Below are 110,616 nucleotides of genomic sequence, written 5' to 3' on the forward strand. Positions count from 1 at the left end.
AGGCAAAGGCGAATATCCAGGAGAGTGGTGTTTTCAGTCGCCATATATAGAAGATTACAAAATAAACGGTTTGTCTCGGGGTTTGTCTCGTAAGGAAACCTGCATTCTGCCACTGTAGGTAGTGCCGTTGTCCAGATATATGTATACGCTTTCAATCATACCTACAGGCGAATGTAAACCTCAACTGCCTGTGTCGGTAAATTAAGAAATGAAGTTCTTTGCGCTGCTGCGGCAGTTAGCGCGGACCCTGAGAGAAGGTGCTCCGGGGAAGGCACGTTGGAGCGGGCAACACCCCCAAAAAAAATTCGTGCCTGCAAAAGCTCCTCCATAATCTCACCTTGCCATTTCATCAAACCACAAACCTGACCAAACGCACAACGCCAAACGAACTGCAGACATGCGGCGCACCAAGGTAAGATGCACCGTATTGAATAAAGACTGCCCGCTTGCTGATACCATCAGAAGACTCGCAAGCGGCGGCAGGAACACCTCAGATTCATGGACTTTCCCGCAGAGCTCCGAAACGAAGTGTACGCTTATCTGCTTTGGGGAAATGCAAAGAGAAGCAATTCAAAAGATGGAAAGCCATGCCATGTGGTTGTCACGACTAGAAAGGACTTCGAGGACCTTTAAGGCTGGAGCTTCAAAAACATGGCCGCTTTTTCCGGGCAGAGAGAATACGAGGCATTCTTGACTAAGGGTTCGGCTCCATGTTATAAAGTCGCCATCGACTTATTCTTGGTCAACAAGCAGATCAGCTGCGAAGCGCTCTCAGTAATGTACGCGCGAAATATGTTCGTCTTCGCGCTGCTCGACACCTTTGTCCGCTTCCGTAACATGATCGGCCCTACCAACGCCGCTTCACTCCGCCACGTTGCAATCCTTGACCTTGGACGCATTAGCAAGACGGCTCACCAATCGTTGACCGAGGACAAGTGGTTTCAAATGCCCGACAACCCTGATGCGCGGACGAACGCCTTCGCTGGGCTTTCAAACCTAACGGATTTGGAGCTGTGGTGGAAACCCTCGGCTCACACTGTCGACCCAAACCTCGCCGCTCACTGCATTTGCTTCTGCGTGCGTGGCTTTCTGGATGCGGTCACTGAGAAGGAAGGTGACCCTTTCGCGGCTATAGAACAGATCACTGTCCCGTGGATGAGCTGCCCACCGTACAGCAACAAGCAGTATCTCGAAGAGATGAGAAGCAAGATGCGATGGTTGATGACAAATGCACCGAAGACTAAATACTTGCAATCAAACCCTGAGTTGAGGGATCTGGAGTATGAATTGCAGGCGTGGAAAGCTATGAAACTGGAAATGGCCTCCAGAGTCCTGTAGAAGCTGATGCGGGAGCATGCAGCAGGGTTCAAACAGTCACGCGGGCTCTACACACGTAGGAGAACCGAGATTTGAAGTAGTCATTCCTCATTTCGGGACATGTATAACTGCGTACGTCTCGATGTTCCCTCATCAGCAAATGGTGTTGAAAATCGAACCGCGCAGAAGCAAGCAAACTTGCCAAAGGTTTGTACAATGCAAACACTAGCTTGGCCTTTGAAAGACCTCGGGTAGACCAAATAAAGACACTATAGCAATTGTTTCAGCAGCTAAGCAGAAGCGTAAGGAGTTCTCTTCACCTATCAAATGAGGCTGAAACAGTGCAGGTGTTTGTAAGGTGTAAGGTACCGACATCAACTCTGAAGTAGAGTTGATTATCATGTACAGTTTATATACTTCATCTTCGTGACAGAAAAGCCATTCTGGTATGGTTTACAATCACGAATACACCAACACTTGTCATACTTTGACCACAATCAGACACTTTCAGGTGTTATCAGTTTCTCATTCTCAAACGCAGACCCGTTTTATCTTGTCTCAACTCTGGTGGACTCTTCCTCTATCAACTTTTCAATCCTCCAGACTTTCAAACTGAAACTCGACCGCTAATACAGAAAATACCATCAGTGCACATCTTACCTATCAGCCACTCTGCAGTAAAGATGTCAGATCGCCGCGTACTACATGCACATAAACGGAGACTCTCAGGTGTGAGTGCTTCCGTTATTTTCCCACGCTAACTCAATTATTCGTACTGGATGAGAGGTCAAAAGCTGATACATACTAGATTTCTTCCAGAAAATCAGAGCAGAAGTGCCAGACAACGTCAGACCAGGCCTCCAAGCTCCCAAAACCTTCTGAATCTCCCATCTGCAATGATTACGTTATTCTCCCACACTCTGAGCAAGCCAAGTCATACGTGCGCACCGATCCTACCAAGCTCTGTCTCCTAGACCTTCCCGGCGAGATCAGGAACATGATTCATGTATGGGCCCTTGAGCAGCACATTAATTCGCCCGAGCAAGCAATTGGACCGCTTCCGCTGGGCCTCGTCCTCACCAACCGACAGATACACAGAGAAATTTCCTCCTGGATGTGGAGCTTATGCGAGGTCATCGTGGACGATATGATTCAGCTAGCCTGGATCACTGCCAAGATGGGGCCAGCCAACGCCTCGTACGTCCGCCACGTACACTTACATGGTCTGCTCGAGGGGTTCAAGAAGGAGGAGTGGTTGATACGACCTTGGGCTGTTGCGTACGCCGACACACTTGCGCCGTTTGTGAGCTTGGAGCGTGTTACGTTCAGCTGTGCCGGTACCCAGCGAGACGCTGACCGTGTGATGCGCATTGCGCGGTGCTTGTACTTTTGCGCCAGGGGGTGGATAGAGGCAGTGGGAGAGAGGGAGGGTGATCGCTTTGCGGCGCTGACGGAGGAGCGGATCACAGTCTCGAGCGGGTCGACAGAGCTGATGCACGGGCTCTATCTTACGAAGGAGGTCTTGGTGTGGTTGAGGATGTTCATTGACAATCCGCCTATCCCGGCACGCTTGAGGTCGGCAACGAGGAAGCTGCCCGGAAGAGAGGTACTTCTTGATTACAGGGTTAATTAGGTGAGACATTTACTATAATAGCGTGTGCTGGAAGGAGAAAGGGAGGGCTGGGTAGAAGAGCGCTGGTGTTGCTGCGGAAGATGCTGCCGTTGGACATTCTAAAGCGCGTTACCATACCGCGCATGGATGCGGAGAAACAGCATTACTATATGGAGACATGTCTAAAGCAATTCTAAATACCTGTCATTGAATTAATTTAATGATAGCGACAACATATTAGCAACAAAGGATTGGACTGGCAGAGCCTTGGCGGTGCAAAGGGGGCATAACACTTCCCGAGTGTAGCTTTGGCGGTAAATTCAGTGAATTGAGAGCACCTTAATTGAGCTTCTACGATATCCTAGTATTATCACAGAAGCTTAGATACCAACAAACCGGTTTGTTGTAGACTTGTGTAGATCTGCTGTGGTTTTTCTTATACTTTCTATTAGCCACTTTTTTCTCAATACTACAATTTCGTTAGACTGTTCCGCAAATCCTATAGTTAAAGCAATCACTCTTCAAACACTACCAGTATATGAACAACAGTTCCTTTTTGTTGATACGTCTAGCCGGTATAATATACGTTCAAGTGAACGTTCATCATCAGTGGTAGGCTTGTAGTCTCTACTCCGTACGCTACAGGGTGAGTATACACATCTATCTCCTTAATTTGTGAATTATATGATTTCATGAAGTGAATGAGAACTATATAATGCTGAAGGCCCTCGAAACATCATAATACCAAAGGCCACCAAGAAAAATTCTTAACCGCAAACGTCACCAAACCAACTTGGCAACGCACTAAAGCTACACATGGAGGGACCTACTCTAGAACGGACCCGACTAAAATATGTTCTCTAAATCTTCCGGCCGAACTTCGAAACATGATATACGCCCTGGCCATCATCACGATGCCGGAGCAACACCAAGCCATAATTTTATACGAGCTACCGGCCGAGATGTGGAAGCTAGACGGCGCGTGGAGGAACGGCTCCCAAGTTCTCATCCAGCTTGAGAGTCTAACACATCTGCATTTCCACTGGGTCGGGTAGCGGGGGAGTACTCGGGGATTGAATGGTCCGCTGGGGTGATTCACAGCGCCGTTTCCACAATCTGGTATACATCTCCGGATCAGCGCACGCCGTGGCGATTTCAGAGGGTGATTTACCTGACGTATTTTCCTCATAGAGGTATTCAACCGGGGGGATGGGTTGCGCGACGTGAATATGAAGGTCATGTAGAAGCTGGAGAGCATCGCGATAAACTGCCGGTCGACGCTGCCAGCGCAGCGTGATATTAAAGGCTTCGTCTGCGCTGTTCTGGAGGATGAAACGGTGCAAGGAGGTGAAGGTATCGGCTCAGCGGATCATGTTATCACAAGGTTCGTAATATCCCGTTTGGCCTTCGCCTCTGATTTGGGTGAGGGAACAGGTTCGGAGAGGGAAGGGCTGTGATAGCGAGCGCACCATCAATATGTGAGCACTTTTCGCCCGAGCGCGCGCGAGTGTTTTCGTGGCGACTTCCTCCTCCGGCAGCGGGGTTTACGGGCTATCACTTGCGGGCAAGCAGGCTCCTTCCTTACCAGGCCATTTCTTTCGCTACGCTTGAATCACTCGTCCGCCCACCACATCTTACTGCGTTTGACGTCAACTTCTTCCGTGCGAGCACCTGCGCTTGCTCCGGTCCGCCTCTGCACCATTCTACTCCCCTCAAGCAACCGGCGTGCTCAGTCTCGTGCGTCGATCGCCCAGCCGCGCCTCGCACGCGCGATACTCGCACTGCGCTCAGAATGGCTTCTTCGAGTGACGGCACCGCTTCACCCGCCAATCACGACAGCAGTGGCGCAGAGCAGACTCAGAGCCAGCTTGTCGTCAAGGTAGAGCTTCACGCATTGCAACTGGTCACAAAAGTCGAGTCTTACTAACGCGCGTATCACCTCATAGCCCAGTCAAGAAGAGTTCGATTATGAGATTTGGCGCGAGGGAAACCGCACAACGCATGTGAAATGCTACAGTAACACTGGCAAACCATTCAACGAGGTGAGCGTTATTCGAAGACACTGGATTCGCTGCTCTGATGCTGACTTGAATACCTAGCGCGAGTTGAGTGGAATGTACACGCAGTATATCAAGCTCGTGTCTCCATTTCCGTTCCAGGTGCTCCACACAGTATGTGTTTTTCAGCCCCCACCCTTTGATGCGTGCCTGCACTCTTATTTATGTTGAGCTTACTTATTTCCGTGTTATTAGAATACTTTGACAGAGGGTACTCTTGCGGGTTGCCAAGCTATTATTATTAAACCCGAGCTCCCATTCCCCTTCTTGAAGCTGCCGCGCGAGCTCAGAGATGAGATATACACCTATGCCATGGTCCAAGGAATCCTTCCATCGGAATTCACGAGAAAAAAACGCTTAAACGACGGCATGATCCACTTCTCTTATATTTCATCATCGCCAATCAATACGCCGCATTACATGCATCTCAAGCCACTTAAAAGCAACAGCACGAGCAACAAAAAGCTCAAAGAGTACATCAAGCAGAAGCAAAGCCTTACGCCAGGTTTGCTTGTCACCAGCCACCAGATTTACCGAGAAGCATTGCCAATCCTCTACGGGTCCAACAAATTCGTGATGAACGCAGACGAAGTATTGCCCGCTATGATCACGCAATTTGGAAATTATGGCAACCACCTGCGAAGTCTCCATCTGACCCGATTTTGGGAGGCTTCCGGCGTTGGAAAGTACATGGAGCCTCTTGTTCACTTGCAATCCTTAACTGTGGATTGCTCTTCTGATCTTTTCGATCAAGCACAAGACATCGCACTTATCGCCGGCATATTCTTCGACAAGACATATCGTTGGATTCGAGGAGTAGCTTCGGCACACGAGGACGAGACGTATGCTGCAAACTTAGTCGTCATCAACTGTAATAGGGATTGCACTTTCGAATGCAAAATAGGGTTTTGGCAAAACTGGAGAAGATGCGTTATGGCGGACGCATTTCAATGCGAGCTCAAGAAGATAATACTTGCCCGCTCCAGTGTCTCTTTGCCGCTACTCAAGCTTCCACGCAAGGTTCGAGATCTGGTGTACCAGTATGCCATGGTATACACTCCCCCGGCGACTGTACAGCTTAACGATGGTGTCATCAACATTGAAATTGATAAGGAGCGTGGTCCTTTAAGAAAAATATTGGATTGGGATGACGATGAATTCAGAGAGGTAAACGTATATGATGGATTCTTATGGAGTGAGAGCCTCACGCCTGGCCTTCTTCGCGTCAATCGTCAGATATACCAAGAGTCCGTTCAGATACTATACGGGAAGAACAGATTCGAGCTCGAAGGTTCCGAATCAGCTAAGGAGTGGCTCGACCGTATCGGATACTCTCACGTTTACCTGCGAGATGTCAACATTTGCTACCTTCCAGACGACCGCACTATCTTTTACAAGCTCCTTCATGTTGATCGTCTAAGCTTCTACGATTTTTCCTCGCCTGATTTTGATGGAAGCATGTCCGGCTCGCCAGAGGAGAAGGCGGAAATGTTCTTTGCGCTTGCTGGCCACTGGATTGAGGGTGTTGGAAGCTTCCGAGGAGGAAGAGCTGCGGCCATTGATCGGATTCACCCTTCTGCTCCCGTGTCCGAGGACGAGGAAGAACAGTGGGTGAGCAGATTTAGGGTGGAGCTCAAGAAAATCTGCGGTTGAAAGGTACTGGTGTGTGGGGCTGTTTTTCTCACGATAGTAGGAAGTACTTGCAAGACATTTCAAGTCAGAATGATGAGGGGGGAAAGAGCAAGAAGGTAGCTTGAGGCTTCTCTGAGAAATAATTGCTCCAAGAATTCGAAAGTATATAAGGATATAAAATCCATGAATGAAAAAATTACACGGAATCTGGAACGAGAAAAATTTAGGTCTGGGTTCACAAAAGACGAATGTGGGCTGAGATAGCCCGTTGTCCTCATTACTTGAGGTTCCATCTGCAGTAGAGCGCCAACTTCGCAGTTCCTTTTGCAAGTGAGCCACGTATAGAAAGGTCTCAATCCTACCTCGAATCATGGGTAAGGGCAGCGAGGGACGTGTGCGGGATCTAGCAACACACCCCAATATTTCAAGGTGATATGACCATTGATCACAGTAGGCGAGCACGTTATTTGTGCACAGGCGCTGCTACTATGCCGCACGTCTGGACTGGAGGGCGCGCCATGACGCTCTTACCCGTGTGCCTTCCTCATACGGAAGCGTCGGTGCGCCGCGTCGGTGTTTATTTCCTCCAGCAGACGCGCTCTGCTCGCCTTCTCTTCGCAACCTCAACACTTGGCCTGGACCACGCTCTTCCGATCGCACCAACGCAAGCGCAGTCTTGCTGACACGCAATCATGAGCGCGTCCAGCTCCCGGGCAGACTCGCCCGACGCGGCGCTGAGCTCCGACGGAAGTTACGATGACCATGAAAGCGTCTCGGGTGTGTCCATCAACAGCTCGATGTTGCCACAGGTAGTCTCCCCCCAACAGTCTCCAAAGAATTGCTCAGCTGGATTCAGGTGCCGCTACTCTCAGACTATCAGCTGCTGGACGACGAGCTGGATGGTGATTCGTGCGACCACGAGGAGCTCGAGGGAGATGAACCCGACAACAGCGAATCCGACAACAAATACGATGACGATGAGCTCGACACCGATGAACTCGACACCGATGAGCTCGACACCGATGAACTCGACACCGATGAACTCGACACCGATGAACTCGACACCGATGAACTCGACACTGATGAACTCGACACCGATGGACTCGATAGCGATAACTCAGACAACCAGATTGCGGGCGATGAGTCAAACGTTATTTCTGTGTCGTATTCGCCCGGTCAAGGCAAAATGGTCGAGGTACCGCGTGTCCCGCCGAAAGGACCTCGAAAAATATTCAGCTGACAAGTTAATAGAAGAATGACGAGGGAGTCTTCAGCCTGAGTCTGCAGCTTGAGTCTCGCGTCCCGTTCTCTGTGCTTCAGACGGTATGTAGAATAGTTCAAAGAGGCCGCAAGAAGATATAAACTGACGTCTCCCAGGTGACCCTTATGGAAGGGCCGCTCAAAGACCTCCAAGTCATCCTCATCAAACCTCGCCAGCCGTTGCACTTTCTCGATCTTCCGCGTGAGATCAGAGATGAGATCTACACGTACGCTATGGTTCCCCATACTCAGTGTCGCGCCAGCCCTTCTCGCAAGCCTTACATCGAGAGCCGCATCTTCCTTAACGTGACCGAAGCTCGGCCAGATCAAGCCAAACGCTATATACCTCGCGAAGTTAAGACTGCTAGAGAGTATGGCTTATCGGTGTTGTCCAGCATGTTCCAGGGCCAGGAATTCACCTTGCAAGAAAGCGTTACCCCTGGACTTCTTACTGTAAACCGTCAGGTTTACCTTGAGGCCCGACAGATCCTCTACGAGAAGAACACTTTTCAGATGCAGCTGTGGACAGTCGAGCGTTTCCTCGCCCGTATTGGTCCAGCGGATCAGCAGATTCGCTACCTCAACGTTGTACACTTAGGCTGTTATGGAGTTCAGCGAGCCAAGGAGACGCTCGCAAATCTCACACACCTGAAGCACCTTACACTCGTCGGAATGCCCCTCTCGGACGAGGGCGAACGTTACTCACCCTTCATAGCGGCAACAGAGCTCTACAGGAAGATGTACATCTGGATTGATTGCGTTGGCAAACTCCATGGAGACCGTTTCGCCGCTCTAGAACGGCTCACGGTGCAAGCGGGTCCTTTGCATGCTCATAAGGCCTCTAACGCTTACCATGGCGTGCTTACTTTGCGGACGAACTTTGTGGCAAAGTACTACTCTAAGATGCGTCTATCGGCGGGACAGCTTGAATGGGACCAGCATTTCCGTGAGCAGCTAAAGGCTCTGATCACGCTCGACAACTCGAACAAGACTTTCCAGTTCCTTGCTCTTCCCCGCAAGCTCCGCGACAAGATCTACCAGTTTGCGATGCAGCAAGAGCACCATTGGAACGGATCTCACGAGAATCATGGCAGGCAGATTTCGATCTGGCAGTTCCTCAAAACCGGACGAGTCCGTCGGCGGATTCAACTTTACGGTAAGAACTGCAGCGACAACTTCCAATTCTGTGACAGCCTCACTCCTGGACTTCTGTTAGCGAATCGTCAGATTCACGATGAGTCCAAAATGATACTGTACGGCAAAAACCACTTCAAGTTCGACCGGGAGGACACTCTCGACATGTTCCTCAGCATCATTGGAAGCTCTTCTACTCTTCTGCGATCCGTGGATATCGGCACTTATCCCACAAACGTGGAGTTATGGTCGAAGCTCTGGCACTTGGACAATTTGGTGCTTTACCACATGCCGATGTACAACAGCCTCTCTACTTCTTGCACCTTTGGTCATCAGCTCACTCTCTCGCATCTGGATTGGAACACCGACGCTGCTCTGGATCTCGACGTCGCCCTGGACATTGATAGGCCTATTATAAGGCCTGATCGTGCTCAGCTTGCGGCGATCCACTTCTTCAACAAAGCCCGCTCATGGATCGATGGCGTCGGAATTGTTCACCAGGACAAACTTTCCGCTGTGAGCCGTGTCTGCATCACCATCTCGATGCGAGACCGTACCCCGTCTGTTCTCAACGACCGGTTCCGTACTGAGTTGACCAGGTTGATTGCGTCCGAAGACGGAGAATAGCCTTCTTCATTCCGCTCCGCCTTGTTCCTTAGCACTAAGGACACAGCGCAGCTCTGAATTCCTATACCTTGGCAAGCAGGACCAAGATGATTGAATTGAGGCTTGTGGCTATTGGAGTCACACTTCGATTTACGGTATGTGGATTGGTAGAAGACGAGATTTCTGTAGATGTGCACTGTTTCTACGGAGATACTGGGCAGTACTATAACGTGTAGCTCAGCAATATACTCGTCCGTATAACTTTCTTTGTCTTTGAAGTAGTTGTGAGTGAACGAACGCTTGATTACTAAGCTCTCTAGATTTTGAGCGGTGGGTACCAAGAGGACCAGAGCAAGGTGCTGCAAAAGGTCTGGAAATACCATGTTCGAACGGAATTGCAGCTGAAGGTTTTAATTTCTTATGTCAGGTCTTCGAGGGAAGGTCGCAAGACGTGAGGTTGACCATGGTCCGAAAATGGGCCGGTTGAGCAGCGGAGCTCTGACAGGGATCTCGAAAGCTCGCCCAGTGCGCGCGCAAACTAACGCGCGACTCAACCTCGACTCCACATCAACACGCGCACGCCCATTGACAGTCTCTCACGCGATATCTTTCTCCGCCGCCGCACGATCTTCAAACATCTCGAGTGTTTGATATTTTCCCATCATGGCCGATCCCAACGCGACGCCTCTCCCAGACGGTGTCGACGCACAAATGCCGCAGCACGATGCTACTGCTGCTGCCGCGACGACGAACGGCACCGACACAAATGGCAGTGTGGATGTGGAGATGAAGGAGGATACACCAGCTGACGTATATGAGACCCTCATTTCCGCCCTGTGCACCTGATCATTCTTCCTGCGCATCGCTTTTCTTTTCCTGCCAGCTCCAGTTGTCGCTTCTTCCTTCGCGCCTATTCTGCGACCTGGACCTCAAGCGCAACGACAACCCCAAACACAGAGCTGATAGCGGACGGTTTTCAGACGGCCACCCTCCCACCCGCCGGCACCGCCACCGCCGTTGCGCCCGCCACCGCCTCAGCAGACACGCCGGGCAACGCAACGCCGCCCGTCGCCAGCACCTCGACGCCGCCCCCGCCAGCCATAGCCGCGCCCGCGCCCGCCGCTGCGGCAGCATCCACGACCTCTTCCACCATGGCCCGCACCGGCTCCCCCCGCCCCGGAAGCTCGACGCCGAGCCGGCAACAGCAACAGGCGCACGCGGCGCAGCTACAGCAGCAACAAGGACAGCAAGGGCAACCAGGGCAGCCGCAGCAACAACAGCAGCAGGATCTGCCGACGCAGCCAAACCCGCACGGAAGCCCTACGCGCGTGTATCTGAACCAGAACGTGACGCCGCATTTGTTGGAGGGCATGAAGAGGGTTGCGCTCTTGGAGTGAGTTTCGCTCTTCCCCACCCCGTTCCGTTTACCTTACTTCCTTTCTTCTCCATGTCCCGCTACTACTTTTGGGGGCCGAAGGTCGCAAGGAGGTGTATGAGGAGAACGGACTGGGCTTTGGAAGTGTTCGTGCTAAATGAATTGATCAGGCCCGAGAAACCCTTGAAGTGGCTGTCGGACTTCCTCGCCGAGAGGAGCAAGGAGTACGAGCGCGATTAAGAAAATTACGTGCTCAAATTTGGTTCCAGAGACGTACAATTGGGTGGAGGGACAAGGGGACGAAGGGCATTTTGCTCATGAATTATCAGGCGTTTCTTTGGTGGGCCTGATGAGAAAAACATTGCGTGGGGAAACCAGCGGAAGAAAAGGATTGCTGGAGCGAAGTCGTCATGTGGCTGGAGAAAAGACAAACTAAAATACCCCGGGATGAAGGTGGGTCTGCATAGCGGACGGCGTTCAATTTTCGAATATGGATTGAGATTCGAGAACGGTTACGGTGTTATGGAGTTGTGACAAGCTAAGCCGGTGCAATGCGGGGACGGCTTGAATGATAAGCTGGAGCTTGGGGCACATTTTTTGTCAATCATGATCACTGTTCAAAGATAGCTTCGACGGTTCACGGCACAATGCAGAAGGCAAAGGAAGTCGTTTCCATTGATCGCCGTTTTTCAGGCGACTCTTGACCTTAACCGCTTATCCTAAGCCACTTTTGACAGCCGTTTTTCCTCCATAGTGGGGCAGCCTGATCTACGCCGCCGGGTAATTTCGCCGTTCATGCATGAACCCACACAACTCCCCAATCAACCATGCCAGACCAAGCCACAAGCACTGTTGAGCGCTTAAGCGACGAGGGTGGAGGCGGTGGCGCTCTCGTACTTCCAGGTCGGGGGCAGGACACCGACGGTCTTGTAGTAGCGAGAAAGACGGTGGATACGGGACTCGATCAGAATGAGGCGGAACTTGGAGTCCCTGTCCTTGCGGTTCCTCTCAAGGTGCTTGCGGACGGAGACAGCCTTGCGGATGAGGCTAGATAATACGTTAGCCCGCCAGCTACAGGTACAGATCTAGTATTCAAGACTCACAAGTAGAGGTCCTCAGGAATCTCAGGGGCGAGACCTGTAAGTATCACTCTGTCAGTCATTGAGACCAATCAGAGGCATATTTTGTCTGTTCCTAGCAACCATTGCACCTTCGTACGTCCATAGAGCACTACCTCCTTTGGAACAATACTCCAGTGCGAATGTGCCTTTCAAACAGGATTCAACTGACCGTTGGACTTCAGGATACGGAGGATCTTGTTGCCTGTAAAAAGTCAGCAACATAGAATTTCGAATTCTCAAGAGCAGAGCACATACCGGTGACGACCTTAACCTGGGCAACACCGTGGCTGTCACGGAGGACAACACCAATCTGCGAGGGGGTGGCACCCTTCCTGTATGGACGTTAGTGGCCTATTCCAAGCCCATTCCCAACGCCAGCAGGTCAGAAAATCGACAGCCCTCCGCAAATTTTGGACGCGCATTGCCCGGATCATCTCAACAACAACCGCCCGACTCTCTCGACTCCATCGGAGCATCCTGCGGATCCTTGTGGGCCCTGCTTCCCGATTGTACTTGTGCGCTGATGCGACTAGTGACATGGAGGATGCCGAGCGACTCGACGGTGTCCGCCTTGGAATGACTCCAGCGAATCCAAGCTGGCTCGAGCGGCCGTTCACTCCCACTCGACCCGTCAAAAATAACCAAACACCCCCAGCAATGCGCGTTCAAGTTTTGCGGAGCCCAATCCGACTTCATATCCTGCTTCAAACTCCCGGCGAGACGAACCTGGCGAGCTTGCAGATCTGGTCAACGACCTGCTCGGGGGTGGTCTTGAGCCACGCGGGGGCGGTGCGAGAGTAGGGGATGGCCGAGCTGGCGATACCCTAAGGTCGCTGTTAGCATAATACGTCCTGAAGGATGCTTCTACAGCGGCACGAGGATGTCTGCGGACGATCGCTGGCGGTTCTCGGCGGCGCTGCATGCGATGCTATGTCGTACCTTGCCCTTGGAGTGAAGACGACCCATTTTGACGGATTTGGAAGACGGCTGTCTGTCGTTGAGATTGGCTCGGTGGAGGCTGTCGTCGCTGGTGTTGGAGGGTTTGCGAGAGGTCGGCAAAATCTTGGGTGTTGTGTGCCGGCGCTCGCTTGTTTTTCCTCCGACTGCGGCCCGTGCGCCCACCTCGATCCTTCATAGGCGCCTTTTCGCTGCTAACTCGCAGTCTCTTTCCAACATCGCAATTTTTTTTTCTTCGCCCCGCGACCGACAAAGGCTCTGCAGGCCACATTCGCGCCATGTTTCCGCATGCCTTCGCAGAGCCCGATGTCTCGAGAGTAGCTTCATGGCCCCATACGTCGAGTTAACGAGTGCAGAATTGCGCCGTTGTCACTAACAACCTCAGAGGTAAGCTCTCCACCAACTATACCCCTCCGTCCCCCCAACACCCGCTTCAATGATGAACGAACACATTTGTTTTCTTTTGGCACCTCTTGATAGATGGACTATACGCTTGCGTGTAGCGCCAGATGATCGCAACGGACTTCTGATCAAGCACCAAGAAATACGCTTTGTGATTGCACCTTTCACGCTTCATGTGCTAATGCCTCGCGTCACAGATTTCCACAAACGCCCAAGCGTTCGAATTGTGCTTCACGAATAGCCTCACGGACAGGTCTGTTAGTCTTGGAGCTGCAGTCAATGCGCTTCATCCGAGTGGCATGAGGCAGCACAACCTGGTGGCTGATGCATACTTGTTTGCGTTGGGTAATGCGGGTATGCCTGTGCCAGCCTTGGCTCTGGTGCTCTAGGCGGCAGGGCGTTGTGCTTCTACAAGACACTTGCTGTTCAGCAATGTGCCCGTTACTACGAGAGATGTATCACTTTTGAGCAGAGTCCTTGGCTCTGTCGTGGAAGTGCGTCCTTGTTCTACAAACTTCAGCTGCGTAGACAAGTGTAAATGATGAATAGGCATAGTCCCGTTCGAGAGAGTGCTCAATGGCGTCATCAAATGCAGTTGCACGTATTAGGCAGCAATAGGTCTCAATAATCCTTGCGGTTGACTTGCCACATGTCGCGCGATGTGTTGTCTTGATATCCCTTGTTGTTGTACCCGCCGAGTTTTGCCTATATTGAAAGGGAGGTGTTACTCGTGACAGCCAATGAGCTTCAACCATCTACCTGAAAGTTGTGCGGCGCAGCTGTTTTCACTCTTACCTTTTGTGAGACAAGAAAGAAAGTTTTCGAGGAGCTTGAGTCTTAGCCTTGCAAGACGCGGTCGTTCGCAAATTATATCATCTCTCACACTCAGATATCTCACGAGAGAGAGCCGTGGTGTTGGTCTGCGCGCGATGGCCGCAAGATGACCCGGTGGCGGTCGTATCTGACGGCTGATATCGGCTGATATAGTCGCGACGTTGGATCGACTCGGCCCATGCCTCAGGCACACCACTAGTGATCGGATGGTAGCGGTGCCACAATCGATATGCCTGCCGTACATCTTTCTGTTGCAACTCTGCTACATGGCCACTACCACTTTCGCGCGGCTGCATCAGGTACAGGGCCGATCGCAACCAGACAGCGAAAGACGGCCCGCCGCCTGTCATTGCTCGACGTGTCGCGTCAAAGTGTGTTTGCGCCGCACGGCATAAAGAACACATGCGCCGGCGGTTCGGCAAGAGTGGCGGCTGACGCAGGAACAAGAAGTTGGCCCTCCCATTCGGGCGCATGCATCCGCGGCGCCCGTGGGCTAGCCTCTCCGTGGGGCACAGCCGCCGCGATAATTGTTGGTCACGGACATGGGGCCGGACAGAGAGCAACACGGGCCATTTTTCGAAATGCGGTGCGTGGAACGAGCGAGACGCAGTCAGAATCAAAGCCGTGGAACGACCAGCCTTACTGAAATGACTGGCTGACCTTCCCGACCAAGCGTAGTCCACGTTGCCCTGCGGCGCGGCTACGTCCGCTGGCCAGGTGATTCTGATCGGCGCGAGCGCTTGCGAGTCGTTGGACACATCACCTTTTCCTCGAGCGCAATTATCACACCGGAGATTGCTCACAGCGTGAAATTGGCCGGCTCCATAGCGTACGCGGCGGATTTGACTGTTGGCAGTGTTGGCGGACAGTTGCGTACTGGAGTCGTCAGCATCGGCGGCCAAGAGCAATTATATCGACCGCGGGCTGCGGCTGGACGTCTTGGTATCCCTGAATGGCGCGGCACCGCAGAGATTGAGGCGAGAAAGTCAATCTTATGGCCGCGTTTCAGCGCGACGACCATAGTTTTTGGGGGCGATGCGAGAACGAAACGGCCAGTCCAAGACTCCAAGGAATGCCTGAGCAGCGCAGTGCTCTCTGGGCACTTGGCGGGGGGTTCAGCTCGCACAACAGCGCGCTGTGCTGCAGCGGGCGGTAGACACGCAGGCGGGCTACGTGGTTGCGAGCTGCGAGTGGCCGGTCGCGCACGCGCGCAACAGCGAGGCAACCTTGGGATGGTCAGCAGGGTGGTGGAGGCGATGGCACACGATTGGCTCGCGGGCGGTTCCTGACAGCCCGCGGGTGCCAAGCAGATCGCTAATTTAAGGAAGCAGGGTTCTGCAATGCCGAGCGGTGTGGTCTAGTCTGCTTCGGGCCGCGCGAAACACAGCAACCGATCCACGGAGACAAGGGAATATATCGTTCGGCCTGCGCCCTCTCTCTTCGCTGCCTCACCTGCCCTCCAACTGTTGTCGCACGCTGCAGCGCCGCTCATTTTCTTTACACTCTCACCAAGTCACTCATTCTTCTACACACTTTCTTCGCACAACCCGCTCCCACGCCTGCGGCGATCTGCGACCATCTTCTTTCCATTTTCGGAAAATTATCCGCATTCCAGCTCGTGCACCACCAACGTCACCATGAAGCGGCTCCTTGCTATCAGCGCCCTCACCAGCGGCGTCCTGAGCATGACCAACGGTTGCTCGTCTGACCAGACCAATGTCTTCGACGAGTCCGGCAACGCCTACTGCGAGCCCGCCGTCACTACCATCAAGTACACTGGCGTCGGCGGCACCGGCCAGTACGACACTGTCAGCAGCATCGACACGGCCGGAGCCTGCTCCTGGGCCTCGAAGTCCTATGGCGGCTCGCTTGCGCCCTATGACGAGGAGGTGCGCTTTCGATGCATTCCGATTGCGCGTCACTCTCGCTAACCTTGGTAGATCGGTATCATCTTCCGTGGCCCTCTGAAGTTGCGTCAGTTCGCGGCCTACAGCGCCGACAGCTCCGCCAGCAAGCTGAAGAAGCGCACCGAAGAGCGCAAGGCCGAGAAGGCGAAGCGCTCTGCTCGCCCCAGCCCCCACGAGCGTCGTCATGGACACGGCCACCAGCACTTCCACGAGCGCCAGAAGGAGAAGCGCGGCGTGGGCGACATGGTTACGGCCGTCATTGACGGTCAGCTCGTCTCGTGGATCAACACTTACGCTGGTCCCACTGCTGCCGCCGACGCGAACGCCGGCGCTGAGGACTCTGGCGCGGTTCTCAGCGTGGACCTCAGCGTTGGTGTCGCTGAGGCTACCTCGACTTCCTCATCCGTCGCCGCCGCGACTGCTACTTCTTCTGCCTCCAGCGGTGACAAGGAGAGCGTTGACAGCGACGACACCAGCGGCGAATGGACTCGCATCTCTTACTACAATTCGGAGGAGAAGACCAAGGAGGGCCTTACTTTCCTCACCCACCCTGCTTGGCAGAATGTGCTTGCGTTCGCCGGTACTTCGGGCTCCGATCAGGCCTCTGAGTCCACTTGCTTTGGCGGCGAGCTCGAAAACGCCGACGAGATGATCATCATGACTGACTCTCCTTGCTCTGAGGATATTGGCACTGAGTGTGCCTACTTCAAGACTGGTGATGAGGCTTACCGTGAGTAGTCTAAGCGTGATTTGTACCTTTGACCATTAGCTGATGTTTGTAGACGGTTTCGGTGGCACCAAGAAGGCCTTCTTCTTCGAGTTCCAGATGCCTGACTCTGGCACCAACTGCTCTGTCAATGAGATGGCCAGCAAGTACGTCGCGGATAACATGCCCGCCATCTGGACGCTCAACGCCAAGATCTTGACCGATCAGTATGGCTGCAACTGCCAGGCTACGGGCTGTGGTGAGCTTGACCTCTTCGAGGTCCTCAACCCTGGCAACAAGCGCATGAAGTCGACCTTCCACGGCAACACTGGCTTCAACGGCGGTGACTCCCACTACATCGAGCGCCCCTTCGATACGTACATGAGCGCCATTGCCGTCCTGGATGATGATACCCTCGTCATCAAGGTGCTCGAGGATGGCACCGAGGCCCCGAAGAGTCTTACCCAGGCCAAGATCGACGAGTGGACCGGCAAGGACAACGATAGCGAGCTGGCCAACATTCTTGGAGAGCTGGCCGTCTTCGTCATGTCCCTTTAAGTGCGCCATTGGAGTTGGACTGGCGGATTTTAGCGCCAAAAGATACCTTTGCTTCTATGGATAGCTGGTAAGCTCTCCAAGCGTAAATAAAGGAGGCTGGACATGGTCGCATTCTAGTGGGACGAGCTGATCTACACCCTTCTGTATAGTTAATATCTTCTCAAATGGAGCGGGAGCTCTACTCAGCCTCGGGTTCGTGACCCGAGCAGCTTTTACGAAGTCGATGACTGGCGTGGGCGGGGTACCCATCATCGGGTTGCAGCGGTTTACTTTGCTTGCTAGTGTGTACAGTAGTTCAATCAAATTACGGCGGCGAGAATGCCGACCTACTCCCAGACGCGCGATTCAAAGATGAAGTGAAGTGAAGATACGCTGTTTTTGGGGCGCCAGCGAAGAGATGTCAAAATAAGTGGTGGCCGTGCTTCACGTGGGGAAGCGTGCAGGCGGACTGGTTGGTCAGAGCCGTTCGGATCCGGCATCACAGGCGGGCTGTGCGCCGTCAAGCCGAGGCAACCCGCCGTACGCGCGAGAGGCATCCGCCACCCAAGACCGCCGCTGGTGTTTGTCATTGAAGGCTTTTCGCCTTGGCTGCGAGCCATCTGCCCGCCTCCATAACAAACTCCGTCAAATCTCATCCTGTCCCCGCGCGATTTCCTCTGTTCACGCTGGTGGGCCGCGCTGTGCAACCGAAGACCCATCCCCGCATTTTGCAAGGTGCCGGTGAGATTCTCGGCTTTTCGCTTCTAGATTCAACCTCGTACCGCCGGGCCTTCTTTGACATCACCGCGAGCGACCGCATCCCTCTCACCGACACCGCGCGCCAGCTGTCCAGCAAGCACATGAGAGACGTGCCAGCTCGACCCTGAGGAGACGATGGCTTCGCCGCCGAAGCCGTGGGAGAGAGCTGGCGCTGGAGGCACTTCGACCGGTGAGTCTCCGCCCCAAGTCGCCGCCCGTTTCCACAGACGTGAACCGCGGGACTAACTTTGTTCCAGGCGTGACCGCTGCTGCTACTGCCCCTACCACCACGGCCGCATCCGCATCGGCTTCTGAGCCTCCCGCCCTCCCTTCGCGCCCTAGTTCCCTCAGTAGCACCGTCAATCAAAACGCCTCCAACTACTCAACCATGAATCGGCCCTACGGATATGGGGGCGGCTACGGGAGTAGCTACTCATCGCCCTATTCGAGCATGGGAAGCATGGGAGGCATGGGGGGATACGGCTACGGGAGCTCGATGTACGGACGGTCCATGTATGGTGGTGGCATGTATGGTGGTGGATATGGCGGGTACGGAATGGGCGGCGGCATGTATGGCGGGATGGGAGGCATGCCCGGCGATCCGAACAACCCGCAGGGCTTGACGCAATCATTCAGCCAAAGCACTGCTGCCACTTTCCAGATGCTGGAAAGCATCGTCGGTGCGTTCGGCGGCTTCGCGCAGATGCTGGAGAGCACGTACATGGCGACGCACTCGTCATTCTTCGGTAAGCACCGCTCTCAAGATCAAAAAAAAAAAACATCAGCTAACATCAGCTGCCAGCCATGGTCTCCGTCGCCGAGCAGTTTGGAACCCTGCGTCAAACCCTTGGGTCCGTGCTCGGTATCTTCACCCTGATGCGGTGGATTAGGACCGCTATCGCCAAACTCACGGGACGGCCTCCTCCTGCATCCTCGAAAGAATTGACACCTGCGAACTTTCATTCCTTCAACGGCCGCATGCCTGATGGCTCCCCTGCTCCTTCTCGCCCGTCAAAGAAGCCCTTTATCATGTTCATGCTCACCGTTATCGGCCTTCCGTACCTGATGGGCAAACTCATCCGCGCAATGGCGCGATCTCAAGAGGAGGAGGAGCGGCGCCGTCTGGAGGCCATGCCTGCGGATCAGCAGCAGCAGATGGACCCATCGAAGCTCGAATTCTGCCGCGTCCTGTACGACTTCACACCCGAGGCCAACACCAACGCCGTGCAGGGAGTCGACTTGGCTGTCAAGAAAGGCGACCTTGTCGCCGTTCTCGGCAAGACGGACCCCATGGGCAACGCCTCGGAGTGGTGGCGCTGCCGCTCCCGTGACGGACGCACGGGTTACCTGCCCAGTCCTTATCTCGAAGTCATTCAGCGGCGCCCGCAGGCGCAGATTCAGAGTGCAAGCCAGGCGGGCAGCCCGGCTGGTAGCAGAGCGCAGACGATGACAAGCAGCACCGGCATCAGCAGAACCGGCACGATGAAGGCCGAAGCGGAGAAGGTGCCGGTGAAGGCGCCGCCGCCAATTCAGGGCAAGGCCGGCGACATGGGTGTCGAGAGCTTCCAGAAGAATATGTTCCAATCTTAGGAGGTGTGTGAATTGAGCGGGTGTTGATATCCAGATATTTGGGAGCGACGTTTTGCTGGGACGATGTTTATCGACCAACGACTGGGCTTCAGTATTCTTTTTGCTAGGCGTCGGAGGTGTTCCGGCGGGGATAAGCGACGAGCCCTCTTGCTGTTCTCTTTTCTTGTGTACAAAAGCGCTTTCCGGTTGAGGGCTTGCGGAAAAGCTTGGTATTTTCTTGTCTCTGCTTTTATTTCTGTGGGTTGGGTTGTTTTTCTTTGGAAGCTCCCGTGGTACTTGATCTAGCGAACCTTAGGAATCTAGAGGTTTCTGTGTAGGCAACACGACTCAAATCAGACCCGTGCAGATGTTTCTCTGGTGATTCAATCATTGGAATGCGTTGCCTGAAGCGTTTAGCCTTCGCTAGCAAGTTTTGTATTGGAGCTTGGAATCAACGGGTGCGCATTGTTGTCCATTGTTCCCCGGGAAATCTGCTTCCTAGTCGGCTGCACGTGAAGCGGGATCGCGGGCGGTGACGAGACGCACCTATTTAGCTGGAGACGTAGGGCTGAGAGTCACCAGGCCAAGTGCCGCCGCAAGTCCGCCCGCCGACACTTTTCTACGACCTTGCACGACAACTGCAGCCTGTGTTCCTTCCATTTTCAGCCCCTCAGTGTCCTTCCGCAGCAATCAACTTAAGTTGTTCACCTCCGACGCCTCCATCTCCCAGCAAGTTCCACTACGCAAGCTCCGGCCTTGCCCCACCAGCCACCTCCGCCCCGCTTTGAACACAACGCGAAACCACCATGCTCGCATCCAAGAGGTTGGCGAAGGCGTGTACCATTTTCCTCATTTCGAGGCATCCTTGACTACGCAGATGCTAACTTGTGCCCTTAGGAATTATCCAAAGTACGTCTACTTTCCCCGCATCCTCCCGTTCTCGATGCACGCTCTAGACACATACCCACGCCTGCTGCTCGATATCTTCCATACGAATCTCGAGTTGTCCACCTGAGCCGCACTTATCGCTTGCCATGTTCCCAGCGCACATCCCTACATTTGACATCTTCGCACCGCATGGAATACGCACATTTGGACTGGGGATTAACATCTTGGTTCTAGCTCCAGCTCGGGGAAGGCCTGCCACCGGGAATCACGCTCGTTGAGGCTGACAACTTCGAGACGTGGCTCATGGACATCCGGGTCATGGACGACAACAACCCCATCTACCGCGGCCAGACTTACCGACTAAAGTTTAAATTCCCCAACAGCTACCCAATCGGTACGCTCTCCTCATCTCCCCTCCATTTCTCCCTTTTGATTCGCTAACGCGAGTGGAACTTCGTACAGAATCGCCCGAAGTCACGTTCGTTACGGTGCCGGCGCAGAACATCGGCATCCCACTGCACCCGCACATCTACAGCAACGGCATCATTTGTTTGGACCTGCTGGACCGGCAGGGTTGGAGTCCTGTGCATAACGTACAGAGCGTGTGCATGAGCCTGCAGAGCATGCTCACCGGCAACACGCTGGCCGAGCGGCCGCCGGGAGACGAAGAATTCGTGCGGCGCAACACACAGAGACCAAGGGATATCAATTTCTACTTCCACGACGATAAAGTGTGAGGGGCACGCATGTCTGGATGGAGGGGTTTTGGTGGCTGCGTGGCGAGGATGTCGCGGAAAACAGGCCTCATTGCCAGCGTTTATTGACTTGACTACTAAACTTCCATGGCGGGTGGGACGCTGCATGGAGGAGTTATGGCGTTCTATCTCTTCTAAAGTCATTGCTACGGCATGGCCTTTATGACGTGTGGCTTTGGGCATTGCGGTGGTGTCTTCTTAGTCTGCCACAGTGCGTATCATTAGCATTCGGCGCTTTCATTTCCTAGTAATTACTCGGAGTCGGGTCTGAGAGACTTCATGATCCCTCTGAGCTAATCGGTTCTTGAATTTGAAGAGACAGTCTTTGGTTCTTGAAAGTATGGCGCATTTGGACACGTGAATAAATCCATGAGTCCGAGGACAAGCTTTAAAACTACTTGCATGGAAGCTAGCTGGTTTCTATGTCAGAGTGTCTATGAGCGGGATGCCATATTTCTAAGAGGAAATTTTGACGTCATCGGTGGTGGCTTTGCATAAGCCAAAAATTTCCATCACTGCCTCGCTTCTGTATCTTAAGCTCCTCCATGCACCAATTCCTCCGCTGACTTTCCAACTTTTGTTCGCCACTGCAAATTCCATCTACCAAACGGCCGTCCGCTCCTGCATAACCCACCGCTCAACCATATTCAGAAGATATGGGCGTAGGTCACTCGGCGCCAGGCGTTCATTTATTTCATGATCGCTAACGGTCCACTCAGGAACCACCCATACCGGATCGTCGCACGATAGGCCGACCTACCACTACGTCAATACCACCCGTACCGACCATGATATTCTGCGGCCCAAGGCTTGAAGCTCTTCCGCCAGAGTTGTTGATGATGATCGCCGCCCACATCTCACCAACAGATATGCTCAGCCTCCGTGCAACCTGTAAATCAGCTTCTTCCTCTCTACGCAATGCTTTTGTCGATTTGCTACTTGAAAACCGCATCGGAAGGCTCCAAAAGGGTACAGTTGTTTACACCTTACCGGATAGCATGCGGACCGTTCTTGGTATCACCGAGGATGATCGAGTGGCCCGCGAACTCCATACTCTGGTCATCGGCACCGGAAACCCAACCCGCCGTGAAATCCAGGTGTACGCAGCGAACATCCGTCGGCTACTCGTACAAGCCGGAAACCCTCCCCCAGAGAAAGTGCCGCCGGAAGTCGGGGTTTGGGCAGACATGTATTTCAGCGAGAAGCCCATGGTTGAAGACTACGAACATCAGGTTACAAACAACCTCGACACGACCAACCTGATCATGCTTTTTAGACGGTTGAAGCAACTTCAAGGCGTCACGATAGGCAAATTTCCTCTGAGAGTTGGTTTCCAGAAGCCTGATCTTGCCGACTTCCGAGACCGTCATCTGAACAATTGCGACAGCATTTCAATGCTAGAAGAGTTCCAAAACTTCTACAGGCCTGATTCTTCAGGAACGGTATGCGAAGAGAAATCCAATGCCGACCGTATGGTGCTGGTCACTCTTATTGCTTTAGCTTCCTGTCAGACCACCCTGGACAAGTTCTGCATCTACCGCGACAGACTTACCGACATGGTCAGTATCAATACCTTTGAGGAGCTTCCTGAAGGTTTATGGAAGAAGCTGCCAGTGTGCTTCACTCGGCTCAAGACACTCAGCCTGGTCATCTGCAATGCGAAGAGCTATGATGCCGTTCACTGCTTGGAGACCTCTTTGCCCGAGGACTGGATGGATGATAAGCCGTCGCAGGCATTGCAACGACTACTCTCCATGACGCCAAGCCTTGAATCATTTGAGCTGGCCGCTAATTCTAAGACCTCCTTCGGACCTGAGTTTACCCAGAGCCTTTTGCATGCGCTCCCCGACGGGTTGAAAGATATACATCTTCACAACTTCGTTATTCACCGCAGCGCCCTGCTTCACTTTCTGCAACAGCGCGAATCTACTTTGTCTGGAGTTGGACTTACAGATGCGCACATTATGGGTGGGGGCTGGGAAATGGTCTTCCAGCACATGCTCAATTGCCATCTGAACACCTGCAAGCTCGGGCCGCTGTATACTCTGTGTAAGGACTTCTACTACCTTGTAACGTTTTCAGGGCACAATCCAGCATTTCCGGTTTCCAAAGTCGACCTGACAAACTTCAACGTCGAAGTTTCCGATGCAATGTGTCTCAACGGCTACAACAATTTCAGCAGCCCATTCAACAGGTTCTCCGTGCGATCGGTGAGAGGCATTCTATTCGGGAACGTTTACGACAACTGGAGCACGAATGAACTGTTGGAATATGCAGCCATGTGCCTCGAAGCGCCGTCTTGGAAAGACTACGATACGGCTTTGCTAAGATGTATTACAAGGTGGCGAGGGGATGGAAACCAAGGCTACGTATGTGCCGATACATCCAGAAAATGATTTGAATACTAACGGGGCTTGCAGTATGGCATATCCAAACAGATGGCCATCTTCGCTAAGAAGCATTGCACTGAGCAGTGTCCTGACAACGACAAGAGCGCAATGGCCTAAGAAATGACGGCAGTAAGCTTAGGGTATAGCAGGACAATATGGGAAGAGGCATGGAGATGCATGCTAAAAGGTATCGAGTGGGCTTGGTTATATCATGAAAAATCAATGGATACGAGACTCTTGTTGTTTCCCAATCACTGCTGCCATGAAGACAACTCTCTGATCAGGACATCATAATGGAGCCTCGCTCTTCTATTCTCTGCAAAGAATTGACGCTTCAGCCTGGATTGATCCCATCGTCCAGGCTTCTACATCACATCACTCCATAGTTGCTGGCCCGGGCGTCATCATGACTCGCACATGGCCAAACAATCTGCCTAAAAGCGGCAACCAGGGCAGCTACAATGACTCGTTTCTGTGGGTCGTTGAACGCCCTTCATCTGTAGCAATGCTCGAGAGACGGCGCTGTACCGGCGGAAAAATGGTGTGCCGGTCTCAAAAGTTGGCGGCTCCTGCAATTCCTTATACACACTGACCTCACGATCTTCGTACCCCGAACCCGTGTAAAACACGGTCCAAAGCCAAGACCCCTGCCTGGTCCAGAATTAAGCCCAAGCTCTTTCCGGTCGGACCGCGAGAGATCGCCGCTCTCTCCCAGTCTCCCTGCGCGTGGCGCATCCATTCTTTCTCCGCACGCTTTCTTCTTCCGCAATCGACACGCTCTCCGGCACTTCGAGGAAAAAGGCATTGACCCGAACTCTGATCCGCCCGTTTCAATTTGCCATGCGAGCCTAAAGCAACGCACTAGATCGCCGCCCCACGACACTTCTCGGCGCAGACCGCAACGGTAGCTAGAGAAACATGGCCGTATCAACAATAAAACCAGGCGGTGCCGGTCCGCTCACGACCGTCTTTACGACGCCAGACTTCTGCGCCGCGAATGCCTGGACTGATGTCGGTACGCCGGCGCTGTCGAGCTCGATATGCATGCCAAACGGGTTCACCGAGTACTGGAACTACAAGGCAGGCTTCTTCTCACCGGGAATATGCCCCTTAGGATTCACGCGCGGATGCTCAATTCCTGCGGATTTGGCGACGGGCATTTCTCTCGGCGGCCCGTTGTCCAGTGGCGAGACGGGGCAAATATGCTGTCCAACGTAGGTAACGAACAACTCCAACAGACAAAGCTAATTTTTTAGGGGATATACGTGCTTTCCCGGCGATCCATGGACAGAGCCTTGGCCATACAGCAAATGCAGGTCAACCGCGCTGACTACCTACACAACATCCAACGAGATCACGCCGGCATTTCTGACGACCACGCTGGAGCTGGTGTACGCCATCCAAGTGCGCTGGCGAGAGTCGGACCTGACGAACCTGGAGACGAATCCCACCGTATACGGCCAGACCATGACCGCGTCCGCAACAGCTTCTGCAGCCGCCCGCACCACCGCCACGGCGACCAGCACCAGTGTCGCCGATGAAAACGGCAATGATAGCAACGACACGGGCCTCTCCACTGGCGCCCAGATTGGCATCATTGTCGGCGTCGTGGCCGCAGTCATCGGCCTGGCAATTGGGGCCTACCTACTTTGGCGGCGGCGGTCCGACAAAAAGCGGCAACCCCTCGCCCAGGATGATATGAAGCCAGGCGACCACTACCAGCACCTGTCCGAGGAGAGCTTGACGGCGGCGAACAACAATGGGATAGCGCTGGCAAACAGCCCGGCGTCGCCTCTTTCTCCAGAGAACATGGCCAGCGCGCCTTCCACGGCCATGACTCTGGCGTCGGAAATGCCGGCGAGTACGGCCTTCGCGTCAGAGATGCAAGGTAGCCACATGCACCCGGTCGAGGCGCCGGCGTCGAATTCTGTGATTGCCGAGTTGCCAGGCGATCACGCCTACTTCGAGAAGGACACGGAGCCGGATGGTAAACGGTGAAAGTCTGGAGGTAGCGACATCCGTTCAAAAAGCAGGCCAAGGATTATCGGTAATACCTCGATGGAGAGGCTTCGAATCAACGCGGACGCGGTGGTTAGAAGCCCCTATATCTAGGTTCGGCCTTCGATCTGTCTGGCCTTGAGGTGCGCTCACTGGCCTGATTGACCTCCGTCCACAGACTTGGCTACGTCGAGCAGCTCAAATGCCCACTAGTCACGCCCGGTCCACGCGGTGCCACGCCTCAGCAAGGGGTAAAAGGGCGGCAGAAGTCAGGAGACAGGTGATGGAGAGTAGGTACGCATGTAGTGCGCCCTGCGAAACCCGTGCCCGGAGAAGCTACGTTTGCTCGACCCAGCGGTGATGACCATGGGGGGTGAAAAGAATGGTAATCAGAGAGGGGCGTGTGGAAAGTGGTGGGATTTTTTCTCCTTGCTTTGAGCTTGAGATGAACGGAATGAGTCACCGTACTCCTTTCATTGACTAGTTCCGAGACCTATTCGAGAGAGGTTCCGTGGAAGTCGGATTGGAGGCGGATGAAGACGGTTAACGACCAAAGGATTATAGAGATGGTGGCGACGATTGAATGGGGCGAGTTACGGCAAGAACAGTGCACGCATGGGAAGGCAATGTTATGAGTAAGCTGGCAATGGATTCTGGGCCTCCAAGCTACTATGCCGCTTTCTATCTTGGACTTTCATCCCGTTGCAGAGACCTCGACGGTTGCTACCCCTTTCTTGATTGCCCCTGTTGTATCATTATTCGTCGACCAGACAGAGATGGCTGGCACATTCTACCATATCAATGCTGGATGCCGCGCAGTTAGGCACGGCGCCTGTAATAGTGCAGTGTAAGCAAACAGGTTGACGGCCTGCAAGTGATTTCTAAGAAGATGCAAGCTCAGAAGCTCTCAGGACGTATCCATCGGTTCTGCTGCCGTAGTTTTCTTTTCGTTGTCAGGCTGGGCGGGCTTGGTGCCTTCGAGACGTGCTCTCTTAGCCTGCTTCTTGAGTTGGCTCTTTGATGGAGGCTTGCTCTGATCGGCGGCGGTTTCGGAGCTCTTCGCCATGCCCTCAGCTTTACGTTTCTGACTTTCCTGCTTATTCTTGGGCTGGTTCTCTTTCTTCTCCGGCTTCTCGCCTCCATACACAACGTCAATGACGCCTCTGAAGCTAGTCCGCTTCATCTGAGCGCTGACGACAGCAGCGCGCGCCTCTTTCGATACAGCCTCGTGGCCGCGCTCCTGGCCTAGGCCCCAGACTGCAGCAAGGTTGACCACGTCCCAAGGCGCTCGACAGCCAACGGCAGACTTAGCCTCGCTGCTTATTATCAAACCCCTACCTCTTGAGGCGCGAATCAGCTGTGTCGTGTTCATGATGAGGTTCCTCCGCGCAGAGCTGTCCTTCGCCATTATGCCTGGGGCGTAGCAGATCTCGAACTTCACGCCGCGCTCGATGGCTTGCGACAGCATCTTAAATTTGAAGAAGAAGCCAAGGCGCTGGGTCATGTCGATGGAGATGATGTCGCAGTCTAACGACTGGCATGCTTGCTGCAGCGTCTTCTCGTCGACGGGTCTTACGGCGAGCACGTCGTAGGCTTGAGCGAGGGTGTTGACGCGGTGGTTCTGCGCAGAGTCGGCCAGGACGAGGTTACAGCGGCGCAGGATCCGGACGTCATTGGGGACCGCGAAAGGCAGCGGATCGGGGATTGGGCATGTCTGCTCTGGTCAGTGCTTGGCGCCAGGTTTCAGGGCGATGCCAGCGGTACCAGGTCGGCAGGGAGCTTGCCCGACAGCGTATGGGACAGGGCGACTACGTTGTAGCCCACTGCGAGACGTTAGACGCCTCATCTGCACCGGTCGGGGGGTGGGGCTCACGATCGGCGAGGAAGGCGACGGTGCGCGGCAACTCGGGGTCCTTAGCGGACCAAGGGAGGTTCAGGTCGTAGAACATTGCGAGTGAGGCAGCCGGCGATCGTGGGCAGAGCTGTCGCAAAAATTGTCGAGCGTTATGCGGTCCGTTGAGACCCTAATTGCGCCTCAGCGGAAGAATGCGGTCCGCCGCACGCGTGGAATCCCCCCTATTTGCTGCCTATAAGGCGCGCCCGGGCTCACTTGGGACACTAGAGCTTTGCTTGGAGTAATAACGGCAGAGTCACAGAGCGATGCCTCGACTGCTCAGGTGGGCACGCCAGTTGTGGCCTGAGGCCCCAAGCTACAGGGATGCCGGCGATCGCGGACCCGGCCCCGCGATTGTCAAAACCGCCGCAACCACCACTTCCAACCACAGCCCGCCTGCAGTAGCCCAACCACCACGAGCCCGCGTCTCCAGCACCACCGCCGCTTTTGCTTTCGCCGTTGCTGTTGCCGTTTTCGCCGCGTCCGTCTCCCTCACTCTCTACCCCAAGAGCCCCCAAAATACCGCCAGGGTGTCGGAGCTACGAGTGGAAAACATAGACCCTGCGCCCAGCATGGCGCGTGTTTACGCAGGTCGGTATCTGCCCACGCCGTCTCGACCCCCTTCTGACTCTGAGCAGATGTGAACGCGAACATGCCGCGGTCCTACTGGGACTATGACTCGGTCAACATCTCGTGGGGCGTCCTCGAGAACTACGAGGTCGTCCGCAAGATCGGTGCGCTTCCCCGCTCGCTCCCGCGCACTCAATAACGCCTGCTGACGCTCACCTGCCAGGCCGAGGCAAATACTCCGAGGTCTTTGAGGGCATCAACATCGTCAACTACCAGAAATGTGTCATCAAGGTCCTCAAGCCCGTCAAGAAGAAGAAGATAAAGCGCGAGATCAAGATCTTGCAGAACCTCAGTGGCGGACCCAACATCGTCGCTCTGCTGGATGTCGTTCGCGACAACCAGGTTCGTGTCCCTCACCTCGCTGCACCGTCTGGTCTGCGAAGTAACGGTGGCTAACCGCACGCTTAGAGCAAGACTCCCTCTCTGATCTTCGAATACGTCAATAATACCGACTTCAGAAGCCTATACCCCAAGTTCCAGGATTACGATGTGCGCTTCTATATTTTCGAGCTGCTGAAGGTGGGTGCACCAACTCCGACTCCCGGGGCAAGGCTGACTCGTACAGGCCCTGGACTTCTGCCACAGCAAGGGTATTATGCACCGAGACGTCAAACCTCACAACGTCATGATCGACCATGAAAAGCGCAAGGTCAGTACCGCCGCAGCCCACGTGCTTGACATTCATGCTGACTCACACTAGCTGAGACTCATTGACTGGGGTCTTGCTGAGTTCTACCACGCCGGCACTGAATACAACGTCCGTGTCGCGTCCCGCTACTTCAAGGGCCCTGAGCTCCTTGTCGACTTCCAGGAGTACGACTACTCGCTTGACATGTGGTCGCTGGGCGCCATGTTTGCATCCATGATCTTCCGCAAGGAGCCCTTCTTCCATGGAAACAGCAACTCGGACCAGCTGGTCAAGATTGCCAAGGTCTTGGGTACTGAAGACCTCTTCGACTACCTTGACAAATATGACATTGAGCTCGACGCTCAGTATGACGATATTCTCGGCCGCTTCCCCAAGAAGAGCTGGCACAGCTTCATCAACGCTGAGAATCAGCGGTTCGTCAGCAATGACGCCATTGATTTCCTTGATAAGCTCCTCCGCTACGACCATCAGGTAAGATCCAGCAGGCTTATCTTCTAACGCGAAGACTAATGTCATATAGGAGCGTCTTACTGCCAAGGAGGCCATGGCCCACCCCTACTTCAACCCGGTCCGTCAGGCGTGCATGCAGAACAACACGAGCTCTTCATGATCGACAGAATATGGCCTTTTTTCTTCTCACTAAATTCTACCTCTTCGGGTGCTCGGAGTTCCCGAAGATGCGGCACCTCGGTATCGCTCAATAGCTGCGTGAACTAAGGACAGAAGACCCACAGCCAGAGCATTCCGCCTCCTTCTGATCCTCACAACATCGGTTCGGTATTTCTCGAGGCAGACGAAGACACATTGGCAGGAGCAATGGGGGAGGGGCGAAGCGCGGAGACTCAAGCGACGGTGGGAGCATTGCGACGGAGGAAATGTTTTTTTTTGGGCTCCAGTTGTAGATACCAATATTCCAACGATAAAGTTATGACACGTTGGATAAGACTCAAACGGTGGTGACCACGTGATGGTGAAAAAGAGCAGCAATTTGCTCATTAGTGCCAGCCATGGATGACACAAAAGCCGCTGACTAAGGATGCAAACGAAGCAAAGTCGGCGCCAAGATGGAGATTGTCCCGCGGCGGCGCCCGCAGAAAGTTGGAGTCACTACCCAGTCATTGCTCGCCCTTTGCCCCTCCCCCACTTGCAGCCCGCGGGCAAAATATTCAAAACGCTGTCGCGCGCGCTCCTCGGGCGCCCTCTCCTCCGCATTTCGCGTCCTCTGCGTCCTACACGCACATTTGCCTACGGAATGGCTCTCAACCACGCCTCTCACAACCCGAGTATGTCCTCTGCCTCGGATTTCTCCCTGCGCAACATTGACTGACGATGACACCACCATATAGCGGGTGAGAAGACTGGCCCCGCTACCGGTCCTCCTCCTCCCGTCTCGAGCGAAACTGCCGCTGCCGTCGCCGAATCGGCAAAGCAGGATCCTGTGGGACAGCAAGCGCCAGGCAAGGATGGCGAGGTGAAGGAGGGCGAGAAGCCCAAGACCGCAAAGCAACGTATGGACCTTCAATCCTCTTCAAGCGCCTGTTGGATTTACAGGGTGCTTGGTTCATGAATCGAGGGCTGATTTGCGGATATAGTCGAGAAGGAACGCCAGAAGGCCGAGAAGGCGAAGAAGTTCGCTGAGAAGGAAGCTAAGAAGCAGGCACTGGCTGCCGCCACTACGAAGAACGCCACTAAGAAGAAGACCGCTGCCAAGGAGGAGATTAAGCCCTACGTTGAGGAAACTCCCAAGGGCGAGAAGAAGAGTACGTTGAGGCCCATTTAGCACGACAGCGAGTTTGGTATAGCTGACGCTACGCAGTCCTCAAGTCCCTCGACGATGAGTACCACAAGGCCTACATCCCGTCCGTCGTCGAGTCCGCATGGTACGACTGGTGGGAGAAGCAGGGCTACTTCGAGCCCGAGTTTGGACCCGATGGCAACGTGAAGCCCGCCGGTTACTTCGTCATCTCCGAGCCTCCGCCCAACGTCACCGGCGCCCTCCACTGTGGTCACGCCCTGGCCAACGCTCTCCAAGATACCATGATCAGATGGAACCGTATGAAGGGTCTGACCACTCTCTACCTGCCCGGCTGCGATCACGCCGGTATTTCCACCCAGAGTGTTGTCGAGAAGATGCTGTGGAGGAGAGAAAAGAAGACTAGGCACGACCTCGGCCGCCAGGCAATGGTCGAGAGGATTTGGGAATGGAAGGGCGAGTACCACCAGCGCATCAACAATGTTCTGAGGAGAATGGGAGGTTCTTTCGACTGGTCGAGGGAGGCTTTCACCATGGACGAGAACCTGTCCAAGGCCGTTACCGAGACCTTCGTCAGGCTTCACGAGGAGGGCCTCATCTACAGATCTGACCGCCTCGTCAACTGGTGCACTACCCTTAGGACTGCGCTGTCGAACTTGGAGGTGGACAACAAGGACATCGAGGGCCGTACCCTCCTCGATGTTCCCGGTTACGAGCGCAAGGTCGAGTTTGGTGTGATCACCCACTTCAAGTACCCTATTGAGGGTTCCGAGGAGACCATCGAGGTCGCTACCACTCGTCCGGAGACCATGCTTGGTGATAGCGGTATCGCCGTCCATCCTGATGACAAGCGCTACAAGCACCTGGTTGGCAAGAAGGCCAAGCACCCCTTCGTTGACCGCCTCATGCCTATCGTTGCTGATACCTACGTCGACCCCGAGTTCGGTACGGGTGCCGTCAAGATCACCCCGGCGCACGACCCCAACGATTTTGCCCTTGGCCAGCGTCACAAGCTTGAATTCATCAACATCCTTACCGACGACGGACTGCTGAACCAGAACGGTGGCCAATTCGCTGGCCAGAAGCGTTTTGATGTCCGTTACAGTGTTGTTGATGAGTTGACCAAGCTCGGCCTCTTCGTCAAGAAGGAGAACAACCCCATGAGGATTCCCCTTTGTCAGAGGACCAAGGACGTCATTGAGCCTATCGTCAAGCCCCAGTGGTGGATGCGCATGAAGAGCCTTGCTGAGCCGGCCATTGAGGCCGTCCGCAATGGCGACATCAAGATCAGGCCTGCTACTGCTGAGGCCGACTACTTCAGATGGCTTGAGAACATCCAGGATTGGTGCTTGTCGAGGCAGCTGTGGTGGGGTCACCAAGCCCCCGCCTACTTCGTTGAGATTGAGGGCGAGAACAACAGCGATTCCGATGACCAGTACTGGATCGTCGGTCGCACCGATGAGGAGGCTCAGGAGAAGGCGGCGAAGAAATTCCCTGGCAAGAAGTTCACCTTGAGGCGTGATGAGGATGTCCTGGACACCTGGTTTTCGTCTGGTCTTTGGCCTTTCTCCACCCTTGGCTGGCCCAACGAGACTCCCGACATGGCCAAGCTGTACCCGACCAGCGTCCTCGAGACTGGCTGGGATATCCTGTTCTTCTGGGTTGCCCGTATGATCATATTCGGTCTTAAGCTTACTGGCAACGTTCCGTTCAGGGAAGTTTACTGCCATTCTCTCATCCGTGACTCAGAAGGCCGCAAGATGTCCAAGTCTCTTGGTAACGTCATCGACCCTGTGGACATCATGGAGGGCATCCAACTCAACCAGCTTCACGAGAAGTTGCTGGAGGGTAACCTCGACCCCAAGGAGCTCAAGACTGCTACCAAGTACCAGCAGACAGCTTTCCCTCAGGGTATTCCCGAGTGCGGTGCCGACGCGCTGCGCTTCTCCCTCGTCTCGTACACCACTGGTGGCGGTGACATCAACTTCGACGTTAAGGTCATGCATGCCTTCAGACGTTTCTGCAACAAGGTCTACCAGGCCACAAAGTATGTCCTTGGCAAGATCGATGCCGACTACGTGCCTCCGGCTACAGCCGATAAGACTGGCAAGGAGACGCTTGCGGAGCGTTGGATCCTTCACAAGCTCAGCATTGCCTCCAGGGACGTCAACAAAGCTTTGGAGGACCGTGAGTTTGCCAAGTCGACTCAGATCGCTTACCACTACTTCCACGATGACCTTTGTGATGTCTTCATTGTAAGTGCCGCTCAGATCTGCCATCACGACAACTGGCTCTAACTATCATATAGGAATATACCAAGCCCATCATCCAGGACGGAACCCCCGAGGCCCGTCGCTCCGCCATCGACACGCTGTACACGGCTCTCGAGGGCGGTCTGACGATGCTTCACCCCTACATGCCTTTCTTGACCGAGGAGCTCTGGCAGCGTCTGGCGCGCCGGCCCGGCGACAAGACCGAGACCATCATGCGTGCGGCTTACCCGCAGTACCGTCCGGACTGGGACGACGCGGCGTCGGAGGCCAGCTACGAGATGATCCTCGACGCGGCGGCGGCGGCGCGCAGTCTTGCCGCCCAGCACGGCGTCAAGAACGCCAAGGCGGCGGTCAAGCTCCACAAGGGCGACGACAAGGAGGCTGCTGGTAGCATCATCAGCGTGCAGTGGCTGTCCGGCAAGGCTATCAGCGAGGTCAAGCTGCTCGCCGAGGGCGACGCGGAGCCCGCTGAGGGCTGGGCGAGCAACACGAGCGAGAAGGGTAGCAAGGTGTTCGTTGAGGTGCCCGCTAGGCCGCTGAGTGAGGAGAAGAAGGTGCAGGAGCTGGAGAAGAAGTTGGAACAGACTAAGGTGTAGAGTAGACAAAGACCAGATTTGACCAAGATGGATAGATAGGCTGGCTAAACCCTATCAGAGAAGAGGAAAAAAAATTTCACGGGTTTTCTATTTCAAATTTGAGGATATTGGTGCATAGTTGGTGCATAGTTGGTGCATAGCTGTATTTCCGCCACATTTTTCGTACAGTGTATTCACATGGTTTCCCCTTCCTTCTTTAGGTCCTCCGTCTGTGAACACGTGAAAAGATCCAATCGCTCGTCGCATTTACAAATTTTCCTATCATCTCTCAATCCACGCTTTATTTTCTACCTTTTACCGAGTTCTCACATTCACCCTACCTTTTTCACGACGCAGCCTCGAGCGGTAGCGAATAATTGGTCGCCGTGATCCTCGTCCGCCACTCACCGGCATTGACGGGCTGGTACTTTGCCTTTTCGCCCTCGGCCTCCTTGACGATGGGAGCGACGGTCGTGTCGGCGCTCGGGTGCACGAAGAAGGCGGTCGAGTAGCGGGCGGGCAGCATGCCGTCGGTGGCGACGCGGGGCGGGGAGACGACGCGGTGGCGCGTGCTCCGCAGGCGGTCGTTGGACCAGCGCTGCAGCAGGTCGGCGACGTTGATGACGCAGGTGCCCGGGATGGGCGTGGCGGGCACGAAGGCGCCCGTGTGGAAGGGGTCGACTTCGAGGCCGCCGGTTGCGTCTTGGAAGAGGATGGTGCAGAGGCCTGGTTGTGTGGTGTTAGAGAGAGTAGAAGGAAAAATAATAATAAATGTAATGATGGGGAGGAGTTCAAGATGTTGGATTAGATGGAGAAAAGAAGGGACTTACCGAAATCGGTGTGGGCGTGGATGCGCGAGTGCTCGTCAGGGTTGGCGATGGTGGCGGCGGGGATGGGCATGTAGTGCAGCAGGCGCAGCTGGGGGTCGGCGCGCTCAAGGTGGCGGGCGAAGAAGTCCCGGCTCAGGCCGATGGAGAGGGCCAGGGCAGACAGGACGGAAAGGGAGAGTTGGTGGCATTTGTCGTAGAAGGAGCGCAGGCGCGGTTCGAATTGGGGAAGAACTGCTGGGTCGGGAACATGGGGGTTGTTGAAGCGGCGGTATTCTGAGTTTGGTTGTTAGTGGTGTTCATTGCGTTAGAGGTATTTTAGGAGTCTTACCGTAGCATTCCTTGTGGTCCGGCTTCCTGCTGGCACCGACTTCTGCGCCGTCTGCTGTATAGCCTTGGTTTACGGCAGGGTCGGACAAGGTGTTGGCAAGCTTAGCTTCAATGGGCTGGTCAAAGTAGGTTTTGCTCTGCGAAGTGTCATTAGCGCGGTGTTCTGCAGGCTCGGATGCGCGAGGCGGCTGAGTCATTACCCAAGGCGGAAGGCACTTACAAGGGCAAACATGTTGGCGACTTCCTCGTCGCTGATACCAAAGTCCCTCAGGTAGACCCAGCCATAGGTGTGGAAGGCATCATACAGCTTCTGGGCGACAGCCCGCTGCTCCGACTCGGGAGCATTGGGGTCGAGAAAAGGCGCAAAGGAGATGATGGGAAAATTTGCAGACTCGGCCATTTTGGAAAATCAGAAGCAAAGTTGAGGTTCGAACAGAGCGAACGGGCCGGAGGTTATTTGACTCAGGCATTTTCCCGCTCGACCCGCAGGATCAATTCCATAGGAGGGCGTCATGCGAGGGTGGTGCCGTCGAAGGTGGGGTCCTTGGTCGAATTTGACGCGGGGTACAGGACCTCAACACCAGCATATCATCGCCCATTCGCCCACCTCTGCCTTGCTATCAGACCGCACTCGACTTATCTGATAGCCCGCGGGTATAATCGAAGCCTCTCGCAGCATCATGCACCCCACCTTCAGAGCCTTCTCCCGTACCTTATGATCCTCCGGGGCCGCCCATTCCGAAAGCGCGTATCCGGGCCAAGAGCAGTGGAGCAGGTGCCAGGGATGGCAACGCTTATATGAGGCGTCGATCTAGGCTTTTTTGTGCGACTCCGCTAGAGTCTCTGCTAAAACAATGACTCTTCCGCTACAACGTCGGCTGATCATCATTCCACGCCTTGATTTTTTTTTTCTGCCTCTCTTCTTCTTCTGCTGCTACTGCGCGCCTAATCCCAGCCATCTCATCTGCACCGCATAGGGTGTGCAGCCATGGCAGACCTGCAGCCACACGCCATGGACGAAGAGGCGGTGATTGAAAGAGCTCGGGACAGCGAAAGCGGCAGCGACGGCGCGGCGGAAAAGCTGGATGGCGTTCTCGCGGTCGAGGATGAGCTGGCCGCCAATGATGTTGAAGCAGAGAATTCGCCGGTGGAAGAGGTCCGAGCTGCTGTCCCGAACACGGACGATCCAGACATGCCCTGCAGCACCTTCAGGGCCTGGTTTCTGGGCGTGTTGTTCGTCCTGCTGGGCTCCGGCGTCAACATTTTCTTCTCTCTGCGCTACCCGAGGTATGCTCTTCCTTGAATGACGTCTCGCTGGGGCTGACGGCAGCGCAGCGTGCAGATCACCTCGTTGGTCGCACAGCTCGTAAGCTATCCATGCGGCTGCTTTCTAGCGAAAACGCTTCCTATTGGCCGCTTCAACCCGGACCGCCATTTCAACGTGAAGGTAATCCATAAATTGCTGGCACAACCACGCTTGCTTATTGCTTGTAGGAACACACGCTGATAACCATCATGGCGAATCTCGCCTTCCCATACGCCACAATGGCCAACGTCATTGAAATGCAAAAAGGCTTTATGGGCGTTGACGCACCTGCCGGATACATCTTCATGTCCATCCTGTCCACGCAGTTCCTTGGCCTGGCCATGGCCGGGCTCTGCTCCGAAATCTTCGTCGATCCTTCTGAAATGTACTGGCCCAGCACCCTCGCTAACATGGCTCTCTTCCGCACACTGCATTCCAGAGAGAACGCTGTTGCCGACGGCTGGAGGATTTCCCGCTACCGTTACTTCATCTATGTTTTTGTTGCGTCGTTCATATGGTATTGGGGCCCAGGCTTCCTGTTTACCGCCCTCAGCAATTTTACCTGGATCTGCTGGATTGCCCCCAACAATGTAGTCGTGAACCAGCTCTTTGGCCAAATCTCCGGACTGGGCTGGTCTCCAATTACCTTCGACTGGGCCCAAGTCGCCTACAACAACTCCCCACTTGTCAGCCCGTTCATTGCGCAAATCAACGTCATCATCGGCTGGGCTTTCTTCTACGCCCTTCTCCCGTGCATCATTTACTACAAGAACATCTGGTACACTGGCTACTTCCAGATCAATGCGAATGCGGCCTACGATAACACGTGAGTACGCTTGGTCGAGATTCGGTAGTGTGTTGCCGCTAATCTTTCCATCACAGAGGTGCCAGCTACAACATGTCTCGCGTCATCGATTCCAATGGCGTCTTTGATTATGAAGCATACCGGGCCTACTCGCCAATCTTTCTGCCTACCTCGTTCGCCATATGCTTTGGAGTTGCCTTCGCACTGCTGACGTGCCTGCCCGTCTACACGATCCTTTTCCATGGACATCAGATCCGGGCTGCAATCACTGGCCAAAATACTTACGATATCCACCAGCGCTTGATGCGGCGCTATCGCGACGTGCCCAAATGGTGGTACGCACTCATTCTTCTCGTCTGCTTTGGGATCGCTGTTGGTTCTGCTGAGCGATACGAGACGGGATTTCCGGCGTGGGCCATCTTCCTGGCTTTCGTTTTGGCAGGCGGATTTGTCATTCCCGTGTCGATTGTCATGGCGACATCGAATCAGAATGTCAACATGCTGTGGGCACTTGGAGAGATCATAGCGTATGTTCCCTCGTGTCCCAACCCCGAGCAACAAGTCACTGATGTACAATCTGCAGCGGATTCCTCATACGCGGCCGGCCCATTGTCAACTCGAGCTTCAAATACCTCATCTACACGGGCGTCTCGCAGGCGATGTCCTTTGGCGCCGACATGAAGCTGAGCGTCTACTCCAAGGTACCCAAGCGTGTCACCTTCACGTGCCAGATGCTTGCGGCGCTGCTGTCTACGGTGGTCCAGACGGGCGTCCTGACGTGGGCGCTCAACCACATCCCAGACATCTGCACGACGGACCAAGCGGATAAGTTTACCTGCCCGCAGGGCCGCACAAACTTTGTGGCCAGCGTCGTGTGGGGTGGCGTCGGGCCGGCGCGGCTGTATGCCGTGGGCCAGCGGTACAGCGGTCTGCTGCACATGTTCTGGATCGGAGCGTTGCTGCCGCTGCTAACGTGGGCGCTGCTGTGGTTCCGGCCACGGTTGAGGGAGAGCTGGGTGCGCCATGTTTCGTGGCCACTGCTGCTGGGTGGCACGGCGAACATTCCGCCTGCCACGGGCATCAACTTCACCTCGTGGTTCCTCGTGGGAAGCGTTTTCAACTGGGCGATCAAGCGCAGGCGCGGCCAATGGTGGGCCAAGTACAATTACGTCACCAGTGCAGCGCTTGATAGCAGTGTCGCGCTCGCTGGCCTGGTGATTTTCTTCGCTGTTAGCTACCCGGGGGCGAGCGTGAAGTGGTGGGGAACAGTGGGTTATGCGAATACGGCGGATGGGAGAGGGGAGAGCTACTACAAGATTCCTGAGAATGGAACTATCGGCCCGGAGACGTGGTAGACGGTTTCGGTGGGCTGGGTTGAGGTTATAGGTCGTGAGTAGAGAGACTTGATTGCATGCCTTCTCTTGCCGCAAACTTTTTCGTAAGTTGTTAATTTCAGACAAGCTTTAGCAGGTGAAGATCACGACGGGCAAAAGGAATGCGTTTCAGAAGAAATGCCGCATTCTCAAAATAACCCAGCTTGCCGCAAACGTGCACGTACCAAAGGACTGCAATAGTAGCCACGCCAGTCACGCGGTCAGCACGCTCGTACCAGATCCAGAACGAAGACGTCCGGGTTAAAGCCCAGCCTCTTACCTCACTGCTGCGTGGCAGCCATGAGCGTTCACTTGGCTGGAGTGAGGGGTATGAACAATGTCGTTGTTGTATCTCATTCCTTTTCGACACAAACTACTGAAGGGAGCACGTTATTGCGTGTTGTCTCATGCGAAAGGGTCATTTTCTCCACGATCCGTTGCGGAACCAGTACCTTTTCACCCCCCTTATAGAGAAGCCACGCGGTCCTCCCAATCAACTCGGCAGTACACAGGGCAATTCTCCGGAGCTTGAGCCCATCAGGATGAAGTAGGTGGCTCAACTCAATAGGGTGCTGCCCGTACGATTGTCGGTGATGACCGCTTGCGATTGCTATGAGCGGCGACACCCTTGCCAAGCGGCTGGCATGTGTTGCGGAGCACTTTAGTGCGTAGACGTTCCCCGGAATCCGCGGCACCCCAACCGCGGACTCCACCTCTTGGCCGGGCTCAATGCAGGCTCTTGGCTCTCAGCGAAACGATCTCGGCAATATTTTGTCCCAGTGTCATCGCCTGGGCCGGCTTGATTGGCAGCTTGGCCCACTTTCAGCTGCTAGGGGACTGCGCCTCCTTGATACAGCACAGGGCGAGGAGGGAGCGTTCAAATTGCTCATTGAAAAACGATCTGCCGCGCTACCGCATGCAATGGCAAAAAATAGCTCCACAGGCGGGAGCAGCAGAAAGACAGCCGAACTCATCTGTTGGAGGAAGGAACGGAGAATGCGCAAGGAGGCGGCTTAGCGCGTAGCTAAGCCTCCGCTAAAATCGCCAGCTGAAGCTTAACCACGGGTCGCAGCTGCCGCCCCACAAGGGTTCAGCATAGCCCTGCAGCCCGTCCGCCAACCTCTCCCCACGATGCATCTTCAACACACGATCGCCGCAGGGTTCCATGGTGAACGGGCCGCGGCACCTCGGAAAACGGCCAATTGAGTCTTCACGGAAGGCACAACCACTGAGCCATTTTCCTGCGTGGCAGTGCCAGCGGCTTAATTGGCGCGTATTCGCTTCGTCGCAGCTATCAGCCCTAGAACAAGCCATGAAGAGTTGACACGAGTGGCATGTCTTGACGGGGCGCCAGGCGTGGTGCCCAAGAGGCTCTTCTGGCTCGACTAACTGATTCTGGAGACATCGTTGCGGCCTACCCAAGGGTAATCTGCTCGCCCGCCTACCGCTTTCGGCCACTGCGAGCCGGAGCGTTCTGGCCACCTTCCAGCAGCTTTCGGTCGTGCCTGTCAATCGACGTACTTAAATCACTCGCCCTGCAAATTGCCTTCACTTCAGCGCTCCGCCATTCTTTCGTCCGCCATATCATCATCTTCCCTGCATCATGTGGCATCACTTGACCTCGAGAAAGGCTCCCCACGTGGTGCACTTGGAGAGCAGCTATGTGTCCAACCTCGCGTCTTACGCCGGAATCATCCTCGTCGTGTGCCTCGTCATCATCTTCCTGTTCCGCATGTACGTCTTCGAAGGCTTCCTCCTCAAGCGCCTCTATCGCACCATCTACACGCAGATGAACGACACGGTGCGCCGGGGCTTCGTCAACCACCACGTCGCCGGCTCCATCAAGATTGTTCTTTTGGCAACGGCCATCTACCCCTTCATCGCCGTCGCCTTCGGCCACTCAGGCATGCAAGCTCCCATCGTTCCACACAGCCGCGTCACCATGGGCGACGTGCTCGTCGTGTGCTCGCAGATCTTCATCGGCATGTATGTCTTTGAGCTCTTCTATCGCACCAAGATCTCGCCCGTCAGCGTTCTGCACCACATTGGAGCCATCCTCATCGCCCAGAGCGCCGTCATGATGAGCCTGGACCCTAAACACCAAAAAGACGCCGCCCTCGAGTTCGTTCTCTGCTTCGTGTGGGGTAAGTTTCGCGCTTTTAAAAAAAATAAAATAAAGCCCGACTGACATGGCTCGCAGGTGCTTTCGACGTCATTGCCGAGTTTCTTCCACACATCGCCATCATCCTCTATCGCGTGTATAACGATGATCACGAATTCCTCGCCAAAGTCTTCAAGGTCGCGTGCTTCACCGAACTGGCAGGCACCACGATCGAGACGGCCGTTGTCATGTATCTCTTCGGCTCCCTGTGGCACAAGTGGACGCTCGCCCTCAAAATCGCCACGCCCATCCTCCACGTTCTCTTCAGCGCCGCTCAGATCTGGGGTGCCATCATTTTCCGGCGGATGTGGAAGCACCAGGAGAGCTTGATAAATGAAAAGAATAGCGAGACTGAGCCTTCGCCTTAATTGTATCATGTAACACCATTTGTTTCTTAATTTCTGCACAGATATCCGCCCTAAAGCGAATGTTATTTCTATTTCGTTGTCTCGCAAGCACCCTCAGCTGAATCCTTCGCGCACGGGCCAAATTCCCAGCTTACTTGCTTCTGCCTACATTCCCCTGGCCGAAGAAACCTGTACCATGAGAGGAAACAAAAATTACACGTGTATTCTGTCTTGTATTCGCCACCGGACTTGACGTTTCGGTATCTCTAACACGCAGTGATGAAGTGTTGTTGTTGGCCGCCAGCCCCACGCTGATCGGCTAACCGAACCATGCTTGAAATAGCTACCGCGCTGCGATTTCCAGCCCCCGGATTCGGGAGGCTGCAGACAACTATTGCAGCCGCTGCTTACCTGCGTCATCCCCGTTCGCATATATTACCTTCACACATCCGCCAGCCTTTCCAATGTTTTCGACTCTTCTTCCTCCGTCATTGACCGCAACGCTAGTATCTCTTGACGACCTTCAAGCGCCGCCATGTCCCCAGATCCGTGGTTCGGAGAAATATTCGAAAATAAGGACAGGTTCGCACCCGAAACTTGCAAGTTTGTTGAACTCTGGCAGCATGAGAATGGCCATGTTTCCACCCGCTATGATGCGCTACGACCAAGCGACATCGAGGATTGGGCGAAAGAAAAAGTAAGCTACTTGCGAATCATTTCTCTTGCTTGTTTCCTTTCGAACCACAGACACTTGCTTACTTAATCGTGCAAGGATGCCTGGAAACGCCCAGCCGACAGCGTTGGGGGACTTCGCCTCCTGTAAGAAGCTCCATGATCGAGCACAACCAAGTTGCCAACGTTCAAGAAACAGTCTCATGCACTCTATTCTCAAGTCCTGGGAACACCTGCAGTGGCCTCTCTCCCAGGCTACCTGCAGCATGCTGGTCTCAGAATTCGACCTCTTGACTACCGTCTTCTACGCATGTTCGACAGGAAACAGGCTTATGGTCTGCTGCAAATCACAGCTGGCTTCGAAGGGTGTTTTGAGTAAGTGTACTGCCTCGATTCAGAGGTAGTGTGCTGACTGTTGCCGCAACAGAATGGGTGCTGCGCCAGCTTTCGTATGCAGCATCTTTATCATACTGTAGTAGGACCAATACGGTGAAAGGAATCGTGCTCGCCGACCCGACCAGTCTCGACGAGCTCGCCAATAGTTGCCTCGAGTTTAAACCGTATGCTTGCCAGCCAATGCTAGTCCCACTGATCATACTAGCGCACGAGACGGACAGACTGGTCCGCTTGAGGAAGCAATACAATGCGAAAACCTTGGAACTGGAACAACGAATTGGACTGCGCCGCGACTGGACAGCAGACGAGAATTTCTTGAACCAAACGGAAATGGCCATGCGCGAAACCCTAGAGCGCCTCACGATGATCACGAATTACAAAGCAGATACAGAGATGATGGACAAAAATTTCATGGGCACGATAGCTAGTAGCATTGAGCTCGTCAGCCAACAAATACCCTCGATTACGGGCAGCGCAAGTCGGGAACGTATGGAACGACAGTCGTTGGACTTCGAATACCTTGCCGAGTATCTGCGCCAATCCAATTCCAGCATTGCAGCTAGCCTTGGTGCGCTTCAGAAAAGGGTTGAGATACAAATGAGCGCTGTAAGTGCATATTCTCCGCTCGGGGACAAAGCTTATGATTGCGAAACAGCTTTATACTCTAATAGGACAGCGTGACAGCAAACTGAACCTCGAGATGGCTCATGATTCTCGCCGACTGGCTAGTGCATCTAAGCGCGACAGCTCGTCAATGAAGACAATTGCCGTGTTGACTACCGTCTTCCTACCCGGCACTTTCATCGCGGTAAGCAAACATCGTGGCTTCGATTTGCACACAAAGTCTTCTCACATAGATCAGACTGTCTTCGGAATGCCAATGGTAGAGTACAAGCCTGCTCAGTTCTGGATCTATCTGGCCATCGCGATTCCCCTCACCGTGGTTGTAATGATAATCTGGGCAACGTGGATGTTGTGGATCGAGCGCCGAAACGAAAGAGAAGACAAGAAAGCGCAAGAACGTCTCCCAATCTACAACAATTCAGAGGAAGATGGCTTGGACAATCACCCGGCTCTTAGGAGGATGAAAAGGGTACTTTGTCAAGAATGAATTGGAGGTCACCGGCTTGCGCAACGGAGGGACGGGTCAAACATCATTCCCTCCGACACGGGCGAAGACCCCCCGACACGGACGAAGATTTGTCCGCAGATGAACACAGCTACCTCTGAATACTGCTTTGGGATCTCTTTGGGAGAAACGGTCCGCTCAATGGACGCTCTAATTGGCAGCTCTTCTAACCGAAGTTTCCCCTCGGCCGACAGCTATGCAATGTAGGCAGTTCATTCCTGCCATTATTGCTCCGTTCCGACTTTCAGTCTATCCACATTGGGAAATTTGGATCATACTACTATCCTGAGCGGCGTCCGCGGACGGCGATGGGCCATGTTGTATATAGGCCTCTAAAGCAGTGCAGCATCCAAAGAAAACCATCTCTCAGCACCACCAATCAAGATAGAACAGAACCCTCCAACAGCCTTCACCATGGTCAAAGTAGCAATTGCTGGCGGCACCGGCGACCTTGGTCGGACCATTGTCGAGGTCATGGAAAACCATCCCCACCACCAAGCCATCATCCTTTCTCGCAAGGTGAACATCACATAACCCCATATTCATTACAACTCTGGCTCACAAAAGCCAACCTGAACCAGCCAAAAGAGCCCGTGGCCGGCGCCCCCGTCCTCGTCGTCGACTACACGGACGTGGCCGCCCTGACGCGCACCCTCGAGGAGAACGGCATCCACACCGTCATCTCGGCCCTCGGCTACCACGGCGACTCGCTGGCGACGGCGCAGCTCAACCTCATCCGCGCGGCGGCGGCGTCGGCGCCCACCAAGCGCTTCGCGCCCAGCGCCTACGCGGTGCGCTACCCGCGGTCGGCGTGCGCCATGCTGCCCACGCTCAACGACTACTTCGGCGCCATCGACGCGCTGCGCGCCAGCGGGCTCGAGTGGACCGTCTTCCTCAACGGCCTCTTCCTCGACTACTTTTCCCACCCGCACGCGCGCTCGTACCTCAAGCCGCTCTGCTTCGCCATCGACTTGGCCAGCTGCAAGGCCGCCATCCCCGGCGACGGCGAGCAGAAGGTGACGTTTACCTACACCTTTGACGTGGCGAGGTTTGTGGTCGCGGCGCTGGATTTGGAGGTGTGGGAGGAGGAGAGTTGCATTGCGGGCGATACGGTGACCTGGAATGAATTTGTGAGGATGGCGGAGGAGGTTAGGGGTGAGTCTTCCTTTTTCTATATTTTCTCTTTGAGTCCATTCTTTCCCTCGACTGAAAGGCTGATGTGTGTGAGTTACAACAGGCACCAAGTTCAACGTCGTGTACGATGACGTGGAGAAGCTTAAGCGCGGCGAGCTCACGGAGCTTCCGGGCCACGTTGCCACCTACGGCTCCTTTCCGAAGGAGTTATTTCAGGGGTTCATGTCCATGTTTGAGCAGTTTACTACGGACGAGAAGATCAGCGTCGTTCCGCCAGAGTTGAACAAGAAGTTTCCCGAGATCAAGCCGTTGACGGTCAGGGAGATGCTGAAACAGTATTGGGCTGACAAATGAGCTCTTCCGAGATGTCACTCTGATAGAGTATTCTAGTAGAAATGAAATTTCTTGCAAAGGGAAACAGTTTTGCCGCCAGAACAAATTCGAAAGCGCTGTAGATAGAGTTGTCCGTTCTCAGAGCTTCTCGAGCCGGTCTTTTGCTTTTTGGAGCCGGGTACTTTCAAAAGCCTCTTTCCGCTCATCTCTAATTTCCGAGGATTTGTTACCAAGGTGGAAAATCCGGCAGGCGTATTCTTGTATGGCATAGCTCGGAGCCTAGATAATTGATTAGCACACCGAGTAATAATAGCTATGAAAGAGCAGCACGGCGAGGAAACTTACTTCAAAATGTGACAAATTATTTGATGGAATAGTGTTGTATTTCATATGCGGATTCGCACTGCTTCCTATCATTTTGTTGAAGGACGAGGCGCATCTTGAGATTTCTGCCGTATCCCACTTCGCGCAATCCTTGCACGGGCGCTGCACGTACAAGAGCGAGACTGCACGAGGGAAACCTATGCACCGATAGCCCACCACCAGTAGGTTATGTAGGTTTGCCATTCGGGCATAGTGCAAATGTAGGTTTTGATAGAAGCCATGCAGAAAGGTCTCCCAGCGGCCTTCAGCTAGGGCTCCATTGCTGAGCCATAGACCCCTGAGGGAAGAGCTGTGCGCAGAGAAGAGCTGCTGTAGTACGCTCAAAGTCGTGACAAAGTGGGTGAGATGTAGTGTCTTCAGTGTCTGGGGGCGCAGCTCGGCCATCAAGGCCGATATCGTTGCTGGATCCATGCAAGCGTACTGAGTTCCGGAAAGCCTGAGTTCGCTGAGGTTTGGTGCGAGCCGTATCAGTTGGGAAATAATGACGGAACCTTGGAGGTTGTGAGACTGTCCAAAGGAAGCGGTCCTCAAGCCCCAGGCAGGCAGAACAAGCGTTAGCGAAGTGAGATCAGCCATGACTCTAAACATATGGCTTGTCCACATCTTTGTGCACCCAGTGCCGTATAGTCCAGGGAAGACTTCAGCATCATTGCTGATTTCGAGGGCGTGGAGACGCCCAGAGACGTGTGAGACAGCAGCGAGGATGTCAGAGAAGACCCTCTTGGTGTTTTTTGACACTGCTACTGCATTTTCCCAGAAGCCGGGCAACAAGGCCCGATCGGAAGCATATGTGCGGAAGAAGCCTTGATGTGGTAAGTCGCACAACTCCAACCGAATGTTGCGAAGATTGACCAGACGGCAAAGGACAGTTTTCAATGTTCCGGTAAGGTGCAAAAGAGAGCCTTTGTCATCGGCGAATTTATTATCGTAGTAATCGAAAAAATTCCACCGGGTCGTCGCAACTGGATCCTCGGCATCGAAGGCTTCGCAAGCTCGAGCTACGAAGAGTACTGCTTCGAGTGGCAGGGGGAGGGTGACGCAAATATGCACGGCTGATATCGCCCCAACAACCTCGGGTATCTCTGATATCGCTGCTACTCGGGCCAACGACTTCGGGAAGGTTGGCACGATCAGTACTCCAGGCTTGGAACGTATATCTGCAACGCAGAGCCGTACAAACCGGCTGTGCATGGCATGGTGGAAGGCTCGAGACACGGCCCGGAAGTTGCGGGTGCTGGCATCGTCCAGGTACTCTCCCACCATCAGTACCAGTTCGATAGAGAGATCGTGGAGCAACATGGGCGGTGTTCTGGTTCGTGCATTATTTTTGCGGCGGGTCAGTGCATCATCTTTTCGGCGGGTTCGCGCCTCGTCTCTGCGATGAGTCGGTGCCTCGTGCTTGCGATGGGTTGGATAGCAATACATGACGGGCGGCAGGAGATGCGGCACGCGGGACGTTTGAGTCGTGCATTTGGACATGGCGAGGAAACATGTTATATTATGGACGCAGAACGTGGAAAAAGAAGCGACGTCTAGTGAAAAATGGAAGTGAATCCAAGCCCTGGGACGGTATCTTCGACTGAACCACGTTTGAGGTGGGAAACAGGGTCCAACGGTTCCACTCGAGAAGACTTCACTGGGGAAATCCAACAGATTTTGACCAATGAGAATAAGCCTGGAGAGTTCGACATTCTCTACGCTCACCTTGCTAGCTACAATTCCTGGATGGACGACGCAACGTAAACGGAAAGCATAACATCAGCTGTGATGGCGGGAGGCCGCCGACCCCCCGAAAAGCAAGACGGATCCATCCCGAGCTCTTTCGCTGATGTCGTGGTAAATTAACGCATTCCTCTTGGCGTTGTGTTCAGGCAGCAGAATAAATGGTGGCCAGGAGTGGTTTCGGCGGGTTGGCGTGCGCGCGGGAATACGCCAGCGGCTGACGAGGACTCGACGGGGGCTCAGGCAGCAAGAAAAGGACCAAAGGGCGGGCGGGCGAGGACACGCGTTGTCTTATAGTGCGGGGGATCAGGATGGCGAGCGTGGTGTTCAGTGCTTAGGGCTGGCGCGCGCGAGAGGAGTTGCCCAAGTCGGCATTTGCTGGGCGCATTGGCCAATGGGCAAGGGATTGGCGAGATTGAGCAGCAAGCGACCCGCAGCACTGCCGCGACGGCGGGGACGGCGGGACCCGGGGCAGCCAAGATGGACTGGAGCGCGGTGCGACGTGGCCGAACAATGATTTCACCGCGCGTGGGCGGTGCACACAGCCTGTGTTTGATCCTTCGCGGGCAAGGCTGACTCACGGGGCAGACTTGTCGCGAATCAGGCCATCCGCAGGAACCAACAGCAGCGCCGCGGATTCTCGCAGCGCACTGGCTGGCGAGTGCCGCATGGCGTACGGAAAGCTTGATGGTGCGGAGAGTGGAGATAGCCCGGCGACTGCGGTGATTAGAAACGGACAGCGAAAGCGAGATCGAAGACGACGTTTCCGCCCCCACAGACCCCCGGTTTGGTCTGGTTTGACGACAGCGCACGAGACAGCCCTGGTCGGCGCGCGCCCTCACCGACGCCCGTCGCAGCGAGCGCGTCGCCGGCTCCCGGCCATGCGGCTCAAAAGGCGGGCAGTGGCCAGCCCTCGCAGCAGCTCGTGATGCCGCCGCTAGCCAATCCGCGCCCTCCATGCCGCTCAGACCCGCCCTGCCCAGCAATCTCGCGCTTCGGCCGCTCGCCCTCGTCCGTGGGCCGCAGCACAGCCTTGCCGCACATCAGCGCTCGCCCCTCTTCCGGCCTAGCGCGCGTGCGTAGCTCGCGCTGTTGCCTAAACCCTCCGCCGAACGTCAGTCACCACCTCCGCCGCCGGACAGCACCAAAACCACTGCCCTCCCTCTCGCCCCTCGCAAGACTGCTCGACCGCGTGCCGCACCCGTCGTTTCCGCTTGTCGCACGGCCTCGTCATCGCCGCTTTTTGCTTGGCTAGACCCATCGTTCGCCCGGGGTCCCTCTCATACGCCAATTTCGAGCGCCCTTCGCCCTCTTCATATACCCTCAGCCCGCCGCCAGCCCGCCCGCTCCCGCTTCCCTCGCCCGACCGCTCCTCGCTTTTGGCCACCCCCACCTCGCTGCTCGCCCGCTTGGATGAAGCCGCATTGGACAGTCCTGCCATCCTTCCAGACTGCTTCGCCCTTCTGCACTGCCATCCCTAAGGCCGTTAGGCCCGATCTGGAGGTTCCCATATCAACTGATCGGTCCTAAGTGATTCACCTTCCAGAGCCTCCCTCCAGTGAGTCATACCGAAACGGACGCCGCCCGCAGCGACTAATGACATCGCAGCGCAGCAAACCATCCTCCAACATGGCCTCCCCCAACCAGATCCACCCCCGCCGTCGGCCTCAAAACTCCGCCATGGCCCCTCCCTCTCTCACCACCTCCAACCTGCGCAAGTCCGGTACCTTCCACTCGCCCACGCACGTCTCCAGTGACCTGGTCGACCCGCTTGCGCACTGCTTCTCCATGCCCAAGCGTTCCGAGACCAATCCGCAGGCCCTCGAGCAAATCCTCCTCGACGCCGGCGAGAAGAGGATCTCCGACCTGCTGACCTCCTTCGACAACGTCCTTGCTGGCAAGACGTCGTCGGATGCCAGCATCTTGACCGACAGCAGGGTCCTTCCTGTCCCCAGCTTCATGCTGGACAACCACGCTCCCGTCGCCGACCCGGATATGATGGAGCTGGACGTCAAGCCCAAGGTCGAAGTGGTCGACCACCACCACGCATCCGACAGCGGCCTGGGTTCCTCAGTCAGCGGCTCCGTCTACGGTACTTCACTCCCTGCCTCCTCGTCCGCCCCGACTAACAGCTATAAAGACGCCCACTCTGCCCGCCGCTCAGTACGCTCCTCGGCCACCACCACCCGCTCGGCCGTGACCAAGTCCTACTCTGGCCTTTCCGTCAGTGAGGACAAGATCCGTGGCCTGAGCGAGTCGGCCTTCAAGCACATCCAGAGGCGCATTGTGCGCCCCATCCTCCAGGAGGCCGCCCTGAAGGATTTCCACCCACTCATCAAGGACGTTCCTCGTCGCATCGGCGCAAAGGAAATCACCAACCTGCGCGACCTTGAAAAGACCCTCATCTTCCTCGCTCCCGTAAGTTCAGCTGAATTCACCTTTCGCAGTGCTTTTGCTCATGTGCTTCGACGCATAAAGGAATACGCCGCCTCGCCAGCCTACTATCAACGATTCTGCGAAACGAGCGTCACCTTTATCGCCAACACCGTCGGCTACCTCTGCGAAGCCGACCAGCGCCTGCCGACTGACCGCCCTTACACTAACAACTACTTCCTCGATCTTGTTGAGCAGATTCGCCGCTACGCCGCCATCATGGCTGCCACCAGGGAGAGGGAGGCCGCCGGAGAGGCCCGGGATGAGATGGACTACCACCCGTACGTTGAACCAGTTGACTCAAGCCTCCCCCATGAGCCACGGGACTCGCGCCTTGATGAATTGGAGCTAACAAGCATGTTCAGAGACGAGAAGATCACCCTCCGCGGTGGTCTGAGCCACAACGGCAAGCCCGCCGAGCTTGTTCGTGAGAGGAACGGCAAGATGATCCCTATTGCCACAGAGGCGGAGCGATCGGAACTCAACGCAACGTTCAAGCGCCCGCTGGAGGAGGACGACGATGATGAGGACAGTGTTCACCGTTCGATGGCCCGCAGGCGCAAGTCTGACCGCCCTGGCGACGTCATGCACATCTGCGCCGACTGCAAGAAGGAGTTCAAGCGTCCGTGCGACTTGACCAAGCACGAGAAGACGCACTCGCGGCCGTGGAAGTGCCCTGAGGCGAAGTGCAAGTACCACGACCTGGGCTGGCCGACCGAGAAGGAGCGCGACCGTCACGTGAACGACAAGCACACTGCGGCTCCACCCCAGTACAAGTGCTTGTTTGCTCCGTGCGCGTACGCCTCCAAGCGCGAGTCCAACTGCAAACAACACATGGAGAAAGCTCACGGCTGGACGTACGTCAGGTCCAAGGCGAACGGCAAGGGGGTGAAGAAGCCCTCGGGCACCTCCACTTCTCTTACTCCTACTACTCCTCTCACTCCATTCATCAACACTCCCGCTTCTGCTCCAATTCACCAAGTGAACACGCCCGTGACTCCATTCGATAACTCGCCCGCAATGCCGCCGTCGTCGTACGGTGGGGACTTTGAGTTTGACAACAACTTTGGGTACAGCAACAACAACCTTCCGCTGCTGAACACCGACTTCCAGCCGGACTGGCGCCGTGAGTCCGTGACCACCGCCGGCACTTCAATCACCGGCTCCTCTACGCATTCTCCTGCGCAACCCACGTCCTTTGAGGAGGCCATCACGACTCCTGACACCGACTTCAACCACTCTGCGGACAATCTGCTGTTCGATCAGACCTTCAACTTCAACTCCAACCTCCAGCAGCCAACGCCTGCCCTCAGCAACGATGACAACATCTTTGCTGACCACTTCCCTCCGCTGCTGAACAGCCAGAACCTCAACCTTGCAGGCTTTGGTTCGGGCAACAGTACGCACCTGTCTCCGGGTGGGCAGCCCGACTTGACGCTGTTCAGCCCGGGGACGAACTCCAACAGCTCCAACAGCAACCACATGCACATTGACGAGGGCTTTGGTGATGACTTCCTTCCTTCCGGAGACTTCACGCTCTTTGACTCGATGGGCAATGCCTCGGCCAGCAATGGCGAGGGAAGCAGCAAGTGGTTCCAGGACCTGTCGAACTTCGGTGGCCAGTTCGACAATGTCTTCTGCCAGCCCGACGTTCTCAATGATATGGCGGCATACGACTTCGGTCAGTAAACCATGGGCCTGAGTGCAATGGTTTGCCGTGTTTTGCATAAGATTTTCCGTTTTGTTTGTTCTCCTGCCACGCCGCCTTCGACGGTCGTGTTGAGGTTTCTTAACTTTTGATGAACGTTTTTCAGCGATTCCATTATTTCTTATACGATGTGGTGAGAAGAATCACCATAGATTGATGATGACAGGAGTGGCTTCAGGAGAGAAGCTCCGCATCCTACGGGATGTGTTGGATGGGATACCACTTTGATCCGGTCTTGAGAGAAAACAGGAGAAGCAGGGGGGCAAAGTAAACGAAAACGCCAGGGAAAAAAAAAAATAAGGCATGAGTTTTGTTTGCCAGCTTTTGCACGCTTTACCCTTTTCACATTTCTCCCCACCAGATTGGATCAGAATGTGCTTTTCCGGTTGAGGAGGTAATATTGGGTTTTTACGAGAACGGGTATACTCCCAACTTCTTTACGGCTTATATAGGCCCACGGGTATTTGGGCTCTAGAGCCAATACCACTTGTAGCATAGATAGTACCACGGGCTATGGGATACGAGGGATGGATACGTCACTCCACAAAAATCACATTTCTAAAAACTTTCCGGTGCCACCCACGTCTGGTGACGAATGTGCTGCAGTTGTTGGGCCTCTATGGGCGTCGTTCACTTCTGCGGCGTTGAGCAAGGTGCACCTAACACGGTCATAACTCGGCTATCCTATGATGAACAGAGTTGATCTACGTGGAGCGATTGTACAATAAGATCGTGTTGAAGGTCAGATGGAAATAGCATGAATACAATCTCACCAGTAGTTTTTTTTTTTTTTTTCTCCGAGTAATGATAAGACAAGCCCCCCACAAAAACGTTGAGTCAAAGACAGCGCACTCATCTTAGGAAGTCAAAGACTAAATTAAAGGAGAAATATTCGAAATGCATTAGCGCATAGGCGAAGATGTAACCTTATAACCTTTTCTTTTCTTCAAGTTTCGACGGCATGCCATACCATCCGGCCACGTAACGCTCACTACGTGAAATAAGTACGTTTGGGACCCTGATACAGACAATCGCTGAAAGTCACCGAGGCGAGTGACCATGCTTGCCCCGTTCGTCTAGAACAAAGCAGCTATTATTGGTAAACAACATCTCGATAAAAATAAAGTTTGGGTAGGGGGTGTAAGGCTCTACTAGCTGAAGGTGATAGAGTGAGTTTACGGCTCAAAACGCTTTGGTGGTGATGTAGATTCACCGAGGTCTGGGAGAAAGAAAAAAGAAATCAGGGTACAGTAATAGAAGTTCTCGTCTTACCATGGTTGAAAGGGTCAAATTGCCCCACATTAGATTAAGTCATGAGTTCCATTCAATGTCCCATGTCCTTTGATCGATGAAGTAATCCACGTACACAGGCCATCAACATAAATAAACAGCTTGCACTTCCACACATCAACACGGACATAATGCCCGCCGCACAACACCCCAGCAAAAGCGACGATATGGCTCCACTCCAAAACCCCCGCGATGAAGTCATCCAGCTTCCCCAATCGAGCGTCCAACATCTTGGTGTACACAGCACTGCCAGCATTCGCAGGAGCAGTAGCATTTACTCTATCACTCTCGACACCGACATATCCCCACGAACGTCCGTCATCATGGGGCAGGACGCTCCGAATGACGACCGGAGAACCTTCACCAGCAGACATCCATCAGAATCGGCGCGAAGTATAGATGGGCCGAGCTTTCGAGACGTCGACTGGACAAAAGGAAGGCGGGCGGAGACTCGCCATCCAGAGAAGTCCACAAACTTGGAGACAACACATGAACGTCAGGAACCGAGGGAGCTCGTTGAGGGATTCTGCCTACTGAGGGCGAAAGCGTCGATGGGAAGAAGGAGGAAGGGGGTGAAAGGAAGAACAGACACAGGAGCGAGCTCAAGTGATGCGCAGCCACAACGGGGGCCACAGCCAGTAACATCAGAGGCATACAGCACTCTGACCGGGAACGGACCATACGGGATGCAGATGCAGACGGGCGTCACTACCACTGAACGCGAGCACTCCTCACTAGACCACCGCGGGTACGACCTAGAAAGAGGATTCGATCCCGGCAGCGGCTACAACGACAGCACCAGCAGCGATGATGAAGAACCCGACTGCATCGGCAGTGATCAAGACGATACCGACCAAGCCTCGGCGGTCTACCTCAACAGAGAATATGCCGAGACCGATGAGATCAACAACGCCTTCGGCGACGGCCGCTACGTGGTGAGTCCGGACGGGTCGCTGGTGGCGCACAGGGACTTGGGCCCGCTAGACTCGCTGCACGCCCGGGCTGCGCCGAAGATCCGGGCCTGGCGGCAGGCTGAAGCTGCTGTCATTGGGCGCGTGAGCGATGGAGCAAACGGTATGGCTCGGGCGATTAAGCGGATGCTCGAGAAGGCTGGCGCGAAGTTAGCATCGGTGCTCACGAGCAATGAGAGCGAGGAGGATGAGCCGGCCGTTGAAGTGAGGATCCATGAGATGGCAGAAGGTGCACGAGAGTACGAACGGCGGGTTTTGGCGACATGCTGCATGAATCATCAGGTAAGTGAGCGCAGGAACACGATATGAAAAGCCGGGCCGTCTTGCCTCTAAGGAGAGCTCTTTGAAGGAGGACGACCACTATATTGGAAAGCAAATTGAGTTCGGGGATTCCCGCTGGCTGAAGTGGTTAGTGACTGGTTCAAGTTAAGGGTGAAGTCGTTTTGATTGATGTATGGATTATGGAAATGTAGCCAATGCATGCCGGAGACGCCCATTCATCTTCAAGCTCATTAGAGAGAGTGCCGGCACTGGTTCCAACCGCATAGGAGCCCCAATTCCCAACCTACATTGATGTCCTGCTTATACTCAACCTCTTTAATCCATCTTACCATGCTCTCACTTCTGCTGCTCCGCGTTCATCCCTCCTCCCTTTCCTGCCGCTTCCCCTTTCATTACCCCTCACTGGACCTCATCCTCCCCAAATCTCTCCAGCAGCCCGACATTCCATTCCTGAAACGTCCTCGCGCTAGCCGGCAGCCACCTTCCGCTCTCCTCCAACCCCTCCTTCAACGCGTCAAAGGCAGGCAGCGGCAGGCTCAAGTCCTCTGTCGACAAGCTCTGTCTGTCCAATGCTTGTCCAGCGGCGGACTGCGTAGATTCACCGTTCTGGGCCGGAGCGGGTTTCCACAGCACCTTCATAGCGCGGGTGGGGTCGTTGCGGTGGCTGTTACTGTCATCGTCGGACGAGGCGATGGACGAGGAGAAGGAGAGATCAGGAGTGAAGACCCAGATCATGATGGGGTCGCGTGCTGCCACCGCCTCACTACCACCTTCAACCTCTTCCCCAGGAAGGACGCCAGACTCGGCCATGACCGTGAACTTGCGCACTGCTTGGTTCTCGATGAGGTAAAGTAGTTGAGCGGCCACCCACTTGCGTAGGCTGTACGTCTTCGTGTTCGTCGTTGAATCTTTGGGGGTAGCAGCGATGCTCCATTTCCATATGCGCCAGCCCTCGGCGCGCGGGTCTGTCACGCCGACAATGGTTTTGCAAGACGAGCAGGTCAATTGCTGGCGTTCGGCAGCGCTGTCTGATGGCGATGTAGACTTTGAAGGCTGGAATGAAAAATGTCAGAATATCTGCCTCGGGTTGGTTTAAAAGTCACATGTTGAGGATACGGGAGAATCAAGTGGTTGTCGGTCTAGTGATTTGATTGTGTCGTCTCCGCTAAGATAACTCCGATTGACAAAGTATGTATCATGTCTTAATCATCCTGCGTCTTGGAGTTCAGAGCGCAGGATTGAAACCCATGACGGAGTAAAGGAAATTGCACATGGCAGGAAGACGGAAGAGTAACCACAGCAGTTGATCTTGAAGATCAAAAGGGGTATGCAGTTCCAACTTGCCGTATGCTTGGAATTAATCTTGGGCGATTGTATCGAAGACCACGCCACTGAGTCGAGCACAAAGCTCTGGCAAGGCCTCCTTCTTGTCACCCGCCATCCAGCGCAGCAATCTCAACGTAAGGCGAAATAGGGTAAACACGGGGAGGGACGGCGGAACAAACTTGCTTGTAATCGTGATCTTACCTGTACGCCCAAACAGTCTTCTTCTGTGAGGAGCAAATATGCCAAATCAACGTACCCCACGCCCTTCTTTGCCATGATGCGATTACTCGCCGCATACCCCTTCTCTTTGCCTACACCGTCGCGCGTGTGCGTATGGCCCGGAAGATGATGCTCATGCGGCTTATGGCAGTGCCAAAAGTCCATCATTTCCGCCCAATTTTCATTCGGCAAATCCATCCACTTCTTGACGCCGCGGCCGCGCTCCTCGCTTGGTGCTGCCTCGTCTGCCTTCACCTCCACCTCCTCAGCTCCGTCATCCCCGCTCTTACCTACCTTGACAACCTCCCTCCCACACCCGCGACACTCCACCCTCCCACACTCCGCAAGCCTCCCCGCATCCCACGGCACCACATTCTCCCCGCCACCAGCACCGCCCTTCAGCAACCCGCCCGGACTCCGCTCCTTCAGCTGCAGGCGCAGCGACAGCTCCTTGGCCGGGGATGCGGGCAGGGTGAGGGCGGCGCTGCCGCCGCCAACGACGCGGGTGGGCAGGCGGATGGACGCGCGCTCGCCCTCGTGGGTGAGGGTGATGGACTCGCCGTCGGCGGAGAGCTCTGCACGCGTCTGCTCGGTGTGGTCGGTGCGGAGCGAGGCGAAGAAGGTGACGGTGCGGATGTGCAGCAGGAGTTCGGCGTAGAGGTGGAGGATGGACGATGATGGCGATGACGAAGAAGAAGAAGGCCGCGGCGCGGACGCGGGAGGTGAGGAGAGCGACATTGGGGCTGAGCGAGGACCGAGCCAAGAGAGCCAAGCGCGCTGCGTTCGGCGACCGTTGCGGCGGAAGGGTCGGGTAGGGAAGAAAAACGGTGGTCGATGTGTGGTTGAAGCCACGCGGTTGAGAAGACAAGGCCGGCGGCGAACGGACCACCGCTTACTTTCCGTGAGCCACAGCGGGGCCCTTATCACGTGCTGGACGACTGCTGCAACGCGATTCACGTCGAGTCTGAGCTCTGCAAATCACACCAGACCCTCTTGACGTCAGCGGCGTCACGGATTAGATCTGTGGTTCTGTGGAGTATTGCCATCAGCGCCACAGTGGGTGCCGAAAGATCTGAGCCGTCGTAACTAGTTGCTATCATCAGCATCTAGCCTCCACTTACGTGGGTAGTTGAAGCTACCATCTGGGCGTAGATGTGTATTATTACGTATGTCGAATCATTCCGCTAGAGAAAATTGCGAGCGATCATTTCTTTTAGCACCCACGTGGCGCGCGACTCATGGCGTTCCCGAAGCTAAGCTTTCAAATAAAGTGGTGCGATTAAATTAAGCTAGGAATAGTAGTCTGTACAACGTGTCTCATGGATTGGGGGAATCTACATATCTGGGGAATAGCGTGAAAGAACAGAATGAAACCGCAATCAACCGATACCAGGGGAATCTGCCAATGCTTAAAACAGGAAACCAGACCCAAACACCCTTCCGCTGGCTCTCATGAATTGATCTAGTCATCATCCTCGAAGAAGCTCAGGATCGCCTTCACAGCCATGGGACCCAGCCCATGGGGCGGGTAGCACACGTAGATCGGATCCTCGTGCGCGCCCAGCTTTTCGCGGAACTCGCTCTTGTTTGTGAGCTTGAGCTCCGTGGCAATCGCATGATAAGCCTTGCTCAGCACCTTGACACGCGGCTTCTTCATGTTGTGCCCAGGCGTGAACTTGGAGCTGGCACCACCACCGAACGTGACGTTGGTCTCGCCCTTCTCCGCAAGCTTCTTGAGAGAGTGCGTGACAATATATTCAATCGTGCCCGACGCGGCTCCCGGGAAGTCGAGCGAGTACTTGACCTGCCACCCGTGGTCGGGCGAGAGCTGGGCGAGCGCGACGAACGCGGAAATGTTACCCTCCTTGTCCTGTGCGTAGAAGTACCACCGGTGCTCCATGTCCTGCCATGGGTGGATGTCCGTCAGGTGGACCTGCTTGCCCTTGCGGTTGTTCAACCAATCCTGGACACGCTGGTCGACCTTATCGCGGATTTCTTGCGGTGGCGGCGAACCGAGCGGGTAGTCGACAATCTTGATGCCCTCCTTCTCCGCATGTCTGATCTTGCGCTGCAGGTCGTGGTCACGTTGTGCAGGGTTGTTGGTAGGATCAAGACGCTGCTCAGCGGCAACCGAGAACGTGCGCCAGTTGAAGCGAGTGGCCAGCACTTCCTCAACTTCCGGGCCGACCAGCAGCCACAGCGGCTTGAGGTTACGCTCCTTCTTGATCCACCTGAGATATCCGGAAATAGTCTTGACGTACTGAGACTGGTGACACAGCGGATCGCCCACGGTAATTGCGTAATCACCCTGCGGTACAAAGCCGACGGCAGCACCCGTGAAGTCATCACGCCAAATCTGAGTGCGCGGCTCGAGCCAGGATGTGTTGGAAGCATCGCCGTAGTTGGCGATAAGCTTCTCGATGGTCTGGAAGTCGATGTGGGCGGTGACACGGTCTTGGCCCTCCCACGGCGGGTGAAGTGTGCTTGCTTCAGGGTGACGCAACTGCTTGACCGGCGGCTTCGCAGGCAAGCTCTTGGGGTCCCTGGGGTACATGGAGGCATGTCTGATGTCGCCGAGGTTGAGGAAAAGCATGAGCATGCGCTCCAAACCAATACCACCACCTCCGTGGGGAGGAGCACCCCATTCGAAGCCCTGGACATACTCTTCCAGAACCTTCGGGTCCATCTTAAGCCTTTCCATGTTCCTGATCAGCATGTCCGCGTCATGGATACGCTGTCCACCAGACAGGATCTCCTGGCCACGCAGGAAGATATCGAACGAGTTGGTGATGTCCGAGTTCTCGGGGTCTGGCATGGCATAGAAAGGACGGGCAGAAGCCGGGAACTTGTCAATGATGTAGTAGTCAGTGTTGTATTTCTCCTTGATGACCTTGCCAAGCTGGATCTCATCTCTCGTGCCAAGATCCTCGTTTTCGGGCAGGGGGTTTCCTTCTTCATCTCTCCACCCGGACTCGTTCAGGAGACGGACGGCCTCGGAAAATGAAAGAGTGAGAGTCTGGTCCAGCCAAACAAGGTCTTCGTGAGGGAACTGGCGTTTGACGACATCGAGCTCGTGCCTGTACTTCTCGTAGACGCCCTTGAAGATGAACTTAAACGTGTTGTCGAGCATGCGAAGAACTTCGTGGTAGTGCTCGTCGATAGCCATCTCGAGATCGAGACCAGTGTACTCAGTCAAGTGCCTGTGAGTGTTGCTGTTCTCAGCACGGAAGACGGCACCGATCTCGTACACTCTGCCAAAGTCGGCAGAGATACACATCTGCTTGGCCAATTGCGGGCTCTGGGCTAAGAATGCGGGGCGACCGAAGTAGTCAATTTTGAACACGCTAGCACCGGATTCGGTCGCACCACCCTGGAGCTTAGGGGTATGAATTTCAACGAAACCTTGGGTATCAAGATAAGTACGGAAAAAGTTGCAAAGACCGGATTGAATGCGGAAGATAGCTTGCGAAGTGGTGGACCGAAGGTCGATGACGCGGTTCGATAGGCGTGTCCGGTCAGCAACGCGGACTCTGGTGTCGCCCTCCTGCTCGGTCTCGGCCTTGGTGACCTCGGCCTCGGCGACGCTGAAGGGAAGTGGAGTAGTAACTTTTGATTCGACGTGGAGCTCGTGCACTGAAATCTCGACGTCGTGGATGGTGGTGCCCTTGATCTCGCCTTCCTTGGCCTTGGGCGGTTGTACGATACCCTTGACGAGAACGACGGATTCGACGTCCAGGTGCTCGGCCCAGTAGACGAAGTGGGGGGAAACGGAGCCGTGCTCGTGAAGCACACCCTGAATGGTGAGAGTCTGCTGGCGGAGGACAAAAAAGACAAGATGGGCGCTCATTTTGCGAATGTGGTGGAGGCGGGCGCGGAAAACGACCTCCTTGCCCGCATCGTTGGCGGACAAGGAACCGATGTTGCAGCGCTCCTGGTGCTTCCACTCGCCGGCGTAGTTGTTCACGGGCAGCTCGCCGTACTTGGCCCGCTGTTCGGGGGTCTCCTCCTTCTTAGCGCGCTCCTCCATCTCCCGGCGTTTGCGCAGCTGGGCCTCCTGCTTCTCCTCGACTTGGCGCCTGTGCTCTTCCCACTCGGCTTGCTTTTCCTGCTTCTTGAGCTGGGCTTTGCTCATGGGTTCGCCGTCGCGGTTGAGCGGAACGTCAGTGGAGTCAGAGTCGGAGTCGTGGCCCAGGTGCAGCTTTTCACGGAGAGCGCGGACAGGGCTGTGGGAAGCCTTCTCGGTGAAGTTGGTACTGGTGCGGTGGTTGCTGCGGTCGAAGGTGCCGCTGCCGCGGTGCTCCTTGCGGTCGAAGGTGCCGCTGGAGCGGCCGACGACCTCTTTCCTGTCAAAGGTGCCGCTGCTGCGGCTGAAGATGCCCGAGGTGCGTGGCGAGGACTTGGGCGAGTTCTTCACGACAGGCGAGGAAATGCCCGACGAGGGAGCGACGGGCGAGTTGACGCCATTGGGCTTGGGGCTCCTGGTCGAGCCGTCCTCGTCGGAGGACTGGCTGCCGGTCTTGAGCTTGCTGAGCGCCTTTTTCAGGGCGGCAGGCATGGCGGCGGTGCGGGAATAATCAAATGTGGAGCGGGTAGCGGCGGAGGCGCGGGCAAAGGCGCAGCGAGGCTCGCAGACGTCTTAGACGAGACAATGTCCACGGCGAGGTGTTGAGGGTGAGGAGGAAATGACGGCTCAGGCAGCGGCGGCGCGGGTGGATTTGAATAGTGAGCGAGGTGCTGGCGGCGGGCCATGGAACCCACGTCATAAGCATCGGCCGGGTTCCCTACCCTACGCGGCGCGGGAAGCTTGGAGCATGCAGCCTCCGCGTGGCGCGTCATCGCCGCTTGGCGAGGCTTCTCGGGGCCCTACTCCCGCTTGCAGCGAATAACAAAGCCGCAGCGGAAACAATCGCCTTTGCCGGGCTCAGCCCAGCCCGTTCCTGGCGCGACGTGCTCATCCGTCAGCCGTGCGGCTTGCTGACCGCCCACAAAGAAGCCATCTTGAAGCGGCGCGCCGCGTCCGGCTCATCCGGCTTGCCTATCAGTCAGCACGCTGCTGGCCGTTCGAGACTCGCATCTCGTCATCGGCCGACCCGGACGGAAGCGCCAGCGCCCCGAACTCCGTCAACAAATTTGCACCCTGCGCCAGACCACATGCCCCCTGCTGCTGTCACGAGGGAAATTTAGACCTTCCTCAATCTTCCGGCGTACCGCGGTCCCTTGCGGCCGGGCGGTCGGCTACGGAAGCGCCCGCGGGTGCGAGAGAGCTCTCCGGCTTCCGATGGCGATCGATGATGGCAGCCATCACCACTCGCGCCCAGCCCCACCCGCCACTTTTCCATGCCACAGAAAGAGATCTCTGATGCATCGACAACCTGTTCTCGCCCGCATTCCCGCATCATGCATATCTTCCCCCTCGCAGTTAGCCACCGCCACACCTCTGCTCCAACGTGAAACCTCAGCCTGACGAATTGGCCCTCCCCCTCCGCTCGAGAAACCAGCTAGCTTCCTTGCAAATGTCCTGCATGACGACCCTGCTGCCGTCACGGAGGATCTGCGTTCATCTCGCTGAGAACCTGTAATCCCGTTGGAGATCAGGAAGCCTTCTCTGTGGCTGGTGCCTCAGCAAACGCGTGCGCAAGAGTGACATCACTCCTTATCAAGTCTGGGCCCTAGGTGCACTGTGTGCCCCATCTCACCTTACTCTCACATTATTGGCTCGCCCGGCCAATCGCTGGCTTTTCCGTGCCATAGTTGCGGCCCCGGGATGCTTAATTCGACCTTTGTGTGGAGAACACAAAACAAGAACTCTAGCCAATGCTATATTTGCTACTTTCGGCGCTTGATTCGCGACTATGCCCCGGACTCGTAACCAGGCTCGCCTGGACCGCTCTATGTGTGCGTCACATGCATGTAATGCAATAGGGGAGAATGATCACTCGCAATTTGTCCGTGAAAGGGGCGATTCCTGGGTTTACCACCATCACCGCTCAACCCTTCTCCCGGGACGCGTGACACTTGGTGAGCCCAGTCGTAAACCGCAAATGTATGTCATTCCTGGAGATCCTAAAGTGAAAGAGTGAACGAGTAGGGTATATCGAACTTTTGAACGTGCGCAGCCTCCCAAAAACAATCCAGTCCCTCCTAGTGACCCAATAAACGCCTCATGCCGTACGCTATATGTGTACTACCCTTCCTTCGCGCGCGCGATCCCAACGCATCACCGTTGACTCCTTTCCCCCTTTTCTAGTTGGCGCCCCTAGGAGCTTCTTCGGCTACTCCCCTCACTTCCACTGAGCGTTGGCGCCCAGCTGGTCCGTCTGCCGGGGCCAGCTATGCCTCCAACACCACTGTCGCCAATGATGCTGGTCCTCCTGCCACCGCCGGCGCGGTAAGCGTCCTCGCCTAGGTCTCCGACGATGCTGGGTTGGCGGGTGCGCGTGTGGAGGCGCACGTCCTCGTCGCCGAATTGCCCGAACCCTCCCCATCCGTCGAATTCAGTCGCAAAGCGCACTGCTGCCTTCAAGAAGAACCGCTTGTCGTCAGGCCAAGTTTTCGCTGCGTCTTGCATGGCGCGGATGGCTGTTTTGAATTTTGTTAGCTTCAACACATCTCCGGAAGCTACGCTATGTGAACCATACCTTTGACGTAGTTTCCGTCCAAGCAGAAACGTCCCTTGAGCGCGCAGCTCTGCACGTCGCTCCACCCCCTGCCCTCTTCCAGGTCTTCGTTCTCGAACGCCACCACGTCAACCTTGGGGCGCTTTTGTGCAATGTATATGGCAAGCACGAAGAGCCACCATTGCCTCACCAACGGAATGTGGAATTTGGTCGGAATCAAAGGAAGCAGCACTCGTACGGCGTGGCTTGTCGTGACCAGCTGCGTGGCATAGAAGTCGTACCGTCTCTTTCTGTCACCACTGCTTTTTGCCATGAGCAATGCCACCACCACCTTCTGCGCTTCAAGGAACTGCTCCGTGAAACTGATCTTCTCCCGTGGGCTGGTCGGGCTTGTGGATCCGGTGGGGCTGGAACTACCGCTGCTGCCGCTGTTGTAACCATAGATCTGCCAGTTGTTCCAGTGTTCCAGCACGGCTTCTTCCTTCAGGTCGAACAAAGTCTCGATATTTGCGCCTCCTGGACTGTCGAATAAGCCATCGAAGCGCTTGTCCGCCGCAACGCGCTTCAGAATCTCGGCAAGGGACGTCGTCGGGTTGGTGGGAGCGCGCGTGTACTTGGCATCGTCGAGGTAGCGGTGCATGAAGTTGTAATAGCAGGTGCTGAATGCGAGCGCCTCAATCGCCAGCGTGCGCGATTTCAATTCGAAAGCGTACCCAAGGTGAATGAGCGGGTGGCCGACTGCGCAGCAAAGATATTAACGCAAATCCGGTCCAGTGACGATTTCGATAAACTTACACCCAGCAATGAAGTTGTTGATCAGCGGTTGTTCGCCGCCGAAAAGATAGTCTTCCAGCATCTTCTTCCAGTCATAGCTATACTGCACCAACTGATCTTCAAAGAAGTCGACGAAGGCGCGTTGGTACCTGCTCCAAGTCAGCGGCCGGTCTTGAGCTTTCCTAATGCGCCGGATGTACGAACTCTCTCTTGCCCAGAAAGTCGCGCCAATCATGCTTCGCGATCTCGCACGGCGCATCTTGCCAGGGCTCGAGCTGCTCGGCTTCTCTATCGTAGATCTCGTTCAGGTGCTCGGCAGTTGCGCCGAGGACGTAGGCAGCACCTAGTATCTGGGCTAAGTTAGTCCAGTCCGTGACCTCGAACTTCGACGTCCAGCTCCATCACAGCTGACAATACACGGACTCGGAGCTCGCAGAAGCTTTGACTTTGGCATAGCTAGCTCCTGCGCTATGGAACTAGCTTGCCGGTCTGGCCAGCTCGCAGCTCACCGCTTCTTGTGCAGGGAAGCCGAGCACACGACTCGCAGGTGACAACAGACCACAACAACAACATGGGAGGCGGGGTGACATATCCAGGCAGGCAAGCAGGGCAGCGCGAGCAGGACCGGAGTGGAATGACATCTGTCGAGCAGTAAAAGAATATGCACGTACGTGAGCAGTATTGTTCCGACACCTTCCGTCCTTGTACACAATGCTGTGGTTGGCATGGTTTGCGCGGAGCAAGTGCTTCAGCGTCCGCGGACGCTTTTCCGCCGCGGTTTCGACATCATGGATTTCGACGGATGCAAGCTCGACGCGCGGACCCTTGGAGCCTAGGCCGAAGCTGGGGAGGCGAATTGAGGGGAGCGTGAACATGGACGACATGGTGAGAAAGCTGCGCTGCGGCGACTGCGGCGCCTGCGATTTGTTGTTGGGCCGGTGTGGCGGAGAAAACCGAAGGAAGGAACGGTAACCAGTGGAGGATGGGTCGTGAAAGTCGTGACGCGGGTCCTGCTTTTTGAGTGTTGGAAGAAAAGGGGTGAGGACTGCTAGCTGAAGAAGCTCTGAGACATTGATATAGTAAATGTAGAAGGTGAGGGCAAGCGCGAAGGTTCCGTAGGGCTGCAATGCGCACGTCAGTGTGGGAAACACTCGGTGAGCTGAACATGCGTGGCCCAACACGCGCGCCCCGCGGCAAATCGGTTCATCAGTATCGGCCTTGCTTCTGCAGGGGGCCTTGTTTCGTCGGCAGCTGGTAAACCTACTTAGTGCATCTTTCGGCGCCCGGCGTAACTTTTCTTTACAGCTAAGCTTCCCGACTAGTCGACCACCGTTCATGGCCCCAACGTCTCTCTGCCTCACAATGGAACTCACCTGCGAGGGGTCTGGAAGCTTGCTTGGATATAAGGAGCTACTACAGACGCCGAGTCGCTAGTGAGATTTAATTGTAAAGCTGCTCGTTCTTAGGATGTGAGGACTTCTTCTCGGTGCCGTTGCTGGGGCGCGCCAAACAACGGTCAGCAGCAAAATACCGAGCTACATGGTTCCATTTGCAAAACAAAGAGTAAACAATGAAATTTCCAATTTAAAGCAGATAGACTGGCTTATCTGGCGCTATGAAATGTTCTATGCATCGACCCCTCTGGCTGTAAAGTAAGCGTAGCCTCTCCGCCGAACAGTCAATTGGGGTTTGGTTTTGATTCTCCGTTTCGCTGCGAAACCAAACCCCCCCGGAACAGCCGCCAACCGCACCCTCGTCCGGTTCTCAACGGCGTACCGGTGCACGCGCCCCACGCTGCCACCGACCGTTAGGCGGGACTTAACAACAGCCAAGACTTCAGGCCGCGACCAGGGGTTCGTGGAACTTCGCCCAAGCTCCTGTCAATTTCTCGGTGATCATGATATCACACACGCACCACAATTATTATGCCTCAGCACACTCTCTCCCATTTCCCAGTAAAAAAAACCTTCCGCCTTCCCGGGCCGCCGGGCCAAAATAAACTACAAAAACGTCAAGAGCACCTAGCTCTGTGACTACTACTAACCTCGAAATCTCCCGCGACACCACTACGTTGGTTGGGATGGAGGAAAACGAATAAAAAGAGAAAAAGAAGGGAATCCGCGCTCCTGCTGCTCCAACAAAATCGCTCGCTGCTCAATGCCCAAGCTTTCCTAAAACAAAGGCCCCACCGGGCCTGTGCAGATTAAATCGCAAATCTGCCGTCCTCCTATGCGGCCGCCTCGACATGTGATCCAAACCCCCTCTCCATTATCAACTTTTCTCCCGGTGTGATTTGCGCACTGTTCCCCGCAAGAAAACGCCTCCTCGCACCTTCCCAAGATGCTGACCTGCAGTGGAATCTGAAAAACGAAACATGAAGCGAATACATGAGAAAGGTGCCCAAGACTCCAAGCCGCATGCGTGAAGAAAGCCTTAACATCTCGAGCGCCTACCCGGCTCCCGTAACTCCCACCCCGGGCCGCTGGTATTGTGATGACCGGTTCTCCCTATATCTGCTCGGCGATCCGCGGTCGCTGTGTGAATCCGACGATGCGTTTCCGTACGGCGGCTGCGGCGGTCCCAGCTCTCCATTGTCTCTTTGTCCTCCAACATGCCGCACCGAGCTCTCTGCCTGGTATGATGCCGGGTCAGATTCGATGCGTGCGACCACCGGCGCAGACGACCGGCTGCCCGAGTTGCGGTTTGCCTGCTGCGGCCCCGGCACCGTTGCTTGCGGGATCTTGCCGAGCTCGCCAACCCGCTTGAGGATCTCTTTCGTTGTGAGTTCGGCGTTGAGGTCGAACATGGATGAATCTGCCAGGATCGATTGAAGGTCCTCCGGAACCTGTTGATGTCAGCTTCAGTCAAAAAGTGGGGCCCGATTCAAATCACTTACCTCGCACATGGACTCGTTGCACTGGATGAGAGAGTGCACTGCTTCGATTGCGAGGAAACTGGAGTCCATATCCGGGCTTTTGGTGCTGGAGTACAGGATGTTGGGGGCGATGACCGTGGCCAGGTTGTGGATGTCCATTTTGCTGCCCGTCTCCTCGTCCACAGTGTGGAAGGACGACACCCAGTTAAGGAATGTGAACAGCACTTCCATGGTGTCGCGGTGGACCTTTGGCATAAGACAACAGGTGAGATGTAACACACGCCTCCGCTTGTCTTCATCTTGAATCTTCGCTCCGGTGATGAACAGGCGGTGCAGCTTGAACGTCATGACGGGGTCGGGCAGCTCACGAAGGAATTTCTTGAGAAGAGCCGCAACTTGCACCGGACTCTCACGTGTCAGGTCGACGGCATCCCCTCCCTTCGCGTCGATCTCTTCTGTGAGTTCGCGCAGGCGCTTGATGTTTCCATTCTTACGGAAAACACCCTCAACCGACATGTCCATGGTACGCATGGCAGACACTGCATCCTGTACCAGGGCGGGAACCTTGAGAGTTCCGGGACCTACGCAATCGGTGGATTCGGCGCCGTCCTTTTCCACGACGTACTCCAAGCTCTTGCCGAAGACGCCCTTCCTCTTCCCGCCCTTCGGCTTTTCGTTGCCCTTGAACGCCTTGCCAAACTTGCCCCAGAACGTGGGTCGCTTCTGGTTCTCGATGAGCTCCAGAAGCTCTTCTTGGTTGAAGTGGCCCTCCAGCAACGGTTCCATGGACAGAACTGCCACGTGGCGGACAATGAAGTATTCCAGAGCGGTGAGCTCCGAGAAATACTTCTTGCCGTAATGGCCCTCTCCAGCTGCAGCCTTCTCCAGCTCTTGCGCCCCTGATACATCTCTCCTATGACCGTTAACGAGCTTTGGCCTTGGTTCTTGCCCAACAAGGTGGTCGCGTGCATACTTTGCTGCATTTGGTCTTTGGTCCTTCGCCTGCTCCGCGGCGACAATACGGGGAATATCGTCCAGGGCAATGCCTCCATTGGTGCCGAAAGTCAACGGCCCGGTCTCGTTGTAGTCGCGTCCCTGTTCGATAGTCATGTTGTTAGGACCGCTGCCTCTCTGTGCGTCACCAGCAGATCCAGGACGGATGCCCTCCGGGCCATCCATGACCCGAGAAGTCCTCGCACGTTTCATGGTTTGAGATAAATGCTTGTCGAGTCTTGTAGACCGCAGTCTTCGGATATCGCCAAGGGTCTGTTCGTAGGACGAGGGGGTGGCCTTCTCATTGTTGTGACCAGTGTAGGACTTTGATCTGGTGTCCGACCTGAGCAGCGGCGGTTCTGCTGCTGGTTCAGAGCCTGCAGGGGAGACACGGTGGCCGGAGTTGGAATCATAGTCCATCAAGTTCGGGTCGTCTGGGGTTCGTATCATCAGTCCAAGGTTATCTCTTCCTTCTTCGCCGCGACCGGGGCTTACCTGAGGTGTGAGGAAGCGCGCCGCTTGTGCGAAGAGTTGCAAGGAGACGTGCGTGCGCAACTCTAAGAAGGTGGACGTATTGCCGTAGCCTTGTCACTTGCACAAAGCCGGATTCGGCGTCCGAGACACTTGCCGCGCAGCTGGCGCACATCAACTTCTCGCTCGACGGGCTCCACCGAGCCTCATGGTGGTCTCGAAGTTCTTTGTCGCATGTCCGGCACTTCATGCAAGCAACATGGAAGACTCTGTTGTTGGCCATGAAGCATTTGTCTTCGACCGGCTTGTCGCAGACTGGGCAAGTATCCGCAGTCCGCTGCACCAGGGCCACAGATTCGCTGCTGGTATCGATGATGGTGTCTTGCTCAAGCTTCGATTCGAGGGAGTTGATCTGGTCCATAAACCCACTGAGCCCTGATGCACTGCCGGTTTCCCGCTCGAGTTTAAGAGCACCCTGCAGGCAAATGCGGATCAGGAGCTTGAGGTAATGCGCGAGGCCAGTGACTAGCGAAAGTAGTTCCTGCGTAACGCCCAGTCGTCGCACTCCTGTGTCTTGTGATTGGGCGAGGAGCTGGAAGAACGCTACAACTTTCTTGCATAGCAGCTTCGCCTCACGGGAGTAAGACAGGCCTAGATCGCCGGTGTTAGACGGTCCGCTTTGTCTGGACTTTGGAGGGGATTTACCTTTTGGGGTCTGTTCGACCAAGACTTTGTCGAGCTCATCAGCCCCCTCAAATAGAAGATCGATATGCACGATGAATCTTCTGGCAGCCAGAACTCCGTCAAAATATGCGCCGTTGCTGACATGAAGCAGCATGTCAGAAATACAAGTGGCGGAGCGCTCCTCAAAGGCCGACAGCGTCTTCCAGATCCAGTTGACACGTTCTTCGATTTTCTCCTCTTCCATCCTGACGTCTTTTCTCAGCTCATCGGTGTCTTCCTCTCCTGCCAGCGCTTTCTCGACAACGGGCTGGCCGGTTGTGTGGAGGCGCACATTCCAGAACTTGTGAATCATGTAGCACTCCGGATGCCAATGCTGGTTCTGGCCATTTCTGAAAATCTCGACAAACTGCTTGAGGATGGCGGTCTGGCAGCCGTTGCAGCGCTGAGCAAATTTTGTGGAATAATGAAAGTGGCAGTAGACGCTGCCGTCGTGCTCGTAGTAGCTGTCCTGAGCACCGAAAACGGTGGGACAGACGGAGCAGGTGAAATGTTCGATGTGGTATTTACGGTCGAGGGCTGTTATGTACGAACCGCGGAGGGCACCGCCGCAGGAGAAGCAAAGGAGGTCGAGACGGCGGAAGTAGTCAGTCTCGCACAGCGGGTATTGATTGGGCCCCTGCTCGGGCACGGGGAAGAACTTGGACGCTACAATCTTGTCACAATCCTACAGCGTGATATGTCAGCTCCTCGGCGCAACAGACAAGTGCAGGGCTGCAACTGACATGACAAGTGAAGCACTCAAGGTGGAACGTGTCGCCCAATGCGCGGACGAACTGGCCCGTCAGGTGTCCGCCGCATTTCCCGCAGACCCTTGAGCCGCTGGGCCTCCGGGAGCCGTTGCGCGAGCGCTCGCGCGACGGGCGCGACGAATCACCACCATTCTCCAGGCGTCGGGACCGCTCGCGCTCGTCCTGCGTGTTGTTGTTGGCCATGTCGCCGGGGCCGAGCGCCGCATCGTCGGGCGGGGCGAGCCCGTCCCTAGACGGCGGGCCCTCTGAGGGTGTAGCCATGGTCGGATGCCCGAGCCCTCAAGCTGTGCGGCGGCCGGAGGTCGCGTGGGCGAGCGGGCGGGACGGGGAAGGCACGGGGGATGCGGACGGTCGCAAGGGCGCTCTCAGGGCGTGGGTTCCTGGGCGGACTCGCACGCGGGGGTTGGGTCGAGCAGGCGTGGCGGCGCTCTGGGGCGCTCTCAACGGGCGCTTTTGCGGTTGCTGGGCGGAACTGGGGTGTGCTTGAGTCGGGGGCAGCGCGGGGGGGGCGGTGGGTGGTGGAGTTGGCTGCTCAGCTCGCCGTCCACAGCATGCGGCGAAAGGCCTGGGGTTTAGGCGCGGTGGTGTCGGCAGCAGGTGCTCGATCCCTGCAGGGGAAAGGGAAGCGGACGAGAGGCTGAAACGCAACTTGGGTGTGGCAGCGCGACGAGACGCTCGCCGCCATGCAACAGCGGCGCGGTAGGCCTCTCGCTCTCTCGGTCGACGAGAGCAGGGCTGGTCGCGGGCGAGAGAGGGCGGGCGGCGTGCGAAGGGTGGGAGCGGGTGGTGTGGATGGAGGTGGGTGTTAGTTACGGGGGGGCTTGCGGGAGGTGAGCGCTGCGAGAGGAGGCCCTGGGGGCCGCTTGGTCGTAGATTGGATGGCCCCGTGCTTGAGCGGCAGGCGTGTTGATCGCAGCGCGACAGCGCCAGAGACGACTGACTGCGCGCGAGAGAGCGCGCCCGCGCCGTGTGCTACTCAGCGGCCATGTGCTGCGCGACGCCCTATCGCCCTCCGCCTGCGCGCCTGCGCCGTGGCCTCAGGTTCCCCGCGACTGCCGCCTTTCTCCGCCCTCACCATCCATCCCCTCCGCCGCTGACTCGACGCCGCGTCTGACGGCATAGCTCCACCGCCCCAGCCAGAGCGACAGCAGACCTTCTCCGCCGCAGCCTCCGCCACGCCCGCTCCTCCACTCCACCCACCGCACCCGCCACAATGTCTGCGCGACGCGGCCGCGGCGATGCCGCCGGCGACGAGGAGGCTGGTGTCGAGCTCAAGCTGGGCGAGTTCCAGAACGTCACCACCCTGACCCTCTCCGAGGCGCGTCTGATTATCGACGCCATCGTCGAGCACCGCAAGAAGCACAAGATTGCCCTCAACGAGACCGAGACCCTCACCAAGATGCGCGCCTACCTCGACGTCTTCTCGCGCTTCAAGGACCGCGAGGACTGCGACTCCATCGACAACCTGCTGCGCACCCGCAACGACCTGGCCGGCTTCGAGCGCTCGCAGCTCGGTGCGTCTTCCCCGTCTCCTGCACCTATTCTAGCGCTGACATGCAATCAGGCACTCTTTGTTGCGAGACGGCCGACGAGGCCAAGACCCTCATCCCTTCGCTTCAGGACAAGATCTCCGACGCGGACCTCCAGCAGCTGCTCACCGAAATTAGCCGCCTGCGCCATTTCTCCGAGTAACCTTCTCGGACCAGCGTTGGTGGAATCGGGAATGTCAAGGCCTGGGGGCTACGTGCATGTTGGAGTACCTTCGGCGGCACTCCGCACGGCGATCTGTGGCGGAGCACTGCTATTCTGAGAAGACTGCAGCGCTACGTTGCAGGCGGCCGCGTTGCTCGCAGAGGACATGACGTTGGTGCCGGATCGCGCGGCAGCCGCCTCACTCAAAAGTTGGCTCGATAATGCCCAAATGTCACCGGTCATTCCCATTGTTGGTCTGGTGTGATTGGGCGGGATCCAACGGCAGGGCTTACGACCAGGAAAGAAAGGGAAAAAATAGAAACACAAAAAGTGTGCGTTCCAACAAGACAGAACCCATGCTCACTACGCAAAATAGTACCTGTATCTCGAAACAGCGCACGGTGTGGCCTACAGATCGTACCGCCAGACGCGTGGTTGATTTTGATTCACTGTCCTCTGCCTCCTATGAGAAGCGTGATATCTACAACCCATAGCCCTTTTCTCTGCTTACCGTATACGCTGATCCCAGATACAGCAACACAAAAAGTAAGCAAATCTGTGTTGATCTTTGATTGATAGAGAACAAGAGCGCTTTTTTACTCCCGTCTGCTGATTCAGCTGAGGGCTTTTTTTTTTCTGCAATCTAATCTCACTGTTGCTTTGGAGAAATTGTACACTTGAATGCACCATCGAAAGCGCGAACATTTTTCCATCTCCCAGCAAGCCATCCCTCTTACTCTTGATGGTTTGCACTGCCACTGTTCCAAAAAAAAAAAAAAAGGAAACTCCGAGGCGAAAAGAAAAGTACATCGGCCTACTACAGTCTCCAATTGAGGTGAGAAAGAATACTAAAGGAAAGATTCGGACTTGTGGCCACCAACTCCTCGCTTGCTGTCAACGAAGAAAAAAAAACTTGGGTACTCATTTTGAAGGAAATTTCTGAAGGCATATAATGAACGAAAGAGGAAGCCTTGACAATCTGAAGAGGCTACCAGCTAAGTAGAACGCTCCACGCGCGCAGAGTTAAGAATAGAATGATAATTTGAGTGAAGCAATCTGTTGAGCCACGACGCTTTGAACGCTCTTCTACTCTCGGTTTCGAGACGGAGATGTCGATGCCTTTGGCGTGGGATCTGGATCAGGCTCTGTGTGGGAAGCCTTCGGCGTGGCGTCTGTATCCATTTCAATCTCCTTTACCGCATTACCGGGCAAGGGGGGAAGTATCTCTGGAGGCGTGATGGATATGTTCGCCATCTCGGGCTTTTCTTTTTCATCCCCCTCTTTCTTCGTAGGCGTCTCGGGGGGCGCCTCGACCTGGGAATCATCGATCGACTGCTCCTCAGAGATGGCCGGTGGAGGCGAAGCATTCAGATTTTCCACCGCAGCTATCTCCTCTACTGAAACGACGCTGCCATGGCTGTTCGTGCGCATCATCTCAAGGCCTAATTTCGAAGAGCCTCGCGTTCTACCTTTTGGACTCTTGGTCCGTGCCTGTGCATTTCCCAACTCTTCGTCTTCGTCATCGCCAGACTCGGCCGACTCATGTTTCTTGTTCTCTAGTGAGCGCCGCTTGGCATCGATTTGCTCGGAAGACCTCTGCTTCCGGATCGGAGCGTGCTCCAAAGCAGCTGGCGCCGAGGCTTCCTGGCGTAGAGGAACGCTTGTCGGAATCGCCAGGAGACCCTTCGGATCTTTCGTGATAGCTGCTGGTTCATCGGAAATACCCAGTCCACCGAAGGCCTGGGTCATATCACGATCTCTCCATTCGTCAGTTCCCTGGCGGTCAATTACTACAGCAACTTCGTCGTTCTTGTTCTCGTTGTCCCCGAAGAAGCTGGAGCTAATGGAGTCTTCGCGACTGGAGCCTCGGTAGCTACCGGAGGGCATCGCGGCAAAACTGGACGAGTTCGACGTTGGACTATCCTCCACGCGCGATGACTCTTGGCGGAGATTGGATGGAACAACAGATGTCAGCATGGATGGTGTCCAGTTCGGCGGCGGGGCTTTCCATTGACATAGTCGTCCGATTACTTCCGTCAATTTGGCAATGGTGGGCGGCTTCTCGATCAGCGCGTCGAAATGGTGAGGTGCTTGAAGCTCTTTGAGATAACCAGTTACGGCAACGATTGGCGTGTGGCTGTTGGCGTTCTTAGTTTCTCGGATCATGCGAGCGACGTCGGCTCCATTGACTTGTGGAAGTCGATACTCCATCATGATGATGTCAAACTTGACTTCACTCATGGCATAGCGCATCGCTTCCGGCCCTGTCTGGACCTTGATCGCGCGACAACGCAACTTCTCCAATAGCTTCTCCATGACCAGACGCGAGACGGGATGGTCCTCGCAGATTAGAATGTCTAATGGCCTGAAATAAGGTCCATCTGCTGCAATGTGTGACATTCTGCGAGAGCTTTGTCTGCGGCGGTGCACCCGAAGAAGAGCCTTCTGACGTGACTCTTCCGTATCGGACGATGATGGAGAAACATCCAAAACTTGGCTTCGTCTCTTGTGCTGACTAAGTGCGGATTCTCCATCCTGGGAGTCCAGAGTCTGTGAGCGAGCTCTTGGAGAAGATACTGCTCCTAGAGAGAGACCATTCTGCCGTGGCAGCGAGCTTGCACTTGATTTCTCCGTAGGTATCGGGACACCCGGCGTTTTCGCAGGTTTACTAGCCATCTTTGCATCGAAAAAGCTTCCGGGCTGCAGGGAACTGCTAGCCATGCTTGCATTGCTAGGCTGATGGGATAATGACGAAGTCCCGCTGGAAGTCTTCCTGCGTTCATGATTTTGCCCGGTGCTGAACGATACAAGTAGGGGCGATGAAGGTTGAGAAGCTCGACTAGGAGAAGAGCTGACCTGACTGACGGATGGCGATGATGGCCTGCCTCCCTTTCCGGCTGTTGATTGTGTTCTCTTCAAGGGCATCGGCACCATCGGGCTTGATTCAAGCGAAGGAGTCGGCGAAGTGACGGATGGGGAGGTTGCTGTCGATGGTGTCTTGCTTTGGGCTTGCATGGCTTCGGCACGAAGCTTTTGAATGACATCTTTGTTCGCCTTCTCGAGCACCGGCAAATTTTTGAATGCGAAAGCACCGAAATCATCCGTAGCCATGGGTTCGCTGAGTCGCCTGCTTCGGCCCTCCCGCACGTGCGGCGGAATGTGCAGCGGCATCAGGCTCCTCTTAACTGAGTTGACTTGGACCTGAGAGCGTACTCGTGATAATGCATCGTGAGGCCTATCAGGGTAGTCCGCACCCGGGGTTCCGCTAGAAGACACTGCTTGGTCTTCGAACTCTGCAGCGAAGTTCTGCATCGTTGCTCCTCTTGAATCAAAGTACTCGGTATCTTCTGGGTTCTCGGAAGCAGGCACGAAAGACGCTTCGTCCTCGCGGAGCGTGTCCCAGTTGATATCAGCGAACCAAGGGTGGTTCTTGATTTCCTCGCCTCCACTGGAGAACTTGTCATCGATGTTGGCGCCCAGCCTCTTAGCTGGATCGGTGCACATTAGGCGATTCATCAAATCTGTGGCCTCCTCAGACACCTCGTATTCATCCTCCGGTGGCCAATCGATCTTGCGCTCCAAGATATTCTGGAACACCTCGTCAGGGGTCTCGGCGTGAAACGGAGGGTAACCGTAGAGACACTCGAATAGAATACACCCGAGTGACCACCAATCGCTGACCTCGTCTTGGCCGCTTCCATTGATCGTCTCAGGGGCAAGGTAATCAGGTGTGCCCACAAATCGACGATTGCTGTCTTCAGGATCGAAAAGGGCCAAAGGAGGAGGGAGCATTCCAGAGTTTTGAGGAGGAGTTGCATTCTGTGCCGCACTGGAATGGCTGACCGTTGGATGGAGGGCATAGGGATCTGGGGAGCCACCATCTTCGCTCATGTAGACCTCTTCATCGATAGGGGACCGGCGTTGGCCACCGACAGTATCGTCAGCTATGGAAAAGCGACGGAACATGGTCTGTAAGGCATCGCTGTCTCCGCTGTCACTACGGTTGTTCGAAGTTCGGCGCGATGGTTCACGCGTTGGCTCTTTCGACAAGCTGAAGTAAGATGGTTGGTTGAGATCACCAGACAAAGCAGGCATTAGTGACGGTGTGTTTTGGGGCGAATGTTGAGATCCCTGCGCATCGAAAGAGGCAGACCTAGAAGAGGTGACAGACAGTGCGCGATGAAAAGGCCCTCCTTTGAGAAGGTCCGGTGCTTGTTCATCGGACTTGCTATTGAGGGCTCTCTTCTGTCTGCCAATCAGACCCATACGAGATAGACCAAAGTCGGTCAATTTGAGGTGGCCCTTTTGGTCGATCAGAAGATTGTCTGGCTTCAGATCACGGTGGACAATGCCACGGCTGTGGAGATGCTCTACGCCGAGTACAACTTCCGCCAAGTATTTCTTTGCCCAATCCTCCGGGAGAGCACCGAGGACTTTGATCAACGACGCGCAATCGCCACCATTGAGATACTCCATCACGAGATAGAGGTAGTCCTTGCTTGAGAATGTCCAGTAAAGCTTTGCGACGAAATCGCTCTCGCCTTGCCACATCATGATAGCTCTCTCAGCCTTGACGTTTGTTACTTGGTTTTTGGCAACCATGTCTGCCTTTTTCAGCACCTTGATGGCAAAGTAATCGCCTGTAGACTTTTTCTTCGACAGGTAAACGCTACCGAAAGCACCTTTGCTGATAGGCTTGATGATCTCAAAATCTTTGATTGAAGGCGGCACGGCCCTTGGTTGAGGATTGCTGCTCGGGATCAACCGCGGAGAAACCGGGGGTTTGGCGATGTCAGAACCGGCAGTCGAGGACTGTCGTCGATGATGGTGGATAGGATATGCTGCAAGAGCAGGAGAAGAGAAGTCGCTTGTTGAGAGGACGGGGGATGTGATGGGAGAGTGGATAGAATCTGGTCCTATGGAGAGACGTCCTTTCGACATTCTAAGGGGTGACGGAGGCGGCTGCATACCAGCTCTGGCAGGAGACTGCTGCCTACTTGACATGACGCTTGGGAGAATGAGACTCCTCCGCTTGCGCTCGCGGGAGCTTGCAACCCTACTGAGACTCACCTCGGAGCCAGGTGAGTCGGCTCTTCGTGGCCCAGACAGGACTGAAGACCTAACGCTACTGTCACTGTCGGCTCCGGCATCACTCTCGAGGTGCATCGACGTTCTCTTGCTGTGGGACACTATGTTCATTGCCCCTGCGTGTGAGCGAGGCGTTTGGCTACCACGAGGGCTGCTCGATCTGGTCGACGTTGCTGCTGATGAAGGACGGCGGTCCAGGTGAGGGGACGAGGCCAGAGATATTTCGGACGAGTTTCGGAAAGCCTGGTTCATGGCGGACGGATTTTCTAGTGAACAGGAGAACATGCCTTCTTCCTGTGGACAATCAGGAAGATCGCCCTCCGTAGGTGTTTCATCCGGTTGGCTGGCTGTATCAGAGGTATCTGTAGAGTCGCTCAGCTCGCCGCGAGCGATACTCGCAGCCTTGCTTATTGCGGCCTCGACGCACTCTTGTACCAGAACTTCGAACTCTACGCGGATGCGTTCCGAATACTCCAGAATTCTGCGGTACCGGAAGATTGCATCTACTTTTGCCCTGCAGAACTTGGCGGTATCTTCACAGAGCGACGACAGGCCTTGCTCTCCATCGTTAGCCCCGATGTTCGGCGACTGCCACTGCAGCACTTGAGATATGCGATTCTCCGACTGAGGCGACTGCGTTCTCAATTCCGTGGAAAACTGGCCGCGAGTGTCCTTGATGGCAGGTGTGTTGATTTCCAGAGCAGTGTCACAAAGATCCAGTACCAGCTCAACAATTCTCGACAGAGGTCTCCTGACTGCAAAAGACCTGGCTCGGCGGTGCCCTAGACCAGTCGAGCGATCTCGGGAGCGCGAAGGGGGTGAAGCGGGCGACGCCCTTCCTGAAGATACGCCAGAGGAGGGAGTCGAAGCAGGGGATATGGGAAGTCCTTTGTATTCTGCAGGAGGTCCGGTAATGGGTTGATTGGCATCTCCGGCAGCGGCCCGAGTCTGGCGTTGCGAGGTTGCTTCCAGAGCGTCTAAAACTTTGACGATTGCGTTGCGGTGGTCAGTAAGAGCTTCCTGTGCCATTTGCACCTCCATCTCCGCCTTGTGCTCTTGCAAACAAAGATCAGTGTGCTTCTCGAACCACCACGGGGTGATATGGCGCTCGCAGATGCGACACAACACGGGGGGCGGTGGAGGATGGGTGGAGGGATCGCCAGTTCCGGCTTCTGCTAGCTCGGTCAGATACCGTGCAAGCACTTCAGCACCGACTCCAAGAGACTCGACTAAAATCTCGGGGAGATCAATGGTCACCTCCCGAACCACGGAAGGTCGCATCATCCACATGGTCTAAGGCATATCAGTATAGCAAGTTTTGGGCCGACCAGGAGGGAAGAACCTACATGGCAGTCGTCGCCCGAGGCGGGATTGTAGGACATGATTCCTTGGGCCTCAAGATTCAAGATCTGCTCCGATTCTTCTTCAGGCTGGCTAGCCTCGACATCCTCTCCAGAGGGGCCTTCAGGTGGGGTTGGCTTGCATCTCAGCTTGGAGAAGGGACCCATCTTCATGGAAAACCTGATGACGCGACTTCGGGCATCGTCCTGGCGCATGGTCTCCACGACGTCGGTAAAAGCACGCTTGTTGCCCAGGAGCAGGTCGTCGATGGGCTTCCCAATGACCGAGTCGGGCTCGGAGCCCACGACCTCGCGCCACGAAGGGCTGACGGAACGGATGGTGCCGTCCAGGTTGAGGTCAACGAGCACATTGAGCGTCTGCTCGGCGGCCTCTTTGAGCTCTTCCATTTCGTCGCGGATGTTCTGGCTGACGGTCCTCTCCATGGGCACCTTGGGGTTCTGGGGGTGCGAGGCGCCCAGCCTCAAGGCTGCGACTTTCGGCGGGGCCAACGTCTGATGCTGAGGGTCGTCCATGGCTCTGGTGTATCGAGCGTCGAAGGAATGGGCGGGCCACCGCTCTACCCGTCGCGGCAGGCCGCGCCGCGGGCAAGGCAGGCAACACTAGCAGTTATGCGACAGTGAAGCGGCCGACCATCATGGCGGGAGGCGCGATGGGCGGAATTGGGGGGTCGACGGGGCGCGCTTCGGGCGCGCCTGGGGCTGTACGGCGGCGGGCGAGGGCAGGGCACGAGCCGGAGGCGTGGGCGGCGATAGTCGTGGTTGGCGGCGCGCTCAGCAGGGTCGGGGCATGGCCCGGGTGTTCGCTGGGGGGAAAAGAGCGTGTCGTGGTTGCGAGCGAGCAGTTTCTTGGGAGGTTCGAGCACACTGGCGGCAGAGCGGCGCCCAGCGGGGTCCGTGGGCGGTCGAGCAGGTTGAACGGTGCACTGGAGTCTTGAACAACGGCTGGTGCGGCACTAGCAGGGTCATGTGCGGTGGGCCCGCGGCGCGCAGCACTAAAACAAAGCGCCGCATCGGATGGCATGGCCTGCGAAACTGCGCCCTCGTCCTCACCGCGGCATCGAGGCGCGCCAGGAACGAGCTGCCAGCCCATGCCGCCCACACCTCACCCAACACCTCGCACACCCACCTCCTCTCGCCCGCCGTCTCGCCATCGCACGCCGCGCACCCGTCGTCGCCGATCTGCGCGCGCCAGCAGGGATTGCTCTCGCGCCGCCTATGCGAGTCGGCCGTGTGCTCGCAGCGACTGATCGCCTTCTTCTGTGAATCTGCAGCCCGCCGCCGGCCACCCCTCGTGCCCGTCGCCCCATCGTCATACGACGGCCGCCTCCGCAAGAACCTCACCGCCGCTGCGCCTACGTCTGCGTCTGCGACTGCGCCTGCGTCCTTTGACGGCGACCGACGGGCACCATCCTTATCTTGACCATGATGCCCGCCTCCGTGTACAGCAACATGCGCTTGCTCGTCATTGCTTACATACCTACCCAATGAACTTGCGCCGTCCGTACCTGCAGTGCTCAACCCCCACTGAGGGACTTCGTCCTGTCTCCGCTACAGGAGAGGCTTTGCTTTGGAAGACAGAACGCGTGCTGTCGTTGCTGCCCCGCGTCGTGGACCTGAGTCGCTTGCCGGGTCCGGCTCTGAGCCGGCATCTTCCTTCGAATACATGGCCCGGTTGCCGTGACAATCCTCGTACACGTCCGCTTTGATCCTTTCCTTCCGTGGACATTTCCATAAATACGCAGCAACGTATGTGGCTCCAATTGTTGTGTTCGTGAGGTGTGCGTCCGCTGCTGATTGGCCCGGGCAGCCCTTCCCGGCTGCAGTGGCAGGGCAGACCATGCGGAGAAGCTGGATGTGCCACTATCATGTGCGGAGCGCGCGGATCTCGACTCGCTGGCTCTATCGGCGCTTCTTACTGCACACCAGAGAAACAGGAGGCCCACCAATCTGCAGATCGACCGGGCATGCCCATTCCAGCTGGTAAGCCGAAGAAAGCCATCCTACCCAGCTATCCATTTTGGCCCTCGAAGATGGTTGCACTATATCACTACAGGCGGCTATATCCACCCGGCTAAACTCTTGAGCCATTGCCGTGCACGTGAGCAGTTGGACCCCCGTCCGGATGACATGACCGTTCGCCTGCCTCAACCGTTCCTCGACCACATTCCGAGCAGACCCTGGGCCGTGGAATCAAACAACGGCCGTTGCGTTTGATTGAGCGATATTTCCGCCCCTGTGGAGGCGTCCTGCTGTACGTCGACGCCGTTTTGCATCAGAAAACTGGGGCAAGCGCGCCGTCTATTGGATTTTGCGGCACCTTGCAGCTGGCCGACCGTCAAAAAAACGTGAAACCCATGCACAGCTTACACATCCATGCTCGGCAGCATTCCTCGGGCATCCGCCGAAGTTCCCCGGGCCCGAGCAGGTTATTCGCAATAAGATTGAGCCAACACCACGCCAGCCCACGCCATCGATACAGTCGCCCCTGAGAGTTCGTGGCCATTATTCTGTCAAAAAAGAGTTGCGGCCATGACTCATTCACGAGGACAACGGACGACTTGGTTGCTGACGCTGGTTGTGACTGGCCAACGTCTCCACGGATGATACGGCCATGTGGGGTATAGCAAGCCACATGCTTATCACGCGTTCCTGTCACTGTCTATCGGATGCGTTGTTCGCAGTTATCAACTCTAGTGCCATTCAAGAGCTGCAGGCGAAGCAATCTGGAAATTCATAAAGCAAAGGGGAAAGGGAAATGAACATGTCGTCGTCGACACAAATCAGGGAACTCATCACACTGAACACCCTGTGGACATAGCACTTGCACATCACATCAAGCACGAGCTTATTTCAATGTTCAGCACGGTCTGTGCGTTTGTTGTCCGAATCACATTCTCACCACCGTGGTCGGCTGTACGGAATTCTCAACCTCAGATTTTTGTTATTTTTACCTTTCATCTCAGTCCCTTGCAAATGTTGTGCTCATGCCTCGGACTGGTGCAGTCATCCTGCACCCTCATCCCGTTGCTGACACTGTTCTGTTGCGCCATCGACCAGGCTTATGTCCGCTGACGCCCCAGGCTGCTTTAAAGGATTGGTACCAAAGCTATGGGATAATTTTAGTGCACGAGGCCCCTCATTCAGAGCTAATCGGGGGTTTTCTGAAGCTGACTGCATACGGATGTCCTTAGCTTCCCGTCTGCAAGACTCTTTCATCGTTCATCCGAGGATGAAAAGGTAGTCTGGGTTTACACTTACCCTCGTTAAGGATAACATGCGGATGCAGTTTCAGCTCTCTACTATCGGGCGAATCAAGCCGGAGAAGAGGTAGGAACGCCCACAAAGTGATTAAAGAAGAATGTCAACGCAGCAAAATTGGTAAAGCAAAACAGCCGAGTTATTGCGGCATTCTACCACTAGACGCAACCGTTCTCACCATGGCCCAGTTGATCACGCAATCCTACTTTAGTTTCCTTCCATCACTGCGCTTACCGCGCCGTGATTGCAGTGAGTCTTCTTTGTACGCAATATTAATAACGCCAGTATCGCAGAACAGTATCAGCAGCTGAAGAGCCAAGAGCCAGGCATCATTCAACTGTTTCGTAAGCACGATACAGAACAGCAAGGTCTTCGTCACATGTTAAGGCGTCTCGAGCTGAATGGTGTCGTCACAACATCACAAACTAAGCTCTGACATTGGACGCTAGCTACTTCAGTCAGTGGAGAAAATAGTCTTTTGAATAATGCCATGAGCCAAAGAGCAGAATAAATTCTCAAGTCATTGAAGCAATGTCTTAGGCGGAAGGGCCAGTGCACACGACCGTTGCCTGTCTTCCATTTACGCTCTGATACATGCTCCCTGTTTTCAGCTTCTGACTTGGTGGGTGGAATGTCTGGTCCCTCATGATGGGTAAAGGGTGTGAAAAACGATTGATTGGGCGGGGGGCTGGTTCGCAGCGGCAAAGGCATCCAACAGAAGAGTGTAACGGTGGCCCAAGGCAGCGGCTGAGTAAATACCAGGGTCCGGTGCGACGGGCAATTGGATAGGCAACTATCCATGGCGAGCTTCGGACTCCGGGCGTTGGTGGAGTCAGCACAAGCCACCTAGAAAATCAATGCCGCCTGTCGGGCTGCGTTGGGAATCGCATGCGGCCAGCAATTGGCGGCTTGGGGCCGACACGCCATTCGGACAACCCCAGCATCAGCCGCTTCGGGACCTACCCACATATACCACCATGTCGCTCAAGACAGCCATCCCGATGCTTCCGTCCCTCCATAGTCTCCCGTCCCTTCACCCGCGCTGAGAGACGCGACCGCAAGCATGGGCACCACAACCACCACAGACCCCACCCTTCACCTGCCCCGCGTCCTCTGCCTGCATGGTGTGTTCCCCGAGGCTGAGAGCAACTGCATGTGCTAACCTGCGACAGGCGGTGGTGTAACAGGCGAAATCTTCCGGCTCCAGGCACGCGCCCTAGTTTTCCATCTCTCGTCGTCCTTCCGCCTCGTCTTCGCCGATGCGCCGTTCTTCTGTGACGCCGGCCCCGGTATCATCCCTGTCTACGCAGGCATGGGCCCATACCGCCGTTGGCTGCGCTGGCTGCCCCACCACCAGGTCGTTGACGCCGATACCGCCGTCGAGGAAATCCGCTACCAAATCGAAAGCGCCATGGAGGAGGACGACAGACAAGGAGCCACGGGCGAATGGGTCGGCTTCATGGGATTCAGCCAGGGCGCAAAGGTCAGCGCCAGTCTGCTGTTCGAATCCCAGCGTCGCCGCGACCTAAAGAGTCGCGGTCAGCTTGTCAGAGGCTACGAAGGCGACAATGTGGAGACAAAGCTGTGGAGCCAGGACTGGAGCTTTGCTGTGCTCATGGCCGGCCGTTCGCCTTTGGTGGCATTCAGTCCGGACAGCGAATCGTTCCCATTTCAGACTGCCCGCGATGCCGATTCGGGCCAGGACAGAGGCCCCGTGCAAGATGAGGCATTGCTCAAGCTTCCGACCCTGCATGTTCACGGGCTGAAAGATGTGGGTATCCATCTGCATCGCCAATTGCTGAACCAATACTGTTCCAAGGATTCGGTGGAACTCATGGAATGGGATGGCGATCACAGGGTTCCGCTGAAAACATCGGATGTGGAAGTGTTCGTGGATAAGATGCTCTCAGTTGCGAGAAAAGCCGGGGTCGAGCCAGGAGTTGGTAGGAAGGCATGAAGCACCGGTTCAATATTCTTTGCATCTAGACTTGGTCTGCTCTTTCCGTTTCTTCCGCAGCGGTTCCCTGCATTGCCGGAGACTTTCAAGCAAGCGTTATAGATAGACTTTCTGCCATTCTCCTATTCTTACCAACCAGGCGAACTCTATTGAATGGACTCGCTTAAGAATGCATGCGTCAAGATATGTGGTACAGTTTCAGGTCTTGGGTTCTTTGTGAGACGCCGGGAGTCCATTAATCCGTATTACCATAACCTCCAACACTCCGGACAACGGAACAATGAGAACTCCACGGTCTGACGGTCGGCCGGCTGTCAGAGGGAAGGATGTCTTTGCTTTTTCTTCCCCTCCGAATGTTGTGGAACATAGACGGCCAAGCGATCGAGAACAGTGAGTCTGTGAAACCATTATTAGTGCTCTGACAGTGGCCTGATAAAGCCTTTGCTTTCAGCGCATTAACGCTACAATCTCAAGTGCTGACCGGCGCCATCCGTCTGCGTGCTTACAGGAATAAGCAAAGTTTATCTTACGTTCCATGGGTTACAGATATTCGTCTCTTCTTTACCCGGCAAAGGATGCTATTCTCCTCCCACGTGGGTGACTAGAGAACACAGGAACTGTACATATATTCCTATCCATCTACTCACGTAAGGAGGGTACTATTTTACCAGCGCATGAGTTCAAAGAAAATGTGACACCCATTATGTTTGCCTTTGAAGAGTAAGTTATTCATGCCAAGACAAGCATTCTTCAGGAACACGTCCGACAAGATCGAACGTGAAAGGAAAAGCTCCTGACATGAATCTTTCGCCAATCCAAGAGCTTGAAGGATCAAGACCAAAAATGGGTGAGAGTGATATATACAGCGCTTAGGTAATGGCGAATCTCGAACCTTCCAGTACTCCGGAAGCTCCTTCCGGAATAGGAAACGAGAAGTGGATCGTCACTCCCCTCACGAAAGCTCAGTGGATTGCTCCTTCCAAGGGCCTACATGATGAGCTGCGTTTTATGAGCAAAAGGCTACGCTAAGCCACTTCTGGGTTTCTCGATTAAGCTAACTACTGTAGTACTGAGATTGAAACAAAGCCAACAAGCGCTTCGTCTCTGTAGGAGAGCGGATTAAGTTTGTTGCTGCCGGTAGCAAGCCAATGTATAGGTAGAGATGGATTGCGGGGTCCAGCCGAGCCGTATCAACGACACCCGACGAGGCGTATGCACCAGGTCTGCAGCACAGCACGAACCTTATCGGATTACGGATCAAGTTAAGTGGGCCGAGCTGAACAGTCACCGCCATGTATAAGTCTCTTCTCGCGCAATCCCAGGCCTCTGCTGCAAGTTCTTCTTACGGCACTTTGGAATCAGCGCCCCCGTCCGCCCCGCCTACCGATATGTCGAGCCCCAAAGTCGCTTCCGACACAGAGCTCGCAGAAGTCAGCCAGAATGCCGACGCTGGCTCCGAGACTCCGAGCGATGAACAGGCGATTCTAGAGAAGCAGATCAGGCTGAAGGTCGACTTTCGCCTTTGCACGATCGCTGGAATCCTGTGCAGTCTCAACCTGCTTGATAGTGGCGTCATCTCCAGCGCCTCGGTTACTTCCATGTTGTCGGATCTCGACCTTGACAAAGGCAACCGATATTCTGTCTCCATTTTCATCTTCACGATCGCAAGCATTTGCTTTCAGCTGCCATCGACGATTGCTGTGAGGACATTTGGTCCCCGCCGCTGGTTTTCGTTGATTACTTGCTGCTTCGGCTCAATTACCCTGTGCACTGGATTCATCCAGACCTGGAAGCAGATGATAGCGTTGCGCATCCTTCTCGGCGCATCCATGGCAGGCATTTACCCTGGACTCAGCTATCTGATCAGCACTTGGTGAGCCCAGCTCCGTGACAGAGACTTGGCCCATTCTCTAACAAACATGCAGGTACACCAGAGAAGAGCAGCAGCTCAGATTTGCTTTTCTTCAGAGTGGTCAAGTCATCATCCTTGCAACGGGGAGCATTGTCAACTTCGGACTGAACCACCTGAATGGCCACGGCGGCCTTGAAGGGTGGCGATGGATGTTCATCGTGCAGGGCGCAATCACTTGCTTCATAGGTGTCGTCACATACTGGTGGATGGTCGACTTTCCGGAAAATGCCCATCGCAGCTTCATGTTCCTCTCCAAGGATGAGAGTGCCATTGCTGCTAGCCGCATCCAAAAAGATCGCTCTGATGTGCACGCGGATCCGTTCGCCATCAACAAAGTCCTCGTCCATGCTCTTGATCCCAAAGTCTACGGGCTCTGCTGCCTGTTTTTTCTGCAGAATGTCGTCAGCACTGCGCTGGCCTACTTTCTTCCGATAATCCTGCAGAGTGGTATGGGCTTTTCGTCCAACGCGTCCATTCTTCTGTCAGCACCGCCCTACTATTACGCCGTTGTTCCTGCGTTACTTTCATCCCTGGTAGGAGACAAGTACCGCATGCGCGCCCCTATTATTACTTTCAACTGCGTCTGCGTGGTTGTTGGGTTCTGCATGTTGGGGTTAGCGGACCAAGTCACAGTGAGATACATCGGGACCTATCTCGCCACAGGGGCGTATGTGGCCAATTGGGCGGCTCTGATGGCATATCAGGCAAATAACATTGTCGGGTACGTGCACTACCATGTGTCTGATGTTCATTTGCTAAGGCGACTGCAGGCAGTGGAAGCGGGTGTTCACCGCGGCGATATGCACTGCATTCAACGGAGCAGGGGGCATAGCAGGCAGTTACATAGTGCGCAGCAACGAAGCGCCGAAATATGCTACCGCCGTCTGGGTCTCGATAGGGTAAGTCAGCGTGTTCTGGTGGCGAAATCATTGCTGATCAGCTGCGACAGCTCGCATCTACTGATGATTGGTATTGTGATGGTCTTCTCAGTCTATTTCATGGTTGCCAACAGGGCTCAACAGCGGGGGATGAAGATCCTGGAGGCGACAGTGAGTTCCCGGCATCAAGTCTGTCCGAGGTCGTCATACTAATCCCTGAGACAGGAGGGCTTTCGGTTTACGATATGACGGTGTGTCGTTTGAGGATAGGCGCTGGAAGGCATTCAGGATTGAGATAGTGCGTTGCTCATAGAATCAAGTCTCGGGCGGTGCTTCTCTAAACGATATGTTTGAGCGGAATGTACGTGCTTGTTATTCCTATCCTGGCGAATCAAGCAGCCACGGATATCCTACAACGCCAATTATATGCAGTCGGAAGCAAAGTGAATCGAAGGGCAAGTTGTTTACGGACGAGCGGGCTCATGCGCTGGCGTTCGGCGGGCGGGCGGGCTGGTCGGGGACCTTGACGTCTTCGAACTCGTCCTGGGCAACGGCGCGGATAGTGAAGGCGTCTTTACAGGTCAGTGGGTGGGAACGAAGGATGGGGCCAGCGACGTACAAACGCCAATTGCGAAGCTGAAGATTGCAGCGCCGGTGACGATGTTTTTAACCAGGTAGGGCTGGCGGGCGCGGATCAGGGCGGGCGCCTGGCGGTAGTTCCGGTCGTAGTAGGAGGAGCGTGGGATGCTGCGGACGATGTCAGTGGCTTTTGGGGTGTGCGCAGCGGAGAGCAAGACTCACGCCATGGTGAAGTAAATGTGCGGTGGTTCGAGCGGGTGGTGGTGATGCGATCGTCACCGAAGCCCTTGGATTGTCGCGCGCGCTTCGCTTGGCCCGCTCCGCTCCGCTGCTACAAGCTCCAGACCGCGGCAAGCTTGCAGCTTTCCTCGTCCACAACACCAACGCTGCTGCTCCGCGCGTCTGCCCGCGCGACCCTGATCCCAAGCCTGCCGCCGTCCCGGCCGACTGTTGCGCCGCCCGTCACTCCCCGGATTTTTGTGCGCAGTGAGCGCAGCCGATGGACTCGCCGCGCGCATAGCCATCATGGAGCCCAGCATAACGGAGCAGCTGCGCCAGGCGCGCGAGGTGGTGCTCAACAATCCAAACAACTATCCGGCCATTGTGCCCAGCATCCTGCCCATCATCGGCACCGGCGCCGATATTGAGCTGCGTAGATGGGGTGCCGAGTTCCTTGCTGAGACGTTCGCCTCGCCGCTGCTGCCCGCCGACCAGAAGCAGCAGCTGAGCCTGCTGGTGCTCGACAGGCTGCGCGAGTTTCTGGAACAGCCCGCTGAAGATGTCGCTGTCGTCAAGGCCATCGTCCAGGCAGCTGCAAGCATCTACCCGCTGCTGTTCCGCTACATGTAAGCCCATGCGTCAAGCCCGCCCCGCGCGACGCCCTCTGACATGCCGCAGTATCAGCAGTCCTCACGACAGCGGGAACTGGCAGAAAATGGCCCAGATCAAGTCCAATATCCTCCGCCGCATGGACACCGCCCCGCCTGGCGTGCGCATTTGTTGCATCAAGTTCGTCCAGCGCGTCGTCCAAACACAGACTCCTGGCCTCATCGCCGACCCACGCGTGCGCCTCCCTCGTCCCCTTCGCTTTGCTCTCTCTGACCCGCAGTAGCGCCCCGAGCATAACGAAATCTCCCTCGCCCTTGTCCCGCGTGATCACCCTCTGATACCGCCTCCGAATCTGGAGGCCGAGGCTTCAGGTTTGCTGGACAGGCTGTTGAGTATTCTTCAGGACGAGATAAGGTCGGTGTGCAGCACTCTATCAAGCTCCTCGCTCTGACCGTGTGTAGTGATGCTCTTCTTATCACTGCTACCCTCAACAGCTTGGGCAGTCTTATTCGCACCCGAGCCTCGGTGGCCAACAAGATCGTCTCGACTGTCCTTAACTTTAACCCGCTCAAGTTGGCCAATTCCCCCATGACGTCCAAGACTAAGGTCATGATAAAATCTATGGAGCGGACCGTTCGTGCTCTTCTTGTAAACGTCGTCAAGAAGTAAGTCATAGCATCCCCTTTTTGGATATACACGCTAAACAGCCAGGAACCCCAATCACCCACTAGCCCCGAGAATCCAACAGCACGTCGACAGACTCCACCATACCCGCCTGGAAATTTTCGATGAGACAAATCGCAAGAGGCCTGCCCCCATTGAACCAACCGATGGTCTAGATCCGGCAAAGAGGCAGCGTCTTGGGGCGGACCTCCAAGCCCCTACCCCGCCTGGTATCCCCCCGTTGGGTCCTGGCCCAGTGAGCTACGCACAACTATACACTTTGACCCAAGACGAAGGTTCAAAGAATTTCGACGTGCAAGCTATTCCAATTGATCTTCTCGTGCGGATCTTGGTACCTATCCTCAGTTCTCTTGACAAATCGCAGTTGGACAACGCAATCAACGTGAGTCCTCCTCTTTCACTCTCCACAGCTGTTACTAACATATCAGCAGGCTGTTCGCGCGCGGTATTTGTCATTAAGTAGAGCCCCACCTAAAAGCGCCTTGGACGCATCTGCAGCAGCAACGCAAAGAGCGCCTGTTATAGATGAAGATGACGACTACGAACCAGTCTTCCAGCCGACCGAAGATACGGAGCAGATTCTTAACAAGCTGGACAGCGTAGCATCGGATACAAACGCCATGGAACGGCAGCCAGACATGGCATTAGGAACGTTCAATTTGCCCCCACCACCGGCTCTTACTCAGCAGGAAACGGTCGAATACAGCAAAGGCACCATCAATCGCGTCTTTGGTATCATGTCGGCTCTCGATGACGCCGGTCGTGGAAAGGCCCAAAAACATGGCTTCAACCGCCTGGCGGCCAGCGGGTACGATAGGGACGCCTGGGTGACGATGATCACGCGTCTGGCGACCCGCGCGTCGGCCGGGTTGGAGGAAGGAGTGGTCAAGAAGGAGGAAGGCGGAGAGCTCGTCGACCGGAAGGGAGGAGCGTTCTCGATAAGCAACGCCATCCGCGACGCGCTCTACCTCTACGTCCTCGAAGACTTCCGGCGCCGCATTGACGTCGCGGTATCTTGGCTCTGCGAGGAGTGGTATAATGACCGGCTGCAGTCTGAGGTTTCGGAGATCGAGCCGGTTTTGCACTACGAGAAGTGGGCGCTCAAGGTACTTGACGGAATCTTGCCGTACCTCGACGCGAAGGACAAGGTGCTCATTCGCTTCCTGTCGGAGGTGCCGGAGCTCATCTCTGGCATGTTGGACCGAGTGAAGGGGCTCGCCAGGGATCCGGAGAGGATTGCTTTGGCGGTTAACGCGATACAGTAAGTTTTACAGTCGCATCTATTGGCAACGATTTTTCTGACGAGTCGTTCAGCTATCTCATCCTCATGAGGCCTCCGGTTCGAGACCTGTGCATAGACGCCATTGAAGACCTGTGGAGGAACTGTGAGTATTACACCTAGAGACTTCTCCGTGTAATGGCTAACTCTGTGTAGACGATGGCGCAAAGGGATTGACTACCAAGCTGCTCACCAAGTGGCGGCCGCATGTGCTGCAGGAGGCGGCCAATGGCGCTGCTCCTCTTGCCGGTGGGGTCGTAAAGACGGAATGATGATGAAGACATATGCGGTGGGGCTCTATGTTTCTTCGGGCAAGATACCAAAACTCGATTTTTTCATTTTCATTTCTCTCTTCCTCTTCCGCAGGTATGGAACAGGTGTTAGCAGAGAATATGCCCAGAGCAATGACGTCAATGGGGTTGGTTTCTATGATTTTTATCTTTGAGGTGCACTGCAGGGTTGTGAAGGTTTTTACGGGCGGGTAAGCTCGATCGGGGCGCATTTTAGATTGGTCAGTGGACATGGGCATGTATCACCACAGCGATTTGCACAAGAATTGAACCTTCCTTCTAAATATTTCGCAAAAAATTTATTGCACCCTGCTTATGGAAGTGATCAAAGTCGGCGTCTATATATCACCATGTGATTTGGAAAGATAGCTTTACCTTGATATTTGCTTGAATTGTTTACACAGGAAGAGTGCAACACATAATTCCACAAACATGCAAAGCTCACATTTTCTGGATGTGAGGAATAGCTGAGATTTTTGGATTGAACTATTTACGTGGCATAATACCACTCAAGTTTGTACTCGCTGAACCACGGACCAGAGCAATGCCATTCTCTTCTCTCAAGGTTTTGTTTGCTCAAAACAAGCTATTATCGTCACCACCTCCCTGAAGAATGGCCCGGTCGAACAACCTGCGAGCATTCGTTGTCTTGCTACCAGTTGGCCACCTTCAGAAATATCGGTCGCTTTGGTGAAATACGTTCTTTGCTTCTCCGCCGACATTAAGCATGCCAAACTGCAGCATTTTGTTCCCTGGTAAAAAGGTGGTGAAGTTTGTCGGAGAGCATGGTCAGTAGTTTTCTTTTTCTTTCTCATTCCTTTTGTTCAATGCGGCACAGAAGCAAGTGTAAGGATTACACTAGCGACGTTGTACATGGGTTTGCTGGTGCTGAAAGTTTCTTTGTGCAGTTTGGCGGCCTGCCTGTGTGAAGGTCAATTCACAGTGATTGCTGTCAGCGGAGCAAACGAAATAGAAGTGATGTGAAGCTGCTGGTCTTGCTCCGGAAGCTTGCCTGCCCTGACGGGTTAAGCCAGCCAATGTGGCGATACCGATGCTTTGTTTCTTTGTTTTTTATTTTCCTGATTAGGTGCGGGCTGTTTACCGTCTTTGTTGCCGCGCGTACACGTTTGGAGTTACGCTTCTTATCCGAAATCACATTTGCGCGGCTAGTGATACTCTTGCGGTATTGAACTTTCTCAACACCAACGTTTAGGATCGTGATATCCCCGCGATAGGTTCCGAGCGTCGATTGCTCCACTGCTTGTAAGTGGGGCTGTGTCCGGATTCCTCGTTGTAAGATTCGGACCTTTTTGTCACGTGGAAAAGTGGTCAATACCATCTAGGCGCAAAGTAGGGATGATAATACCCTGAAGAGTGAGGGGGTGGAATCTGTTCAGGTAAGTGATCCCTTCTTCCCTGCTCGTACCGACTTCGAGGGTCATGATGCGGGACCCCGGAGCCATGCCCGGTGAATGGGCGTCTGTCGCTGGATGGAGATGCATGGTTGAATGGCCGCCCATCATCTCTAGGCTCGTATCCTCCACCACGGCGACCATTCCTTGAGCGGCTGCTCCCATGGTAGCTTGAGCGTTCTTGTAGCCTGTCTTCAAGTTCTCTCACGCGGCGAGCCCACTCGTTGTTAGTTTCCCTCTCGGAAGCCGCCTCACGGCGTGCCGCTGCCGCTTCACCCTCCCAGTAACTTATTTGAGCCAGTTGGTCCTCGATCTGCTCCCACTGGCGTTGAATAGTATCTGAGTCGTCTCTGGTTTGAGCCTCTAGATCTGTGATTTGGTCTTGTTGCTGCTGACTCTCTGCCTGTAGCATCTGAATCTGAAGTTCGGCCGAATAAGTCTCCCCGACGTAGCGGCCACAAATGTCTTTCCACCAGCGGAACGGCTTGTCAATGTTCGGGCAGGGTACGCCTTGGTGGCTGTTGGGTCCCGTAATGCCTCGATTTGTCCTGCAGTGGAAGCATTCCCGGTCGCAGTTTCTCCAGTGGCCATGGAGGTCTTCGGCACATGTGAGGCAGCGGTTGTTCCAAAGCCTTGAGAGATTATCAGTCCATGCGGCCGCGAGGTATCGGTGGTACGTACCTTCTTTCTGTCGCTCTGTTGTAATTCTGATAGCTATCCTCACCTGCTTCGGAGCTGAGCAGAATACCCGGGTCTGCCACTTCGGTTTCCGTGACAGTGTCATCGGCTGTAGGCAACCCCGATGGGTCGTCCTGTTGCGATAATGGTGAGAGCAGCGGCGGGAGCGCCGGATGGAGCATGCCAGAACCGCTTGGTGAAGCCATACCGACGTGGGTGGTGTTTCAAGGAAGAGAAGTGTGTGAGTAGGACGGGTATATTTACCACCCAGACGCGACGGCGCATGACGCGCCGCGCCTCCGAACACCTTACTTTGCCTTACATAAGCACCCATCATATTCACCGTTCACTTTTCACCGCCTGTCTTTACACAGCCTTAGGTGCTCGCCTCTGTCTCACTCCAGCATCCTGAATGGAACTGAAAACCACTCAGATCACTTCACCTAAGAACTTCGCCACAGAAAAGATTCTAACATACCTATACCGCAGTTGCCCAGCTCTCCTCCAGCCGTAGATTCACATTGACAGCGGTAATCACTGATCAGAATGTACCCTGTCTTGTTCTGTCATGAGCTAAGGCAACTATCCGACATGGAAATATGGAATTCCTTCAAACACAAGTCCAAACAGTTTTTCTCGCCCTCCATAAACATGCTTTTTGTCCGAACCAGTCGGATGATTAGCCTCGCTTCCGATAGTATTAGTAAATTTCCCTGCGAGCTATTAGCGCTGATAGAGTTAATAGAGCTAAAGCTGACGGATAGCCATAACGGCAACTCGAGTCGCCGTTAGCGCCTCCAGCTCTTCCCGCTCTTCCCGCTTCTCCAGCTCCTCCAACTCCTTCAGCTCCTCCACCACTATTAGTGCCGTCAGTACTACCAGCAGTAAGGTTAGTATACATTCGTCATAAATGAAGGCATGAAGGCACGAGGGTACGAAGATATGAACAAACGAATAAATAAACAAATAACTTGATAAAATGGTAACCGCCAGTATTTACGCTCATGTCGAGTTGTAATAAATCGCGCGAATTTCGACTTGCTTTTTTAATAGCGTTGCTTTCTAAAGAACGAAAACTTTATCGAAAAAAAAAGACGCTTCAACCAGGTTAAAAAGAACTTTAAAAAGACTATTGTCAATGGTACTAGTAGCTCTGGTGACGTCAAAACAGCTAAAGAATTTGGAGGAGCTGGAGAAGCTGTCTCAAATCACCCGTGCTTCCAGCTTCGCCTACCAAACCTTAATTCATATGGGTGGGAAATTTGCTAATGTGGCGATGTATGCGAATGAAACACGAAGGAATCGAGAGGTGGTTAATGGTTCTTCAGCGCATGTCTCGCAATGCGTCACACTGTTGAGAGCCGTGAGGGTTTCAAGGAAATTCATGAATTTCAACTAAGGTTTAAGTACATCGCGGTCCCATTTCTCTCCCGTAGAGGAATGCTGGTGCCATTCGAGCTACTCGCGCTGGTCAAGAAATGAAACCGGTCCGAAAGAAGCAGAATCAAACAAAGGACTAAGAACGATGCGCATCGAAGAGAAAGGGTAAGGACTGATCCATCAGCTGCTGCTGTTTCATCCGTGTTTTGTCACATCTCCAAAGCCTTTTTGGTGAGCATCACATCTCCTCACTGCTGTGAATTTGGTCTGGCTGCCAAGGAGGGGCCGGTCTCCGAGGCAGAGCAGCAGCGATTCGATCATGCTGGACAGCATTTAGAGGACCTGGGAGCACTCAAGGACGCCGAGGTTGACGTTGATAAAGCCCTGGCGAGGTGTAAGTAAAGCTATCGGAGTGGAAGTGTAGATTATCACTTACAGTCTGCTTGTCGCCGCCGCAGCACTGGACAGAGTTATCGGCACCGCAGACAGAGCTGGCGCTGGAACCGAGGATGCCGCTCACTGAAATATGTAAGTTGAGGGTGAAGGAATAGAGTGGTAGTAATGCCACTCACGGACGGGGACACTGAGGCCGCTGCAGCTGTTGCCGCTGAGAGTGTTGCCGAGGCCGAGGAGAGTGAGGACGGGGCTGAGGATGCCGCCAACGCTGGTCTGCTTGGTGGACGTGTTGCAGCACGAGACAACCTGGTTGGCATTGCAGGTGTTTGAGGCCTCGCCGATAGTCTTGTCGGTGCGGGCCTCAATGGCGACGTCGGCGGTAGGGATGGCAGTGGCAACGACGGCCATGGAGATGATGGTAGAGCAGATGGTGGAGGCCTTCATTTTGGCTGGGTGGTTTTGGTTTTCTTGAAGAAGAAGGGGTGTGAAGGTCTGAATCGTCTGCTCTGCTGGATGAGATGAGGAGATGGATGCTGAGGATGGCTCCTTGAATGAGCGGGTTGAAGGGGTTTATATATTCGTCGAGATGGTGCTCTTCCCCCTTTCGTTGTCCGATTCAGCTGTATGGTCTTGCTTTTTCCTGGCCTTGTTGATCATGTCTGTGGTGCTCTTGGTCTTGGTCCGTATGCATGTCGGCCTGCCCGTGTCGATGCCATGGGGGCGGCACAATGGTTGCAAGGATTCGCGAGGTGGCGGCCAACAGTCTACTTTGGCGGGCTGGCTGAAGCCTAGAATTCCTCTTTCCTGTACGTACATGGGTAAAAGGTGACGGGGATAGGACGATTATCAGCCATCCAGTCCCACATACATCATGCTACATGGGCAAAAACGGCAAGGCCAATTCGCTACGTATGAGTGCGCTGTCCGATCCTCCACATGAGTAGACATCACAGCTCGCTCGCCTCGGTGGGTACGTTTTGGATCGTCAGCTGGGCGCGGTGAGGACTCTGGATCAGGGGACTTGCTTGTTGGGGGGCCAAGCCAATCTTCGAGGTAATCATCTGCCTGGACTGCCGGGGGCGATATCCCCGATGGGCCCACCGCCAGATCACGATGCTTGCCTTCGCCGCAGGAACATGCAGACAATCGAGATGCGATTCCCCCCGGACCTTGTTAAAACATTGGTACCACTCTCCGCAAATAGCCATGCATAGATGAAAAAAACTTCACAGGTGCGCCGTTAAAGCAATGCCTTAGTGGTAAGGGGGTGAAGTGTATGGATCAGGCTAAAGGCGACAAGAGACAAGCTCGAGTAGGCGCCCACGAGTGCTTCAACCGCTTTGCGGATAAGTCGCTGGGTGAATGATTCGGCTCTACATGCGTCATAGATGCACGTGCAGAAGTTTTCCATGGTAGCACAGGCACTCCTTTAGAGCGACAGTAGTCGTGAGGCTGGGCTGAGCGACTATGTTTGGAATTACAAGTGGGTATCTGAACAATACTTTTGACATGCATGCTTTTGATTTGCCAGTGAGTCTACCAAATGGAGCATGCCACGGCCGGCGCTAAGGCACGTATGGGGGCGTAGAGGAAGTAGCCCCGTCCTTGAATCAGGAGCGGTATCCAAGTTTGCAAGTGGCTTGAGGGGAGGGCGCGTGGAATAGGGACGGGCCGCAGTAGAGCCTGGTCGAAGCGGAGGAGGTGGGCCCACCTCGTACTTCATCAGTGATCAGGCACGCTGCGGGAGATACCCGCGGGCCGCAGATTTTATTGACGCCAGCGATTATGAGCTCGGGCAGCGTCATTCCGCACAAGCTTAATTTCTGTCCCTAACTTGTCTTTTGAAAGTGCAGTAGTACTGTGTACTACTAAATTAGCTTCCCTAGTTTCACAGGCAAGCGCGGCCAATCACTTCCGGTGGAGGAGAGAGCTCCGGCTGTACGCGCGCAGTGGAGCTGGAGCTGTGGGGAGGATACGAGGCTGATCAACGTCGATTGCCCCGTTGAGTGTTCTGGACAAGTTCTGGGAGACAGGGGGTGTCCGCATCGGGCAAACATTCACAGAATGGTGAAAACAAGAATTCGAAGGAATAAACAGCCGCGTGGCTGGAGAGATGGAGAGCTGCACGCGCTGTTGGCGCTGGGCCAATGGTTTGCAGCGAAAGATAGCCGAGCCGGCCGTCCGGGTTGGGCGGAGTGCATAGAAGGAGTGTGCATCGATTTCCCCAGGAGCGTCAATCTAGATGGGCGGGAGAGGGGGAAATCCATGGGTGGCCTGATGGGCAAAGATTTTCGAGGGTAAAATAGTCGACGTTTGCTGTAAGCTTTGGACGCCGCCACCCGCTGCCTCCCCGGACGCTCTCCCGCACAGCCGCCCGCGCCCACGTCGCACCCTCTCACGCACCCTCAACGCTGCGGTCCGTGTTCCGTAGTGCGCTTCCGGCCAATCCGCCCGCCCTGTAGACGCCTTCCAGCTGTGCCAACGGCCGCCCTCGCCTCCTCTGCGCCGGTACCGCAGCTCGTGCGCCTGTCAGCTGTTGTCCTTTCCTTGACTCTGGGGTGCATCTGGCCCTCTTGGGTTTCTTGTCTTGCTCCGTCAGTCGATGGCTTGCGTCGTGCAGCCGCAGCTGCCGTTTGCCCGGAGCCGCACTCGCAGCAACAAAAAGCACAGCGCATATGTGTCTGCTGTGCAACGGCGATCAGCCTGGACACCGCCGTTGCCAGCCGCACTGCTCCTCTTTGGTGAAGTCTTGATTTTATCACGCGGCTCAAGCTCCGGGGAAATTGAAGCTCATTGCACCACCACAGCCTCCTACGTATTGACACGAGCCCTGGCGTTCGTGCATTTTCTTCCCCCCTTATCGTCTACTCACTTCCGTGTGTCATTCATCACTATCGTTGACCGGTCGAACGAGCTTCACGCGGAGGCTGAACAGCGTGCCTTCCATTCTGGCCAATCAGCCTTGCCTCCACCAATTGCACCCGTCACACATTCTGGACTTATTGTTTCCGCTAGCTTCACGCTCATTCCTGGAAAGACTGATCCATTGACCCACTGTTCTGGTGGAGAAGCTCGGATGGCCGAGTCTCGGGCTTTGGGAAATCCTTCACACGCCTTGGCTGTGAAAAGCAATTACATGACATTATACGCTACCGACAAGGATTACAAATGGATACACTCAACAGCGAACACTTTTTTTTTATGAAAAAAAAATAAAAATCACCGGCTCCTGGCATGCAATGCATAGCTTAGCGCGAATCGAATAGGAAAGAACAAACACCGAAATGCAGCCATTACCATGCAAAAATGAGTCAACTTCTAAACCGCATCCGCCCACCTAATCTCTATACCGTACCTTCTTATCTCAACTTCAACTCGTAACGTGGTGATGAGGGTATTGGTTCTGGTGCTGATACAGCCCCTTGATGGCTGCGCTCCTGTTGTCCGTCACTGTGCCCGACTTGCTCCCACTGCTACCATTTCGCGAGCTCGCACCGCCGGGGTTGATGCTGTCCATGCTATCTGCGTATCGGCTGCTTCCACGCGCGCTGCGGTCACGCAGCGACGCCTCGCTCGCCGGCGTGATCGGCTCGACGGAGGGACTGACGGCCGCGAAGGATGAGTGCCGGCGGCTGCTGGTCGCCCCCTCGCCCAATGTGCGCGGCTTGCTGGCCCTGTGGCTCGAGCTGCGCTCGATGACGGGCTTGTCCCTCATCCGATAGTGCGGCCGGTCGTCCGCCTCGGACCCGCGCCGCGAATGCGAAGGTCGTGACGCCGTCCGCGTTCGCGACGACGGCCGCTCGCTGCGCATGCTTCGAGGCCTGTCCTCCGAGGGCGTCGGCATCGTGGGGATCGAGGAATCGCTGGAGCTGGCGCCGTCGTCGCCACCGCCTTTCAAGCTTGCTGCGAGGATGCTGGCGGCCGCGAGGCCTTCGACAAGTCCTGGTCTCGGCGTGCCTGGTCGTGAGGATGAACGCCTCCTGCTCGAAGAGCTCTTGTCACTCTTGATACTGCGTACGCTCCTGACGCTTGGGGCCTTGCTTCTTACGCTCTCAGCCTTCCTGCTGGGGGCAGGGGATGGTGCCCTGGCCTCGTCAGGCGGAGGCGTTGGTGGCTTCGCCTCCTCGCCATCCGCTGCCATCGCCGGCGTCGAGCCGATCTTGCGAGGTAGGGCGATGTAGCCGTCGCCCTCAGACTCTGCCTTGGGCTCCTCAGCAGGCAGTTCCTCAGCTTTGGGCTCTTCAGCGGGTGACCCCTCAGCAGGAGCTTCAGCAGGAGTCTCCTCAGCAGGGGCCTCGGCAGGAGCATCCTCAGCAGGAGTTTCAGCGGGAACCTCAGCGGGAGCCTCAGCGGGGGTCTCCTCAGCGGGGGCTTCCTCAGCTTTCGTCTCTTCTTCAGTCGTGACAGGCTCCTCGGCAGGCTTCTCTTCCTCCTTTGCTTCAGCAGAGGGCTCATCAGCTGGCTTGGCTTCATCGCCATTGTCAGCAGCGGCCTCTGTCTCTGCGGCTTTCTCCTCTGTCGACTCAGCAGGCGGGTCTTCTGGAGCCTTCTCTTCAGACTTCTCCTCCTCAGCCGGCTGGTCGTCGCTCTTCTCTTCGCTCTTTTCCTCTCCGCTAGGCTCATCTGGCGACTTTTCCTCGCTGGGCTGTTCGTCTGCCGGCTTGTCTTCACCTGTATTTTCCTCACTGGGCTTGTCCTCTGTAGGTGCCTCCTCGCTTTGCTTCTCTTCGCTGGACCGCTCTTCGCCGGATTTCTCTTCGGAGCTCTGCTCCTCCGCAGGCTTCTCCTCGCCTGCTGGTTCTTCGGCAGGCTTCTCCTCTGACTTCTCCTCGGCAGCAGCGTCTTCTGCCGGCTTCTCCTCAGCTTGCTCCTCCTTGACCTCCTCCGCTACCACCTCAGGCGCAGCTTCGCCCTCGGCCGGCGCTGGGGGGTCATTGTTCTCCTCACCTTTCTCAGCCTCCTCCTCCGATTTTGCGGTCTCATCCGCTGCCGCTTCTTCTTTCGCCTCTTCTTCTGCGCTCGCAGCCGCCGGCTCTTCAGCTGGCTTCTCCTCGCCGTCCTCCTTCTTTTCTTCACCCTCATCATCTTTCTTCTCTTCCTCTCCTTCCCCCTCCGCAGCGGCGGCGACACCAGCCGCAACCGCCGCCGCAACCACCGCCGCCACCGCAGCATCGTCATCCCCACCACCCCCACCCCCTTCCTCAGCTGCCTTCGTCTCCTCCTCAGCAGCTGGAGGGTCCTTTGACTCCGATTCAGCACTCGTGTCTTCCTTTTTGTCATCATCGATAGGAGGAGAAGCGGAAGAAGAGGAGTCGTCCGTACCTGACAGACCACCAGCCAGCTCCGCTTCGCGCAGACGAGCCAACACAGGCGCCGAGTCCTCGTACAGCGCCAGCCCGTAGCAGTACACGCACCCGTCATCCGGCTTGTTGTCGTCGCCGCTACCACCGTCGTTGCTGTCCTTCCTCAGCCTCGGCTCGCGCTCGATGACCGGGAACAAGCGCAGCAGCACCTTCGACTTGGGCGACAGCTTGGACTCGTCCAGGTCGGCGATGGAGCTGACCGGGTAGTGGGGCATGTCGAAGGGCTGCTGCGGCCAGTGCTTCTCGTGCGCGTCGTCGGCGCACACCTCGCCCGGCGCGGGCATCGAGGCCGAGATCATCTCGCGCTCGATGCGCGCGAACCGCCACGTCTCGGCCGCCAGCTTGACGATGCGCCGGATCTCGACCCGCACCCCCTCCTCGTCCATCGGGTCGGCGAGCGGCTGGATCGCCTGGCAGATCTCGTCGACCACGGCCCCCGCCGCCTTGTTGATGCGTTGCTTCGCGTCTGGCCCGCGGAAGAGCGTCGACAGCGTGTGCTGCCGCCAGGTGGCTTCCTTCAGCGCGTTCTTGGTCCGCAGCTGGTCGCTGACTTCCTGAAGGAGCTTGGTGGTTGCGTCTTCCATGCCCTCTGGACTGAAGAGGAAGGGCGTGAATATGCGGAGCGTGATTATCGACGAGATCTTGTGCATCACGTAGGAGATTCGGATGTGAGTGGCTGATGGGCTATCATCTATGAACGAAGGAAGCCCGGCGGGGAGGACGCCGACCTTTTCCGCCTCTGGAGCTGGATCGGGAAGCTTCTTGAAGTGGTTGTTCGAGAGGGAGAAGACCTGTTGCTGCAGACGCGCAAAGGCGTCAAGACTAAGTTCGGATGAAGACGTTAGCAGATCTACGCTCTAACGTCGAACATGCATTGTGACAAAATGACAAGAAGAGCGCAACGCTTGAGACCAAAAGATAGAATTAAATTGGCCGCTAAGTCGAACCACTGAATACAATTTGCCAAGCCAAAGAGGAAAACTCGCCTCGTTGCCTTAGACGAACGAAAGGAAAACTCCGAAAATGCAACTTTTTTTTGTTTTGTTTCAAAGACAGACAGAGACCAGGGAGAGGACTTACTAGTACGCATCTCCCTTGCTCTTGACGACAGCCGCCTCACCGAAGCCTTCGATGATTTTTTGCATCCGCTCCCTCTCATTACCAAAGTTACCGGCTATGCTCCTGAGCTCGCCGATGGACTTTTCGAGACGATCCTTTTCCTCATCCCATTCTTTGCTGATCTTGTCACGCTCCGCAACCAGCTTATCCCTCTCTTCCTGCGCCGCCTTCTCCGCCGCCTCCTTCTCCGCGGCGAAGGCCTTGCGGAGGTCCTCCTTTTCCTTGTTGAGCTGAGAAGTCAAGAGCTCGCGCTGCTCTTCGAAGCCCTTCTTCATCTCCTCGCGCTCCTCTTCCCATCCCTTCTTCAAGCTCTCACGCTCCGCATTCCACAGCTCGCGGCTCTCGCGCTCCTTCTTCAGGGCATCCTCGAAGTTGCTCTGCGCCTCGTTGAGCTTGTTCTCGAGCTCCTTGCGCACCGTCTCGAAGCTCTCCTCAAGCTCGCGCTTCTGGCGCTGCAGATCAGCACGCAAGGCCTCCTTGTCCTTAACGTGCTCATCGATAAGCTTGCCTTTCTCAGCTTCGAAGGCTTCCTCCTTCTCTTTCTGCAGGCGGTCGAACTCGACGGCAAGCGCCATCTTCTCGTCCTCGGCTGCCTTCTTGGTCTTCTCAGTTTCTTCCTCAAACTCCTTGGTCATGCGCTCCTTTTCCTCGGCCGAAGACTTCTCGAGCGCGTCCTTCGCCTCCTTCTCCTCGGCGAGCGACTTCTCGAGACCCTCCTTGTCCGCCTCCAGCCCCGCCTTCGCCTCTTCGAGACCGGTCTTTTCGCCCTCGAGCTCGGCGTTGGCCTCTTCCAGCGCCGTCGCCTTCGCCTGCATCTCGCCGAGCTCCTTCTCGAGGCGATCCTTTTCCTCACCCAGCGTCCGCTCGAGCTCCTCCTTCTCGGCCTCGACGGCCGTCTTCGCCTCCTCGAGCGCCGCCTTCGTCTCCTCCATCTCCTTCTTCGCCTGCTCGGCCTCGGCTATGCTCTCCTCCAGCTCCTTCTTCTTCTCCTCGAGATTGCCAATCTCGAGCCGGAGCTTGTTGCTTTCGGACGAGTGGTGCTTCGCCGCGGCCTCGAGCTGCTTGGTCAGCTGGTCGATGTGGTCCTCCTTGCGCTTGATCGCATCGGCCTGCGCGGCCTCGGCCTTCTTGATCAGCTCCTCGCGCGCGCCGAGCTGGCCTCGGGTCTCGTTGTAGCGCGACAGCAGCATGTGCAGGTCGGGAATGGCCTGCGTGATGCGGCCGAGGAGATCGGCGGCGCCGTCGTCCTCGACGGCGGATCCGTTCATGCCGCCGCCGCCGATGCCGCCACCGCCGCCGCCGCCGTTGCCAAAGATGTTTGGCGGCATGGCGAAGTCACCACCCATCTGGCTGCTCCGCCGCGAGCCGGTCGAATTCTGCCGGCGCGCCGTCGGGCTTCCTGGGTATCCCATGAACGGCGGTCCGCCATTGTAGCCGTATGGGGATTGGGCATACCCAGGGGGTGTGCCTTGAGGTGGTGCCATCGCCATGTGGGGTGGTGGGTAAAAGTAGCCTTGCGGATACCCAGGCATCGAAGAGGAATAAGGGTCTGCGTAAGGACTAAAGTAGGGGCCTCGGGGCGGTGCGTAAGATGCAGCCGTAGGCGACTGAGGTTGCTGGAACTCGTCTTGGGCTTCGGCGTATGACAGTGACGGTGAACTCCTGGGCAGGTCCGTCTTGATCGATGCCGCCTTTGGCGACTTCAGCGCAGATGCTGCAGTAGGCGATCTTGGCACTGGTGTAGCTGCTGAATGGTATGAAGTTGCGTGGCTTGTCCCGTCGTCGTCCCCTTGTTGCGAAATGCTATCCTCCGGGAGAAGCGGCTCGGCGGTACCAAGGTTGTCCTCGCTCTCGTGGGCTTCGTCGCTATGTCCACCACTGACCTTCTCGTCTGATGATGACCCTCCTCCTGAAGCAGTTCCTGAAGCAGCCCCCGAAGCCTTGCTCACAGTGGTTGGGGTCTTGCTGGCAGCAGTTGGGGCCTTGCTGGCAGCAGTTGCGGCCTTGCTGGCGGAGCTCTGGGCCTTGCTTGCCTCAGTTGGAGCTTTACTGACTGCACTCGGGGCCTTGCTCGCCTCGGTTGGGGCTTTACTGACGGAGCTCTGAGCCTTGCTTGCCTCAGTCGGGGCTTTACTGACTGCACTCGGGGCCTTGCTTCCGGTGGTTGGCGTCTTACTAGCAGTGGATGGTGCCTTGCTAGCAGTGGTAGGGGCTTTGCTGGCGACGCTCGGTGCTTTGCTGACGGAACTCGGTGCCTTGCTAGGAGCCTCCGAGGCAGCTTGATCCTCCTCTTTTTGCGACCCGGGGGCCGAGGCCTCGGTACCGGTACTTGTAGGTGCTTCTGAAGGTGCGTTACTGTGCTGTGGCTCTGGGGGTGGTGAAGTTATAGTTGGGGTCTGAGACTTTTCAGACCCTGAGGGTTGAGTGTCCTCGTTGTCACTGTTGTAGTCCTCCACGGTGGGCTGTAGTGCGGACCTTACTGACGTGGCGTCTGATCGGCGAGAGGAGAGGGAAACGGCAGACGGTGCTGGGCTGGTCTGTCGTGACTTTTGGGCGGATAAAGCTGGTGATGGAGGAATGGAAGCGGGCAGGGGTGGCAGATTTTCAGGTTTGATGTCGGGGCTGGTGGGCGGGGTGTACTCAGTTTGTCGAGATGCTTTCCTGAAGACCTTTCCCTTGGATCTGGAGTCGCCTCCTCTTTCTAGAACTCTTCGCGTGCGTGGCGAGTACATGGTGAGACGCAATCAGTGGTCAAGATATAATGCAATGAGATGTATCGACTTCTTATCGGTGGATGATAGTATTCGAAAAGAAGTGATGAGATACGGAAAGTGATTGCGTGGCAGCATAGAGCAGAGGAGAACGTCTTTGTACGGATGCTAGATGGGCCAGTTGCTGGCCTGCGTGGCGGAGCAATTCCTTCCCGGGAAATGGATACATGAGTCGAGGCGCATCTGAGCCCATTCGGGCTCCAACGGCCGCGACAGCAATAGAGATGACGGCATTCGGAGGGGCTTACAAGGACCGCGTTGGCGGAAGCGAGCAATGAGGAGCGCAAGGAAAAGACAGGGCTGGGGGCGGCGAGACAGACAGTCATCGAGTGCACATCTGTCAATCTACAACTTGACAGTCGGGCGGTTGCGAAGGTTGCACAGATACGTGTACACCAACATCCTGGCCGCAGCTGTCTTCGCAGGTCGGCGCAGCTTCCGCGGGCGGCGGCAGGCTAATGGGGCAGCTGGGCGGACGGGTATCAGTGGAGGGCTGCGGGGGAGCATGCGCGGCTGCATGACAATCATGCGCGCCCGCAGCGGCGCATATGCGTGGTGACGGTCGGTTGGTCGGCTCCTGCGCCAGTCTGGGGAGGGAGCTTCCTGGATCGCTGCCGGGGCTCCAAATCACACGCGTGGGTGCCGGACGGGACGAGCCAGCGGGCGGGATGAAGAGGCTGGGACGTAAATATAGCGGAGCCAATTGAGGCCAAAGTCGTGGACTCGGTTGGATGGTGGTGGCGCGGGCCGCGAGTGACTGTGATGTGATGGGTTGCGGCACACGTGATACCGCGCTTACTCAGTTGGCCACGACTTCTGCCAACGACGTGAGCCCCAGCTCCCGCATCTCCAATCGCGTCACCTTCTCCGAGTGCCGACGCCTCACGTCGCTCGCGCCCATGCTGCGCCCTCGATCATGACCCCTGCCGTCCATACATTGCTAATTTCGACCGTGCGGCATGCCGCAGCCGCGCTCCACCAAGAGGAAGGCCGTTGTGCTGTCCTCCGACGAAGATGAAGCCCGACCGTCTGCGAGCCCTCCCGCCCGCGATGCGAAGCCGAAAACCCGCGCAAGGCCCTCCACGCAGGACACCAGCTCGTCGCGCAGCTCCCAGCCTCGCGCTAAGCCCAAGCCCAAGCCTCAGCCCAAAGAAAAACCCATCTACTCTTTCTTCAATGCCGCCACGCAGCGCCAGCGCACCAGGAGCTCACAGGACCAGCCCGTCGCCTCACAGGAAGCGCCGCATGCTGATTTTGTTGAGGACCAGGACGACATAATACAGGATGACTCGCTGGACGACGCGCCCAACAAGTCTGGCTTGCGCTCAACATGGCTCAAGCGCGCGCGCGGCGGCGACGCCGGCGGCCCTGACCAAGATGCCCTTTCAAGCGGAAGCCAGAAGTTTCTCAAGACGTCGTCCGGCCAGAAGCCATCTACTCCAGTGTCAGCCTTGACCTCTAGCAGTGGAGTCGATCAAAGGCCTTGGGTCGAAAAGTACGGCCCAGTCAATCTGGACGAACTGGCTGTCCACAAGAAAAAGGTTGCCGATGTCAGAGCATGGCTGACTAACGTCCTAGACGGGCGGGAGCGGAAGCGTCTCCTTGTCTTGAAGGGGGTTGCAGGCACCGCTAAGACGACCACTGTCAATTTGCTGGCCAAAGATGTAGGCTTCGAAATCAATGAATGGAAGAACCCCATGGGTTCTGACTTTTCCTCTGACGCTTTCGTCTCCTTGTCCGCACAGTTCGAAGACTTCATGGGCCGCAGCAAGTTCGGCAGCTTGGATTTCGCTTCCAGCGAAGAGAAGAGCTCTGAGAGTCCCCGGTCTGATGCCAATCGAAAGCAAATAGTCCTGATTGAAGAGTTCCCCAACACCTTTGCGCGCTCTTCTGCGGCATTGCAATCCTTTCGTTCATCAATCGAACAGTATCTCTCCTCATCTGTGCCGTCCCTAGGTGCCATGTTCACTCGCTCCGCAGATGCGCCCCCGCCAACACCCATTGTTATGATCATATCGGAAACTCTGCTTTCCACCAACACAGCGGCAGCAGACAGCTTCACAGCCCACCGGCTCCTTGGACCCGAGATAACGAACCATCCTGGGACTACTGTGATCGAGTTCAACCCGATTGCACCAACATTCTTAACCAAGGCGCTCGAGCTTGTAGTCGCCAAGGAGGCGCGCAAATCTGGGCGAAAAACTACTCCCGGCCCTCAAGTCATCAAGAAGCTCTCCGAAATTGGCGACGTCCGCAGTGCCATCTCGACCCTGGAATTCCTCTGCTTGAGAGGCGACGACAATGCAGACTGGGGTAACCGAGTGACATTCAAACCAGTGAAAAAGGGGGCGAAGGAGAAGCCCATGACGAAGATGGAAGAAGAATCCATGGCGCTCGTCTCCCAAAGAGAAAGTACGCTTGGTATATTCCACGCTGTGGGTAAGGTGGTGTACAACAAAAGGGATGAATCTGCGGACAACTCCAAGCTTCCTCAGCCTCCTGCTTATTTCCCCGAATATCGCCGCCCGAAGGCATCCGAAATCGACGTCGATGCGTTAATGGACGAGCTCGGCACCGATATCCAGACCTTTACTGCCGCTCTTCATGAGAACTACGTCCTCTCCTGTAATACGGGAAGCGAGGAAGACACATTAGACTCGATCAACGGATGCATTGACGCGCTATCGGATGCCGACTTGCTCTCTCCCGACCGCTTCAGCTTGGCCGGGAGTTCCCGACGAGCATATCAAAGCCTTGGAGCAGACAGCCTACGGCAGGACGAGATGAGCTTCCAAGCATCCGTCCGCGGCCTCCTATTCAACCTTCCCCATCCAGTCAAGCGATCAACTCTCCCACCGGGAGCCGCGAGAGGGAGGGGACCGAGCAACGCCAGAACCAACGCTGCCCTGATGTTCTACCCCACCTCGCTCAGGCTATGGCGTCTCCAGGAGGAGATCCAGGGTCTTCTCGACGTTTCCATCCGCCGGTTGCAATCGGACGTTGTAAATCGCGCAGAGGCGTCCGTACAGCTGCCAGCACGAGGTACCGTCGAGTCGTGGAGCAATCGACCCACCAGCCGCCTCGACGACGGTTCCAGAAACAGCAATCACAACGCAGGCGCCGACATCACGCAACAAGACGGCGCCGCCGTCACAACGCCTCTCGGCAGCAGCGGATCTCTGAAACGCGAGATGCTGCTCGAGCGCCTGCCGTACATGGCCATGATGCTCCGCCGCCAGGGCAACAAGAAGACGTCGAACCTCGGCTCCGCCGCCGCGGACGCGGCGAGGCTGGGCGAGGTGGAGAAGATCACCAGTTTCAGCGGCGTTGGAATAAGCGCTGACGACGGCGTCGCCGATGCCGACGACGGCGTCGAGGACGTGCTTCGCGATGGCGAGGTGGCGGCACAAGGCCAAGAGTGGAGCACGGATCGACCGGCGGAGCAGGAGCCTCCATCATCAGCATCCAGACCCTCAATGCTGGGATCGACGAGGAGTAGTAGCATCAGGCTTGGTGGAGGCGCAATCGCAGGCGCCAGCGGCACGAGCACAGGACGACGACGAGGTGGAGCGGCGACGACGCTGCGTGACGATCACATCGGAGAAATTATGATTGGAGCGGGCGGTGAGCAAGGCCTGGCGAATCTGGTGCTGAGTGACGATGACATCGAAGATGATGAGGATTAGGCAGAAACAGCAAAGGGACTCTGAGGCAGAATTGAAGGGGAAATGGGGGCCGTGGCGGGCAGGCACGCAGGGCGGGCGGTTTCATTCGAAAGAAAGGCGCAGCCAATACGCGCCGGGTTCGGGCGCTCTGCGAGCTGGTTGGCCCGCTGTGTAAAAGTACCATGATAAAATCCTGCCCGTGTGACTGGCTGCTTCCCCCCCGGCTGGAAGATCACCGCCGTCCATGTGGTTGGCGCTCTCATGATTCACGTTCCTTGTCGCGCGCTTGTGTGTGTCTGGTGTTGGTGGACCCTTAGATCTGCATCGACACCAAATCTGGCCCGCAAGCGTGACGGGTGGCTGGGCGTGGGCACGTCTTTCCCCTTCCGCTCTGACTTCATGTTTCTGCTTTCCGTTAACCTCTCGTGTGGAAAGCAGGGAAGCGTCACGCGCCTTGCCTGGATTAAGCAAGGGCTCGTGTCTCTCACAACTGCCACTGTCATCACGGCTGCTTGTGCACGGGGTCGTCGCAGGCACGTCTGTCGCGGCTCGTACGCCACCCGCGCGGGATCCTGAGTAGTTAGCTGATGATAGATGGTACAGCCGCAGCTTTGTTCAGCGTGCTAACTGAATACATCATCACCCACCGGATTATGCCGTCATAGATTACCGCGGTCAATATACGGTCCTTGCACCGCGTGCTTTGACTTTTGATGGCTGACCGCCAGTGCGGCCAATCAAGGCAGAACGAAGCATGTGGGGGTATGAGGTTATTTTTGACAGCAGGCCTGGCGGAAGCCAAAGGGTAGCTGTTCGTGCGTGACTGCTCCCGTTGGATGCAATGTTGGGGGTCCCTTGTTACACAAGGTCATCCGTCCACGAATACCTACACCACGTGCTTGCTGTAGCACACTTAGCCATCGCATTATGGCCATGGGTACACCCGCCACGCCATGGAACAGCTGCTCCCTACGAAATCGGTTGTTTACGGTCCGAAGCACATTCCTCTACAGTCACAGGGATATCAATTCAGTTAGCTATTTCTCTTTCATGGGAGAGCGTTTGCGCTGGAGCTAGAGTGCTCAGCACTGTCTTTTTTATAATACAACGTCCTCCCTACATGATGTACCTCGTCCATATCGTGCCCGTGCAAAGCCTCGTCGCCGAGCTGGGATGAAAGCCAAAGCACCGCTAAGAGTCATCAATGACAACAATCTTGGTGCCAGGAATAAAAAAAAGGGGGAATATAAAAAGGCGGTCCAACCCCATCCGTCGATCCGTAGGAAACCGGCGCAATGCAGAGGAAGTGAAGGTGAAGTAGAAACCACAGCAGTGGTGAAAGGGGGTATAGGGAACGGCGCCAATCGCCCTTCTCTCTGTCCGGTGACGGAGTTTCCATCTATGAAAGTTCCATGTCCGTTGCTCCCCCGTGCCCGACGATATGTGCCAAATTCAAAAAGATTCGTGATGCGCTGCCCCAGAGAGTGGAGGGACAAGTGCGTTCAAAATAGTAGAGAAGGGGTGTAACAGACCTCTGGGTCTGAGCACAATCTGAGGATAATCATCAACAGGCGAACACGATCGCCTCAGAAGGGAGAAAATAACACGCTTGCTTATCGTGACTCGTAACCCGAACCAACCGAAAACCTAAGGGGAGCTAAAAAGTAGTGCTGTGAAGGCTGAAAGACGTCAGATCTCACAATTTGCAGGCCGAACAGCCTCCGCCACACTCAAGAAAACACCTGGACAAGCGAATCCATGGTGAGCTCAAAGGCGCAGCGCGGTGCTACGTCGATCGCATTCAACCGTCGTCGTCGTCAATTTCGTCCTCGATATCTTCCTCGCTATTCTCGTCACCGCTCGTGCTGGGCCGCTGCACGGGAAGATTACCGAGTTTTGTTTTTTTGATTGTTGGCGTCGACTGAGCGTTGGGACCAACTTTTCTCTTAGCCGAGCCAGCTGCGCCAGACTGTAGGGACTTTGCGGGCGTACCGGCGTTTTCCTTGTCAACTCCGTCGTCCGCTTCCCCACCATTCTCGCCGTGCTGCTTGGCCTTCTCCATAGCAGCAACCTCGTCGGCCGTCAGGAAGCGTCCTCCTGGTCCTCGCGGACGGCGCATGGCATGGTTGTGGCGCGATTCGTGCAAGTACGGCTTGCGACCCTTCGAAGTCAGGCGCAGGGCCTCCTCGAGCTTTTGACGGGCCATGCGCCTCTTCAGGATGCGGTGGAATTGCTTGGCGTTGACGTAGAGCGGTGATTCCTCAGCTGTGCCTGTGACGATGTCCGGAGACGACTGGTGTTGCTGGACCGCAGGCGCCTGCGGGGGAATCTGCGGTGGTACCGAGGGCCTGCTCACAGCTGGGTTCATCGCCTGCGGAGGTTGCTGGGGCATGGCAGGGCTGGTGATTTGCTGGCTCATGCGGCGCGGTAGCGTCTGCTGCATCTGGACCTGCGGTGGAATATTGGGCTGGCCGCTCATGTTGTTTGGGACCTGCGGCGGTGAGCGAGGACCTCGCGGGTCCGCTTTGACTTGAGCGCCCCCTCCTATCCTGGGCGAAGCACGCGGGTCCTGGCTCAGCTGGCCTTGCATGCCGCCGTCGCCCATCTGGTAAAATGTCTGGCCGGCCGCCGCTGCAGTTGCCATGGCGGCGGCTGCCTGGGTGGCCGAAATGCTGTACTGCATTCCGTAACCGCCGGCCGACGGATACATCGGTTGCACCTGGTGGCCCGCAGCATTGTTCGTGCCTTGCTGCGAGTAGGGATTCGTCTGCGAGGGTAGGAGGGGCGACGTCTGGTTGTGCTGCTGGTGCATCTGCGTCTGTTGGTTCGGCGAGGTTATGGTGCCCTGGGCTGCCGACTGCGAGGGCGTCGCGTAGGCATTCTGCATATGCGATTGGGCATGGTTGTGGGGGTGGTGAGGCTGCTGATACTGCGCGTACTCCATCATGAGTGCGGTCGTGAGGAACTCAACGGCTCTGGGGTGGCAATCTTGCGGACGCGCGCGTCTTGAGGTCTACCGCGTCTCGGACGCGGCGCTAGCCTGTACTGCGGGTCGTCGAGCTGGTGACCGGGCCAAGTGACGGGCGGCGCAACGGGCGCAGCGCGGCGATTGGAGGGCGTGGTATTGCGCCTTCCGCAGAGAGTGGTGCCTGGAGGCTGGGATGGCGCGACGGGGATCGAGGCAGCGCAATTAGTGGCGAAGGAATGGTGCTGAAAGTGGTCAGCGCGTGGTCCTTCGGCCCAATCAAGCTCGGCACGGCGAAAAGCGCGGTTCACGTACCTGTTGCGGGCGTGATGGAGCCAAAGCGTCGGTGATCTTCGTCTTGCGCGCGGACCGCAGTTAGAGGATTTGAGAGAGCCTCGATGTCCCTTGTTGGGCGCTCGCTAGATATCGGGCGGTCTTGAAGTCGAGGGCAGCGCAGGCAAGCCTGAGTCACGTCACGGGCAGGTATGCGTTGTCAATTGGGTGGCCACGGTCAGGATGAGGCGGATCCCGGGGGATGCGCAGGCGCAGGCTGGACAGGGCCAAGCTGACGACAGGGCCTAAGCCGCGATCAGAGCACTCAACTGCGGCGGTGCGCTCTGGACCGGGGAGGACGGTCGACTGCTCGGGTGCCGTGTGGAGAGGGATTAAGCTCTGCCAAACGAGTAGCTAGCACGATGATGTTCTGTTAGCACGACGCGCGACGCAGATTGCGGGAGATCAATTGGGGGAGGATGCGAGGTGGGCGTGCGCTGGCCGGAGGTCGATTGGAGGTGATGCGTTGGCAATGCATGCAGCATAACCGTACCGTGCTAATCAGCTCAACCCGGGCGATCCACGTCGGCTGTCGCAGGCAATTTTTGGACCGCGCCGCTGCCAGGTGACGTTGCCGGCTTACACGCGCGCGCGCAGCAGCCGTGGCTGGTGGTGTCTGGAGCGAGGGCGACGAGGACGAGGTCGCGCGCGTCGCGGCCGTCAACAGCGCAGAGCGGTGCGGCGGAAGCGAGGCAGCCGAGGCCCCGGCGGCGCGCCAACCGGTGGCAGGCAGCAGGCGACGACAGGACCAGCGCGGGCCGCGGCGCAGCGCACACAGCTGCGCGGAGCAGTGCAGTGCAGCGCAGCGCAGTGCTCGTCGACGGCGTCGGTGCGGCGGGATGGGGGGAGGTGCGAGACTGGGGCGGGTGCTGGCTGCGCAGGCCGGGGTGCTTGGGGCGGATGATAGGCGCAGCGAGTGGAGAGAGCGAGAAAACCAAGACGCAACCTACCAAGCTGTCGGGGACGGCGACGTCGGGTCACGAGATTTGATGGTGGTGAGGCGGCGGGCTCGTGGGCGGGCAGCTCGTCGGCGACGCGTGCACGCGTAGCTCAGGCTCCCGTGGTAGGCGGTGCGCGAGTAGTGTGTGGCTCAGGCGCGTGGTAGGCCAGCGGACGAGCACTGCTTCGCAGCAGCTGGGCCGGGCCTGATGGAACAGCGATAAATAGGACTGCGAGGCCGATTGGTGAAGCGCGGGCGAATGAACGAATGAAAAGGAAGAGGCGGCGAGCGAGCCTTTTCACTTGTGGAGCTGACACAAAAACTGCGCCAGGCGGCAGACGCCGGGGCCGCGCTGCTTGGGCCCTCATCAGTTCCGAGCAGCGCGCTGCCCGCCGGCATCGTCAGCACTGAGCCAGCGCTTCGGGATGCCCGCCCAAACGCGCTGCCTTCTGGCGCCCGCCTGCGCGAGCTCGTGCTGCGAGACTCGCAAGCCGCGAAGCTGCTGCCCTCGCCGCTGCTCGCCGCGCGCGATCGTCCAGCCTTGCCGCGGCGCACCCGTCGGTGTGCGCTACTGACGTGTCGCTGTTGCGCCGCGCCGGTTCAAGCTCTGCTCGTTCCCAGCCTGCCCGCCCGCTGCCCGCCGCCTCTTTGCTAGCAGTCGTCAGCGGCGAGCGCTGCGCTGCCCACGCTTGCCACCGGTGGGTTCGCTGCAGGAACAGCGCGCGCTCGACGGCGGCGAGCGGGTCCTGCGCGAGATTGCACGCGTTGCGGGAAGCCGCTGTCGCCCGTTTTCGCGAACGTCACACAGCCGTCGTCCAGCGCATGCGAACCACGAGCGCGCCTCCACGCCATCGCCCCCCAATTGGCCGTCTCCCCCGCCCAGCCCGCGTTTCAGTCGCGCTGAGCCGTAGCGCCCGCGGCTCGACACGCCGCTTCTGCTTCGCCAGGCTGCTGATGCTGCTGCGCTGCTGCTGCTTGCCGGCGCCTCGTCCCCAGCCCTGCCACGCCGATCGCCAGCCCTGGGAAGCGCCCGGCCGCGGCGAGGATTTCACCACGCCCGCATTCAAGGAACATGTCCGACAAGCCCAATGCACGACAGCAGCGCCAGCGCAACCGTCGTCACGGCGCTTCCGCCCGCTGTGCCATGGTACCGGCCGGCGCCTGCACCGACTGCTACGCAATGAAACCCTGGTAGCTGGCACGTCATGTGACCGGCGCGCGCGACGCGCTGGGTGCCTGGTGCGAGGTCGGTTTGCCTAATATTGCAACCAAGTCCAGCCGGCCGAAGACGAGATCTGTCGTGCGCTCCATTGACTCCCTATCCTCGATGCTGCAATGCTAAGCGAGCCGGCCTGGTGAAGGCTGCGTGAGCGAGCGCTGCGTGCTGACGGCCCGCTGGGCGCATTGGCATGCACTCCCTGGTGCCACCTCGAACAGGAGGCCGGGAGCACCTCAAAAGCTGGCTGCCCGCTCCCGCCGCCGTCTCAGGATGGTCTGACCACACCTGCCCTTCATGCGTGCGGTATGGATAAAGTCAGCGCGCGAGAAGGATCGCTCGGAAGTCGCTTAAGTAGCCTCTGGAGTCTGGCTGCATGCCCGGCGATCGGTCGTCACCGCCGGCGTGGGAAGGGCATTAATAGCTCAGGTTACGTCGAGGGTGCGAGGGCAGCCGGGAACAGCGCCGTCAGCCACGCAAGCGCAAGCGAGACGGCCGCCGGGCGAACGCGCATCTACGTAGATGGCGGGCCGCGGACACGGCGGATGGCGGCGTGAAGTTAATGGAACTCCTCATCTGTCGTCCCCACGACAAAAAAGTCCCGCGCTGCT

At 55.9% G+C, this 110,616-nt stretch overlaps 35 protein-coding genes across 35 annotated transcripts; 22 read left to right on the forward strand and 13 right to left on the reverse strand.

Moving 5' to 3' along the window:
- Positions 1–777: 777 nt before the first annotated feature.
- Positions 778–1,338, forward strand: LTHEOB_12135 (AP-1 complex subunit beta-1; the record flags this gene model as incomplete). Its single annotated transcript, XM_035508969.1, has 1 exon — positions 778–1,338. The coding sequence occupies one exon, from the start codon at positions 778–780 to the stop codon at positions 1,336–1,338; it is 561 nt and encodes a 186-aa protein (XP_035365252.1).
- Positions 1,339–4,721: 3,383 nt separating this feature from the next.
- On the forward strand, positions 4,722–6,639 carry LTHEOB_12136 (uncharacterized protein; the record flags this gene model as incomplete). Its single annotated transcript, XM_035508970.1, has 4 exons — positions 4,722–4,808; positions 4,876–4,971; positions 5,029–5,100; positions 5,260–6,639. The coding sequence occupies 4 exons, from the start codon at positions 4,722–4,724 to the stop codon at positions 6,637–6,639; spliced, it is 1,635 nt and encodes a 544-aa protein (XP_035365253.1).
- Positions 6,640–7,310: 671 nt separating this feature from the next.
- On the forward strand, positions 7,311–9,639 carry LTHEOB_12137 (uncharacterized protein; the record flags this gene model as incomplete). The annotated part of the gene is made up of 4 exons (XM_035508971.1): positions 7,311–7,395; positions 7,446–7,813; positions 7,870–7,941; positions 7,996–9,639. 4 exons carry the CDS (start codon positions 7,311–7,313, stop codon positions 9,637–9,639), a joined length of 2,169 nt encoding a protein of 722 aa, XP_035365254.1.
- A 642-nt stretch (positions 9,640–10,281) lies between these two features.
- LTHEOB_12138 (Compass complex subunit protein) lies at positions 10,282–11,233 on the forward strand (the record flags this gene model as incomplete). The annotated part of the gene is made up of 3 exons (XM_035508972.1): positions 10,282–10,428; positions 10,599–11,011; positions 11,164–11,233. 3 exons carry the CDS (start codon positions 10,282–10,284, stop codon positions 11,231–11,233), a joined length of 630 nt encoding a protein of 209 aa, XP_035365255.1.
- A 620-nt stretch (positions 11,234–11,853) lies between these two features.
- Positions 11,854–13,080, reverse strand: LTHEOB_12139 (Ribosomal protein S15; the record flags this gene model as incomplete). The annotated part of the gene is made up of 6 exons (XM_035508973.1): positions 11,854–12,040; positions 12,097–12,130; positions 12,284–12,316; positions 12,370–12,446; positions 12,841–12,938; positions 13,054–13,080. The coding sequence occupies 6 exons, from the start codon at positions 13,078–13,080 to the stop codon at positions 11,854–11,856; spliced, it is 456 nt and encodes a 151-aa protein (XP_035365256.1).
- Positions 13,081–15,944: 2,864 nt separating this feature from the next.
- On the forward strand, positions 15,945–17,478 carry LTHEOB_12140 (Protein tos1; the record flags this gene model as incomplete). Its single annotated transcript, XM_035508975.1, has 3 exons — positions 15,945–16,196; positions 16,248–16,944; positions 16,997–17,478. 3 exons carry the CDS (start codon positions 15,945–15,947, stop codon positions 17,476–17,478), a joined length of 1,431 nt encoding a protein of 476 aa, XP_035365257.1.
- An 873-nt stretch (positions 17,479–18,351) lies between these two features.
- LTHEOB_12141 (Peroxisomal membrane protein) lies at positions 18,352–19,806 on the forward strand (the record flags this gene model as incomplete). Its single annotated transcript, XM_035508976.1, has 3 exons — positions 18,352–18,406; positions 18,474–18,962; positions 19,019–19,806. The coding sequence occupies 3 exons, from the start codon at positions 18,352–18,354 to the stop codon at positions 19,804–19,806; spliced, it is 1,332 nt and encodes a 443-aa protein (XP_035365258.1).
- Positions 19,807–20,591: 785 nt separating this feature from the next.
- LTHEOB_12142 (Ubiquitin-conjugating enzyme protein) lies at positions 20,592–21,410 on the forward strand (the record flags this gene model as incomplete). The annotated part of the gene is made up of 4 exons (XM_035508977.1): positions 20,592–20,620; positions 20,683–20,698; positions 20,908–21,067; positions 21,136–21,410. The coding sequence occupies 4 exons, from the start codon at positions 20,592–20,594 to the stop codon at positions 21,408–21,410; spliced, it is 480 nt and encodes a 159-aa protein (XP_035365259.1).
- An 887-nt stretch (positions 21,411–22,297) lies between these two features.
- On the forward strand, positions 22,298–23,935 carry LTHEOB_12143 (F-box domain-containing protein; the record flags this gene model as incomplete). Its single annotated transcript, XM_035508978.1, has 2 exons — positions 22,298–23,797; positions 23,849–23,935. 2 exons carry the CDS (start codon positions 22,298–22,300, stop codon positions 23,933–23,935), a joined length of 1,587 nt encoding a protein of 528 aa, XP_035365260.1.
- An 801-nt stretch (positions 23,936–24,736) lies between these two features.
- LTHEOB_12144 (Cg16707-like protein) lies at positions 24,737–25,816 on the forward strand (the record flags this gene model as incomplete). Its single annotated transcript, XM_035508979.1, has 2 exons — positions 24,737–25,032; positions 25,135–25,816. 2 exons carry the CDS (start codon positions 24,737–24,739, stop codon positions 25,814–25,816), a joined length of 978 nt encoding a protein of 325 aa, XP_035365261.1.
- Positions 25,817–26,723: 907 nt separating this feature from the next.
- LTHEOB_12145 (Ribonuclease p complex subunit) lies at positions 26,724–27,765 on the reverse strand (the record flags this gene model as incomplete). The annotated part of the gene is made up of 3 exons (XM_035508980.1): positions 26,724–27,530; positions 27,581–27,639; positions 27,690–27,765. 3 exons carry the CDS (start codon positions 27,763–27,765, stop codon positions 26,724–26,726), a joined length of 942 nt encoding a protein of 313 aa, XP_035365262.1.
- Positions 27,766–27,976: 211 nt separating this feature from the next.
- Positions 27,977–29,599, forward strand: LTHEOB_12146 (Casein kinase ii subunit alpha protein; the record flags this gene model as incomplete). Its single annotated transcript, XM_035508981.1, has 7 exons — positions 27,977–28,301; positions 28,349–28,444; positions 28,504–28,682; positions 28,749–28,859; positions 28,906–28,989; positions 29,041–29,460; positions 29,510–29,599. The coding sequence occupies 7 exons, from the start codon at positions 27,977–27,979 to the stop codon at positions 29,597–29,599; spliced, it is 1,305 nt and encodes a 434-aa protein (XP_035365263.1).
- Positions 29,600–30,241: 642 nt separating this feature from the next.
- LTHEOB_12147 (Valyl-tRNA synthetase) lies at positions 30,242–33,611 on the forward strand (the record flags this gene model as incomplete). Its single annotated transcript, XM_035508982.1, has 5 exons — positions 30,242–30,272; positions 30,336–30,497; positions 30,582–30,749; positions 30,806–32,997; positions 33,051–33,611. 5 exons carry the CDS (start codon positions 30,242–30,244, stop codon positions 33,609–33,611), a joined length of 3,114 nt encoding a protein of 1,037 aa, XP_035365264.1.
- Positions 33,612–33,936: 325 nt separating this feature from the next.
- On the reverse strand, positions 33,937–35,147 carry LTHEOB_12148 (Oxoglutarate/iron-dependent oxygenase; the record flags this gene model as incomplete). The annotated part of the gene is made up of 4 exons (XM_035508983.1): positions 33,937–34,316; positions 34,421–34,693; positions 34,749–34,884; positions 34,968–35,147. 4 exons carry the CDS (start codon positions 35,145–35,147, stop codon positions 33,937–33,939), a joined length of 969 nt encoding a protein of 322 aa, XP_035365265.1.
- A 588-nt stretch (positions 35,148–35,735) lies between these two features.
- Positions 35,736–38,213, forward strand: LTHEOB_12149 (Small oligopeptide opt family protein; the record flags this gene model as incomplete). Its single annotated transcript, XM_035508984.1, has 5 exons — positions 35,736–36,034; positions 36,083–36,113; positions 36,242–36,879; positions 36,936–37,385; positions 37,442–38,213. The coding sequence occupies 5 exons, from the start codon at positions 35,736–35,738 to the stop codon at positions 38,211–38,213; spliced, it is 2,190 nt and encodes a 729-aa protein (XP_035365266.1).
- A 1,621-nt stretch (positions 38,214–39,834) lies between these two features.
- LTHEOB_12150 (uncharacterized protein) lies at positions 39,835–40,760 on the forward strand (the record flags this gene model as incomplete). The annotated part of the gene is made up of 2 exons (XM_035508986.1): positions 39,835–40,375; positions 40,432–40,760. The coding sequence occupies 2 exons, from the start codon at positions 39,835–39,837 to the stop codon at positions 40,758–40,760; spliced, it is 870 nt and encodes a 289-aa protein (XP_035365267.1).
- A 514-nt stretch (positions 40,761–41,274) lies between these two features.
- Positions 41,275–42,918, forward strand: LTHEOB_12151 (Magnesium transport protein transmembrane region; the record flags this gene model as incomplete). The annotated part of the gene is made up of 7 exons (XM_035508987.1): positions 41,275–41,436; positions 41,512–41,558; positions 41,611–41,786; positions 41,839–41,971; positions 42,029–42,413; positions 42,484–42,615; positions 42,670–42,918. The coding sequence occupies 7 exons, from the start codon at positions 41,275–41,277 to the stop codon at positions 42,916–42,918; spliced, it is 1,284 nt and encodes a 427-aa protein (XP_035365268.1).
- A 432-nt stretch (positions 42,919–43,350) lies between these two features.
- Positions 43,351–44,424, forward strand: LTHEOB_12152 (uncharacterized protein; the record flags this gene model as incomplete). Its single annotated transcript, XM_035508988.1, has 3 exons — positions 43,351–43,455; positions 43,518–44,091; positions 44,174–44,424. The coding sequence occupies 3 exons, from the start codon at positions 43,351–43,353 to the stop codon at positions 44,422–44,424; spliced, it is 930 nt and encodes a 309-aa protein (XP_035365269.1).
- Positions 44,425–48,138: 3,714 nt separating this feature from the next.
- Positions 48,139–50,631, forward strand: LTHEOB_12153 (Zinc finger transcription factor; the record flags this gene model as incomplete). Its single annotated transcript, XM_035508989.1, has 4 exons — positions 48,139–48,601; positions 48,650–48,927; positions 48,988–49,223; positions 49,308–50,631. The coding sequence occupies 4 exons, from the start codon at positions 48,139–48,141 to the stop codon at positions 50,629–50,631; spliced, it is 2,301 nt and encodes a 766-aa protein (XP_035365270.1).
- Positions 50,632–52,071: 1,440 nt separating this feature from the next.
- On the forward strand, positions 52,072–53,220 carry LTHEOB_12154 (Non-specific lipid-transfer protein; the record flags this gene model as incomplete). The annotated part of the gene is made up of 1 exon (XM_035508990.1): positions 52,072–53,220. One exon carries the CDS (start codon positions 52,072–52,074, stop codon positions 53,218–53,220), a length of 1,149 nt encoding a protein of 382 aa, XP_035365271.1.
- Positions 53,221–53,592: 372 nt separating this feature from the next.
- LTHEOB_12155 (Ubiquitin-conjugating enzyme e2c-binding protein) lies at positions 53,593–55,476 on the reverse strand (the record flags this gene model as incomplete). The annotated part of the gene is made up of 2 exons (XM_035508991.1): positions 53,593–54,246; positions 54,721–55,476. 2 exons carry the CDS (start codon positions 55,474–55,476, stop codon positions 53,593–53,595), a joined length of 1,410 nt encoding a protein of 469 aa, XP_035365272.1.
- A 724-nt stretch (positions 55,477–56,200) lies between these two features.
- Positions 56,201–59,293, reverse strand: LTHEOB_12156 (Aspartyl-tRNA synthetase; the record flags this gene model as incomplete). The annotated part of the gene is made up of 1 exon (XM_035508992.1): positions 56,201–59,293. The coding sequence occupies one exon, from the start codon at positions 59,291–59,293 to the stop codon at positions 56,201–56,203; it is 3,093 nt and encodes a 1,030-aa protein (XP_035365273.1).
- A 1,701-nt stretch (positions 59,294–60,994) lies between these two features.
- LTHEOB_12157 (Rho GTPase activator) lies at positions 60,995–63,013 on the reverse strand (the record flags this gene model as incomplete). Its single annotated transcript, XM_035508993.1, has 5 exons — positions 60,995–61,317; positions 61,377–62,093; positions 62,151–62,278; positions 62,334–62,479; positions 62,801–63,013. The coding sequence occupies 5 exons, from the start codon at positions 63,011–63,013 to the stop codon at positions 60,995–60,997; spliced, it is 1,527 nt and encodes a 508-aa protein (XP_035365274.1).
- A 1,565-nt stretch (positions 63,014–64,578) lies between these two features.
- Positions 64,579–68,222, reverse strand: LTHEOB_12158 (Rho GTPase activator; the record flags this gene model as incomplete). The annotated part of the gene is made up of 6 exons (XM_035508994.1): positions 64,579–64,974; positions 65,026–65,917; positions 65,978–66,431; positions 66,493–67,119; positions 67,174–67,876; positions 67,935–68,222. The coding sequence occupies 6 exons, from the start codon at positions 68,220–68,222 to the stop codon at positions 64,579–64,581; spliced, it is 3,360 nt and encodes a 1,119-aa protein (XP_035365275.1).
- Positions 68,223–69,174: 952 nt separating this feature from the next.
- LTHEOB_12159 (RNA polymerase rpb4) lies at positions 69,175–69,653 on the forward strand (the record flags this gene model as incomplete). Its single annotated transcript, XM_035508995.1, has 2 exons — positions 69,175–69,475; positions 69,526–69,653. The coding sequence occupies 2 exons, from the start codon at positions 69,175–69,177 to the stop codon at positions 69,651–69,653; spliced, it is 429 nt and encodes a 142-aa protein (XP_035365276.1).
- Positions 69,654–70,739: 1,086 nt separating this feature from the next.
- LTHEOB_12160 (PAS domain-containing protein) lies at positions 70,740–72,053 on the reverse strand (the record flags this gene model as incomplete). Its single annotated transcript, XM_035508997.1, has 1 exon — positions 70,740–72,053. The coding sequence occupies one exon, from the start codon at positions 72,051–72,053 to the stop codon at positions 70,740–70,742; it is 1,314 nt and encodes a 437-aa protein (XP_035365277.1).
- A 439-nt stretch (positions 72,054–72,492) lies between these two features.
- On the reverse strand, positions 72,493–76,615 carry LTHEOB_12161 (PAS domain-containing protein; the record flags this gene model as incomplete). Its single annotated transcript, XM_035508998.1, has 4 exons — positions 72,493–72,534; positions 72,585–74,569; positions 74,624–76,034; positions 76,088–76,615. 4 exons carry the CDS (start codon positions 76,613–76,615, stop codon positions 72,493–72,495), a joined length of 3,966 nt encoding a protein of 1,321 aa, XP_035365278.1.
- Positions 76,616–80,423: 3,808 nt separating this feature from the next.
- Positions 80,424–81,317, forward strand: LTHEOB_12162 (Citrinin biosynthesis oxidoreductase; the record flags this gene model as incomplete). The annotated part of the gene is made up of 2 exons (XM_035508999.1): positions 80,424–80,484; positions 80,533–81,317. The coding sequence occupies 2 exons, from the start codon at positions 80,424–80,426 to the stop codon at positions 81,315–81,317; spliced, it is 846 nt and encodes a 281-aa protein (XP_035365279.1).
- Positions 81,318–82,705: 1,388 nt separating this feature from the next.
- On the forward strand, positions 82,706–84,356 carry LTHEOB_12163 (MFS transporter; the record flags this gene model as incomplete). Its single annotated transcript, XM_035509000.1, has 5 exons — positions 82,706–83,190; positions 83,243–83,950; positions 84,000–84,128; positions 84,179–84,278; positions 84,333–84,356. 5 exons carry the CDS (start codon positions 82,706–82,708, stop codon positions 84,354–84,356), a joined length of 1,446 nt encoding a protein of 481 aa, XP_035365280.1.
- Positions 84,357–84,587: 231 nt separating this feature from the next.
- LTHEOB_12164 (uncharacterized protein) lies at positions 84,588–84,913 on the reverse strand (the record flags this gene model as incomplete). The annotated part of the gene is made up of 3 exons (XM_035509001.1): positions 84,588–84,679; positions 84,727–84,854; positions 84,909–84,913. The coding sequence occupies 3 exons, from the start codon at positions 84,911–84,913 to the stop codon at positions 84,588–84,590; spliced, it is 225 nt and encodes a 74-aa protein (XP_035365281.1).
- A 298-nt stretch (positions 84,914–85,211) lies between these two features.
- On the forward strand, positions 85,212–87,749 carry LTHEOB_12165 (Armadillo-like helical protein; the record flags this gene model as incomplete). Its single annotated transcript, XM_035509002.1, has 8 exons — positions 85,212–85,531; positions 85,584–85,749; positions 85,798–85,928; positions 85,976–86,179; positions 86,226–86,580; positions 86,630–87,459; positions 87,513–87,583; positions 87,634–87,749. 8 exons carry the CDS (start codon positions 85,212–85,214, stop codon positions 87,747–87,749), a joined length of 2,193 nt encoding a protein of 730 aa, XP_035365282.1.
- A 3,821-nt stretch (positions 87,750–91,570) lies between these two features.
- On the reverse strand, positions 91,571–92,077 carry LTHEOB_12166 (hemagglutinin; the record flags this gene model as incomplete). The annotated part of the gene is made up of 3 exons (XM_035509003.1): positions 91,571–91,621; positions 91,674–91,756; positions 91,810–92,077. 3 exons carry the CDS (start codon positions 92,075–92,077, stop codon positions 91,571–91,573), a joined length of 402 nt encoding a protein of 133 aa, XP_035365283.1.
- A 2,926-nt stretch (positions 92,078–95,003) lies between these two features.
- Positions 95,004–100,847, reverse strand: LTHEOB_12167 (Rna polymerase rpb1 c-terminal repeat domain-containing protein; the record flags this gene model as incomplete). Its single annotated transcript, XM_035509004.1, has 2 exons — positions 95,004–97,818; positions 98,077–100,847. 2 exons carry the CDS (start codon positions 100,845–100,847, stop codon positions 95,004–95,006), a joined length of 5,586 nt encoding a protein of 1,861 aa, XP_035365284.1.
- A 998-nt stretch (positions 100,848–101,845) lies between these two features.
- LTHEOB_12168 (Checkpoint protein Rad24) lies at positions 101,846–104,572 on the forward strand (the record flags this gene model as incomplete). The annotated part of the gene is made up of 1 exon (XM_035509005.1): positions 101,846–104,572. The coding sequence occupies one exon, from the start codon at positions 101,846–101,848 to the stop codon at positions 104,570–104,572; it is 2,727 nt and encodes a 908-aa protein (XP_035365285.1).
- Positions 104,573–106,352: 1,780 nt separating this feature from the next.
- Positions 106,353–107,438, reverse strand: LTHEOB_12169 (CCAAT-binding transcription factor; the record flags this gene model as incomplete). Its single annotated transcript, XM_035509006.1, has 1 exon — positions 106,353–107,438. The coding sequence occupies one exon, from the start codon at positions 107,436–107,438 to the stop codon at positions 106,353–106,355; it is 1,086 nt and encodes a 361-aa protein (XP_035365286.1).
- Positions 107,439–110,616: the final 3,178 nt, after the last annotated feature.

Source organism: Lasiodiplodia theobromae, assembly GCF_012971845.1.
Source record: "Lasiodiplodia theobromae strain AM2As chromosome Unknown scaffold_58, whole genome shotgun sequence".
NCBI classification, from domain to species: Eukaryota; Fungi; Ascomycota; class Dothideomycetes; order Botryosphaeriales; family Botryosphaeriaceae; genus Lasiodiplodia; species Lasiodiplodia theobromae.